Source organism: Chiloscyllium plagiosum, chromosome 11 (genome assembly GCF_004010195.1).
Source record: "Chiloscyllium plagiosum isolate BGI_BamShark_2017 chromosome 11, ASM401019v2, whole genome shotgun sequence".
NCBI lineage: Eukaryota > Metazoa > Chordata > Chondrichthyes > Orectolobiformes > Hemiscylliidae > Chiloscyllium > Chiloscyllium plagiosum.
The window spans coordinates 29,980,145-30,084,835 of NC_057720.1; the positions used below are offsets into that span (position 1 = coordinate 29,980,145).

General features: G+C 40.8%; 1 protein-coding gene and 1 long non-coding RNA gene across 5 annotated transcripts; one reads left to right on the plus strand and one right to left on the minus strand.

The window, feature by feature from the left end:
• Positions 1–35,890: 35,890 nt before the first annotated feature.
• LOC122554251 (vitamin D3 hydroxylase-associated protein) lies at positions 35,891–98,272 on the minus strand. Of its 4 annotated transcripts, XM_043698982.1 has the most exons (15): positions 98,020–98,272; positions 95,312–95,425; positions 92,369–92,509; positions 88,842–88,975; positions 85,837–86,043; positions 76,845–76,885; positions 67,674–67,798; positions 65,835–65,960; positions 57,079–57,176; positions 54,447–54,546; positions 52,549–52,592; positions 52,045–52,084; positions 47,145–47,253; positions 39,655–39,800; positions 35,891–36,384 (listed from the first exon to the last, which is right to left on the minus strand). In XM_043698982.1, exons 1-15 carry the CDS (start codon positions 98,242–98,244, stop codon positions 36,259–36,261), a joined length of 1,776 nt encoding a protein of 591 aa, XP_043554917.1. In that variant the 5' UTR covers positions 98,245–98,272; the 3' UTR covers positions 35,891–36,258. The 4 variants fall into 4 exon arrangements, with proteins under 4 accessions (XP_043554917.1, XP_043554918.1, XP_043554919.1 ...); XM_043698983.1 differs by lacking the exon at positions 95,312–95,425; XM_043698984.1 differs by lacking the exons at positions 35,891–36,384; positions 39,655–39,800 and adding an exon at positions 44,489–45,825.
• On the plus strand, positions 75,115–78,518 carry LOC122554252. Its single transcript, XR_006312951.1, has 3 exons — positions 75,115–75,155; positions 76,101–76,248; positions 78,437–78,518. It is a non-coding gene; the product is annotated as an uncharacterized LOC122554252 (long non-coding RNA).
• Positions 98,273–104,691: the final 6,419 nt, after the last annotated feature.

A 104,691-nucleotide genomic window follows, 5' to 3' on the forward strand; every position in this document is an offset into this window, starting at 1 on the left:
AGGAATATACTTTCTCTGGATTTTTGTTATCTCATTTCTGAAGGCTTTCCATTTTCCAGCTGTCCCTTTACCTGCGAAGATCTGCTCTCAATCAGCTTTTGAAAGTTCTTGCCTAATGCCATCAAAATTGGCCTTTCTCCAATTTCAAACTTCAACTTTTAGATCTGGTCTATCCTTTTCCATCACTATTTTAAATCCAATAGAATTGTGATCGCTGGCCCCAAAGTGCTCCCCCACTGATACCTCAGTCACCTGCCCTGCCTTATTTCCTAAGAGTTGGTCAAGTTTTGCACCTTCTCTAGTAGGTACATTACATACTGAATCAGAATATTTTCTTGTACACACTTAACAAATTCCTCTCCATCTAAACTCTTAACACTATGACAGTCCCAGTCTACGTTTGGAAAGTTAAAATCCCCTACCATAGCCACCCTATTATTCTTACAGATAGCTGAGATCTCCTTACAAGTTTGTTTCTCAATTTCCCTCTGACTATTAGGGGGGCTATAATACAATCCCAATAAGGGGATCATCCCTTTCTTATTTCTCAGTTCCACCCAAATAACTTCCCTGGATGTATTTCCGGGAATATCCTCCCTCAGCACAGCTGTAATACTATCCCTTATCAAAAACGTCACTCCCCCTCCTATCTTGCCTCCCTTTCTACCCTTCCTGTAGCATTTGTATCCTGGAACATTAAGCTGTCAGTCCTGTCCATCCCTGAGCCATGTTTGTGTAATTGCTATGATATCCCAGTCCCATGTTCCTAACCATGCCCTGAGTTCATCTGCCTTCCCCGTTAGGCCCCTTGTATTGAAATAAATGCAGTTTAATTTATTAGTCCAACTTTGTCCCTGCCTGACTTGACTGTTTGACTCGTTTCTGTTCCCAATGTACCAATCTCAGATTGATCTTTTTCCTCACTATCTCCCTGGGTCCCACCCCCCCACCTTACTAGTTTAAATCCACCCAAGCAGGTCTAGCAAATTTCCCTGCCAGTATATTAGTCCCCTTCCAATTAAGGTGCAATCCGTCCTTCTTGTACAGGTCACTTCTACCCCAAAAGAGATTCCAATGATCCAAAAATGTGAATTCTTCTCCCATACACCAACTCCTCAGCCATGCATTCATCTACTCTATCCTCCTATTCCTGCCCTAACTAGCTCATAGCACCGGGAGTATTCCAGATATTACTACTCTCGAGGATCTCCTTTTTAAATTCCTGCCTAACTCTGTAATCTCCCTTCAGAATCTCAACCTTTTCCCTTCCTATGTCATTGGTTCCAATGTGGACAATGACCTCTTGCTGGCCCCTCTGCCCCGTGAGAACATTCTGCACCCTCTCTGAGACATCCTTGATCCTGGCACCAGGTAAGCAACACACCATTCTGACCTTTCGCTGCTGGCCACAGAAACGTCTGTCTGTACCTCGGACTAGAGAATCCCCAAATACAATAGGTCTCTTGGAACCCAACGTACTCCTCGTTGCATTAGAGCCAGTCTCAATACCAGAAACTTGGCTGTTTGTGCTACGTTCTCCTGAGAATCCATCACCCCCTACATTTTCCAAAACAGCATACTTGTTTGAAATGGGTATAGCCACAGAACACACCTGCACTAGGTGCCTACCTCTCTTACCTTTCCTGGAGTTAACCCATCTATGTGACTTTCCCCCCTTTCTATACCTGCCATCTGCCAACATACTGTTGCTGTTGCAAATTCCTCATTGCTTCTAACTGTCTCTCCAACTAATCCATTCGATCTGATAAGATTCGCAACCAACAGCATTTATTGCAGATATAATCCGCAATAACCTTAAACTCTCTTTAAACTCCCACATCTGACAAGAAGCACATATCACTCTACTAAAGGTCATTTTTGCTCCTTCACAATCTACAGACTCAGAAAATAACACGGTCTTATTCCTCTACAAAACACTGCCCCAGGTTAGATTAATAGTTATGGCTTATATTTTAAGTTTAATCAAGAGACAACTCAAAAAACATATAATCAAGAAAGAACCCTCTCTACTCACTACTGCAGCCTTACTGTAAGCCAATTAAAACAATTCACTTATCTGCTTCTGTGCTGTGAACTTCGCCCAAACAGGTTCCTCCAAGATAGTTGTGAATTTCACTGTTTGTTAATTTTCCCAGACACACTCCGATATCCAACAATACATGAATTCAAACAGCAAAGACAGTAACTACGCAGGTACCCTGTGGTGTCAGTTTCTTTCTCTCTCTCTCTCTCTCTCCCCCCAGCACTGACCACACCATGTGCTTCCTTGTGAATTTCACTGTTTGTTAATTTTCCCAGACACACTCCGATATCCAACAATACATGAATTCAAACAGCAAAGACAGTAACTGCGCAGGTACCCTGTGGTGTCAGTTTCTCTCTCTCTCTCTCTCTCCCCAGCACTGACCACACCATGTGCTTCCTTTGTCTGTTATTCTCCCTTTTAAAACTGCTGTTGTTTTGACTTTTTTTCCCCAAAGTTCCAAAACAATGCAACAGCATATAAAACAGCATATTGCTGCTCCTGGAATTCGAGGAAATCCCCTCCAACACCTAAAATACCTCAAAAAAGGAGCAGCTGTTACTGATATGTTAGAATTTTCCATTCAGGTTGAAAATGGTGTAAGAATGAAAAGTAATACTGGATCTTAATTCTAACCAAATGGAACAATGGAGGCATAAGGGAAAGCTGACTGTGGTGGTTGGGATAGTAAAAGATGTGAAAATAAACAAACAATGCTTCGTGTTTGAAGAATTAATACATGCTTTACAAAAACATACATCCATTTAAGATGCAAACACCCAACAGGAAAAGTGAGTCAAGTGAGGCTAAGAAAGGAAGTTAAAGATTTCATTAGATTAGGAAGGAAGAGGTTTATAAAATTGCCAAAAGGTTAGTAAGCCTGAAGATCAGAACATTGTACAGCACCAAGAAACTAATAAAGGGGCAATATAATATGAAGGTAAACTAGCAAGAACCACAAAGACATTCAAGCTCCTTAACATATATGAAAAGGAAAGAGAAAAACTAAAAAGGGAATTATGAGCCTAGTGGAGGCAAAGGCAAGACCATTTATAATGGGAAATAGGGAACTGGCAAAGAAGATAGATGACTGTTTTGCATTTGTCTTCAAGGAGAAAGATACTAAACATTTCCGAGATAAAATAATGATTCAAGGAACTAGTGGAAATAAGGGATCAAAAGAAATCAAGAAATAAGCAGTGTAAAATAAATTAATTTGAGTAAAAGTTGATGAACCTTTGGGGTCTCATTATATATTTCGGAGTGTTGAAAGAGGTTACAAGAGACATAGTTTTAAGAATCTATGAACATACGAAATAGGAGCAGGAGTAGGCCATCTGGCCCATCGAGCCTGCTCCACCATTAAGATGATGGTTGATCTATTCGTGGACTCAGCTCCACTTACCCACCAGCTCATCATTACCCTTACTTCCTTTACTGTTCAAAACTTTATCAATCTTTGCCTTTAAAATGTTTAATGAGGTAGCCTTGGTCATGGACTATTGCTGGTTATCTTTTAAGATTCCATGGATTCTGGAATGATGCTTGTTGATTGTGAAGTTGCAAACATAATCATAAATTAGAATACAATTTCCCGACTAAAAGAGGCTTTTAAAAAGCACATATTTTGCATTTTGCCTCTATCTTTAAAGAGAGGATGCTAATGTCTCTTCTTATTGTCCATTTTGTTTTGAATTTAAAGAGACAGTTTAAAATGGAACATGCTCCAGCAGCAGAACCAAGTCATGCACCAAGATGTAGAGAAAGCGAGAGCAAAAAAAAACTTATTGATTGCACTTTGGTGGCATGGATGAAAAAGGCCTTTTTTGTGAATTGAAATTTGAACAGAAATGGATAGCTTTAACTTTGATACATCTGCTTTTGAGTCTGTCTGAACAGTACTGCACTTGCCAACAATGAATCATGTGTGACTTAGACAGAATAATATCAAGCATTCTTTCAAAATAAAAAAATGGAATAGTTGTAACACACATCAGTGTTCATGAAGTGTTTTTATTTTTAATGGATCTGTGTTAATAAATTGAGGGATTATAATCAAGTTCAGATTTGAGGTCATTCTATCTCATACTGATTGTTGAACTGGAATAATCATCGTTGCAGCATTTATTAAAGCAATTTCAAAATTACATTAGTAGTACTGTGGCAACAAATACATTAATAAGGCAACAGAAATTGCAAGCCAATTTCAGTCCAAACGTTTGTGTTGAATTCCCTCTGGAAGTTATGTGAGTGAGATTTAACATGTACTGTAGTAATTTTACTAACTAGAGTGACAAGGCTCAGGGTTTGCTACATTGACTTGGAACCATTATGTGAAAATGTAGCTCTGTAATGTTTTACAGGACTGAGAAAAACCCCCTGCTGTTGTGTAATTTCACGCTGTAGAGACTGATAGGGCTTCCAACAGAGTGATCCTTTATGGATCAAATAATTCTCCAGTGCCTTTCCTAGGGCAATGAAAATTATCTATTTCATTAACTCTTTAAAGTGACATCTCCGAGCTAAATGTTGACTGCAAACTTCCTCCATTCTAACAATGAATAGGTCCCCCAAGAAGAGGAGGTGGTCAATTATAAGCCAAAAGTGGACTTATTTGGACAAGATCAGTGCAGGATGGGCAAGAAACCTAATTTACTGGAAAGAATCGATTCAGGTGGGCTTCCTTATTTTGCCAGGAGCTGGCAGGAATGCCTTCTATAAAAGCAGTCCCTTTGGGCCTTCAAGTCATCATCATGGTGCTCATAACACATAAGAAAAGTGGGAACACTGAAAGCCATTTTTTTTAAGACAAAGATTGACCTTTGATCTGCCTGGGCATTAGGACCACTGTTAAATTATTTGAGGCACCTTTTGTTTAGATGGCCATCAGGTGAGCACAGGCCTCATATCAATATTGAAATGAGGCTTCTGTGTCCCCCTCAGATCCAGGATCCAAAAGTCATTTAGATTAGTTAGAACTCACAGTGTGCAACAACTCAGTTCTCCTGAACAGATGTGTTCCCAGTTACCCCCCTCTCCTAGTGACTCCTCATTTCAATTCCCTCCTTCCTCAATCATCTCTCTCTGTGTTACCTCCTCAACCAGTCACCCCACTCTTCTGGTCACCTGTCTCTCCCAATTCCCTCCTCTCCTAGTCACTCTGCTCTCTCAGATCCCCCTTCTCACAGTTATCCCCCTCTCTCAGTCACATGTTGGAGATGTATAAAACTTTGGTTAGGCAACAATGGAGTACTGTGTGCAGTTCTGGTCACCACACTATAAGAAAGATGTGATTGCGCTGGAGAAGATGCAGGATGTTGCCTGCTTTGGGGCATTTTAGCAATGAAGAGAGACTGGATGGACTGGGATTATTTACTTTAGAGCAGAGAAGGCTGAGGCAGGGAAACTTGATTGAGGTGTATATGAGGGGCGTGGACAGTGTGGATAGGAAGCAGCTGCTCCCCTCAAGTGAAGTGTTAGTAGCAAGGGAGCATCATATTAAGGGCAAGGGCAGTAGGCATCAAAGGGATTTGGGAAGAAAACATTTTCAACTAGAATGTGTTGGAGTGCAATGCCTGATAGGGTAGTAGAGGTAGAAAACCTCGCAACCTTTAAAAGATATGTTGGTGATTTCTTGAAATGTCACAACATTCAAAACTATGAACCAAGTGTTAGAAATTGGGATTAGTGTAGATAGGTTACCACAGGCTTGATGGGCCGAAGGGTCACTTCTGTCCTGTATGACTCCATGACTTGGTAACCCCTACTCTTGTAAACCCTGACTATGCCACACACAATGGCCAATAATTCAAGTAATCAATTCAGTAGCAGATGTCTGCTAGTATAATATAAATGATATTTGAGACCCAGTATCAGGTGGATTTTGGCACACATGTTCCAGCATGGAGGTCAATTCTTGCTTGAGAGGGTCAGACTAAATCAATTCTTTGAAGAGGTAACAAGTAGGTTAGACCAGGGAAACCCAGTGGATGTTATCTACCTAGATTTCCAAGAGGCCTTTGATAAGGTGTCTCACGGGAGGCTACCGAAAAAGGTGAGGCTTATGGTGTTCGAGATGAGCTATTGGCATGGGTTGAAGATTAGCTGTCTGACAGAAGGCAGAGAGTTGGAATAAAAAGTTCTTTTTTGGAATGGCAGCTAGTGAGAAGTAGTGTCCTGCAGGGTTCAGTATTGGAGCCACAGCTGTTCACTTTATATATTAATGCTCTGGATGAAGGGACCGGGGGCATCCTGTGAAGTTATCCGATGATATGAAGTTAGGCGGACAGGCAGGTATTTCTGAGGAGGTGGGGAGGCTGCAGAAAGATTTAGACAGTTTAGGAGAGTGGTCCAAGAAATGCTTTATGAAATTCAATGTGGTCAAATGTGAGGTCTTGCACTTTGGAAAGAAGAATACAGGCATGGACTATTTTCTAAACTGTGAGAATATTCATTAAGCCAAAGTACAAAGGGATCTGGGAGTGCTAGTTAGGATTCTCGAAAGGTTGACTAGCAGGTTGAGTCGGCGGTTAAGAAAACAAATGTAATGTCATTTATCTCAAAAGGGTTGGAATATAAAAGCAACAATGTGCTACTGAGACTTTATAAAGCTCTAGTTAGGCCCCATTTAGAATACTGTGTCCAATTCTGGGCCCCACACCTCAGGAAGGACATACTGGTACTGGAGTGTGTCCAGCAGAGATTCACATGGATGATCCCTGGAATGATAGGCCTAATGGCCGAGGATCCTGGGATTGTATTCATTAGAGTTTAGAAGGTTGAGGGAAGATCTAATAGAAACTTACAAGTTAATGCATGGCTTAGAAAGGGTGGACGCTGGGAAATTGTTTCCATTAGGCGGGGATACTAGGAACCGTGGGCACAGCCTTAGAATTAGAGGGGGTCAATTTAGAATGGAAATGAGGAGACATTTCTTCAGCCAGAGAGTAGTGGGCCTGTGGAATTCATTGCAATGGAGTGCAGTGGAGGCCAGGACGTTAAATGTCTTCAAGGCAGAAATTGATAAATTCTTGATCTCGCAAGGAATTAAGGGCTACGGGGAGAGTGCGGGTAAGTAGCATTGAAATGCCCATCAGCCATGATTGAATGGTGGAGTGGACTTGATGGGCTGAATGGCCTTACTTCCGCTCCTCTGTCTAATGGTCTTATGGTCTTATAATTTCAAGACTAATACCTTGTTTTTATTTATTGTTTCATGGGAGTGAGTGTTGCTGGCAAGACCAACAGTTCTTACACATCCGTATTTGCCTTTGAGAAGGCGTTAGCGAGACGCCTTCTTCAGCCTTTGCAATTCATGTGGTTAAGAAGGGGATTTCAGAATTCTGGCTGAGAAACAATGAAACAACTATAGTATTGTTCCATGTCAGGATGATCTGTCAGTTGGAGGGGAACTTGCAAGTAGCACTCTTCCCATAAGTCTGTCATCCTTGTAGGTAGTAGAGATCATTGTTAGAAGATATTGTAGAAGGAACCTTAGCATGTTGCTGCAATGCATCTTATGGTATGTACTGTTGCTAATCTGTGCCACTAATGGAAGGGATAAATCGTTATGGTAATAGATAGGTCCTGATAAAGCAAGCTGCTAGATGGTGTTCATCTTCTTGAGCAGTGTTGGAGCTACAAGGCTGGTGTAATTAAGTATCTGTAACCCCAGAATGATGGTGGGGATTTAACAAAGCTATTACAGATTCATGAAATGGTTGATTCTCTTTTGTTGGAGATGATCATTTCCTGGCACTTGTACAACAAGATGAAAATTACTAGCCACTTATGAGCACAAGCCTGATTATTGTCCAGGTCTTGCTGTATTTAGATTCAGAGTTCTTCAGACTCCGGGGAGTTACAAACACTGTGTAACTATCAACAAACATCCCCGCTCTTGATGTTATAATGGAAGGAAGGCCAATTATGAAACAAATGAAGATGGTAGGACCTAGGGCACTACTCTGAGGAACCCCTGCAATGGTATCAATGTGCAATAGCTTGTCCTGCTAAAGTAGGTCTGTAGAATATTGAAAGTCACACAATGGTCACATCATCATTTAAGTTGCAAAAAATGTAAAAACTTGCAAAATGTCTACCTATAGCAAACAAAATTGTGCTATTTTTCATTTCAGAGACATAGTTTTCCTCCACTAATAGACTGAGTAAGGAGGCTAGCAATGTTAAATGAATAGCATAACTAGAAATCAATCTATTCTTTATAAGTGACAATATGGGAGGAACATTTATTGTTAACACTTTTTACTGTACCAGCATATTTGATGAGTAGATGATTTACCCAGCTCTGGCAAAACTAAACTTGAATTTCAATTACTTTAAGAGCTAAATAGTGCTGTGAATGATGAAGTGAAAGATGTCCCATTTCCACAGATAGTCGTTCCTCAAATTAATGAGGCTATGCACCCAGGCACACACTCTCACTAAGACACTCACACCAGTTAAAAACAATAGGAAGCAGAAAGACATACATCCATCCATTGACACACACACAGAGATGCAGATAAGATACATATGTCGCTGTTTTTATCTTTTGCTTTTTTGAGAATTACACAAAGAGAAGCCATGTATAAGGTAAGACTTACTGAAATTGTAAATGTAACAGACAGAAGGGATGGGATGCAGGCAACTTCATGACAGTTTTATTCAAGTACTTCAGATACATTTTCCATCAACCCTTCGGAAGGATAATCCCACAATCAGCCATAGAAACAGAATTCATACAAGTATTTGTTAAATGAGGTATTTTGTACCTCTTGTACTGACTTGTACCTCAAGTGGGCATCCTGCATTTGACTCTCAGGCTTGAGGCTGCTAAATCCTATTTCAGTAGATTTTCATCAGAATTGCATATCAAGTCCACACACACCAAATTTAACAGCATAAACACCAGGAAACATTTTAATGTAAAGACCACTTTTTTAATGCTAAGGTCTCTTCAAGCCTATTTAAAGAGTCATTCTTAATGTATGCCTTCGCCTTAAAAATTGAAACTTAGCATTTGGATTACTCTTAAAGCCAAAGAGCATTCAGATCATACAGTAAGTCCCTTTACATTTACTGCAGACTCGCAATTTTACAGCTACAACCAGTGAAACCACTATTACGCTGCTGTCACCTCCAGATTAATCTCCCCAATAACCAGAAACAGAGTGTGCTAGAGAAATAAGCAGATCTGACATCATCTGTAGAGAGAAAACAAAGTTAATGCTTTGAGTCCTATAATGCTTTGTCAGAATGTTCCTACGAAGGCTCATTGGACTCAAAACATTAACTTTGTTCTCTTTCGACAGATGCCACCAGACCAGTTATGTTTCTCCCGGACTCTTTTTATTTCAGATTTCCGGTTTATTTCAGTTTATGTCACTCTCTCCAATTGTGTCCTTGTCTGTCACCTTTTACAGGACACAACTTGCCTGCAACTCTGATGCTTGAAATCTCTTTTCTAATATTTTCCATGTCTTTATTGCTCTGTCCTTACCAAGCCATCACCACTCCCCAACACTTGAATTTACGTTTATCCTCACCAGCATGTTTGATTTGATTCGATTTGATTTATTGTAGTCACATGTACCTAGGTACAGTGAAAAACTTTGCTTTGTGAGTAGTACAGGCAGACCATAGCAAAGAAGGATATACAGATCAGAGAGTGCTTAGACAGAGTGAGGCATACAAGGTTACAACTGCACAGGAGATGCGATTGCCTCAGCTTTGTCGATTTGTGCAATCTCCTACAGTTCTATGTTTCAGCATGTCTACTCTCCTTTTCCACTTCTTTTGTAATAGAGCCTTAAGCTATTTCAGTTCCACATCTAGAATGTTGTCAAGACATGTCTACTACAGAAAACTACTCATAATTCAGAACTTATTGACAGTAACTTGTAAATCATACTCAGGTACCTAGAGCTGGAAGTAAAAATGTTGCAGTGGAATCGGGATTAATACAGTGGTTGGCATAGATGAAGGGAGGTTTCTCCATTGTTATGATAATGATAGGCATGGACTATCAACTTTCAACTTTCATTAACTGATTTTAATACCCAAGACATTCAATGGACTGAATGAACAGGACAAATACTGAGCTATCATGACTACTGTGTAATCATCTGACCACAAACTGAGGCAAGCTGTTTGAAACTAGTGTGAGAGATAGTCAAGATTAGAGTGGTGCTGGAAAAGCACAGCAGGTCACCAGCATCCAAGGAGCAGGAAAATTGACATTTTGGGCAAAAGCCCTTCATCAGGAATAAGGCAGGAAGCCTCAGGGGTGGAGAGATAAATGTGGTTGTGGGGGGGGGGGTTGCTGGTGAGAAGGTACCTAAGAGTGCAGTAGGTGGTTGGAGGTGGAAATGAAGGTGATAGGTGGGAGAGGAGGGTGGATCGGATGGGTGGGAAGGAAAATTGCCAGGTAGGACAGGTCATGAGGATTGTCCTGAGCTGGCAGGTTGGAACTGGGATAAGGTGGGGAGGTGGAGGGGAAGGGGAAATGAGGAAACTGGTGAAGTCCACATTGATGCCCTGGGGTTGAAGTATTCCGAGGCGGAAGATGAGGCGTTCTTCCTCTAGGCATTGGGTGGTGAGGGAGTGGCGGTGGAGGAGGCCCAGGACCCTTGAAATGTTCAGCCAAGGGGCAGTGGGGTGGATTGGTGCATGTGTCCCAGAGATGTTCCCTAAAGGGCTCTGCAAGAAGGCATCCAGTCTCCCCAATGTAAAGGAGTCTGCATCTGGAGCAACGGATACAATAAATGACATTGGTGGAAGTACAGGTGAAACTTTGATGGATGTGGAAGGCTCCTTTGAGGCCTTGGATGGAAGTGTGGGGGGAGGTGTGTGTGCAGGTTTTGTAATTCCTGTGGTAGCAGAGGAAGGTGCCAGGAGGGGAGGGTGGGTTGTTGGGGGGCGTGGACCTGACCAGGTAGTCAAGGAGGGAATGGTCTTTGTGGAAAGCAGATAGGGATGGGGAGGGAAATATATCCCTGGTGGTGGGGTCTGTTTGTAGGTGGCGGAAATGTCGGCAGATGATGCAGTTTATGCGGTGGTTGGTAGGGTGAAAGGTGTCCATGTTGTGATTGGAGGGGTGGGGTTTGAGGGCAGAGGTGCGGGATATGGGTGAGATGAGTTGGAGGGCATTTTCAACCATATGGGAAGGGAAATTACGTTGTTTAAAGAAGGAGGCCATCTGTTGTGTTCTGTGGTGGAACTGGTCCTCCTGGGAGCAGATACGGCAGAGGCGGAGGAATTGGGAGTACAGGAGAGCATCTTTGCAGGAGGTAGAGAGGGAAGAGATATAATCCAGGTAGCTGTGGGAGTTGGTGTGTTTGTAAAAAATGTCAGTGTTGAGTCATCATTGATGGAGATGGAGAGGTCCAGGAAGGGGAGGGAGGTGTCAGAGATGGTCCAGGTGAATTTAAAGTTGGGGTGGAATGTATTGGTGAAATTGATGAACTTGCTCAACCTCCTCATGGTGGCGCCGATGCAGTCATCGATGTAGTGGAGGAAGAGGTTGGGAGTAGTGCCGGTGTAACTATGGAAGATGGACTGTTCTACGTAGCTAACAAAAAGACAGGCATAACTAGGGCCCATGCAGGTGCCCAGGGCTACTCCTTTTGTATGGAGGAAGTGGGAGGATTTGAAGGAGAAATTGTTCAGGGTGAGGACCAGTTCAGCCAAATGAATGAGAGTGTCAGTGGAAGGGTACTGGTGGGGATGTCGGGAGAGGAAGAAACAGAGGGCTTGGAGGCCCTGGTCATGGCGGATGGAGGTGTAGAGGGATTGAATATCCATGGTGAAGATGGGTGTTAAGGGCCAGGGAAATGGAAGTCTTGGAGGAGGTGGAGGGCGTGGGTGGTGAGAGATAGAAATCTGTCTGTAATGAAGTTTATACTTCATCCGAAGACAGTGAAGTCGATCACCGTGAAAGTTGCACCTCTTGTTTAATTCATACTTGCGTGATACATTCACATATTGTGAGATGAAAGGCTAGCTGTGGAGTATTCAATCTGTTAGGACAATGAAGCAGACTCAGGAATGTACAAAGGAGCCAACTCAACAGCTTTGAGCAGCAAAGTGGAGAAAAATAATTATAAACTGATAACAAGATGCTGAAGATTCCTGTTTCTGGGTTTTTCTTTTAACCTGAAACCCTGTGCCCAAAGTTAAAGCAACTTTGAACAACAAACATTCACTGAGAATTCAAACTTTGTCACTGCTGCAGAATGTAAGTCAATAACAAATAGCTGACCTGAGGTGTAAAATCAAATACTTCAAGGATTTTAAGATCTTTAAATCATATTTATTTTAACCTCTACTCTTTACTACATACATTCCTTGCTCCTTTTTAAAATTATTACCTGTGCTTGTGTATAAGAATATAAGAACATAAGAGCTTGGAGAAGGAGTAGACAATTGAGCCCTTCAAGCCTGCTCTACCATTTAATAGGATCATGGCTGATTTCATCTTGACACCAACTCCACTTCCTTGCCCGCTCTCCTCAATCCTTCAATCTATTCCTAATTAAAAATTTGACTATCTCCTTGTATTGATTCAAGGTCCCATCATCCACTGTTCTCTGGGGTAGTGAATTCCACAAATTCATGACCTTTGAAAGAAGTAATTTGTCCTCATTTCTGCATGTGTTTGATATCTCAATTTAATTATTTTCTCAAGGTTAGAAAGTAATAAAATTTCTTTCTTACACAAAAGAAAATCTTGCATTTTGGCTCCTACATTTTGATCAGGTTAATTAATTTTAATTGTAATAGTTACACTTGAGAGAGAAAAAAAATTATTTGTTGAGATTGGTCAAGAGGATGCTAAAAGAAGGGAAATCAGTTCCTTCTCCTCCTCAGTTGGTCATAACACCATATATTAACCAGCATATGTTTTCACAGACAGTTTAACAAAGGAAAATGCTGGGGCAAGTGAGAATATTTCCATTCCATTAATGACCATTTCTTCACACGATGAGCTAAGAATTTATCTCCCTAAAAAGTGATTGCTATTGACTAAAAGCCAAGAACAAATAATTCACTGCCAAGCTTGAAGATGGCTAATTAGAGCCTCTTGTGAAAAGAAAATAAAGCATGAGCAGAAAACATTGTACTCAGTTCGGCAGAGGGAGGGTTAATTGATGTACTACCATGATTTTCTACTCAGTTACAGTCATTTTAAGCAGGGGCTTGGATAAATAGTAACCTTAACAGTAATAAATGGATTGCAGTACAACAAAGTGCTTCATTCAGCTAAACCTATCAGTGCATTGCAGACTCCATGCATTATATTTCCTCTAATATTTCAGCACAGGTTTAGGCAGAATAAGCAAAATCCTATAATATTACAAATAGTCAGCCTCTAAATTGGTCATGGAGCCCCACAGACAGATAAGTGGGCACTTGGTGGGTACCTGCTGAATGCCACTTACTATTCCATCAACAAGAAAGTGCTTCATGAGGTGAGCATTATGACCGTTAGCTTCATGACTCTCTGTAATTACATATTGAATGTTCCTGTTTTTACTGGAAATTTCAAAGATACTTTCTACAAGATTTTTTTTCCTTGTTATTAATGAATAAAGCATTAGCCACTGAGATGACATTACCATTGTTAAATTTGTTGTGAACTGAGTCAGAGTCATAGAGTCACAGAGATTTACAGCACAGAAACAGACCCTTTAGTCCAACTCATCCAAGCCAAGCAGTTATCCTAAATTAATCCAGTCCCATTTGCCAGCACTTGGCCCATATCCTTCTAAACCCTTCCTCTTCATAAACCCATCCAGATGTCTTTAAAATATTGTAATTGTACCAGCCTACCACTTATTCCTCTGGCAGCTCATTCCATACACACACCACCCTCTGCATGAAAATATTGCCCCTTAAGGTCCTTTTAAATCTTTCCCCTCTCACCTTAAACCTATGCCCTCTAGTTCTAGACTGCCCCACCCCAGCAGAAAAGACCTTGTCCATTTACCCTGATCATGTCCCTCATGATTTTGTAAAGCTCTATAAGATTACCTCCGACGTTCCAGGAAAAAACAGCCCCAGCTTAGTCAGCTTCCCCTGTAGCTCAAACCCTCGAACCCTGGCAACATCCTTGTAATTCTTTTCTGAACTCTTTCAAGTTTCACAACATCCTTCCAATAGCAGGGAGACCAGAATTGCATACAAAAGTGGCCTAACCAATCTCCTGTATGGCTGCAGTATGACTGCCCAACTCCTATGCTCAATGCTCTGACCAATAAAGGAAAGCATACCAAACACTTCTTCACTATCCTATCTCCCTGTGACTCGACTCCACTTTCAAGGAACGATGAATCTGCACTCCAAGGTCTCTTTCTTCAGCAACACTCCCGAGGGCCTTACTATTAAGAGCCTTGATCTGTCTTTCCAAAATGCAGCACCTTATATTCATCTAAATTAAACTAATATAATGATTGTATGATTCTCCTCTGGTACTGAAACTGAAGACAAAAAAAAGCAGTAATCCCAAATCAGAGGAATTCCAATTCCAGTCCAGGTGGTATGGCTGGAAAAAAATCCAAATAAGGTGAGAAGAAGGCAGGAGGGGATTTGATAATTATGAATTAAAATTCTCTAAAGGGAAGCTGGCTGTGGATGATGCAAGAGAAAATCTGGGCCATTGAGTTTTGGATAGTTTGTGATGGGTGAACGTGTCACAATTAAAAAGGTGACTATGTATTTGAGAAATCAATTTTGAGATCATGCAGGGGAAGATGAAGGTTTCAACAGCAGTTAGGTGAGCTTTACAGCGTAACACCTTCATTTCCAAGAACCCTACCTTTATAATTTGCTCCTATGTCATGATTCCTTTACTATCACAAGGTAACAGAGCTGGAGATCTTTAATTAACACCATTAAAGATGTACATTAACAACAGGGCAATAAACTTTCCCATATACTTGATAATGCAAAAAAAGGTACAGTCAAACTCTGGAGGTAGAAAAAGCCATCTTAGAAGATTTTTGCATGGACTAGAAAGGGTAGACTTGACACAGAGGGACTGCAGCAAAGGTTCATTCCACTGATACCTGGGATGACAGGACTGTCCTTTGAGGAGAGATTGCTATGAAAGAGTTTGTTTCATAGAAACAGGCCATTTGGCCCAACAAGTCCACACCAACCTCTGAAGTGCATCCCACCCAGACCTACTCCCCTATCCTATAACTCTATATTTCCCCTGACACATGCCCCTAACCTACACATCCCTGAACACTATGGACAATTTAGCTTGGCCAATTCACCGAACCTGCACATCTTTGGACTGTGGGAGGAAATCGGAGCAACTGGAGGAAACCCATGCAGACACAGGGAGAATGTGCAAACTCCACACAGGTAGTCACCAGCTTGTATTTATGAAAGATTAGAAAGATGAGAAGGGATCTAATTGAGATGTACAAAATACCAGGGCTAGACAGACTAGATACAGCCAGGATGCTTTCTCTAGTTGGGGGTCACAGTCTCAGTACATGGAGTAAGCCATTTCAAACTGAAGTGAGAGAAAAATCTCCTCCCTCAAAGGGTAGAAAATCTATGGAAGTCTGTAGAGACTGAGTCACTGAATATATTAGAGATTTTTTAAAATTTTAAAGACATTAATAGGGTATGGGAAGAAAGCAGGAACATGGTGTTGAGATAGAGGATCAGCCATGATCATATTTAATGGCTGAGCAGGCTTGAAGGGCTGAACAGCCTACTCCTGCTTCTAGGTTCCATGCTTCATTCTTAAAGTTAACTGCACAAAAAATTTGAATTTTAGGTTGTTTGGCATGCCAATGCTATAGAAAACACAATTTGCCAGTGTGGAATTAACAATAATCCTTCACTTCTATAAATGTAATAATGCGTTGTTCCTAAACTATGTCTGAATGTTCAATAACCTATTGCTTCTATACTCATGAATGATATTCTCACAAGGAGTGTAACATCCTGCAGCTACAATGTTCACTGTTGTGTAATATTTCACAGCTTTTATATTCATAAATAGTGTAATTTTTCTTGACCTCTGATACAATGGCTTATCCTTGTAATAATCCACATGCAGAAAAATACTCTTCCACCTCTAAATTTATGTACTGCACAATAATTTGGATAATATGGCAACCCATTATTCTCTACCTCATATAGTTTATAGCTTACTGGCCCTCTACAATAATGAAATAGCCAACTGTTTTATCCCTGTTTGCAACTGAATAATTATTTTCCCCATCATTTAACATTTTCTACCTGAATAATGGCTGACTTCTGCAACATGGTGGCTCAGTGGTTAGCACAGCTGCCTCACAGCACCAGGGACCCGAGTTCAATTCCAGCCTTGAATGACTCTCTGTATTGAGTTTGCACGTGCTCCCTGTGTCTGTGGCACAGGTGCTCCAGTTTTGTCCTACAATCCAAAGATGTGCAGGTTAGGTGGATCAGACTAAATTGCCTGTAGTGTGCAGGCTAGGCAGATTAACCATGGGAAATGCAGGATGAAGGGATGTCCCTTGGAGGGTTGGTGTGGACTCGATGGACTGAATGGCCTACTTCCACATTGTAGGTATTCTATAATTCTACTGCTGTACTCATTTTATGGTGTAATAACTTAAAGTATACAATAATAACTCAGTTTCTGTATTAATGTAAATAAAATTCAGGAGTGGTGTGTAACCAGCTGCTGATTCACTACCATATATTTTACGCTACTAACCAAAGATTAACTCCATTGCTTCTGAGCTTTACCAGGACTGCTGAGATCAAAACCAAGGCCAGTGGGGGATCCAGGGAGGCATCTGTCTGGTGGTTTACATTGTTGCCATTGGGCAATTGTTGCTACTGTCTTGAAGTATAGTAGCTAGCCTTAAGAGATTGCTGCACAATCACAGCGCCCACAGCTCAGTAATGATCAGGAGCACCAATGCTAGTAGTAGCCAGTATTGAGGAGCCAATTATGAGATAAACGTTTGTTGATAGCCGAACACCCTTGATGGAAGATAAGTGTTATTTGAGAAGCTCTGAAATATTGGACAGACTCTTGTAGATGTGATGGGGGTGTTGGATGCTGGCTGGAGAGATCCCACCCCCAGCATCATCTCTATTAAGGAACTCCTGCTGCATTATGTGGCCATCTGATATTTTACAAGGTCGTAGCAGGACTTTCATAGGATCAAATAGCAAGGGCAGAGGTCACATCCATCTACACCTTCTGATCAATCAGAGGTAGCGTTTCTACATGACATCCTCCCCCTCGATTAAATGCCCATCTTCCAGAAGCGACGGCAAAAACATCACAATTAACTCAGAGCTGTAAGCAGTTAAGTTAGGCTTACTACCTAAGAAAATAGGATCTGTGATTATGATCAAAAACCAATGAATGCAATCTTGAGGTGTGCTGGCTGCAGAATGTCGAGTTGAAAGGTGAGGAGCTGCATCTTGAGGATGCTTTGAACATCATTAGTACAGGATAGGAGGTCAGGGAAAGCAAGACCAGAATGGAAGTGGAATGGAGAATTAAGAAGCTCAGCAGCATGCCCACAGTGTGAAAGGGGGTCTTTTCAAAAGGATTCACCTAATCTGATTGTGATATTCCGAAGGAAGGGGAGAAGTGAAAGGGCAGCTGTTGTATCTTCAGTTTTTGCATGGGCATGGTCTAAGCTTATCAGCCCGACAGTAAGTTTCTCAATGCTTCATTCTAAACATTTAAAGCAGAGTGAAGCTTTACCAGAGTAAGAACCTTTAGACAGAATTATGAAGGAGGGAGCTAGATCCATGTTATAGAGTTCGGCAGGTTTTCAGTGGATGAATGATGGTTACAGAAAGCTTCGGGACCTTCTTCAATAGTGTGAAGCCATGACCATTTTAACTGCTGGCTCTCATGAGTGTGTTGCTGGTCCACCTCCTACTCAGAGTGGGCAGTGCATGGCTGGTAGGCTCTAGGAGTTCTGTGATAGGGAAAAAGATTTCCAGCAGAGGGGAGACCTAGGCATTTGTGGCACTCTTGCTCCTATATGCCCCTTCGGCTTCCCAAACCTCTTCATGTAGCCTATTATCTGTCAGGAAGGTGCGGCAGGTTTACTGCTCATTTTGAAGATAAAATCACTTTTGGAGTTTAATGATAAATTAAAACACCATCGGCTTTCAGTAGTGACCTGGCTGTGTGTCCAGAAGCACTTGGCAAAACAGAAAAGGGCAGAATCTGGATAGTAATTAACCAGAGGTATTCCAATTACTTACCTCCCAGGACCCGCCATGTTACTAGGGTTAAAACTCTTCCATGTTTTATTTTATGCTGATCTATCTCTTTTTCAAATATTGCATTCAAAATCATCTTATCACCTTTGGAATCATAGAGGCATTGTGGTTCTCCCCTTTGGAAACTGTAATGACAATTTACTTTGCACTTGCAACCATTGTTTGGTGATCCCCTGAACTGGCTGATACAATTGTTAATTTATAAGCTCTGCTTTCAAATGAATACCCATTTCTAAACTCTTATATAATTATTGTTTCTCTTAAAAATAGATTTCCTGCATAATTTAGAACACCTTTATAGTACCATTCACATACAGTTATAAAGAGTTTTCATAGTTTAATACTCTTTTTCTTCCATCTCAGAGATATATCTCAGAGTTCAAATGGTAGTGATAGAATCATAGAATCCCCTATAGTAATCCCTTGAGAGATTTTTTGACCAATCAAGTCTGCACTGACCCTCTGATCAGCATCTCACCCAGACCCAATCTTGCATTTACTCTGGATAATCTACCTGGCCTACATATCCCTGAACACTGTGGAGTAATTTAGCATAGTCAATCCACGTAACCTGCCCATCTTTGGAAGGAAACTGGAGCATCCAGATGAAACCCAGGCAGACATGGAGAGAATGTGCAAACTTCAGACAGCCAATCGCCTGAGGATGGAATCAAACTAGGTTCCTGGTGCTGTGAAATAGCAGTGCAGCCCTTAGAGAAGTGCAAATCCCATTTATGTATATGACACTATGATAGCAGAGTGAAAACCCAGAGTGCTTTGAGGGTTAATTCTCTACAAACCTCAGTTTATTCAGGCATTCTGGCCCTGAAGTGCTCATTGGGATGTAGGAAATGCCTTGGGGCTGGGAATGACCATAACGATTGAACACAATTGTGTTCACTATTAGAATATGCAAACTATAGTCAGCATTTTATAAAACGGAAAAGAATATTTCAAAAAGAGTATAGAGCCACGAGTTATATTAAGTGTCACATAATGCTGCATTCATTCAGGTCAGACATTTTTTTTTCTTCTCTGATGTCCTATGCAACATGAATTCTAATGAACAATAAAATCTATTTATTTATATATTTCCAACTTTTGAAATATGCATTTGATAAAGTATTCCATAATGGAGCCAAGGTGATCACAAAATATTGATTTAATGTGCCAGACAGCAATGGGACAACTAATATGTATTTCTTTCATAGATTAAACATGCTGAAAGGCTAAACTAGGTCAGATGTCCAGAAGAAAGTCTCTGTGCAAAGCACAAATAGTTTTCTGGATCACATAATAGAGTCAAAAGGACCGATTAATTCAAAATGGCCTTAGTAAAGGTGATAGTGGAATGTGTTTTATGGGCTGCAGAACCAAGAACTACTAGTTAATGATTGATGTAGAGTATTGCTGGCAATCACTTTTCCATACTTGGTCCAAGGGTCTACTTCATTAACACAGATAAGACTCATTAATAGTTTATCCTTTAACAAGAAAAGCAACTTGCTTTAACAATATATAGTCTATTGCATGATAGTAATAGGAATTAAAAGGTATTGCATTAACTAGAAAAACGTAATTATCCAGGAACCAAGAATACCACATTTGACTCTGCCAGGATCTTGAGCTTGGTTCCTGATTCTCCACCCAAGACTGTACAACCTCATTAGATTTGGAGGAGCTTAATGCAGTCTTCAACTGTAACCCCTCCACAACTTTTAACTTATAAAATAGAGTTAAATGATTTTATGCCCCTGATTGTTGAGCTAACTTCAGCTCCAGTGGCCTCATTATTCTCTTATTTGTGCCTTTTGCTGAACTTCTCACTTGTGCTGATTGTTCAAGTGCTAAAAAGCTGATAGGAATGAAGGAAAAGTCAAAGGTGGGAATTGGTTAATAGTTGTAATAGTAGAATCCTGCTCAGTAGCCAAACTACAAAACAGAAAGAAATGAGAATAATATTTCTCAGGCAAAAGCACAATTATTTAGTCCATATACAGATCACAATTAGCCAATGGAGCAGTACAAGACCACAGAGCATTAGACAACTGCTGACAACATCAATAGAGAGTTACTGGTGTCCATTGACAGTTGAATCACAATTTTTAACACAATTCCAAGCATTTAAAATTTGTAATGAATTGTTTATTTAATATTAAGCTTTTATTTTTAGATGAACATGCCATTATCAATGAAACACAAAACTGGCATTTTGTGATGTCAGTCCGGATGGATGATTGCAAAAGAATAAAGCGAGTATTATTACTGTCAGGCCATCCTTTCTTCCTGGTTAGAAGAAGACAATCAGTATCTGTATAATAGTGAATCGAGATGAAACACCAAATTCCTGGCGAGCATTATGTGAGAACATGAAGGGGGTGGGTACTTTAGACACTGCCTGTGCAATGGTCATGTAAACTGGCTGGACTGAGATGGTATTCAACAGAATAAGCCAGCTCTCAATATTGAGCTCTGTCTACCACCTCATTTCATCCATTCGCGCCTTATTAAATTCTCATAAACTTGTCAAAGAGGACAGTTAGCATTTGTGCGTAGTCCATTAGCTTAGTAAAATAACGGGACATGAAACATATGTTCTGGTGTTAGGCACTTGTGTGACTGATACATGCTCACGAATTAAATATCAAATCAAATTGGGGTAATTACTTGCAAATGGAAAATTTTCATTTAATAAAAATAAAAGCCAAGAAAGGTTCATATCATTTGCAATTCCACAATACATGTACGATGTTTGAGTACAGAAGTAACAAATTATTTGTATGCACAGAATCAGCAAATTATTACACTGCATTGTGGGAACAGGATGAAGGAGTTAACAAACCAAATCTGATACAGAAAACTATTTATATGTTAGAGTGGAAAGAGAGAACATGGAATAAAGCAGGAGAAACAGTGAGGGCATCTGGACAGAGAGAGAAGGGGAAACCTCGAGGACTCCGGGGATCAAGGAAGGAAGAGAAACAATGAGAATCCCAGGTAAAGAGAAATGGGGAGAAACAGTGAGGACAGCAGGAAGCAGGAGAGGAGGAGAGAAACAGTGGTCACCCGAACGGTAAATTTCAGATGAAAATGTCTGCGGGCGAGGGATGCTTGTGGCTGGTGGCCATGAATAGTCCCCTGAGGTGCTATTTGATAGTGAATAACATGGAGGCTGGTTCCAACAAGTCACCAGCTAAAGTCACCAGGTACCCACTCTATTTCAAGAATTCTTAATGTCTAGCTTGTTTCTGTGTTTCGATAAAAAAGACACTGAACATTAATGAGGCATTTATAAAACCATTCTCCACAGTGTTTGGCAACTCAGCATTCAGCTGATGAATTAAAGAAGCATCAAGATCCTTCCAACATTGAGATATTCTGCCCTGGACTTCTCAAATGATTCTGCCAACCTCCCATATGCTGCATCACTCAGATTCCGCCCTTGATACTTCACTTAAAATTTGCAGGAATTTAAATCTATTGTTGCCAGAAATAATCATCTATTGTGCTCTTCTTAAATTTAAATCAACTAAATTAAAGTAGCCATATGGAAATCATTTGACAGACAGCATTTGGAATAGTGTGCACCGTTCTGGACACCATCCTCCAAACAGACACTGATGTTTTGCAGGTGGCTTCCAGGAGAGCAACAAGGTTAATTCCAAGACGTGGGATTAGATCCTGGGAAAAGACGAGTGCTTCCACTAAAGTACAGTTAAGAGGAACATCATCCAGCTCTTTTGAAATGATATCAGGCATAGATAATGCAAATCCAAGCAACTAGAAATACAAGGGCAAGGTTGGTGAATTCAAATGAGGACAAAGTAACTCTCCAACAACCCTTCCCCCGTGGGTTCTGGATATGTGGAAGGAAGATTAGCAGAAGTATTTGACCTCTACACTGAAAATTTCAATACTCCCGAGCCCAGCTTTTTAATTTTTTTTTAGACAACTGCAAGAACACAAACATTTCACAGATAGCTTTATTGTTGGCACATTAATCCCGTGTTGGAAGAAAATACACTTAAAAATTAAAGAAACTGTAGATGGGAGTGAATACTTTCTATGCATATCAAGAAAAGTTATCTTTGACTTTGACCTTATTATTTGAGTTGGTGAATTATGACCTGAAGAATCCAGTATACTGTTCTATTTTGTCAACAGCGATGAAACATCCAGAGTGGCTGTATTAAGAGCAATACTGATCACATCAGATCGGCCTGATATTAACCAAGCCAGACAATATTGGTAATCCAGTGAAGGGGACATTGAGAGTATTAATTAAGTACATAAATTGGAGCAAACCAACTCAGGAGTGAAATCAGGAAGCACCTTTACACATAGAAAGTAGTGAAAAATCTGAAACTCCCTTCAACCCCAGAGTCAATTTTAAACGCTTATGTTTACTTTGATGAATTGGTGAGAGTTACTTAAAGGGATGACAGTGGATGGGCAATGGCAAACATTCCAGGAACGCATGGGGGAACTGCAACAACTAGTTATTCCTGTCCGACACAAAAGTAAAATATGTAAGAGAGTGAATCCATGGATTAGAAAGGAAATTAGAGATAGCATCTAATCCAAGGAAGAAGCATACAGGTTGGCCAAGAAAAATAGTAGGTCTAAGGATTGGAAGCAGTTTACAATTCAGGAAAGAAGGATCAAAGGATTGATTAAGAAGGGAAAAATGCAGTTCGAAAGTAAGCTTGCAGGGAACGTAAAGACTGACACTAAGAGTTTCTTTAGGTATATGAAGAGAAAGAAATTGGTGAAGATAAATGTAGGTACCCTACAGACAGAAATGGGGGGGAGGATGTATAATAGGGGACAAAGAACTGGCTGAGCAACTGACCACATACTTTATCTTCACAAAACAGGACACACATCAGATACCACAAATGTTGGAGAATGCAAGATTTAGTGAGAGATAAGAACTGAGGGAGGTCAATATTAGTAGAGAAATGGTGCTGGGAAAATTGAGAGGATTGAAGGTGGGTATGTCCCTACAGCCTGAAAATCTACACTCCAAAGTACTTAAAGAAGTGGCTCCAGAAATAACAGATCCATTGGTTGTCATCTTCCATGATTCTATTAACTCTGGTTCAGTGCCTGCAGATTGGAGAGTAGCTAATGTCACTCCCCAATGTGAGTGGGGTAGAGAGAAACCAGGGAATTACAGACCAAAAAGCCTAACATCTGTAGTAGGGAAAATTCTCAAATCTACTATCAAGGACTTTATAGCAGAGTATTTAGAAAGCAGTGGCAGGATCAGACAGAGTCAGCATGGATTAAAAAGGGGAAAATCATATTTGACAAATCTGTAGGAATTCTATGAAGATGTAACCAGCAGAGTTGACAAGGAAGAGCCAGTTGATGTGGTAGATTTGGACTTTCAGGAAGTGTATGACAAAGTCCCACATAAGAGATTATTGTGCAAGATTAAACCACATGGGATTGGGGAAAGTGTATTGAATTGGATGGAAAACTGATTGGCAGAGAGGAAACAAAGAGTAGGAATTAATGGGTTGTTTTCAAATTGGCAGGCAGTAACTGGTGGGGTGCCACAGGGATCAGTAGATCCCCAGATATTCACAATATATATTAATGATTTGGATGAGGGAACAAAATGTAAAATCTCAAAATTTGCAAATGATGCCAAGTTGGGTGGGAGGGTGAACTATGACGAGGATGCAGAGATCCTTCAGCATGAGCTGGACAGGTTGGGTGAATGGGCAAGTCAATGGCGAATGCAGTATAATTTTGATAATTGTGAGATTATTCACTTTGGAAAACAAGAAGGCAGATTACTACCTGAATGGCGGTAAATTGGGACAGGGGAGTGTGCAGAGACCTGGGTGTCCTTGTGCACCAGTCGCTAAAGATAAGCATTCAGGTGCTGCAGGCGGAAAGAAGGCAAACGGGATGTTGGCCTTCATTGTGAGAGGTTTCAAGTACAGGAGTAGGGATGTGTTGTTGCAGTTCTACAGGGCCTTGGTGAGGTTGCACCTAAGAATATTGCGTGCAGTTTTGGTCTCCTTTTCTGAGGAAGGATGCTCTTGCTCTCGAGGGAGTGCAACGACAGTTTACCGGCTGATTCCAGGGATGGCGGGACTGACGTATGAGGAGTGATTGACTAGGTTAGAATTGTTTTTACTGGAGTTCAGATGAGTGAGAGGATCTCATAGAGACTTATAAAATTCTAGCGGGACTAGACAGGGTAGATGAAGGGAGGATGTTCCTGAAGGCGTTGTGTCCAGAACCAGGAGTCACAGTCTGAGGTTCTGGGGTGGATCATTTAGGACGGATATGAGGAGACATTTCTTCACCCAACAGTGGTGAGCCTGTGAAATTTATTACCATGGACATTGTTGATGCCAAAACACTGAATTTATTCAAGAGGTGGCTTGATATAGCACTTCGGGTAAATGAGATCAAAGGTTGTTCTTGAGAAAGGATGTACTGGCACAAGAAGCGGGTGCAGAGGAGGTTCACTTGGCTGATTCCGGAGTTGAGGGGGTTGGCTTATGAGGAGAGACTGAGTAGATTGGGATTATATTCATTGGAATTTAGAAGAATGAAGGGGGATCTTACTGTAAAAATAAAATTATAAAGGGAATAGATAAGATACAAGTAGAGAGGATGCTTCCACTGGCAGGTAAAACTAGGACAAGATGGCATATTGTCAAAATTAGTGGGGGGAGGAAGATTTAGGACTGAATTGAGAAGGAACTTCTTCACCCACAGGGTTTTGAATCTATGGAATTCTCTGCCCAATGAAGTGGATGAGGCTTCCTCAGTAAATGCTTTAAAAGCTAAGAGAGCTAATTTCTTAAATAGTAAATGAAATAATGGTTATGGTGAGAGGGTGGATAAGTGGAGTTGAGGCCACAAAAAGGTAAGCCATGATCTTATTCAATGGCAGAGTAGGCTCGAAGGCCCAGATGGCCTACTCTTGCTCCTTTTTTTTTCTTATGTTCTTCTGTTCTTATATTATGGGGAGAAAGCAGGGTTAGACTATTGAGTTGGACGATCAGCCATGACCATGATGAATGGCAGAGCAGCCTCAAAGGGCTGAATGGCCGCCTCCTGCTCCTATCTTCTACGTTTCTATTTAAAAGATTTTGGTAAACAAGGAGAACGAGGGAGGGAGGGTAAGTGAAGTTGTGATACAGATTGGTCAGGATCAGGTTCAACTTACTGACTAACCTATTTCTGTTCCAATGTGTTGGTATGTTTATTTTTCCACATTTGAAAAGTTACGAGTACATGAATTCCACATGCAAAACAATACTTTTAAAAATCAATAATTTCCTAAAGGGCTCTGCTGCTCTTTGGAAAGAGTCAGCAATGGATAACATTACTAAACCTGTTAAATCCAATGACCCTCTCGTTGAGTTAAGGGCTTCTGCTGAAGGAATTGACTTCTAAATAACTTCAGAACCTATTTGCAGCAATTATGGTGCTGAAGACATAAAGCTTCACCTTAGCAACAGAATTGTGCATTATGTTACATGATATAAAGCTCCTGTTCCTGTAAAATAGATCCTGTAATTTACTGTGAGTAACACTCTAGGCTATCGACTAGCCTTATACAATGACATGAAAAGTATTTACTCAATAGATTCTCTTTGGGAGGAATTATCATTTGGATACAGCTTGTGGGGACACACACACACAGAAAGTATGCCTTTTCATAGCTGTTATTAATTATTGACCCCATAGATGGCATTATTAGTAGGACTTTAAGGGATGTCCAGGATCTATCTGTAGTAACTTCAGGAGAAAAAAACTCAACCAAAAACAGCAGAGACCCCAACTGTACCCAAATGTTATCTACCAGGGCATTCTATTTCTGCACCATTAACACCAAACTTTTTGCAACACATTGTCATTTTATCCTAAAGTACGTCTTGTATAACCAGGTACTTTTACATGGCATTTAATTATCGTGGTCATAGGTTTTTTTTGTATGATTTCATTGTTTTCAGTTTTAAATTGCAGAATGACATGATTGAGAATCCATCCATCAGGAAAAACTGACTGTCAACCCATTATAGAGATTGTTGATTGCCTAAATATATTCTGGGGTTCATTGCTTGCAGTATTGATTCAGATATCTGTCTAACATGTTGATCATATTTTACATGAAGGTCACCACTGATTTGAACCTATGTTTTTTTGTCCTGATGTCATGGTCTAACTTGAACATTGTGCTTCGGATTCACCACTTCTTTCTCATTCACTTTCCTTCAAAACATCCTTCAAAAGTTTCTCATTTAGAAGGTGCAGAGCCACAAATTCTTCCTGTTTTTCTTTATGACTGCACCGTCTTTTGGGATTGGTACACTGACACCCTTTCACACAATGTTCAGAGCTTGCAGGTCACTCCCATACCTTGGTATAAAAATCATATTGCTATTTACTATTTAATCCAACTTGACTTTAGTTGCATCTTCAGATTCAACAAACTTCCTCCCTACCCTGAATCAGAATGCAAGAAGCTCTGAATTGAACTATTAATATCAATGAGAAACAATAGGCTGAACTCTCTCATGATTTGAATTTTTTGAGTGAGGTTCATGGTGGGCAGGCCACATTGGCTCGTACCAACTTTTCATATGTCTTTGCACTTTTCTGCTCATTAATTATGAGACTGGCTCTTTTAGCACCCATCTTATGGACTTAAGCAGCCAGAGGACAGCAATGATGGTTACTGCTAGGACAATGCAACTTTCATGCCATTGGCGCCTCATTAAAAAGAAATCAAGCTCTACACAGTGTTTCAGATATTGCAGGCTAGGGATTGTCCTGCACCCTTATCCCAACCGAAATGGCCCAGGAACATAGGATGTCAAAGGGAACGCCAATGTCCTGGCTGAAACTTAACACCCAGTCAAGCAGGGAGGTTAATGATCTTCTGTACTCCACAAGGATAAATGACAGCATCTTCTCTCTGCTACCTCACATTCAGAGATCCACCACTCTCTCTAACTGCAACATCGCACCAAGGCTCATGGACTACAACTTGCAGTATTGCATGATTCGTGTCCATGCAATGGCTCTCACTCACCTCATCATTTGCCCGTAGTGTTAGGTAAGGGGTAAATGTAGGGGTATGGGTGGTGTGGACTTGTTGGGCCGAAGGGCCTGTTTCCACACTATAATGTAATCTAATCTAATGTAATCTAATCTAAAAAAAAATCATTATTTAATCTGCCCATCCTCTGTGCTTCCTGCCCATTCAATGGGGGTGGCTCATCATTTCTCCTGCTCATGTGTCAACACTACCTTCTCTTGCTCCTACTTCTATCATTTTCAATTCACCCATGTCTCAAAGAAGAACTGCCCTCCCCCTCCTCACAGTGATGCCTCTACAGCATAGTCAACCCACCAAAACTTGGAATTGGACAAGCCCTGTGATCGTAATGCTACCTCCTGACTGACCACAATTCCCCTTGGTTGCTACCAACAACTGGTTCTCTTTGATTTGCAGACATAGCCATCTAGTTAAAGTGCCTTTGGTGTATTCGCCTGATTGTCCCTGAGCTCCAAAGATTAAAGTCCAAAAGATTTGAAGGGAAATGCATTTAGTCTAAAAGGCAACCATGATGATGTAGTGAGGCTGGTAGTTTGACGAAGCCTTTCATGTGGATGAAGGGAGCCTGAGGCCACTGATCATGAAGTATGCAGGAAAAGTTTGGTGAAGTTGGAGCTGCCTGAAGACCTGGAGAAGCAAGTGACAAGCAACTGCTGCCAACTAACATCTCTGAATTCTATATCAGGAATGGGCACCATCTAATATCTCAGGGAAGGCTGGGAGAATTGGCATTTGCTTTAAAATCAGATGCGTTTAGCTAATAATAAGATGCAGAGGCATGGAAATAAGGTAGTCACTACTCATTAGCAAGATTCAGCACTCACTGTTTAAACCCTAAGGGGAAAAATATTTTCTCAACATTGAGAATCCAATTTTTCCGTTTTCGCCTTGTTTTACTAACTTTCTTAATATTACCCATGTCATTCAAGACTATGGAAAGTTCCACCCAGTGATCAAAAATCAATACTAATATACAATGTGCACCACATGACACATCAGTATTCCAATAATTGCCACTTCCCAATCGTCTTTTAATCTCTTAATTCCTGGAATAAGCCTAGAAATTGAGTAAATTTCTGTATAAATGCAGAACTTTGTTTGAAATGTTTTGAGAAGCTTATATATACACACAGGGTAAAAATAATGACTGCAGATGCTGGAAACCAGATTTTGGATTAGTGGTGCTGGAAGAGCACAGCAGTTCAGGCAGCATCCAAGGAGCAGCAAAATCGATGTTTCGGGCAAAAGCCCTTCATCAGGAATAAGGGCTTTTGCCCGAAATGTCGATTTTGCTGCTCCTCGGATGCTGCCTGAACTGCTGTGCTCTTCCAGCATCACTAATCCAAAAATATTATATATACACACACCAGTAAAATGCATTCCACGCGGGATAAAACATTCTTATGTTGAGGAATTTGAATAAGTTCCATCTTCCCTTTTCAAATTTGGAGTAATTTCATTTTCTATGTTATTCATTGCCCTAATCATGGCTATCAAGAGCCTCTACACTATATTTACATCAGATAATATTCACATTTTGACATAAATAAGATGTCATTACAAATGTCAACAACTGATTTGCAGCTGATTACTAGGAATGACGTGATAAATGTAGAATCATAATTCCACTAATTGAATAATAGATGCTGATCTTTCACCAGACATTTTCGAAAGATTAATTGATTTCTGATTATGTAGATCACTAATATTAAACATTACATAATTTGGAACTGAGAATGTTCATTGCCATTAAAGCATCACAATTAACTGAATTCAACTAAATTGAAATTAACATGAAGTGTATTTAAACACAGGCTGAATAACTTAGGAGACCTAAGTGTATTGTATGTGAGGCTTGTATCATTGTTGTTCTCTTGGAAGTAAATCCAGTCCCTGGGCATTCACCAGTATTTAAACATGTACAAACACCAACCTATATAATTGTTCATGCCCAAACCATCTCACTAATCACTATAATAAATGATAGCTGGCTACTGAGACTGAAGGAAGATGACCAGCGCCCTCCGGTGGCTGTTGCCTATCAGCATTTCAGTTTATTTATTAGCAAAAGGCTGAGCCAAATCTCGATGGAGCATTTGCCATTCGTTGGCAATTTTCCTGTACTTACTCAGTTATAGAGTCATAGAATCATAGAGATGTATAACACAGGAACAGACCCTTCGGTCCAACTCATCCATGCCGACCAGATATCCTAACCTAATCGAGTCCCATTTGCCAGCATTTGGTCCATATCCTTCCAAAGCCTTCTGATTCATATACCCATCCAGATGACTTTTAAATATTGCAATTGCATCAGCCTCCACCACTTCCTCTGACATCTCATTCCACACAAGCACCACCCTCTGCGTGAAAAAGTTGCCCCTTAGGTCCCTTTTAACTCTTTCCCCTCTCATCCTAAACCAATGCCCTCTAATTCTGGACACCCCGACCCCAGGGAAAAGACTTTGTCTATTTATCCTATCGATGTCCCTCATGATTTTGTAAACCTCTATGAGGTCACCCCTCAGCCTCTGAAGCTCCAGGGAAAACAGCCCCAGCCTGTTCAGCCTCTCCCAATAGCTCAAATCCTCCATCCCTGGCAACATCCTCGTAAATCTTCTCTGAACCCTTTCAAGTTTCACAACATCCTTCCAATAGGAAGGAGACCAGAATTGCATGCAATATTCCAAAAGTGGCCTCAAATATCTGGAAATGTAAGCTAATAACAGAGCAATTGGACCTCTTAGTGACCTTAGGAAATTAATGAAACTCTGTGAATTATGGAACCAACCGTAACTTAAGGATCAAGAATGGAAGAGAGGAACTGCACAAAAAGATTGATCAGAATTTCTCTTTTGTCCACTACCAGATTAAAGAACGAACATTTGGGCTAGAGGAGAAATAAAAGAAAAAAAGGAAAAGCAAGAAAAATGGATTCAAATTCCTAATATCTTTAACAGCAATATCCACTACTTGTGGGAATGAAAATCACCAATTTAAATTGTTCTGAAAATGTGTTGCTGGAAAAGCACAGCAGGTCAGGCAGCATCCAAGCTTATGCCCGAAACGTCGATTCTCCTGTTCCTTGGATGCTGCCTGACCTGCTGTGCTTTTCCAGCAACACATTTTCAGCTCTGATCTCCAGCATCTGCAGTCCTCACTTTCTCCTCGAAGAATTTAAATTGTTCCCCTGGTATTATTCTGTATACAAGCTTTTTTTCTTTACTTTAAGCTGAGTTCTGTGCCTTTAAGAGAGTATTGATTTTACATTCCCTCATCCTTCAGGACCACAAACCTTACAGTAGTGTCCCCAAAACTGCACTGCTGTGTTTTGCAAAAAGGAGATATAATATTTTGACCAACCATATACCTCAATACAGAATCTTGATATATTCCATATGCCTTGGTGAAACAATTTCGGATACAGGTGTGAATGCAAGTCATTCTTTCAATTCCTTTTATACTTTGCAATTTTATTTTGCAATATGTCTCAAATTAACATAACACTCCCATGCAATATGCTCCAGGGGGAAAAAAAAGACACTGCATTGTGTTAGGAGAAAGGTCTGCTGCTCCTGTACATGATGTAGTCTTAAAGTGAATACAGGTCAATCTGCATTTTCATCCAAATAAATTGATGGACAGAAACATGCACTCCTCTCTATTATGTTACCGAAAAGGTGATAAGGCAATTCAATAATAAATGGTTCAGAATAGGAAAAATCTGACCCATCAACACAGCTAATAATGTGAAATTCTGTCATATTTCTTGTACCACACAATAAACTTTTCCATACGTTATTCTTTTGCCTCTAAATCCGAAGGCAGTGAGTTAAAGTGCAGAATCGTGAGAACATAATCTAGGCTGATATTTTAGTGCCATACGGAGGAAGTGTTACCATGTCAAAGCAGCTTCAATCTGAACATGCCCTCTCAGTTAGATCGACAAGATTGCATGGAACTACTGAAAGGACCCTTATACATTGAGCAGAGGGGGAAAACCTCGCCTACTTATAGCACAAGAATTCCTGCAGTTCTGAAAAACAGTTCATGTCATCATCTTGGTATAACTAAAAAAGAATAGCCAATAAATTTTTACAATCAAGTAAAAACTCTGGAGATTAATAACTTAATCTTAATCCATTGCTGACTTTTCCTTGGTTTTAATAGACTGGAACCATTGAGCTGTCGAGTGCATTTGATCAGCTGCAAAGAACAAAATGATTCCTTTTTGTTAAACATGTTTGCAGACCTTTAGCTTACTACCCCCAAAAGCAATTGAATATATCGCCAAAAAAGTCAAGCCAACTCACTAGCATGTGCTTTTCTGTTTGAAAATTGAAAATTAATGCTACAAATAACCTCTCAAGATTGTTGGAGATGTGAAGATGAAAACATAGGGACAAAATGACATTTATACCAGGAATACTCAAGGTCATTTCCTTTAGTCTGCTGCACCAGCCGCATCAGCAAACATGTGATTTGTTTGTCACCTTTCATCTCATGATTTGGTTTGTAACTGCTTGGAGAAAATTTTTACTGTCTGTTTATTCCAGAACCAGCTAACAGAACTGTAATGCAAAAAGGGCAATCATCAGTAATAATTGGGTGCACGCACATGTTGAACCAAACGTCACTAGAAAATAAATTACATTCAAATTAGAAAAGTCACATTTTACTAAAACCTAAGCACCTTGTACAGAACAATATAATAACCCAAGGACACTTCTAATTTGAATTGAATGCTCCTTAAAGGAACATAGACTGAAATATATGAACCTTTCTCCGCCAAAGTCTGACCGTGCATCTTATTGCTATAGCTACACTAATGCATTTCAAATGTGCTAACGCTCCATTTTCCACTGCCATTTAGGGGTGAATGCTTATTATATATCAACAGAAAACTAGAAATGTTATAGTGATATCCTTCATGTTTATAACATAAGAAAGAAATCAACAAGAGGAGGTATCAAGCATGTCAAACTCATTCCTTCCATCGAGCATATACAGCCAACATTTCCAATGAGTATATCCCCTCAATTTAGCATTCTGAGATAATGTCCTATATGAATATTCCCTGATCCTCAGTTTTGTTTCAGCAACACTGCCAATTTTATTGATTCCCTTTTCTCCCGCTGTTCAAACTTTGAAATTATCAAAATGATTACCATTGTCTGTTACATAAAGTTCCTACTTTTGCCACACTGGGGTTTGGGAAGGGACACCAGAATTTTATTTCTTGTATTACCATACTTTTTCCCCCTAAAAGTGCGGGTTAAAGTGATAAGACCACTGTTAAATGCATATAATGAGAAAAAAATTCAAAGAATATTTACACATTTCAATCCAGCCAGCTCAGCGTAGTAAAAACCCAAATAGTTTCATGTGTCATTAATTCTTCAGAGGTCCAAGCTGCATTCTATTACTATAATAAGTACAGTAATCATTCACAGACATTAATATAATTATATTCACTGAGCCACAGCAGACCATACCAAGGCTAGGTTACACATTTTATAGTGTATGTTTTATCAAGTGCTGACAAAGTGAGAAACTACAAATAAGGAATGAATACTGTCATTAGATTAGACATCATCCTTAATTCTCCAAGTGACTAAAATAAAAATGGAATGCAATGAACATCAGAAAGTTACACAAGTTGTTTTATTCAATCAGTGGTCAAGTGCACAATATGTCTTCATCCAAGAGGTTGTGTTGCAAATTTATTATGGTCAGTCTTGTTTGTGAGTTCACAATTGTCTTATTAGTGAAAGAATTAGGCTCTGCTGATTAATTTGATGTATACTTTGAGAAAATAATAAACATGCTAGATATAATTAGACAGTGGAACTGAGGCTGCTGTATATTTAGAAAAAGCACATTTTCCACATCTGTACAATAACTAACACATTTTAAATCAATTCATCTCCTTAAAATTGATACAAGAGGTTCTGCTGATTTCAAAATATGCATCGAGCAGTTCAAAAGCTTCTTAAGCCAGAACCCTGGGCAAAATGGGGTCAAAGGAAGAGTCTGGACTTTGCAGTCAGCGGTAGATGACAGGCAATCACCATTCATCACACTTACCCAGTCTTCATTGCTTTTGACAAGCACAGTGTGGTATCTTGAGATTCTGCTGAGCAGAAGGCCCTCTGCAGGGGACATGTGGCATGACCAGCAGGACAAGTAAAAGCACAACTCATCAACCAATCAGATCGAAGAATCCTTGTAACAACATGCCATGTTTAAACCAGAAGTATAAATTAAAATATAGCAATTTATTGTAAAATCATGTACAGAAAACTAAGATAATAAAGATGGGATTAAGAGAGAAAGATAAAAGAGAGTGCTTTTACTGAGATGGAAGGCATGCATTGACCTGGTAGTTCCATTACTCCAGAACATTAATTTGCTTTAACCTGTTCCCAATACGATCAAATCATGTACCTTTTCTAAATTAGATTTGAAATGAAAGGTCATTCAAAGGTTTCTTTAATAAACACATATTTCTTGATTGATCTTAAACAGCAAGACAACATAGAGCTGTAAAAGATGGATTTCTCTCTGTAGAGGTTTACTTTAGAAGGAGAACACATTTGGCTAATTAGTATTATTTTTGCCTTCAAGAACTCATAATGTGTGGAGTGATGAGGTAGCTGTCATCTGCATTCTGGCACCCAAAGGCAAAGCTCACCAAACACATGCAGATATCTCAAAGACCTTTGCCGATGAAGCTAGTTCTTGAAAAATGGCATCAAAGATTCTTCTAGGTGCTTTTCATGAGGGGCACAGTCAGGGTTCAAACAAGCCTGGGAGACTTGGCTACCTGGTGTTAAGAAGACTATCTGGCAAAACGAAGACAGGCTGTTTAATATTGAACCGATGACACAGCAATATTCAGCAGGTGATAATGAAGGTAAATTGTATATCAGCTTTCATTGTGAGAGGATTCAAGTACAGGAGCCATAATGTCTTGCTACAATTATAAAGGGCCTTGGTGAGACTACACCTGGGATTGTCTGGGCAGTTTTAGTCTTCGTATCTACAGCAGGATGTTCTTGCTATAGAGGGAGTGCAGCAAACTTTTACCAGATTGATATCTGGGATGGCAGGAGTCACATATGAAGAGATGGTGAATTGGTTAGAGTTATATTTGCTGGAGTTCAGGAGAACGGAGGTGGGGGATCTCATAGAAACCTATAAAATTCAAATAAGGGTAGACAGGGTCACTACAAGAGGATGTCCTTGATGGCAAGGGAATCCAGAACCAGAGGTCACAGTGTAAACCATTCACACTGAGAGGAGGAAACATTTCTTCACCCAGAGAGTGGTGTGCCTGTGGAATTTGCTATCACAGGAAGCAATCAAGGCCAAAACATCATATGATTTCAAGGATTTGGATAGATCACATGGGGCTAAAGAAATTAAAGGATATAGGAGAAGAGAGTGTGAACGGACCACTGAGTTGGATGATTAACCATGAACATAATGGATGGCAGGGCAGGCTTGAAGGGCCAAATGGCCTACCTCATGCTCCTATTTCCTATGTTTCCATATAGCCCAAACAGTACTTACCAGCATTTATTCTCAACTAAAGCGTCCTCCTGTCTTTCCTCATCTAAAGCCAGCATTGAGGACTAAACCAGACTTCCCAGGAACAGATGGAACACCTGCCTTTATAGTATTTCTGCTCATTCCAGAATCCTGCTAATTCAGTTCATGCTCGAGCTTTTCTTCAACATAACTCCAACCATCCGTATTTGAGAATTAAGGTTAGGCCTCAATAATTTAACAGTTTATAATCAGCTTAAGCTATTTTACTCATTTTTATACATTGAAGCGACAAGCAATTTAAGTGTCCAACTGTTTCAGTGAAAAATTTCTAAATCACATCAATCATTGAGTATTGTAACTGACCTTTGTCAACCGAACAAAACGCCAAAATAAAGTCATGATTTGAAGATGCCGGTGTTGGACTGGGGTGCACAAAGTTAAAAATCACACAACACCAGGTTATAGTCCAACAGGTTTAATTAGAAGCACTAGCTTTTGGAGCATCCCTCCTTCATCAGGTGATTGTGACAGGTGATGGCGCTCCGAAAGCTAGTGTGCTTCCAATTAAACCTGTTTTCTATAAACTGGTGTTGTGTGATTTTTAACCAAAAAAATAGAAACTGAAGCCGAATTTTAATGTTGTGGAACTAAGTACCAATTTATTTAGTTTGTGATATTCTTGATTACAATATTTTGAGAGATTAGATTAGATTACTTACAGTGTGGAAACAGGCCCTTCAGCCCAACCGACCCACACCGACCCACCGAAGCGCAACCCACCCAGCTCCATTCCCCTACATTTACCCCTTCACCTAACACTACGGGCAATTTAGCACGGCCAATTCACCTAACCTGCACATTTTTGGACTGTGGAAGGAAACCCACGCATACACGGGGAAAATGTGCAAACTCCACACAATCGCCTGAGGTGGGAATTGAACCCGGATCTCTGGCGCTATGAAGTAGCAGTGCTAACCACTGTGTCACCGTGCCGCCCACTTATGCATTTTATTGCAACAAAAAACTTATGGAGATACCAAAATACAATACATTTCTCATCATTTTAATATACCAATGTGGTTGACAGTGAAAGGTGATTTTGAACCTTAACTTAAAACTATTAAACACATAACCATTTGATTTAAAATATTAAATCCATAGATAAGTAGATAAAGTGCCACATTATGCAGCTAATTCCAAAAATTATTGCTTTGTCCCCATCAAATGGAGCAGCAGGTGCATGATGGTTCAACTGGAAGCAGCTGGATTTGAAAGCTTGCTCCAGCAGCTGATCTAGTTAAACAACCTTCTTCTTTTGAGTAACTCTTTCCACCTCTCTCATCAAACGCAGGCAGAGTTCATCCTGCCAAGGTAGAGCTACACATTGCACAGCTAATGGAAGACCAACAGCTCCTGATACACCCTGAAACACAGGAAAGAAAACAGATCATGTGCACATAAATGATAGCACATTGCAGAGAGAGTCATCATCTTACATTGATTACACTGCTAATGCATTAGTTAGGATAGAAAGCCATTCAATTCTCAAAACTGTGCTAGTTTATAAAGGTGAAAGGAAAATGTGAACATCAATTATATATCATTTGCCTCCCCCTCTCATATTTGTTTAGGGCTTTTTAAGTATGGTTAGTTACAAAATACTCTTCCTCTACCCTTGTTGTAATAAAGAGCAAAATTATTGATTCAGCCGCTTTATTCACTCTCATTCAAAGACAGTATAAATTAAACAATTTTCATATACAATCTCTCATTAAACATTCCAATGTCCAGTATGCAATCTCTGTTCTCACTTATTTCAGATGAGCAGTGCAACATCTGGTTCCTTTTTTGTTAGAAGGGATCTACCCATATCACTGAAGAGAAAATTATCTCCTCCCAAACCCACCTTTCCCAGACAATCACTTAAATTTCCCAGGCAGTACGGCACGGTGGCACAGTGGTTAGCACTGCTGCCTCACAGCGCCAGAGACCCGGGTTCAATTCCAGCCTCAGGTGACTCTGTGTGGAGTTTGCACGTTGTCCCCGTGTCTGGGTGGGTTTCCTCTGGGTGCTCCGGTTTCCTCCCACAATCCAAAAATGTGCAGGTTAGGTGAATTGGCTATGCTATATTGCCCCTAGTGTTAGGTGAAGGGGTAAATGTAGGGGAATGGGTTTGGGTGGGTTACGATTCAGCAGGTCGGCGTGGACGTGTTGGGCTGAAGGGCCTGTTTCCACACTGTAAGTAATCTAATCTAATATAAAACTTGCATTTGAGACTACCAATTTAATGCAAGTCAGTCTTTCTGGGGACCCCCAGACCAAAATTGTAACTAAAGATATTTTATCAATGAGGAACTCTGGTCAGGGGTGAAAAGGGTATTCCTGCCAATGGTGCCAATTCATCTAACTTACATCTATAGAAAATTCCAGGACATTTCAGATTGCATATCAATGTTGCGATTGTTAAGAAACTCAGACATACTCAAGGCACACCAAAGCAGAAGTGTACTTTGGTCTTGGCAAGTTGTACTGGCAATGCACAGAGTAAGCTCCTCTGTTTTCTATGTCCCCTCATTTGAAGTAACAATAGAATCCCAGATGTGAAAAGGTTTCTCCTCATTCCTTGCCAATTTCTTTAAATCTGTGCCTGCCTGTTCTTGATCGTTCTATAAGTGGGAACATTCTTCCCTATCTACTCTGTCCATACTACTTAATTTTTTGAAAACCTCTATCTCCTCTCAATGCTGACTTCTCCCAGGAAAATAGTCCCAACTTGCCAGTTTATTTAACTCCCCGCTTTTCATTGAATTAAAGCCTCATATGTCCACTCAAGAGAACTGATAAAAACTCAATTTAATGACTCATGCCTCTGTCTCAGGAAAGCAGCCAACACAAAGACCCCTCCCACACCAGTTGTACTCTCTTCCGTTGGGTAGAAGATAAAAAAGTTTGAAAACACGTACCAACAGATATAAGAACACCTTCCCAGCTATAATCAGACTTATGATCGGACCTCTCATATTAGAGTGGATTTTTGACTGCACCTTCTTGGTCACTGTAATACTGGATTCTGCAATCTGTTCTATTACCCTGAAGTACTTATGTAAGGTTTTTTTTTATTAGGTTAGATTATTTACAGTATGGGAACAGGCCCTTCAGCCCAACAACTCTACACTGACCCTCTGAAGAGTAACCCACCCAGACCCAATCGCCCTGGCTAATGCACCTAACACTATGGGCAATTTAGCATGGCCAATTCACCTGACCTGCATAACTTTACACTGTGGGAGAAAACCGGAGTACCCAGAGGAAACCCACGCAGACATGGGGAGAATTTGACTTAACTTAATTGACCAAACTGCCCAATTCTACTTAAGCATTTAAATCATGTTAAAAAGAACTTGCACATCAAGGTTTTCTATCAACAAGAAAATATTACTCATTGTAATCAAACACCATTTTTATACAATGGCAACAAGTTTAAATTTCTAATCTGTAACTTAAATTCTACCTCTTTCTTAAAATTCTCAGACACAAAAACACAAGGAAATAAAAGGCACAAATATAATGAGTGGGAAGGGAATAAAATCATCAGTACAATTCTGGCACCAGTCTGGTTTATAGACTATCAGTTGTTTTATTTCAGTCCTTTTGATTCAATACGGATTTATTATTGACAATACAAAGATTGTAGATACACTGAGTTTCATTCACTGGTTGTGGATTTGCCCTTTCAGTACCCTGAAGATGATTTTTCACTTTTTACTTTTAATAGTGGATTAACAGAGTGAACTGCTTACAGAGAAATATGAGGGAGTGTAGCTAAGCATAGGAAGTTTCTTTACTTCTCAAGTCAGATGAGACACAGAGGCAGGGAGGGAGACGGAGAGATAGAGAGACCGATGCTCTCTCTTCACAAGTTGTTTATTTCTGCTGTATTGTCCACATAAGGCCACAGCCACCTGCCCAGGAACGAATCAAGTGGTTGTTACCATGCTGAGTGCTCCTGAACTCATAACTGTTCCCAATTGCAAAGCCAATCAAAAGACTCTCAGTAAAATTGCCAGAGACAGACAGACAGACACAGTGCCAATTTGTCTGGAATTATTCCTCACTGTTCAAATAAAGCAACATTGTTATACAAGTAATAATTTGTTCTAGAAACTTGTTTTTAAAAACAGCAAACAACGTCTATACACTTTCCTCCGTTTAAAGCAGTATCGTTTCATTTTTATCCACCATCACAGAAAAAGTCTTTACTCCAGTGGGATGATGACTAATAGTTAACTGCTAAGCTTTGTTTAAATTTAAACCATGTAGTTTGACCCTGCTCAAGGCATTACCTTGAGGAACAAACCAGAGAATAGCTGTCACTTTACTTACTGTGTTTGAAACAGGAACAATGTGTATACACGTTCTCTCTGTGTTCAATGAATAGGCCTCTGTCGATCAATAAACGTAGCTTCCAGAATGTGCCATACTGCAAACCCGATTAACAATCTTACATTGATTGCCAGCGCAATTCTTAGCACATTCACTATTGAGAGCAAATGTTGGATACTACTTTGTTTTGAGATTTGTAAGCATGGATTATTATATACAGTCTGTGCACATTTTTTGGACAGTGATGAATGTTCCATTGCAGAGATTTTTGATTTAAAGCTGTTTCTTTTCCCTAATCAGGTCCACTCACCTTTTTGAAAGTTCTGTCCCAAAGATCATTACAGTAGCCAACATAGCTCTTCAAATCCTCTTCATCCTGCTCTGTTACTGTACTAACTGGCACAACACCAGCTGGGAAATTTAATAGGTTAAAAATAATCTTGTAGGAAGCTGTAGCTGTATAGAAAAGAAAACACAAGAGTGTTATCGCCAATGTTTTCAATTATCTTCAAGTGAATGTTACATGGTGTTTGGAATGGTTAAAATTAGGAGGTGGCAAGGTCAAAAGGGATGCCCATGAATGACTTAGGGAGTTATATGGATGGAGAGATTATGGGAGTTTAACAGGACAATGAACGAGTGAGAGAGTGAGAGAGATTGAGGGGTTGAAATGGAGACTACATTCACCTGGAACGCAAAGTCAGTTTGGTTCAGAGGTGAAGGGAAGAAACAGTGAAGATATCCTGGTGCGAACATATTTAAAATCATGCTGATGAAGTAATGCTGTGGCTGTTAAACATCTTTCATAAAGGAAGAAAGTTTTGGTTTTTAAACAAGCTCTGCTCAAACGATTTGCCAGAGCTGCAAATGATATAGTTCAGCTCAAGACAACAGCACAGGCAGAATGACATTACTGACAGCAGGGAGAAGTATGTGGTGATGGTGAGAATATAGAGAACCTAATGATGTTCTGAAACATCATCACCACTTTTATTTAGTTCTATAATCTAGTGAGAGAGACTCACGGTTGGTGTGTTGTCTCCCAGGTACCAGGGTTCGTGAGGTCTCTGATCATGTTTTTGGGATTCTTAAGGGGGAGGGGGAGCAGCCCCAAGTCGTGGTCCACACAGGCACCAACGACATAGGTAGGAAGAGAGATGGGGATTTAAGGCAGAAATTCAGGGAGCTAAGATGGAAGCTTAGAGCTAGGACGAACAGAGTTGTTGCCTCTGGTTTGTTGCCCTTGCCACATGCTAGTGAGGCAAGGAATAGGGAGAGAGAGGAGTTGAACAGGTGGCTACAGGGATGGTGTACGAGGGAGTGTTTTGGATTCTTGGATAATTGGGGCTCTTTCTGGGACCTCTACAAGCAGGATGGTCTTCATCTGAACCAGAGGGGTACCAATATCCTGGGAGGGAAATTCGCTAAGGCTATTGGGGTGGGTTTAAACTAATCCAGCAGGGGGATGGGAACCAAAATTGTAGTTCAAGTATAGAAAAGGTTGAGAGTAGGGAGGTCCAAAATCAAGTTTCAGGGACGCAAGATGGCACTAGCAAGCAAGAAGTTGGTTTGAAGTGTGTCTACTTCAACACCAGGAGCATCCGGAATAAGGTGGGTGAACTTGCAGCATGGGATGGTACCTGGGACTTCGATGTTGTGGCCATTTCGGAGACATGGTTGTTGGAGTTTCCAGGATTTAGATGTTTCATTAAGAACAGAGAAGATGGTAAAAGAGGGGGAGGTGTGGCATTTTTGGTCAAGGACGGTATTACAGTTGCAGAAAGGATGTTTGAGGACTCGTCAACTGAGGTAGTATGGGCTGAAGTTAGAAACAGAAAGGAGAGGTCACCCTGTTGGGAGTTTTCTATAGGTCTCCGAATAGTTCCAGAGATGTAGAGGAAAGGATAGCAAAGATGATTCTCGATAGGAGTGAGAGAGACAGGGTAGTTGTCATGAGGGACTTCAACTTTCCAACTATTGACTGGAACACTATAGTACGAGTACTATAGATGGATCAGTTTTTGTCCAGTGTGTGCAGGAGAGCTTCCTGACAGTATGTAGACAGGCAAGAAGGGGTGAAGCCACATTAGATTTGGTACTGAGTAATGAGCCTGACCAGGTGTTAGACTTGAAAGTAGGTGAGCACTTTGGTGATAGTGATCACAATTCTATCATTTACTTTAGTGATAGAAAGGGATAGGTGTATACCACTGGGCAAGAGTTACAGCGGGGGGAAAGGCAATTACGATGCGATTAGGCAAGATTTAGGAAGCATAGGATGAGGAAGGAAACTGCAGGGGATAGGTACATTAGAAATGTGAAGCTTATTAAAGGAAAAGCTACTGTGTGTCCTAGATAAGTATGTACCTGTTTGGCAGGGAGGAAGCTGTAGAGTGCGGGAGCCGTGGTTTACAAAGGAAGTGGAATCTCTGGTCAAGAGGGAGAAGAAGGCTTATGTTAGGATGAGATGTGAAGGCTCAGTTGGGGTGCTTGAGGGTTACAAGGTAGCCAGGAAAGACCTCAAGAGAGAGCTCAGAAGAGCCAGGAGGAGACATTGGGAAGCCAGGGAGGAGATTGCCGAGCCTTTAGCATTGATCTTTAAATCGTCATTATCTACAGAAGGCAGGAGGATAGCAAACGTGGTTCCCCTGTTCAAGAAGGGGAGTAGAAACAATCCTGTGAGCCTTACTTCAGTTGTTGGTAAAGTGTTGGAAAAGGTTATGAAATAGGATTTATAATCATCTAGAAAAGAATAATTTGATTAGGGATAGTCAGCACGGCTTTGTGAAGGGTAGGTCGTGCCTCACAAAACTTATTGAGTTCTTTGAGGTGGTGACCAAACAGGTAGTTGAGAGTAAACCGGTTGATGTGGTGTATATGGATTTCAGCAAGGTGTTCGATAAGGTTCCCCACAATAGGCTATTGTACAAAATGCGGAGGAATGGGATTGTGGGAGATATAGCAGTTTGGATCAGTAATTGGCTTGCTGAAAGACAACAGAGGGTGGTGGTTGATGGGAAATGTTCATCCTGGAGTCCAGTTACCAGTGGTGTACCGCAAGGGTCGGTGTTGGGTCCACTGCTGTTCGTCATTTTTATAAACGATCTGGATGAGGGCATAGAAGGGTGGGTTAGTAAATCTGCAGACGACACTAAGATCGGTGGAGTTGTGGACAGTGACAAAGGATGTTGTAGGTTACAGAGAGACAAAGATAAACTGCAAAGCTGGGCTGAGAGGTGGCAAATGGAGTTTAATGCGGACAAGTGTGAGGTGATTCACTTTGGTCGGAGTAACCGGAATGCAAAGTACTGGGCTCATGGTAAGATTCTTGGTAGTGTAGGTGAGCAGAGAGATCTCGGTGTCCAGGTACACAGATCCTTGAAAGTTGTCACCCAGGTTGACAGGGTTGTTAAGAAGGCATACAGTATTTTAGCTTTTATTAATAGAGGGATCGAGTTCCGGAACCATGAGGTTATGCTGCAGCTGTACAAAACTCTGGTGTGGCTGCATTTGGAGTATTGTATACAGTTCTGGTCACTGCATTACAAGAAGGATGTGGAAGCTTTGGAAAGGGTGCAGCGGAGATTTACTAGGATGTTGCCTGGTATGGAGGGAAGGTCTTACGAGGAAAGGCTGAGGGACTTGAGGCTGTTTTTGATAGAGAGAAGGAGGTTGAGAAGTGACTTAATAGAGACAAACAAGATAATCAGAGGGTTAGATAGGGTGGACATGGAGAGCCTTTTTCCAAGTATGGTGATGGTGAGCACGAGGGGGCATAGCTTTAAATTGAGGGGTGATAGAAATAGTTTCTTTACTCAGAGAGTAGTAAGGGTATGGAATGCTTTGCCTGCAACGGTAGTAGATTTGTGTACATTTAAGTCGTCATTGGACAAGCATATGGACGTACATGGAATAGTGTAGGTTAGATGGGCTTCAGATTGGTATGACAGTTTGCACAACATCGAGGGCCGAAGGGCGTGTACTGCACTGTAATGTTCTGTGTTCTATAAATATACTGGTTTTGCATGCCTCCAAAATTGCTAATCTTAATAAATCTGACTCACTGTTTATATATAATAATAGTCTGTAAGAGTGTCATTTGTGCATCTGTCAGAAAACACTTCAAACACGAGGGAAATTTGTACTTAGTTGAATGAAATCATCGGCACCATAATGACTTCATTGTTTATCCCAAAATACTACCTGACTGATTACTGTGCATTTTAGTTCATAAAGAAATGTCAGTTTGCCCATGGAAGATGTGCATATTACTACCTGAACTCCGTCAACCTTTAATATCAGCCTTTAATCAACCTTTAATCTCAGAAACAAGCGTAATATTCCTGTCCCAGTGATTCAGTTGAATGCCACAGATCCCAATGAAATAATCAAAGAAAATGAACAAATTCTCCAAGTCCCTCCGCTAATGATATTTCACTCAACCAACACTACCAACAATAGATTAACTGGTTAATCTATAGTTATGTAACATTACTTTGTATGAATGATGGTTGCTTTAGATGCCTAAACAACAGCGATTGCACTTGGAAAAGGAAATTCAAAGCACCAGAGATAATTCTTTTAGTTGGCCCTGTATAAATAATTTGTCAAGATCAATGCAGTTATTTTATTTCACCACAAGTATCTCCTTGTTGCTTTTGCAAAGCAAGTCACATTTGAGTACATGCTGAATATTATGTAAACTAACAAAAAAAATGAGAATTACATCAGGCTGTGCATACATGACTCAACTGTATATTTATTTTTGCCTTCATGTAGAATTCCAAATGTTGTTGTTCAACATGCATGTGCAAAAACATGCTGACTCCAGGCAGTTCAATTTTACAGTGCATCTGCTCCAAAGCTGAATGGAAAAAGGTTCACTTCACTTCAAGGGCAGCACAGTGGTTAGCACTGCTGCCTCATAGTGCCAGGGACCTGCGATCCTCGGCTGAGCTTGCACATTCTTCCTGTGTCTGTGTGGGTTTCCTTCAGATGCTCAGGTTTCCTCCCACAATCCAAAGACGTGCAGGTTAGGTGAATTGGCCACGCTAAATTGCCCGTAGTGTTCAGAGATGTGTAGGTTAGTTGCATTAGTCAGAGACAAAATGTGGAGTAATAAGGGAATGGGTCTGGGTGGGTTACTCTTCAGAGGGTCTGTGTGGATTGCTGGGGCGAAGGGCCTGTTTCCACACTGTAGGGATTCTATGTTTCTATTAAGTACCCAGAAGGACCAACAGACTTCCAAGTACTTTGTATGAGTTATTGTCCTCACCAGACCTCTAAATGATGGCGGCTGTATACGTGAACACGAGTTTGATTTTGGAGCAAATTAGCTGCCTTCACCATAAACACTTAGCAATTAGTTTTCACCTTCAAACATGACCAGGCTCCTCAAGTTTGCTCTGCCATTTGTTAATATCATGGTTGTTCCAATTGTGAGCTCAAGTCTACTTTCCCATTTATACCCTTTGATTTCCCTTATCAATTAAAAACCTAACTTAAACTTAGAAATATTCAATGACGCAATCTCTATTGCTCTATAGAAAAGAGAATTCTACAGACGAGCACCCAAGGGGGCATTCTTAAATGAGACACCCCTTATTTTTAAATTTGTGTCACCTAGTACTGGTTAATCTCATAGCATCAAAGTCCCCTCAGGATCTTAAATATTTAAAGGTAGATCACTCCTTATTCTTTTGAACAGCAATGAATACACACTCAACCTAACAACATTTGTTCATAACTAATTCTTGAAATAAAAGGGTTAAGTAAACTTTCTCTGAACTGCTTCTAATGCAATTTCCTGAAGTAAGGAGACCATACCTGTACAAGGTCCTCCAGATGTGGTCTCACCACAATATAACTGGAGCAATTAAATTAATTCCCCTTGTAATAAATGCCAACATTCTGTATGCCTTCCTAAGCACTTGCCATATCTGCAAGCCTAACTTTGTAATTCATGTATCAATACAACCAAACACCTCTGTACTGAAGATGTCTACAATACTATACTGCCAAAATGGACAGGTTCACATTTCCCACATTATAGTTGATCTGCCAATTTTTTTTTATCCAATTAATCTACCAGACACATTATGACTTCTTCACAATCTACACTCCTCACTACATTCGTGTTATCTATAAATGCAGTAACAACACACTTGGTCCCTTCATCCAAATCATTGACATACATTGTAAATAGTTGAGATTTCAGCACTGCGCCCTATGTTACTCCACTTATTACCACTTGCCAACCTAAAAAGGATCTACTTATCTCTACTCTCTGTTTCCCATTAGCTAACTACTTAAGTATCCATAGCAATGGATAAGGGTGGCATGGAGGCTCAGTAGTTAACACTGCTGCCTCAAAGCGCCAGGGTCTCGGGTTCGATTCCAGTCTTGTGGGTGACCATCTGTGTGGAGTTTGCACATTCTCCCAGTGTCTGTGTGGGTTTCCTCCGGATGCTCCAGTTTCCTCCTACATTCCAAAGATGTGCAGGTCAGGTGAATTGACCATGCTAAATTGTCTATAGTGTTAGGTGCATGGTGGGGGGTGGGTTACACTTCGGGGGTTGGGGGTGGACTTGTTCGGCCAAAGCGCCTGATTCCACGCTGTAGGGAATCTAGTCTAATCAATGCTACCCCCAATTTTCTTATTCATTCGTGGAATGTATTAGTGACTAGTCAGCGATCAGCAAAGCACAACTGCAACACTATCACATAGCCTAAAAATTTGACTGATTTTTGGACATTATAAAAATGCATCTGACATGGGGTGCATTGGAAATATGTGCTGATTACCATTTGGCCTATATCCCTCTAAACTCTTCCTATTCATATACCCATCCAGATGCTTTTTATATGTTGCAATTGTACCAGCCTCCACCACTTCCTCTGGCAGCTCATTCCATACACGTACCACCCTTGGCATGAAAAAAGTTGTCCTTTGGGTCCTTTTTAAATCTTTCCCCTCTCACCTTAAACCTATGCCCTCTAGTTTTGGACTCCCCTATCCTACGCAAGAGACCTTGGCTGCTCACCTCATCCATGCCCCTTATGATTTGATAAACCTCTATACGGTTCAGCCTCCGACACTCCAGGGAAAATAGCCCCAACCTATTCAGCCTCTCCCTATACTCATATCCTCCAATCCTGGCAACGTCCTTGGAAATTTCTTATGCACCCTTTCAAGTTTCACAACATCCTTCCTATCGACCAGAACAGAACGCCGTATTCTAAAAGACCTAACCAATGTCCTGCACAACTGCAGCATGACATCCCAACTGCTATACTCAATGCACTGACCAATAAAGGAAAGCACACCAAATGTATTCTTCATTACCCTATCTACTTGTGACTCCATCTTCAAAGAACAATGAACCTGCACCCCATGGTATCTTTGTTTGGCAACACTCCCCAGGTCCCTATTATTAACCATAAGTCCTCCCCTCTTTTGTCCTACCTAAATCATTTATCTAAATTAAACATCTGCCACTCCTCGACCCATCTGATCAAGTCCCTTTGTCCTCAGAGATAACCTTCTTCACTGTCCACTACATCTTCAATTTTGGTATCATCTGCAAATCTACGACCCATTCATTTTATATTCACATCCAAACCATTTATATAAAAATGACAAAAAAAAACTATGATCCCAGCACCGATCCTTGCAGAACATCACTGGTCACAGACCTCCAGTTCACAAAACAACCCTCCATCACCACCACCCTCTGTCTCCTTGTCCTTACTGGAATTTCCTCACAATAAAAGTATTCTGAAAAAGGGGTTATTACATACCTGTCACTTTTCCAGCATATCCGACAGTGAGGGCTGGACCTAATGCTGGGCAAATTAAGACATCAAGTTCTGCGCTTTTCCAAGCGTCTATATACTCATCGCAGTATGCCTAGGCAAAATGCAAAACAAAAACCTGAAAACGTCCTTAATGATGACAGTGTATTTTCTAAGTGGTTTGTGCTATGACATGCAGACAACCTTATGGGCAGAATCTTGTTTTAATCTGAGTCTCACCTGCTCAGTGCTAAAGGGGCACAAGGGCAATTAAAAGTTGTAAAAATTCACTTACTGACCCTTCTCAGTAATCAGTGAAGTAGCGTCAGGCCACAGGCGCACTAGCCAGAAAGTCCTGTGAATTATTTCAACTAGGGGTCTAATTATAGCACCTCAAACCCTGAAGTTAAATTTCACAGGGCCAGTCAGAAGTCCTGCTCAAATATTCTAAAGTGAAACAGAGTGATATATGCTTCACAGATGTCTAGATGCCGGATTTAAATGAGCAACTGCGACAAACATGGATAATAAAACGTCTGCATTTCCAAACCCATTTCAACATTTCAATTTGCTCCCTTCTAATTTTCATTTTCTTAACCATCATGACCAAATACTAACTGGTTATCACATGCAGACGAAAAACAGCAATAACAAAGAATAAAGCAAGCAGTAACTAGAGGTGGGAGCAGTGATTGAGATTTCCTACTGAAAGACCTTACTTAGTCCACTTGTTTTATTGGGGTCAATACTTAGTCTTATTTTTGTGTTATACAGAGGTCCCCAATTTATGAAAGCAACTTACAAATACTCTCTCATACAGGGGTGTAAACTTAAAGACCTGACATACGAATATTTCCTGTACATGCAAACAGCTCCTTTATGTTGTCCTGCATTTTGTATGCAAGTCAGACAGAGCTCATTCGCAACCCAAGGACTGCTGGTAGTTTGACCCCAGAGTCCAGGTCACATTGTGGTAAATCTGACACCACACATCCTCCAAAACCAACAGTGAAGAGCCCAGAACTGATCACAGTTCTCCACACAAGGCCTAAGTAGGGTTTTGTAAAGATAAAGCATGCCTTCTTCCTTCATATATTCCATCCCACTAGATATAAAGGCAGCATTCCATTAGCCATGAGGATTATTGGCTGTACCTGTTCACAACATTTTAGTGATCATGTACCAGGACCTCAAAATTCTTCACACCATCAGCTATTCTAGCTTTTCACTGGTTGGAGATTGTTCTTTTCAAATCTGCATTCTAGAAAGACGACCTGTCCTTGAACATTACCAAAAAAAAATTCAATAACCTCAGACATGATCAGCCAAATATTCCACTTCCTATTTATTTGAAGGGAAGTCTACGGTATATGTCGAGTGGATTGGTATTGTTACAGACAGAGGTCATGTTTTGGGGCAGCCAATGTTTGTAAAAAAAAAAAATGGAATTAAAAATCTAATGATGACTATGAAACCATTACTGATTGTTGTAAAATCTAATTGGTTCTCTAATGTCCATTAGGGAAGGAAAGTTGCCATCTTTATTTGGTCTGACTTACATGCAATTTCAGATTCACAGCAAAGTTGTTGACTCTGAACTGCCCACTGAAATGGCCCAGCAAGCCATTCAGTAGTATCAAATGCTAAAAAAAGTCTCCAAAAAGAAAGAGAAGAGAAATGAAATCGAAGGCTCCACTTTGGAAGCACAGTTTCACGCATATCACAAAATCACATGAAATTTACGATGTTGGAGGCCATTCAACCCATTATTGAGGATCAAAAAAATGAGGATCATTACCTAATGCCAAATCTCCTGCCCCACTCCCATCCCATTTTATACTCTCAAGTAGCCCAAGTTGATGCAGACTTTTTACCACCAACCTGAGACAGAGTCCCAGCCTCTCCCACTTCAATCTTGCTATGGGTTTCAGCCCACCTCCTGACTTCTCATCTTCTTATTCAGCTTCCTGACTTTGGCTGAGACACAGTCGGTCATTGGAGGAGCTGGAGGAACCAGTGTGGAAGAGAGTGAGTGTGTAATTGGAGGAACAGCTCAGTATTGCCGGCTTCCCTCCAACAACTGATCTGGTGTGAATTTCCATTTTCAGCAACAGTTAACGGTTTTGTTGTAGAAAGACCTAACATTTGCTGGCAGCAGGGATGATCTGACAGTTCCAATTATTTTTAAAACCCATGGGTAAGTTATGATGCTCTCTCAAGTACAGAATCAGCAGTTTCTACTTGTTGAGAAATTTGACAGTTTCGATTTATCTTTTAAAGCCAGTCTTTTGGGTCTGAAGGTCAGAAGGGGAGATGTCAGTGGCTGATTTCTGAAACCCGAGTTTCCAAAAGCTTTCATTTCTGGATTCTCATTAAATGAATTCTGTTTTCCTGCTATCCTACTCATATTTGGCTGCTCTAAGCGACCAGCTTATTGGCCTAGTAGCTGCACCAACCTGCCAGTCATTCAAAATAGTGGTAAGTGCCCAGCAAGGTGCATTAAGCTTTGAGGCACAATGTCTTAAATGATCTGGCAAAGTAGTAAGGGAGTAAGAAAGAGATGGAAGCAAATCCTACATTCAGATCTCAGGACTTCATGGGTAATCCTGCTCTGCGTGTCTACAGGTTGAGAATCAGCCTCTTCAGGCTCAATGCGATCAATGCTTTACAAGACCCTGTATAAATGTCATCCCCTTTCAAAGGCAAATAATAATACTCTCCAAATTGAAGTTGCCCCCCCCAATTCTTTCAGCTCATCCCTTATATTCCATATGTTCTTGTGATACTAAACCCCTCTACTATAAGCATTCAACCTTGCCATTAAAAACTGGTCCCAGCTTAGTTTAGGTTCATCAACGCCCAGGGAGTTACTACGAACCAGAAACTTAAATTGGACTTAATCCTAACCCTTCCTGAAATCACCAGCTACCAGAGGCTCCCCTGCACTAGATAACTAGTACCTAAGAAAAAAGCAATAAGAAAATATTCGAGTCCGCGACTGTCACCTGTGATGATCTTTGACATTGGTATATTACTCGGGGAAATCAAACAATTTACTGCTTTCTCAGGCAAATATTCCCTTCCTTCATGGGGAGAAATACAAGGTTTCCACTTATTAATTACTTCTCAAGCACTGGTTGAGGCTATGAACTCATTTCCTAGAAATTTCTCAGTCGGTATCTTTACTACATTGTTGTTTACCAGATTACCTTGATTTCTTATAGTCAGCATATATAGATATATAACACAGTCCCTGCCCTCCCAGCCAATGGCTGATGTTGAGCTGAGAATAGGGAGGGAACCGTTGATCCACGCCACTGCTGACTGCTGTGGAGCAATGTTAAATGGGCTTAAAGTGAGGCACCAGAAGAAAGACTGCTCGAGACAGCTGCAGGCCAACCAATGGCCAGTAGCTCTGCAGTCCTAACAGCACCAGGGCTGAGCACTAGCCACAGCTAGGACTACAGGCAGTCACAACAAAGTGCGTTCTAGAGGAACGTGGGGCTGGGTTAGATAGGAGGTGATAGTGGGTAGGAAAGGGGGGAGTTAAAATGAATGGTATGATCTTGAGGGGAATTCCTCAACTGGTATAGACACCCAAAGAACCCTCTTGACCAGTATCAATCTGCAGCAAAAGTTGTCAGGATACAAAAAACAGAAATTGCTGGAAAAGCTCAGCAAATCTGTGAAGAGAAATCAGTTAATGTTTCGAGTCCACTGAGTCTTCCTCAGAACTGATAGTAGCTGTGAAGATAGTCAGTGCTTGTACTGAAGATAGAGTGTGGGGAGGGGTTAAGGAGTAAACGATAGGTGGGGATAGAGCCCAAAGAGAAAAACAGTTGGACAGACAAAGGAATGGATAACCATCTACTGGGAGGGAGAATAGCTGCTAATGGAGACTGTTAGTGGCTAACAATGGATTAAAATTAAAATTATAATTGACGATGTGATCACAGGGCCTGATATGCGGGGGCTGTGGGCAAGGGGAGTTCAAAGCCCAAAGTTATTGAGCTCAATACGGAGTCTGGAAGGCTGCAGAGTTCCCAAGCGGTTTACTTTACTCCACCCAAATACTTGCCGGTCTCTGAAATTCTAGAACTCAAAAACAGGTAGAGAGGTTATTGATATGAAAAAAACGTGCTGATAGTATCCAAATATTGAAACCAAACAGTAAATATTCAGACATCTTTCATTACAAACAAATAATTATATGATTCCAGTGATCGAACGGTCTGCTTCTATACACTAAACTATTGTTTGCCACTAACAGTCTCCATTCACCCTCCCAGCAGGTCATTATCCACTCCTTTGACTGTCTAAATGTTCTTCTCTCTCTCTCTCTCTCTCTGGGCTCTAGTACCTATTGTTTAATCCTTACACCATTTCCTCACCCTATCTTTCTAGCTGCCATCAGTTCTGAGGAAGTCACAGGCCCAGAAACATTAACACTGATTTCTCTGCACAGATGCTGCCAGATCTGCTGAGTTTTTCCAACAATTTCTGTTATTGTTTTAGATTTACAGCATCCGCAGTTCTTTCAGTTTTATTCTGTCAGGACACCTGTTGGCAGAGGCCTTCTTCTGTTTCAGAAAAACTAGCAATTCACAGTAGGATGTCCCTGAAGCAAACATTTATTTGCCACATAAGGATCTCAAAAGGCCAAGGACGAAGCAGATGCTCAAAATCGGAGATAAGTATGAAACAATGGGTAGGTCACACATTTCAATTTAGGAATCTTGCCCCTTTCAAACCCACTTGTGGTTAAAATTTCGTCCCATGCATCAGAAAGTGCATTTCCAAACAAAGTCACAAATCATCTAAGGCTTCTCATTAACTGACATTTAAAAACACCGAAAACATAAGCAATAACTAAGCAACATCTTAAACATGCTAAAGTGAAATTCACCTGTCTTGCAATATGCTGTTCCCACAGTTCATAGATTGATCTAAAAGAACATAGAAAGATGCAAGCAATTTACAAAAGAGAAAGACGCAAGAAAAAGGGAAATAAAAAGGTTTGAATTAACTGCATTCATTGTAAATTTGGAATACTCTAATATTACCAATAGCTGTTAAAAAAAATCAGCAAATTTAATTTTAAATAATTGGAACTATTCAAAATCAAAATGTTCCTTTGATAATTTTGAATTTTACAATTAATAGCCATCAATCACTCTGAGCCACACTAAAAGGAGGGGCTGATCACTTAATAGCAGGCATTCCTCTGTTATCAGGCAGAGGTACTGGACTTGCAATGTACAATCCAGAGCAGTTTGAGAGAATGCAGGTGGCTTCTAGAAAGATATTTCTAAAATAAATTATCACCATACTCAAAAGACAAATTCATAAACAAATTCATACAGAATACAAAATCAAAATAAGGACTGAATAAAGCTGCTCAAAACCTTACCTTACTCCACCCAAATACTTGAGGGTCTCAGAAATTCTAGGACTCTAAAACAGGTCGAGAGAGATTATAGGTATTAAGTAGTAGTACTGATAGCAGCTAAACATCGAAACCAAACAGTAATTATTCAGACATATTTCATTACAAACTAACAATTATTTCAATCCAGTCTAAATGTCGTTTCAAAAAAACAGGGTTCCTAAACTGCCCTAGGAATCAAACAAGAATGTGGTAGATTGGAACATTATTTGGGAAACAAAACAATGGCAAAGATTGTCACCATTATCTGTGACAATCTCCAGGATTTTTTTTTCCCTTGGGTACAAGTTGTCTCGTGCAGGGGAGACAGATGCTCTGGTAGCTTGTGATTTCAGGAAGGGTGAGGATTACTCAAGGTGATGTGACTGTGGCAGAACTGGCCATGAAGATATTTGTATGCTGGGTATTACAGTCTGTTCTAACCCAAACTGTTGGATGACAATAGAAATAGGAGTGGAGATAGAGGAGTATGGAGTAGTCAAACTTTAATAATTCCACAGTGATTTGAGCTAATGGTGCGGGATGGAAAGGAAAAGGGGATAACTATTGAATAATTTATTAAAACTATGGAGATCAACCTTACTGATAGCAATTCCAAACTGTTGACAATAGCTCCGCCAGCTGGTTATTCCTGTTATAAGTCTAGAGTAGCATAATGAGTAGACTGTATGTGTTAAAATTATAATTTTTATTATAAGTTACATTATTAATAATATATATGGAACACCTTAATTCACTTATCCAAAGAGATAATAAAGATCCCTTACTTCACCAACTTATTATTCTTAAAATACTGCAAGGTCTAGCTTCGCATTCTCCATAACTAAACCTATTCAAGTGTTGATCTTCGTTAAGAATTGTGATTTCCTTTTATTACATTGAACAAGCTCCTTCATGTTATTATCAGAATTTAAAGTCGTATTATGGGGAGTCAGTTCTTTCAAATCCTATAACTATCTCTCTAGAGAAGCACTTCTCAAGTGCTTCCTTTCAAAACTAAAAGAAAGTTTAATCTCTTCATTCCTCCCTCACAAGTCAGTCCTTTGACACTAGAGACCGCTTAATAAACTGCCTCCAAATAGTTCACTTAATGGTCCCAAGTGGATCCAATATACAAGCCGTGCTCTGCTCAAGATATTTGATGGGCACTGCCTGCAAGGGCAGTAGAGATGGGAAACTCCTCAAATCTTTAAAAAAGTACACAGATGAGCACTTGAAATGTCACAACATTCAAGAATATGGGCCAAGTGCTGGAAAATGGGCTTAGTGCAGATAGGCTGGCACAGACACAGTGACCCAAAGGACTTCTTCTATCCCTCTGAGATCCTCAAACTTAGATTAGACTGGCCTCGCTGTCGTGTTCAATATTAAAACAGACATGAGTTCAGCAGAAAGGTTCACAGCAGAGTTAAGAAAATCATCAAGCGAATGGCAACAGAAATGATTTGTACCTCTGCCTCAATGATTCGAAACACAACGTGGATAGCTATTGCTGTTGGCATTAGGAAAGAGTGCTTTTTTTGTAATTAATCATTTTGTTCATGTTTATTGGACTGAATTTCACAATTTTTGTCCTGCAGCCCCACTTATTTGATGGACTAGTTAACAGAAATCCCAAATTTCTCTCTTCAATATACTGACCCGGACATATGACCTCTCACAATCTGGCAGTCTCTGGTCCAGCAAAGGCCCAATTCCAATGCTGCCATGTTAGGGAGGTACAAATGGTATTTGCAAAGCAAAAATGCCAATTCCAATTTTTTTAAAAATGCATCCCATTTTTATATTTTTCTGCAAGATCTCATTAAATTAGATTATTTATTTTTAAAAGTTAGCAAATTTGGGTGGGATGTTTTACTTACAAATGGCTTCAGAAACATGTACAGGATCTTCTTTAGTACTTTAGGCACTGTGTTTATAAAAAACAGATCTTTCAAAGTCGAATCGATGATGTCTCCTTTTCTGAAAAGTACAAGTAACATAAGAGCTAGTCGCATTGATTGGTTTCCATATGAAAGCATGTGATAACATTGTTGAGGAAGATCAGTGGACAAATCTTTGTACCCATCTGAGTTACATCCTGTGCCACAGTGTCAAATTCCCATGCACGCACAAATCATGATTTTGTTACACATATCTGCCAACTTACCAAGCAACTAAAGACTCAACTTTCAATTAAAATAACAACCCTGATTAAAAGTATATCACCAAGTAATAAGCATCGTGGTTTCTCAAGTCTCTCATCAGTCTTCCCTGACAAAATTCTGAATCGTCGATACTATAATTTACTCTTGCTTTTAAACTTTTTGCTAAAGTGTACAAAAGCAATTCAAATAATATTCTAAAAATACCTTCAAGTTTTGCTTCTGTATTCTATGCCTCGAGTCTATATTAACTATCTAGATGTCCATCATGCCTGGTCTATATCCTCTTTGGCAAATTTGCCCTATTTCCCAGCCTCTATTATGGTGCCATCAGCAAAGTACAACATTGTTCCCACAAACCTGAAGACAGGATCATTAGTGGATATCATAAATAAGATTAGTTCTAATACCAGTCTCTGTGGAGTATCTCCCACCACATCTTCACAGTTCACGATATAAGCTTTGTCCATACAATTGGCTTTCTGTCCTCCAAGCTATCGCTCTATGCGTATAATCATAATCCGTTTATTCCATTTTCCATTATTTTTGCTGTAAGCTTCTTAGCTAATAAATGCACCGCAAAAATCCACAGAAAATAATGAGTCGCCACATTTCCCACAGCTAATAATCTTTATTAAACTTGAAATATTGCAGAGAGTTCTGGTCACCACACTACCAGAAGGATGCTAATGCCTTGGATTGGGTACAGAAAAGGTTCACTAGGATGTTGCCTAGTAATGGGGGATTTTAGCTATGAAGAAAAGTTTGATAGACTGGGTTTGTTTTCCCTGGAATAGAGGTGGTTGAAGAGTGACCCGATAGACGTTCATACAATTTTGAATGACATGGATAAAGTGGAACATATGAGGCTGTTTCCCATGGTGGAGGGAATCAGAGGGATGTGGGGTGTGTCTGACAAGTTTTTCACACAAAGGCTGGTGAGTGCCTGGAATGCACTAGCAGAGGAGGTGACAGAAGCAGACACAATAGCAGCATTCAACAAACACCTGAATGAATACACGAATAGGAAGAGCTTTGAGGGATATGGATCCTGTAAGTGAAGACAGTTTTAGAATGAAAGGGCAAAATGTGTCAGTGCAGTCTTGGAAGGCCGAAGGGTCGGTTCCTGTGCTGTATCGTTCTTTGCTCTTTACGTCACAAAGAGTTCTACATTGTGGAATTCAATTTTATCTGATCAAGCAAATGCAAAGTAATGCAGATTCTTGGAACCTGAAATGAAAACTAAACATTCTGGGAAATATTCAATAGGTTAGGCAGCATCTGTGGAGAGAAATAGAGTTAAATTTTTCAGAGCGATGATACTCCATCAGAATTGATGAAAGGCAGAAATGTAATAAGTTTGAAGCAAGTGAAAGGAAGGATGGGTGGAGTTAGAGAAAGACAAGAAAAGGGACAGTTTGTGATAGGGCAGAGGGCAGAAAAAAGTAAATATTAAAAATAGTTTAGTGGTAATGGGTAAAAGTCAATACAGGGCAACCTCTTATCCAAACATCGATTATCCAAATTTCGAATTATTTGAACAAGATCTCAAGGTCCCGATAATCGAGGGTGCCCTGTAAATAGAAGACAATTCCAAATGAGAAGCAATGGGCTTGGTAACTGCTATCTGAATTTACAACAAACCAAATAAAGATACAAGAGAAAAAAGGAACCAGCAAAAAAAAAAACAAAAATTGAATGGAGGAAGCGGTCATGATCCAAAATTGCTGAACTCATTGCTGAACCCTTAACACTGTAAAGTCAAACTGAAACATTAGGTGGTCTACCCAGAGCTTGGAAATGCTTCATTGAGCAGGCCAAAGACAGAAAGGTCAAAAAGGAAAAAGTTGGAAGATTCACAATTAACTTGTCATTCTCTGGGTTGAATGTTATATTATATGTTCTGGTAAATTGTCAGCAATTGAATTAAATCTAAGATCTGGTACTTTCCTAGCCTCTCTGTTTTATTTATTGAAGATAAGTCTCACTTGTGCCATCCATTAGGACAACTTTTAACACTATGTTGAATTTTCTTTAAAAAAAAAAGGAGTCACAACTATTGACCACAATCCTTACATTTGATATAATCACAACTTTGATGCCTGTAACTGTATAACTTTTATATTTTCATTCATCCTGACCTATGCTGTTTCAGGAGCAAAGTACCAACTAAGGTTGGGTGATGGTCAGTTACGTATTACAAATCCATAACTGCCAAGAAACAGACTGCAGCAAATAACAATCAAAGTAATTGGTAATATGTAAACTTTAAAAACAACCTGACAAAAGTGCAATGTTAAAATTCTACTGAAAAGACATTTCATAGACTTTTCACTAAAATGAGACTTACAATCTTTCCAAAAGTGTAGAGCCACCATCAGCTGTCATTCCATTTATAATAAGTTCATTGAGTACAGATTGAGTTCTCAGAGGTTTGAAGGGAACCAGCTGAAAAGAAGAGAGAACATTTAGGATACAAGAACAATAAAGGATAAAAATTTAATCTGAAAGTAAGTAGCCAAGGTGGTGGCACAGTAGTAATATCACTGAATCACTAATCCAAAAGGCTCAGGCTAATGCTGTGGGGTCAGGGGTAAATTAAGGGATGGAAGGTCACTTCAGCCAAGTGAAATGTACATCTTGTAGTATGCATGAAGTTACTGACACAATGGGCCTCCCAGAAGAACATCTGCAGGAAATGTCATTGGCCACACAAGCTTGAGCTCCAGGAACCTGCATCTGCGAGGTAGACGACAACATAGGTGGAATATTTAGTGAAGTGGTCATCTTGCAGGTTAGACTGTTCAGGCAAGAGGGAATTGGTGACTGTCAGGCAGTATGAATTAGTATAGGACCCAGGCAGACAATGTACCTTGCATGTGGCAGGCTTTAGAATTGGTTCCATTAAAAAGTCACTGAGACCGATAGTTCCTCAGGAGAGTGCAACCAGAGATAAGTCACTGGTGCCTTGGGGGGTTCAGCTGTACAGGGGACCAGTTTGGTCCCCTCACCAATAGCACTAGCAAACTTACTGTAAAGATGTTTATCTTAGTCCTATTCATATGTAGACAGATGTAGGCAAGGTGGAAGGTAATGAAGGAGAATAGAAGATCAATAATGATAAGGATTCCACAGTCAGAGAAACAGAAACACATTTATGTGACTGTTAAAGTGGATCTAGGATGCTATGTTATCTCCAGGATAGCATATGTTATGGAATGGCTGCAGGATCTTCTATTTAGGTAGAAACGGGAATGAGTTTTGAAAGCAGACTTCAGGTCCTCATTGGGAGACTGAAAAAGGCAAGATCTCTAAAACAGTGGTCTCTAGAACACGGCAGTCCCACATGCTCGTGAGCATAGAAATTGACCAAATGCATATGTGGCTGGAAAGATTGTGTAGGAGTAGGTATGTTTCTAGGGCGCTGGGATTGGTTCTGGGGAAGGCGAGTCCTGTACAAGATGGACAATCTACATCTGAACAGGACTAAGATAACATTTTTACAGTGAATTTGCTAGTGCTATTGGTGAGGGGACCAGATTGGCAGGGGATGGAAACCCATGGGCAAATTCAGAGCAGAGAATGAGAGATAGAAACTTAAACAAACTTTGAAAGATAGAGGAGGCACAGACTAAAAAATGAGCAGTTTTTAAAAAGGTATGTACGTAAACTTAAGAAGTACAGTGAATAAAGCCAAGGGCACAGAATGGACACACAACAGCATTCTTATAACAGAAACCTTGCTTAAAGAAGGAAAAAGACAGCAGCTCAACACTCTTGGTTGTAGAGTTTTCATAACCATTATTGGTTAAGTGATGAATCAGAGGACAGAAGGGGTGATATACTATAAGAAACATGTAATGAGGCCATATCAATTGAGCTCAGAAACAAATAAAGGAGCAGTACACTGCTCGCATACTATAGATCCCAAAGAGTAGAACAAAATTAGAGGATCAAATACATAGATAAATTTCTGAATGCACAAACAATAGGGCAATCGTAGTGGAGGACTTCAACTACCAAATATCAACTAGGATTTAAAAAGGACAAGGTCCACAAAATTCTTGAACTGCATTAATTATTTTAGTCATATCAGCCCCAGTGAGAGCAGGCCCATTTATAAGCTTAATCTTAGGAAGTGAAGTTTGGGCATGTGGATGTCGTGCCCATTTTGAAGATTGTGATAATAATAGTTAGATCTGGAATCATTATGAAAAGTGCCAAAGATAGAAAGGGAGTTAAATTCTAAATTGACAGAAAGCACATTTTACAAATGTGACAGATGATCTGGCAAAAGTGGATAGGTTAAAGCAAAGTCAATGACAATCTAGTGGGAGTCATTCAAAAGCAAGTTTATGGGCACAGTGTAGACATGTCCCCAAAAGAAAACACTGTGGTATTGCCAAAACTAGAACCATCTTGGTTCTCTAGAAGAGCACAGGGAAACAAAATAGAAAATTAGAGCTTAAGATGATCTCAAAACTTTAAGGTGTTACTTCCTTGATTACAGTGGTGAAATGAACAAGTAAATTCGGAAAACAAAAGGAGGATACTATAAAGAAATACTGGGCAATTCAAGGAAAATCCAAATAAAGGTGTTTTATTAGACGTTAACATTTAAAGCAAGGGGATGACTAAGGAAAGGATTGGGGCAATTGGAGATGCACATAGTAACTTGTGCATGGATGCAGAAAATATGGGCAGGGTCCTGAATAAGTATTTTGATTCTATCTTCACAAGGGGCAGGAATAATGTGGACATTTTAGTTAAAGAGGAATGGGAAATATTACATGCAATCTCTCAATAATGAAAAAGAAAGTACTTGAGAAATTGGCCTCCGAGGGTAAACAAATCTCTGGAGCTAAATGAATTATATCTTAGGCTGTACAGGGAAGCAAGGGGAGAAATAGTAGAAACTCCAAGGATCATTTTCCAATCCTGAATAGATGCAGGCAAGGTGTCAGAGGATTGAGGGTCTGGAAATGTTTTATCATTATTCAAAAAGGGTGGGAGGGATATGTCAAATAATTATAGGTAGTGGACAAGAAACTAGATTAACTGCTATTTGTAGAGGCATGGATTAATCAGGAATAGTCAGCATGTTTTTGTTAAGCAAGGATAATGTCCAAAATTGGTTCAATGGTCGGAATAAAGGGATAATGGTCAACAGGTTTTTTTTTTAAAAATGAAAAAGCATATAAAAGTGATGTTCCATGGGGCTAAGTTTTGGGTCCCTTGCTGGAGGTAGTATTTATTAATGATTTAGTCTTAAATGTGGGAAATTTGCAATGACATCAAAATTGGCCAGGTAGTTGACAGTGAATAAGATCACTATCTGCTGCAGCAATGGACCATTGTTTGGTTGGCAGGTCAGGTAGATAAAGTGGGAAAGAGGACCTATGGAAAAGTCAATTATCACAGGGCACAAAACTGGAGATGATTTGTAGAAAGATTAGAGGGGACAGAAGGAAAAAGGTTTTAACCCAGAGACACAATTCTCTGCTTATTTTGATGATCGAGCTGTAGACACTCAATCCCTTTGAAAGGATGCTGATGCTCAAGCTACAACCAAAGCACTGGTCTGCAGACCAAATGCTGCTAAATGGGATTAGAATAGGCAGCTAATTTCTTTAAGATTCCCTGGAGTGTGGAAACATGCACTTTGGCCCAACAAATCCACCCCGACCCTCCGAAGAGTAACCCACCCAGACCCATTTCCTTCTGACTAATGCACCTAACACTGTGGGCAATTTAGCATGGCCAATTCACCTGACCTGCACATCTTTGGACTGTGGGAGAAAACCGGAGCACCCAGAGGAAACCCACACAGACACGGGGAGAACGTGCAAACACCATATAGACAGTTGTTAGTGGCTGGAATCGGGCCACCGTACTGCCCCTTTATTCAGCTGGCACAGACATGATAGGCTGAATGGCCTTTCTATGCTATATCTTTTCTACAGCTTTAAGTAATTGTCATTCCTTTCAACAACCAAAAGCAGTGAAGTATGTTCTGCAGAATTGTTGAAATGAGTCCCATTTATAGTCGAACTTTACAATTTTTTTTTAAAAATCAACACTACGAATGTTAATTCATTAAAAATAAACTGAAGTAATATTTACTACACATTCTAGTTTTGATATGCAGTGGTATGGAATGAGGATTCTTTACTGGGTTAACATAGTCCTTCCAGGCAAAAGCAGAATCTGCTCTCCACTGCCTCTCCTCCTTCAAGTCAGCTTTAGGTGGAGCATGACTTCACCCTGCACTCACCTGAACAAGAATACGGTCACATCCAAAAAAAAGCTACACCACTTGCCATAAATAATTAAAAATGGAAAACTTTCCAATCACTGGATCTAAGCAAGCACACAGTATATACAAATCATTCTTTCGGGCTCTTGTGACACAGTGGCAGTGTCCCTACCTATGGGCCAGAAGGCCTAGGTTCAAGTCCCACCTGCTCCAAAAGGTGTGTAGTAACATCTCGGAGCTGGCTGATTAGAAAATTTCTACAAGCCATTCTTTCCTCACAAATTGACATTGGTCAGACTTATTGATCCTACACCACATCACCGTTCTGAACTTCATCCACCAAATCCTGTTGCATCCCTGAAGGATTCCATTAAGTTTCTAACTTGATTTTTATGAATTCATTTCTGCTTTTCATCACTAGTTTCCCTCCTGGGAAATACAACACAGAAATTATCAGAGAATCGGCCATGACTTTATTGATTAGGCTACATGCACTGCAATCAGGGTTTACGTGCACTTAAGCATTAATATCGTCAGGCTGCATTCAGCAACCTGCCCCATAAGCAATCTTTTTAGTAGTTTGCTTAGGTAGTATTTAATAGCAGTTTTCCCTATCCTCAAGTGGTCACATTGTCACCCAGCCTGCTCGTAGAACGTTTCATCAATATTACTTCTGCGTGCAAAGTGTTATTAAATAGATTCCTTCACTGATATGTCCAATAGCTATGTTACTGAAAACTGATACAAAGATTTGACTGAAACAAAGGAAGATTTATGTCTTAGGCAAGCTGAAACATACTGTTTATACCAAATGTTTCTTATCCTTTAAAGGCACAGCTTTCTACTGAGGTATGCTCCTATGGGTACTGGCAATCTCCTGGCTCCCATTTTTCATGCATAGTTTTTGACAAGTTTCAAAAAACATTTGACTTAAGCATAAGGCTATTATTTGACACCCAAGTTCAAAATTTATGAAAAGGACCATTGGACTTTATCATAAACAAGCTCTTGGGTTTCTCACTGTTTTACTATTCCCTTTGTCAGGAAGAATGGATATGAATTGTGGTGCTCAGATTTGGCCTGGCTGAGATCAGCTAATTTAGCAAAGATAGGAATTGAATCACTATATTCCTAACACATTGTTATGAAGATGTGTTACGTAAAGTATTAATTGTACAGTCAACCCTCTATCCGCAAGGGTTCCACTTCTGAAATGCCATGCGAATGATGAAATTCACAGGTATACAGTTCATTACAAATAGATTAATAATCACGGACATGCAATTTTTGCCTGATGTTGATTTTTGTTGTTACTAGGTGAATTTGCTATTTGTGATTTTGTGGATACAGTGCATTTACTGTACATCTTGAATGTTTTGGAAAGAACACTTTGGAAAGTAAAAGACACAGGCTGCAGCAATTATAAGGTTGCATTTTCATGGAACAAGGTGCTTGGATGGAGACACCAAGATGATAACATTCAGAGATTAGGTTTCATTTGTAAAAAAGTATACTGGATTTGATCTCGAAACAAAGTCCCAGATAGCTTCCCAGAACAACAGCTTTTGCCCTCACACCCTCTTTTTCGGAATTCCTTAAGTTTCAGAGTTGACATTCCAACTGGAAGACCTCATTACCACAACTGGAGTGTTCTTAGAAAAAAGGGAGAATTTGGAATCAACACTACTGTCCAGCACAAACTCAGAGAGACTTGATGGGCTGAATAGTGTACTTCTGCTTCTACATCTTATGCTCTTATATTGTTCTAGACAACTGTTCTAAATATACTCTATGATTCCTTCCCCAGCCAATTTAATTCCTTAAATTTACCTAACGATTAAAATTATCCATGATTAATGTGCTTCTTTTTTACATACCCCAATTAATTGTCCAATAGTATGGCTACTGTTGGGAGGAGGGAGATATACTACTCCTACCAGTGTCCTTTTCCCCTTGCTATTTCTTACCTCCACCATATGGATTCTATATCATTCACTCCAGCCTCATTTCTTGCAATCATACTTACTTCGTCTCGTACAACAAAGCTACACCCCACATTTCCCTTTCCACTTGTCCATTTAAAAAAGTCACATATCCCTAAATATTTAGTTCTCAGCTCTGATCCCCTTGTAACCATGTGGCTGTAAGATCATACCAAGTAACCTCTATTTGTGACATTAATTCATTTATTTTATTCTGAATACTGAGCAGTTGAGCTGATAATTTTGCCTTTATGATTTCTTCCTTTTTGATCCTATATGTTGTGTGGAACATGACTTCAGCTACAGGTGCCAAAAAAGAAACCTGCAGTTGCTGTAAATCAGAGACAAAACATCAGTTCTGAGGATGGGTCACTTGATTCAAATCGTTAATGCTGATCTCTCTCCACAGATGCTGCCACACTTGCTGAGTTTTTCCAACAATTTCTGTTTTTGTCAGCGACAGATGCATTTGGGATCATTTGAGAGTCATGCTTTTTGTTGAATTAAATGGTTAGTTGGAAAAAGTGCCATCTCACCAAGAGTTTCTACCACTAAACTACATTTTACTACTCTTCTGATCTTTTGCACTTCCAAAGCAACATTTGCCTCCCTTTCCCACAAGAAAATTTAAACTCTCTTGCACTCAAGGACCCATTACAGAGAACTACATAACAGACATCACTAAAAACAACAAGTTTCATATTCCTGGCATCTCTCAATGATGGAACCTTCAAAACATAATGCATCATTTACATTTTTTTAAAAATGTTTTGCTTGCCTGAATAATATTTTCACTTCGCAATTTTTCATAAATGCATTCAACTCTAATATTTCAAAATTCTGATCTGGCCTTGTTTGGGTGCCTAGCAAATTCAGCTCTCCAACTCAACTTTGCAATTTCTCCATTTCAGTTTTCAAACCATTGTATCTTTTTGCGAGGCTCTGCATTGACTGAAGCAATGAGGCTAACATTTTCCAATACGATTTCAAATACAAAGTGGCATTTGATCCATTCTACATGATTTCCAATCTGATATACTGAAAGTTCTGGATCCACTTTGCTCACTGAGCTGGAAGGTTCATTTTCCAAATGTTTCGTCCATACTAGGTAACACCTTCAGTGAGCCTCCGGACGAAGCACTGCTGATGATTCCTGCTTTCTATTTATATGTTTGGGTTGGTGATGTCATTTCCTGTGGTGATGCCATTTCCTGTTCTTTTTCGCAGGGGGTGGTAAATAGGGCCCATGTCAATGTGTTTGTTGATAGAGTTCCGGTTAGAATACCATGCTTCTAGGAATTCTCGTGCGTGTCTCTGTTTGGCTTGTCCGAGGATGGATGTGTTGTCCCAGTCAAAGTGGTGTCCTTCCTTATCTGTATGTAAGGATACTAGAGAGAGAGGGTCAACTAGCCACAAAACGCCATGGCCCTCTCTCTAGTATCCTTACAGATAAGAAAGGACACCACTTGAATGTGTTGTCCCAGTCGAAGTGGTGTCCTTCCTCATCTTTACGTAAGGATACTAAAGAGAGAGAGAGGGTCAGAAAGAAGGGCTTATGCCCGAAATGTCGATTCTCCTGCTCCTTGGATGCTGCCTGACCTACTGCGCTTTTCCAGTAACACATTTTTCAGCTCTGATCTCCATCATCTGCAGTCCTCACTTTCTCCATACTATGTTCTACACCCTCCCACCACCAAGAAAGCCCACTGAATCACATTCCTAGCAGACACCTAATTGAATACCTTCCCTTTTGGCACACTTTATCCTGGGACAACAATGTCCTGTCCCGCCTGGAGATTCTGGCCAATCAGAGGCTGTGGTTGCTGGCAGAACCCCACCATCAGAAAGAGGATCAGCATGGAGACAGTTAGGCTATTGTGTGTGGTGGGGTTTATAGGACTGGAGGCAAGGGCTCAGAAACCAGGCAAGAGGTTAAAGCTCTCAGAGGTCCCCACTGCCCTTAACCTGACATAAGTGAATGCAGAGTGAGGAATTCTCACTGCCCGCCCTCCCAAACTGACACCATGCCCACACTGGTCACCATGTCAGATAGGCTGGCTTTTGTACCTGAAGTACCTGAAGCCCAGTTTGGAGGAGGCCTTCATACGGCCCTAACAGAGAGCATGTCAGGAAGGTTCCCACTAGAGAACATTATTTCAGACTACGTGGGGACAGAATGGGTATTTCCCCAGTGCTATCTCACTGTAGGGATGTCTGAGGCTTGATGGAACAAGGAACAGGTAGTGGATACATTTATTGGATGAGGATTGGTAATATAAATATGGGGAAACTAATAATCACCCCTTCCTGTGATTTCTCAGGTGAGAAAGAAACACTGCCTTCACAGTGACAGTGGAAGAGTGGGACGTGGAACTAGTTCATCTCTCCTAACAGGTCATCATAACATTTCACTAACATTTAACAGCATGGCAAATACCACCTGCCCAGAAAACAACATAGCATGAAAAATCAGCCTGTCTTTTCAGTCAAAAAACAAAAAGCCATATCAAAAAATATGGGTTACTCCACAGCATCAGTTAGCTCAGAATGCTTGGAAGCTGAGAGTTACAGTTACATAAATTCTATTAAGATTTAAACGTCCTCAATAAAAACAGACGCTTAAAAAGATACTTTATGCCAAGATCAGACAAAATGGAATAGAATAATAGGAAGGAAGGAAAAAGGGCAGGAATATGGGGAGCAAGCTGAGGAATGAAGACCTGGTTCAGGTGAGATGGCCAAATGGTTCCCATCTATGCTATGCTATTTGAATTCTAAAGTACATCCTTCCAAAAGGTAGAACCATCGAGGACCTGTTGTGTTTTAACATTTCTTCTCTCTGCTCCTTCTGATTATTAATAAACTCACTGTATGGCCAGCCTCCTCCAGCAGCTGTTTGGTTTCCATTACTGCACGTTTCATGCTGGCATTGGGAATCCAAAACTCGTCACTCTCATAATAACCTATCCTCAATGGTTTAGAGCTGGAAAACACCTAAAATGAAAGAACATAAATCAAATGAAAGTGATAGTTACATACTGAGCAGAACAGTTGAGAGCTGTGCAAGCATATTTTAATTTTTTATTCATTCATGGGACAAGGGCATCACTGGCTAGGCCAGCAATTATAGCCCAAAGGGCAATTAAGAGTCAACCACATGGCTGTGGGCCAGACCAGGAAGGATGGCAGATTTCCTTCCCTAAAGGATGTTCGGTGAATCAGGTGGGGTTTTCCCTGACAATTGACAATAGATTCATGGTCATCATTAATTCCAGATTTTTTTTTTATTGAATTCAAATGCCACCATCTGCCATGGCAGGTTTCAAAAGCCAGGTCCTCAGGACATTACCTGGGTCTCTCAGTTAACAGTCCAGCAATAATACGACAAAGCAGTCACCTCCTCTATCGAATTTTTAGCAGAGCTGGGTCAATGGCTTTGAATTCTAAGGAGAACTGAGATAGAGGCTTGGATTTTCATGCATGTCAAATAAAAGACATGAAGATGACGTTAAAAGTTATAAGCAGGCCCAATTCTGGGATTTCTAACCCCATTCCATTTTTGATAATAAGAGTGTAGATCATGAGCCTGCACTCCTGCCCTGGTCAGTTGCATTGAAAAATTCCCAAAGAATCCATTAAGTGTCAAAATAATCATACAGTCATTAAGATGGTTTTATACAGTTGGACTCCGTATGAATGTTTCGCTGAGTTCCAAGAATGACTCTGCAGGGGTCAGTTTACACAACTGCATTGGTTGATAAATAGCTACATAACCTTCTCAAAATTAAAAGAAATATCAATTTATAAGTTTTTCAATGCCCATGCATTTTTTTTGGAACAAGATTAAAATAGCCTGAATATGAAATTCAATGCTTATGTTTCATTCACAGCTTGGTGAGAACCTAACAGGGGCAATATTATGTGTTAGTATATGGTTCAATGGTACTGGGCAAGTAGGCATACAAGATATCAAGGAGCATCTTATATGTTGTTGCCTATGACATTGAGCTTTTGGAGGATTATTCGCTGTGAGACCTAGTGAAATCCCTTAGCACACTTGATTTAATTGGAACACAATTATACAAAACAAGCAAGAATTATTTTATACAGAGTGTGCCTATAAGAAATTCTAATCTGCACTTCACTATAGTCTGCTTGTTAAAATAAATGGATACAAAATCATGGTATATATTGGAATTATAAATAATATAAAGTCCTATGTTGAGACCACAATTCATAACATTTCCCTTAGATCTGTTCTAGAAGTAGAATCATAGAATCCTTAAAGAGGCCATTTAGCCCATCGAGCCTATATCTACTCTCGGAAGAACATCTCACCCAGATCCAGACCCCAACCCTATTCCTGTAATCCCACATTTTATCATGGCTAATCCACCTAAACTGCACATCCCTGGACACCTCGGAAAATTTATCATGGCCAATCCACCCAACCTGCACATCTTTGGACTAGTAAGCTAACCTGGAAGTGTTAGGCACTGAAAATGTCAAAAAAATCATTTATTTAACAGTAGCCTAACTCACCTTGAGCCACAATTATTGATGGTCCATCACAATAAATCCCTCTTATTCTAAAGGGATCAGAAGCTTTGGAAATTCTTTTGGATGACGTGGGGTGGAGGCAAGAGGGGGGGAACAGGAGGAAAGACAAAAGGATAAGATAAAAGTACAGTTCAACTCACACATTACCTCATCATTGAAGGGAATAGGTGGTACAGTGGGATCCAACAGGAACATATCTTCACATAACAGAGCTCTCATGCACAATGCCAAACTATCCACATTCCTGGCCATTGGGCCAACTGCCGCATCAACTAAAAAGAAAATAAAGGGAAAGATTGTATTTTTTTAAAAATCCCTTGCATTCTACCATGACAGTTGGCTATCTTTCTCTTCTCCATTTCTGTCTTTCAATTAGTTTGGAAAACTAATGATGTCGTTTCAAGTATTTCATTTGCCGTTTTTCCTCTTCCATCTGGTGTCCACTCATTTTGGGACAGGGGAACCATTTCCCAAATACTGGAAGTTCTTTGGCTGAAGTATATTCAAAGATAAAAGTGTTTAGAGAAGGAACAACCTGAGACTCAATAAACATTCACTAGAGTCAGGAATGTATAACTCCACTCAAGTGAGGTGAGGTATCTCAAGGACACCTGGTCCAAATGTATAGGTTCAATCAGAATTTATCACTCAGGAATCCATGCAAGTTGACAAATCAAGGGAAGGAACTGTCTTCACGTGCTTATGGACATGGTGCCAATCAAGTGGACTGCTTTGCCCTGGATAATGTCAAGCTTCTTGAGTGTTGCTGGAACTGCACCCATCTAGGCAAGTGAGGAGTATTCCATCAGACTCCTGATTTTTCGATGATGGACAGGCTTTGAGGAGTTAGGAGGTGAGTTACTCACTGCAGTATTCCTAGCCTCTGACTTGCTCTTGCAGCCACTGTCTTTCTGGTTAATGGTAAATCCCAGGATGTTGATAGTATGGAATTCAGTGATGGCCATTGAACATCAAGGGAGGATGGTTAGACTGTCTTTTATTGGAGATGGTCATTGTCTGTCATTTGTGTGGAACAAATGTTACTTGTCGCTCGTCAGCCCAAACCTAGTTACTGTCCAGGTCTTGTTACAATTGAACATGCACTGCTACAGTATCAATCAGCAAACATCCCCACTTCTGACCTTATGAAGAAGGGAAGGTCTTTAACAGCATAGAGTCATAGAGATGTACAGCAATGGAAACAGACGCTTCGGTCCAACCCGTCCATGCTGACCAGATATCCCAACACAATCTAGTCCCACCTGCCAGCACCTGGCCCATATCCCTCCAAACCCTTCCTATTCATATACCCATCCAAATGCCTCTTAAACGTTGCAATTGTACCAGCCTCCACATCATCCTCTGGCAGCTCATTCCATACACATACCACCCTCTGCATGAAAAAGTTACCCCTTAGGTCTCTTTTATATCTTTCCCCTCTCACCCAAAACCTATGCCCTCTAGTTCTGGACTCCCCGACCCCAGGGAAAAGAGTTTGCCTATTTATCCTATCCATGCCCCTCATCATTTTGTAACCCTCTATAAGGTCACCCCTCAGCCTCCAAGGCTCCAGGGAAAACAGCCCCAGCCTGTTCAGCCTCTCCTTGCAGCTCAGATCCTCCAACCCTGACAACATCCTTGTAAATCTTTTCAGAACTCTTTCAAGTTTCACAACATCTTTCCAATAGGAAGGAGACCAGAATTGCATGCAATATTCCAACAGTGGCCTAACCAATGTCCAGTACAGCCGCAACATGACTTCCCGACTCCTGCACTCAATACTCTGACCAATAAAGGAAAGCATACCAAAACGCCCTCTTCACTATCCTATCTACCTGCGACTCCACTTTCAAGGAGCTATGAACCTGCACTCCAAGGTCTCTTTGTTCAGCAACACTCCCTAGGACCTTACCATTAAGTGTACAAGTCCTGCTAAGATTTGCTTTCCCAAAATGCACCACCTCTCATTTATCTGAATTAAACACATCTGCCACTTCTCAGCCCATTGGCCCATCAGGTCTAGATCCTGTTGTAATCTGAGGTAACCCTCTTCGCTGTCCACTACACCTCCAATTTTGGTGTCATCTGCAAACTTACTAATTGTACCTCATATGCTCGCATCCAAATCATTTATGTAAATGACAAAAAGTAGAGGGCCCAGCACCGATCCTTGTGGCACTCCATTGGTCAAAGGCCTCCAGTCTGAAAAACAACCCTCCACCACCACCCTCTGTCTTCTACCTTTGAGCCAGTTCTGTATCCAAATGGCTAGTTCTCCCTGTATTCAATGAGATCTAACCTTGCTAATCAGTCTCCCATGGGGAACCTTGTCGAAAGACTTACTGAAGTCCATATTGATCACATCAACTGCTCTGTCCTCATCAATCCTCTTTGTTACTTCTTCAAAAAACTCAAATCAAGTTTGTGAGACATGATTTCCCACCCACAAAGCCATGTTGACTATCCCAAATCAGTCCCTGCCTTTCCAAATACATGTACATTCTGTCCCTCAGGATTCCCTCCAACAACTTGCCCACCACCGAGGTCAGGCTCACCGGTCTATAGTTCCCTGGCTTGTCTTTACCGCCCTTCGTAAACAGTGGCACTATGTTTGCCAACCTCCAGTCTTCTAGCACCTCAGCTGTGACTATCGATGATACAAATATCTTAGCAAGAGGCCCAGCAATCATTTCTCTAGATTCCCACAGAGTTCTCGGGAACACCTGATCAGGTCCTGGGGATTTATCCATCTTTAACCACTTCAAGACATCCAGCACTTCCTCCTCTGTAATCTGGATATTTTGCAAGATGTCACCATCTAATTCCCAACAGTCTACATCTTCCATATCCTTTTCCACACTAAATACTGATGCAAAATATTCATTTAGTATCTCCCCCATTTTCTGTGGCTCCACACAAAGGCCGCCTTGCTGATCTTTGAGGGGCCCTATTCTCTCCAGAGTTACCCTTTTGTCCTTAATATATTTGTAAAAGTCCTTTGGATTCTCCTTAATTCTATTTGCCAAAGCTATCTCATGTCCCCGTTTTGCCCTCCTGATTTCCCTCCTAAGTATACTCCTACTTCCTTTATAATCTTCGAAGGATTCACTCGATCTATCCTGTCTGTCTATACCTGACATATGCTTCCTTCTTTTTTTTTTTAAACCAAACCCTCAATTTCTTTAGTCATCCAGCATTCTCTATACCCTGACAGGAATATACTTTCTCTGGATTCTCGTTCTCATTTTTGAAGGCTTCCCATTTTCCAGCCGTCCTTTTACTTGCAAACATCTGCCTCCAATCAGCTTTCGAAAGTTCTTGCCTAATACCGTCAAAATTGGCCTTTCTCCAATTTAGAACTTCAATTTTTTAGATCTGGTCTATCCTTTTCCATCACTATTTTAAAATGAATAGAATTATGGTCGCTGGCCCCAAAGTGCTGCCCCAATGACACCTCAGTCACGTGCCCTGCCTTATTTCCTAAGAGTAGGTCAAGTTTTGCACCTTCTCTAGTAGGTACATCCACATACTGAATCAGAAAATTGTCTTGTATACACTTAACTTCCTCTCCATCTAAACCTTTAACACTATGGCAGTCCCAGTCGATTTTTGGCAAGTTAAAATCCACTACCATAACTACCCGATTATTCTTACAGATAGCAGAGATCTCCTTACAAGTTTGTTTCTCAATTTCCCTCTGACTATTGGGGGGGTCTATAATACAATCCCAATAAGGTGATCATCCCTTTCTTATTTCTCAGTTCCACCTAAATGACTTCCCTGGATGTATTTCCGAGAATATCCTCCCTCAGCACAGCTATAATGCTATCCCTTATAAAAAATGCCACTCCCCTTCCTCTCTTGCCTCCCTTTCTATCCTTCCTGCAGCATTTGTATCCTGGAACACTAAGCTGCCAGTCCTGCCCATCCCTGAGCCATGTTTGTGTAATTGCTATGATATCCCAGTCCCATGTTCCTAACCATGCCCTGAGTTCATCTGCCTTCCCTGTTAGGCCCCTTGCATGGAAATAAATGCAGTTTAATTTATTAGTCTTACCTTGTCCCTGCCTGCCCTGACTGTTTGTTTGACTCACTTCTGTTCTCAGCTATACCAGTCTCAGATCGATCTCTTTTCTCACTATCTCCCTGGGTCCCAAACAAACTCCCCACACCAACCCCGCACCTTACTAGTTTAAATCCTCCCAAGCAGTTCCAGCAAATTTCCCTGCCAGTATATTCGTCCCCTTCCAATTTAGGTGCAATCTGTCCTTCTTATACAGGTCACTTCTACCCCAAAAGAGCTTCCAATGATCCAAAAAAGTGAATCCTTCTCCCATACACCAGCTCCTCAGCCATGCATTCATCTGCTCTATCCTCCTATTCCTGCCCTCACTAGCTCGTAGCACCGAGAGTAATCCAGATATTACTACCCTTGAGGACCTCTTAAATTTCTGCCTATCTCTCTATAATCTCCCTTCAGAGTCTCAACCTTTTCCCTTCCAATGTCGTTGGTTCCAATGTGGACAATGACCTCCTGCTCGCCCTTCTCCCCCGTGAGAACATTCTGCACCCTCTCCAAGACATCCTTGATCCTGGCACCAGGGAATCAACACACCATTCTGCTTTTACTCTGCTGGCCACAGAAACGTCTGTCTGTACCTCAGACTACAGAATCCCCTAACACAATTGATCTCTTGGAAGCCGACGTACCCCTCGTTGCATTAGAGCTTGTCTCAGTACCAGAAACTTGGCTGTTCATGCTACATTCCCCTGAGAATCCATCACCCCCTACATTTTCCAAAACAGCATACCTGTTTGAAATGAGTATATCCACAAAAGACTCCTGCCCTAGGTGCCGACCTCTCTCACCCTTCCTGGAGCTAAACCCATCTATGTGACTGTATCTGAGACTCCCCCCCGCCTCCTCCTATAACTGCCATCAATCACATACTGTTGCTATTGCAAATTCCTCATCGCTTCTATCTGTCTCTCCAACCAATCCACTCGATCTGATAAGATTCGCATCCAACAGCATTTATGGCAGATATAATCCACAGTAACCCTTAAACTCTCTTTAAACTCCCACATCTGACAAGAAGTACATGTCACTGTAAAGGCCATTTTTGCTCCTTCACAATCTACAGACCCAGAAAATAACACCATCTTATTCCTCTACAAACACTGCCCCAGGTTAAAGTAATAGCTATGGCTTATATTTAAAGTGTAAGAGACTTATCTCCAAAAAACATATAATCAAGAAAGAATTCACTGTACTCACTACTGCAGCCTCTCTCTTGGACAGACTTAAAACAACGATTAACATTATTTGATTCTGTGCTGTGAACTTTGCCCAACAGCTCCTCCAAGATTAGTTGTGAATTTCACTGTTTGTTAATTTTCCCAGATGCACTCCGATGTCGAGCGATACACGGATTCAAACGGCAAAGGCGGTAACTGCAGGTTCTCTCTCTCGCTCTCTCTCCCCTGCACTGTCCTCACCATGTGCTTCCTTTGTCTGCTCTTCTCCCTTTTAAAACTGCTGTTGCTTTGACTTTTTCTTCCAGGGTTCCAAAACAATGCAACAGCTTATAAAACAGTAATTGCTGCTCCTGGAATTCAAGGAAATCACCTCCAACACCTGAAATACCTCAAAAATAAAAAGGAGCAGCTCTTACAGCCAGAAATTTTTCCGCATCCTCCATCTTGGATTACCCAACTGAAGATAGATGAGCCACAGGCACTACCCTGAAGAATTCCTGCAAATGTTCCTGGAACAGAGATGACTGACTTCCAACAACCACATGCATGTTCCTATATGCCAGACATGACATCAACAGTGGAGGGTTTGCCCCAAATACACACCTACTCCAAATTTCGTAGGGCTCCTTGATGCCACACTGACAACCCTTGATGTCAAGGCTGCGTTTAACACTCTCACCTCCCCTCTGGAATTCAGCTCTTTGGTCTATGTTTGAACCAAGGTTACAATGATGTCAGGTGGTGAGTGGCTTTGGCGAAGCCCAAGCTGGGGTTCACTGAACAGATTATCTCTGAGCAGGTGCTGCTTGATAGCAATGTTGGTGACACCTTAAATCACTTAACTGATGATTAAGTCATTATAGGGATGATTGAGACTGTTAGGGCAATTATTAGGCAGGTTGGATTTGTCCTGCTTTTTGAGTAAAGGGCGTACTTAGGAAATTTTCCATATTCCACAACATGCCAGTGTTGTAGCTGTACTGGATTGACTTGGATAGGTGTATGGCAAGTTCAGGAGCATGTGTCTTTGGTACTATAGATGGAATGCTGTCAGGGCCCTTAGCCTTTGCAGTATCCAGTGCCTCCAATAGTTTCTTGATATCCTGTGGAGTGAATTGAATCGGCTGAAGACTGGTATCTTTAATGCTGGGACTACTGGAGGAGGCCGGAATGGATCATCCACTCCACTTCTGGCTGACAACTGTTGCAAACATGTCAGCCTTATCTTTTTGCACTTGTGTGCTGGGCTCTTCCATCATTGAGGGGGGAAGTACTTATGGAGCCTCCTCCTCCATCATGTTGTCTAATTGTCTACCATCATTCACAATTCAATGTGACAGGACTGCAGAACTTAGATGTGATCTGTTGGTTGGGAGATTGCATAGCTGTGTCTATTAATTGCTGCTTATGCTGTTTGCAATGCAAGTAGTCCTGTTTGGCAGCTTTATAGTAGATTGGTGAGTTATAGATTCATATAGCACAGAAACAGACCCTTCAGTCCAACTCATCTGCACCGACCAGATATCCCAATGTGACCTGGTCCGATTTGTCAGGATTTGCCTTATATCCCTCTAAACCCATCCTATTCATCTACAAATCATTTTAAATGTTGTAATTGTACCAGCCTCCACTATTCCTTCTGGCAACTCATTCCTTACATGCACCATCCTCTGCATGAAAAAGTTACCCCTCAGGTCCTTTTTAAATTTTTCCCCTCTCACCTTAAACCTATGCCCTCTCAATTTGGACTCTTTTCCTCCCCCAACCAAGGAAAAAGATCTTGGCTATTCACATTTTCCTGCCCTTCATGATTTTATATACCTCCATAAAAGTCATCCTCAGCCTCCATCAGTTGATCCCAAAATGAAATATTCCTACATTATATAAGAACTTACAGATGGACCAAAGTTGTAGGGAACAGGTCCATGAAAATTCTGAGCTATGCAGATTGTCCCTTTTTACCAACATCAAAAAGGCTCCTCAAAGTAGGTTCTACACCTAATTAAAACCAAAGAACATAAAGCTTTTTGCATAGTATGCATAAACTGCAGCAATGTGGTGGCTGAAATGTTGCTAGATGCTTAATTGTTGACTCATTCATTTTCTAAAATGAGTTACTTCCACTCTATTGCGCTCTGTCAGTCTTCCATATAAATGAAAAAAGATCAGGATGTTCCTGCAGTGATTGTAACGAGGTCAGCCAAGTGTACTTCATAGAACATGAGTTCCCCGATTGGACCGGATTAACATCCTTAATCAGGGAACCCTGGCTGACCAGGTAAGAACAGGAGTGTCCAGTATCCTGTTCACTCAGAGCTGGCCATGAGGGAGCTGGATCAGCGTCAATGACTCTCCATGTGTAAGTAAAGGGTGAGTTGGTGACAGGATACCAGCCTGTGTTTCAGTTCCTATAATATTATGATGCATGATCTGCAGAGGAAAATCTTCCTCAACCAGGTACTTTGGAAATAATTTGTCCCCTTGATCAGCCATTGCTAGAGTCAGGATGGAGAAATATCACCTTTCCTGATGAAGGGCTTTTGCCCAAAACATCGATTTTCCTGCTCCTTGGACGCCTGGCCTGCTGTGCTTTTCCAGCACCACACTCTGGACTCTATTTCTCCAGGAGACAACACAAGAACAAACCAGATACTGGTTTATACTCCAAAGGGACTAGGTAGCCATTTTGCACAACCACTGATATTTTAACAGGAGGTTCACTCACCTCCACCCTCCAAACTACTTTCAGTTATTGGCTGAGGTCATCTGCTCACTGAAGGCCTAGTTTCAAGCCAGGTTCCACACTACAACATCAGAGTTTTGAAGACATAATGCTATCAGAAAGGATTTCCCTCACATCTCTGATGTCCTCACCAGTTTTGGAAGTCTTCAGTGCAACCTTTGGTTGACAAACAAAGAGTGGCAAAGTCACTCAGTGGTTAGCCCAGCTGCCTCACAACGCCAGGGACCCAGGTTTGATTCCAGCTATGGGCAGCTGTCTGTGTGGAATTTGCACATTTTGTGTCAGAGTGTTTCCTCCTGATGCTCTGGTTTCCTCCCACAGTCCAAAGATGTGCAGGTGAGGTGGATTAGCCATGCTAAATTGTGCATAGTGTCCACGGATATGCAGGGTAGGTGGACTAGCCAAGGGAAAAGTAAGGTTACAGGGGCTAGGACTGGGTGGGATGCTCTTTGGAGGGTTGGTGTGGACTTGGTGGGCCAAATGATCTGTTTCCATACTGATGGAACTCTATGATCAAAAAGGTGCCTTTGTGATTCTCAAGCTGATTCAGCAATGCCTTCGTCTCCCGGCAGGGCTGCCGGACCTCCTGAGGGATTTCCCAAAGTTGCTGGCCCACTGCTGTCCATTATAACAGAGGGTGGAAGGACCGTCTGCTGCCAGCATGACAGATTTCCGGCCACTCAGTTGGTTCCGATACCTACAGGAAAATCCAGCTTCAAGGTAAATGTTGGTTTAACATGTGACGCCTGTCTAAGAATCTAGATAAATTGTAAAAGTAGAGAAAGCTTTGCAAGCATGATGGTTAAGATACAATGACAGAGAAACAGAGCTAATTAAGGTGCTGGCATTTCTTAGTAGAGGGATAACATACAAGTTAATAAAGTAGAATGTTATAACCCTATAAAGAGCTCAGAGTGCTACGTGCAGTTCTGTTTAACCCTTGAAAGTGATTAACTTAGAGGGCTCAAGAGTTGGAGTAGCTGGTTAGCTCTTTGGAGCCAGTACAATGGATCAAAGGCCTCTTATATTGTTAAATTCTACAATTCTATACCTAATTTTTGAGAAAAAGCTTATTATTTTTGAATGAGTACAAAGAAGGAAAGTGAAATGATTCCAGGCATGTTACAAAAAAATTAAAATCATCATTAAAAAGCAGTCAAGGAAATTAACCTTGTTCTTGAAAATCAAACCTAGTTCAACTGTTGACGTGTAATTCGTACTGGATGAGGCAAATTGTTCACTATAATTAGGAATATAAAAGCCAGACAATATTGGGAAACAAATTGAAGGTCACTTGGAATTTTTTATAAACTTACCAGTTTTTTGTCCAGGTAGAGACGTTCTGATTCCTTGAGAGCTAAATAACATATCAACAATAAAAAATGTCAGTGAAAGAAACAGATTCCTCTTTGTAATCATTCATGGTGCTTTAATGTAATAATCATACAGGGCGATAGTTTAGTTTCAATGGAAACCTACTGACAAAAACATAAACACATGAACAATGGAATATCCTCCATTACTCTAATTTTAACTTTCAAAAACAAACGAGAGTGTGCTCAGTTCAAAGAATAAACATTTTAAAACATGAATTTGAATTTTTGTTGAATTAATTAAATTGAATTCATTTCTGAAACAAGACTCCAACCAATTTCTCATTTTATTGGAGGTGAGCTGAGGGACAGGGGGGCCATTCTCAGTGGTTAGCACTGCTGCCTCACAGCGCCAGGGACCCGGGTTCAATTCCTGCCTCGGGCAACTATCTATGTGGAGTTTGCACGTTCTCCCCGCGTCTGTGTGGGTTTCCTCCGGGTGCTCCGGTTTCCTCCCACAGTCCAAAGATGTGCAGGTTAGATAAATTGGCCATGCTAAATTGCCTGTCGTGTTAGGTGCAGGGCTAAATGTACGAGAATATGAATGGGTGGGTTGCTCTTCGGAGGGTCGGTGTGGACTTGTTGGGCCGAAGAGCCTGTTTCCACACTGTAGGGAAGCTAATCTAATCTAATCACTGGAAGTTGGTTGGTCATTTAAACAGCTAAAAAGGCACGTGCCTTCCTTTTAACAACCAATGTACTTTTAATTCAAGTCAGCTCGCTTTCCCAAGATTTAGGAAATTTCGGCTGAAATGAGTTACAAAGGACTCACCCATGTCGAATATGGTTAACTTAAATGTGCAAATGAAGCAAGGCATGTGAAAAAAAAAATTCATTCAATGAGGAGTTTTGACATGGAATGTACTGCATTCTGAAAATATGGATCCATGCTCAGTTCAAGTATTCAATAGAAATGCTGTGCAAGGATTAGCACTAGGGAATAGAACCAGTACATGTACAATGGGCCAAATAGCCCCCTTTGCACCATAACTGTTCTGTAGTTCTGCAATGTGGCTTTACAGAACTACCTGCAGACCAGGAGGAGCAGGAATGTTGCCTTTTGCCTTCCAACATTCCCCTCAACATATCTGCTCCCTAACCACTATCCCAAAATAATATTCCCCACACCCCCAGATTTACCGGATCCCAGACCAGCATTTACCGGCTGTAACTATGTATTTCAGCACCTAACAGGTCTTCAACACTTCAGTCAGGCTGGTTGCAAGCATGAAACCGAGAGGAAGAAATTCAAACTTGTCCTGCAGTTTTAACTGCATGGGCTTCAGGAAGTCCATTCTTCCGGATAACAACCTCAAAACAGTATCATCCTAGCACAGAATGCCTAAAATTTAAAGTCACAGTCAGACGGTTTTGTTACCCTGTGGCAATTGAAGATTACTTCACTTATGCACCACAGAATAATTTGGCTAGGTTTTGAAGAATTTAACTATTCAAGAGGATAACGAGAAACTATGAACTTTTTCAAATGTGTCATTACTGTCATATATAATATTATATCCTTATTATCCCCGCAGTTTGGAATCAAAAGGTCAACGCTACAGCTAAAAGATTTTATCAATTGTTACTGAAAGAAAGCACTTCAAAACAAAATCAACTGCAGTTGCAGCGAGGGGAAAAAAAAAATCAAAAAAGATACTCTCTTTATCCACAACAACACAAAAGTGACGATGCCAAATGGCGGTGTTGTGGAATGGGGCCCAGCATATTCCAGTAAAGTGGCGAAATATAGACTTCTTTGTGACAGGAAACAGGAGCAAATCTGACAGAAAATGAAGAGGAGAATTACTAGGTAACTGCAGAAAGAGAAAAATCAAATGCAAAATTAACTCAAGCTGCACTTGCGTGTCTCAGTAATTACCTTAACAACATCCTACTCCCAGATGCTCCATCCAATTAAGGTAACCGGGTGTGCCATTGACCTAAATGAGTGTATTTCAGGTGAAATATTTAAAAGGGGATCAAACCTAATGGGTTTTGAATGCTCAGTGGTTGAACATATTCAAGACTATGTTTTATAATATAAGTGACTGCTAAGGGAATTAAGAGATTTAAGGATAGTGCAAGAAGTCATGAAATGTTGTTCCTACTTTGTCTAACTTCTTACTCAACTAACCAAGTTGCAAGCATTTCCTTTTACAACCTTCTGTACATTCACAGGATGTAATATTCTCCTTAAATCCGAGACACACAATCATAAGCCTCGACACTGATTTTTTTTTTTCAGGAAATTCTAAGAAAACTCAGGGTTTTTTCTAGTCCTATCTACTTGGAGGCTAAAACAACCGATAACTTCCATCTCTGATGATCTAGAGACTAAAGTGCCCTATTGTTGACATGGATCTTTTCCTTCATCTGAACCAAACCGGCTTGTGATCCCCTGGCCTATCAGTCATAAAAACCCAAGTTAATAAAACACTTCAGTAGTTATCACGGCAGTTATCGAGCCATTAGCTCTTTGTTGTTTGTGATAAGATCTATCCAAAAGATATATTCCTTTTTCAGCAATATTTAAACCAAGCTCATTGTGGCCCAACAGCATCACACAAAATGGCATCTTCAGCAGGACTGATGGAAACCCAGCCTGACTAATTCAGCATTTGCACTCATGTGCAATGTTGTTCCTAGCCAATTGTTATTAATGAAGTGGGCTGGGCCATAGGGGACAAAATGGAGAAATGCAACATGGAAGCAACTCTGCTCAAAGTCTGCCACTTCTTGACCCTCATCCTCCATCTCCGTTCAGAGCCACATGTTCCTTCTGTCCTTATGTTGAAGTTCACCCTTGTATTGCTACAGGTGGAGCAGGTTTCATAAGGCCCATACTGGCTCCAAATCCAAGGGGCACCAGAAAAAAAAGCATCTGCACAATTAAAGCAGGGACAGTTTCTAGATCTGCTAAAAACACAGGGAGCAGCTTGCAAGAATGGTAGAAAAAAATAGTAAAGAATTGTGGTGGTACAATGATATGTACATAGGGTATTTAGTACAGTGTTGGGTTAAGTTTCTGCTTCAATGATAAAAATTATTTGTTTGCACCTTCTCCTGGTCTTGTACATACTTACTTGCTGTGTGGCAAGTGGCTTTACTGCCATGAAAGGATGAGAATTAAAGATGAATGAGGAGTGTCTTTGATACGGTTACATCATTGATTATAAAAGCTATGTGTCGGGATCATAGGTTCACAATTAGCTTCATAATGGGTGTACTCTTTCCACTTAACAATACCTCAGAACATCCATGTGTTGCTGATTTTTCATCCTCCTCCTCTTCAATTCCAGGTTCAATGCATTCAACACCTGTTTATCCCACTACTATGCTACATTGTGCAATCTTTCTGCTTAGGCAAGCTAATACATAAACAAAGCCTGTCCAAGCAACTACTGCCTTAATTTTAAAGTCACAGTCAGACAGTTTTGTTACCCTGTGGCAATTGAAGATACTTAACTTACGCACCACAGAATAATTTGGCTAGGTTTCAAATAATTTAATTATTCACAGAGCAAGTTGGTTTCTCTATTATACCCTCCTCCATTGTCTGTGCTCCTCACAAGTGTCATCCTGCAGGCCTTCATGCCGGCAGCCTTCATCTCCAGAGAGCGAACTCTAGCTCTGCTTTGAGGAGTGAAGCGCTCAGGCAGGGCAAAAGGATCTTGGCAGTTCCCTGGGAATCTTGTACAAAGATACACTGATGGTTTTATGGTTTCACACAAACTGTGCATTAATGGAATGACCCTTGCAATGACCAAGACTCCAGGGTGATCGGGGAATCTTAATCGCCACTTGTGCAATTGATAATTTCCTGACCATATGAAAGTCAAACAGAATAACAGGGCTGTTACAATGCAGACAGCCATTCAGACCATCATATCACAGAAAAGTCTCCAAATGAGCATCTCACCTACTGCCATTCTCCCCTTAACCTTTGTTCCTTTCACTTAACCATCTAAATGCCGTTTTGATTATGTCAATTAAACCTACTTCCACTAGATTCTCATCCATTATACATTCTAGACCCTAAACACACGTTGTGTGGACAAGCTTTTCCTGATAGCCATTTTGCTTCCTTTATTAATCATAAAAAGGTCAAGTAATGGAAGGGGCACGGATTTTATACGACAGAGTACTTTTTGCTCAATATAGTCTGTTCAGATCTCATACTTCAAAAAAAGATCACCCCCTGCCTTCCATTCTCCAGGGAAAACAGCCCCAATTCCATCAATCTATCTATCCGTCCACATATCTGAAGTTCTTTATTCATAAACCAGAGTGCTTGCACTTTCTTACAGGCCTCATTGGTTGCAAATTGCATAAGGTAATTACAGGCATATGAGAGAGGAACTGATGAAAATTGACTGGAAGTAGAGCCTATTGGGCAAGATAGTAGAGCAACAATGGCAGGAGTTTTTGGGTGTAATTGAGGACACAGTACAGAGGTTCATCCCAAAGAAACAAAAAATTATCTGGGGTTTTAGTGGGGTGGGGGGGGGGGGGTTTGAATTACTCAGCCATGGCTGATGAAGGAAGTCAGGAAATAGATCAAAGAAAAAAGAGAGAGCCTATAAAGTGGTCAAGAGCACTGGGAAATCAAAAGATTAGGAAGACTGGAAAAACAAATAGAGGATAACAAAGAGAGAAATAAGGAAGGAGAGGATCAAATATGAAAGGTAAGCTAGCCAGTAATATTAGAAATGATAGTAAAAGTTTCTTTCAATACATTAAAAAAAAGATCAGTGAGGCAAAAGCAGAAATTCAGCTGCTCCAAGTTAATGCAGGAAGGCTAGTACTGGGAGATAAGGAATTAGCTGAAGAACTTAATAAGTACTTTGTGTCAGTCTTCACAGTGGAAGACAGGAGTCATATCCAACAATTAAGGAGAGTCAGGGGCAGAGTTGAGTATGGTAGCCATTACAAAAGAGCAAGTGCCAGAAAAGCTAAAAGATCTAAAAATCGATAAATCTCCTGGACCCGATGGACTATATCTTACAGTTTGAGAGAGAGGTGGCTGAGGAAATAGTGGAGGTGCTGACTGTGATCTTTCAAAAATCACTGGAGTCAGAGAAAATTCCAGATGATTGTAAAATTGTTGTTGTAACCCCCTTGTTCAAGAAAGGATCAAGACAAAAGATGGACAATTACAGGTCGATTAGCCTAACCTCGGTTGTTGGTAAAATTCTAGAATCCATCATTAAGGATCAGATTTCTAAATTCTTGGAAGTACCGAATCAGATTAGAACAAGTCAGCTTGGATTTACTAAGGAGAGGTAGTGCCTGACAAACCTGTTAGAATTCTTTGAGAGGTAACAAGTAGGTTAGACCAGGGGAAACCCGGTGAATGGTATCTATCTAGACTTCCAAAAGGCCTTTGGTAAAGTGCCTCACAGGAGGTTACTGAGTAAGGTGAGGGCCCATGGTGTTCAAGGTGAGCTACTGGCCTGGATTAGCGATTAGCTGTCTGACAGAAGGCAGAGAGTTGGGATAAAAGATTCCTTTTCGGAATGGCAGATGGTGACAAGTGGGGTCCCACAGGGTTCAGTGTTGGGGCCGCAGCTGTTCACTTTATATATTAATGATCTGGATCAAGGGACTGTGGCGAACTTCGCCAGAATGCCCCATGATACTAAGTTAGTCAGGCAGGCAGACAGTACTGAGGAGGTAGGGAGGCTGCAGAAAGATTGAGACTGTTTAGGAAATGGCTGATGAAATTCAATGTGAGCACATGCAAGGCCTTGCACTTTGGCAAACAGAATACAGGCAAGGACCATTTTTTAAAACGGTGAGAAAATTCATAAAGCCAAAGTACAAAGGGATCTGGGAATGCTAGTCCAGGTTTCTCTAAAGGTTATTTTGCAGGTTGAGTCCATGATTAAGAAAGCAAATGTAATGTTGTAATTTATCTCAAGAGGGTTGGAAAATAAAAGTAGTGATGTGCTTCTAAGACTTTATAAAGCTCTAGTTAGGCCCTGTTTTGAATACTGTGTCCAATTTTGGGCCTCACAACTCAGGAAGGAAATACTGGCACTGGAGCATGTCCATCGGAGATTCACACGGATGATCCCTGGAATGGTAGGCCTAACCCATGATAATCGGCTGAGGATCCTGGGATTATATTCATTAGAGTTTAGAAGGTTATGGGGAAATCTAATAGAAATTACAAGATAATGCATGGCTTAGAAAGGGTGGACACTGTAAATTTGTTTCTGTTAAGCAGGGAGAGTAGGACCAGTGGGCACAGCCTTAGAATTAGAGGGGATCAATTTAGAACAGAAATGAGGAGACATTTCTTCAGACAGAGAGTGGTGGGTCTGTGGAATTCATTGCCACAGAGCGCAGTGGTGGCCGGGACGTTGGGAATCTTCAAGGCAGAGATTGATAAATTCTTGATCTCGCAAGGAATTAAGGACTACAGGGAAAGTGCGGGTAAGCAGAATTGAAACGCCCATCAGCCATGATTAAATGGCTGAGTGGACTTGATGGGCCAAATGGCCTTACTTCCACTCCTATGTCTTATGCTCCTGAGCCATGACAAACAAACATCGACAGACACATCTGTAGGCAGCAGATGCTGGAATTCAGGGAATATTCCTGCTGATTCCTTCAAAGAGCCAGAAGTGAAGATATTAAGACAGGCTATTGAAATCGATGTTTGGTACTCTTGCCTTTATTGGTCAGTGTATGAAGTTATATGAGTTGGGAGATCATGATGTGGTTATACAGGGCTTTGATCACATCACTTTTGGAATATTGCATTCAATTCTGGTCTCCCTACTATAGGAAAGACGTTGTTAAACTTGAAAGAGTTCAGAAAACATTTACAAGAATATTGCCAGAGTTGGAGATTTTGAGCGATAGGGCGAGGCTGAATAGGCTGGGGCTACTGTCTCTGGAGCATCGAAGGCTGAGGACCTTATAGAGATTATGAAATCATGAGGGGCATGGATAGAGTGAATAGTCAAGAGCTTTTCCCCAGGGTAGGGAGTCCAAAACTAGAGAGGGCATTTAAGGTGAGGGGGGAAAAATTTAAAAGGCACTTGAAATACTTTTTCCTCAGAGGGTGGTGCATGTATGGAATTAACTGCCAGGGGAACTGGTGGAGGCTGATTACATTTACAACAACATCTAAAAGGAATCTGGATGGGTACATGAATAGGAAGGGTTTAGAGGAGTATGAGCCAAATGCTGGGGCGGCATGGTGGCTCAGCGGTTAGCACTGCTGCCTCACAGCGCCAGGGACGTGGGTTCGGGCGGCTGTCTGTGTTGAGTTTGCACATACTCTCAATGTCTGGATGGGTCTCTTCCAGGTGTTCTGGTTTCCTCCCACAGTCCAAAGATATGAAGGCTAAGTGAATTGGCCATGCTAAATTGCCCACAGTGTTCAGGGATGTGTAGGTTAGGTGTATTAATCAGGGGAAATGTAGAGCAATAGAGTAGGGGAATGGGTCTGGGTGAGTTTACTTCCATGCTGCATATTTCTATGACTCAATGGTGACTTTGACAGCCCCTGGCAACATATGGCCAACAGATCCAGTGACAAAGAAGTTTCTTCCAAAAAGCTGCAAATGTCAGTGACCACGTGATGTGAAAACCTGAGTCGCCTAAGGCACTGGTGCCAGACATGTCAATGCAGCTCCTCCTTCGTTGCAACCTTGATTTGGAGTTTAACCTCAAGAGTATTGAGTGTAGGAGTTGGCAGGTCATGTTGCGGCTGTACAGGACATTGGTTAGGCCACTTTTGGAATACTGCGTTCAATTCTGAGAGTTGAGGTTGTATGTGAAAGATGTGTGGTGCAGCACTGCGCACGTGTAGTTTCTCCTGCGAAATAGAAAATTGGAGTCGATCCTCCTTCCGCTGTTCATCTTGGTCCTCACCTAAGGTCCAAGTTAAAGCCATATATGCAGGGCACCCATTGTGAGCTGATCGTTGATAGACATAAAGTGACAACGTGGTCCACAAGACTCCAAAGCAGTGAAAGTGACGTCTAAGGTGTTACAAAGCAGTGAAAGCACATCCTAAAATAAAACAAGAACTGTGGTGCTTGAAATCTGAAGCCAAAACACAAATGGCTAGAGAAACCCAGCAGGTCTCACAGTATCAATGATTGATGCTGCTGAATTGCAGTTCCTTCAACTAATTTTGTTTTGGAAACGTGTTCATCAGTTCTATGAACACTTAGACGCAACGTCCATTTGCTCAGTCACTTTGACTCCTTGCAAGTTCCTCGAGCAACACTCACATGCAAGAATTCAATTCTATTAGCACAATTCAAACAGCCAGCAATTGCCTTTAAAAGTGTTAAAATTGGCTGGTAATTTCATAAGAGTCGCAAGCAGGAAGTTAGGGGTGAAAATGACTGGCCTTTGTTTGCTTTCTCACACACAATTTGAGCCCCTTCCAATGGCTACTTGACCCAAATCCACACTGTTTTTGTTTATAAAAAGGTTAAACAGTCTCCCTGACTCCAACATTGTAAGTCAAACCACTAGTGATTCAAGATCCTTAGGCGACATGATGGCTCAGTGGTTAGCACTGCTGCCTCACAGCACCAGAGACCTGGATTCCATTCCACCCTTGGGCAACTGACTGTGTAGAGTTTGCACATTCTCCCAGTATTTGCATGAGTTTTCACTGGGTGCTCCCATTTCCTCCCAAAAGTCCAAAGATGTGCACGTTAGGTGGATTTGCCATGTTAAATTACCCTGTAGTGTCCAGGAGATGTGTAGGTTAGGTAGCCAAGTGAAATGCAAGGTTAGGGGGGTGGATCTGGGTGGGATACTCTTCGGAGGGTAGGAGTGGACTCGTTCGGTCAAATGGCCTGTTTCCACCCTGTAGGGATTCTATGAATGAAATCCTGATAAAATTATTAGGAAATCAAACATTTAATGAGTTTTAGCTCAACAAAGTAAACTGTGTACTTACCTCAATCGATTCCCAGTTGGCTTGAAGCCACAGATTCCACAAAATGCAGCTGGCACCCGGATGCTGCCACCAATATCACTCCCAATGCCAAGGATCGAACCACCGGCTGCGATCAGGGCCCCTTCTCCACCAGATGACCCGCCTGGTGTGCGTTTGTGGTCATGTGGGTTGATAGTTTGCCCAAAAATAGGGTTACTGCATTCATAGCTTTAAAAAAAAACAAAATTTATCTTCCTCATGAACTGGTTTATATTTCTCAGCCTTTCCTAAATTTTGGTTTCTCATGTCAGGATACCACAGATAAAAAAAATTAGCCTTTTCTATATGCCAATGTTATTCAAAAACCAGAGCAAGGAGGTGATTGTACACTTTGATTTTGCTCCCTGCTGAAAAAAAAAGGTATCCCATCTGGTTCATATTCTGATAACATGTAAAAGATTGCTTGCTTGCTCAGGATTAATTTTAGTGAGTTTGTTTACACAAGTGGAGACAACAACTGACTTTGCTTGATTGATGTCTCAGTGAGGATAAAAGTTATTTTTATTAACATTTTTGTCAATGTCTGGATATTTTCCAATTAACCTGTTCAGAAATGGTCTTACACACTTCTGGAACAGATGGGGACTTGAACCCATCCTTCCTGAATCAGAGGTAGCGACATCACTACTGTGCAACAAGAGCCTATCTCAATATTTTAATTTTTTTTTTAATTTATCTTCTTTTTCTAAATAAACTGTTCAGGGATATGATGACACCTCAAGAGCAGGTGGGACTTGTGTCTCTCAGTCCAGAGTTAATGGCATTACCACTGTCATAAGAGGGGTCCCTCTGCCTCAACATTTGTTTTTTATGGTTAAGATGTGTCAAGTGCTTAAACATCTGTTATTAATTCTTTAAGATTAACACTTCTATAGGGTTTTAGGAACATCATTTTCTCCCAAAAGTATAAGAATGGGCAATTTTTTCCCCCCCCATGTATGCTATTGCTACCACTGCATTCATTGGTTCTGTGCATGGTGTATACTAGATGAATGGGAATGGAGTCACTATAAGTTGGCACAGACAGTATTAGAGGCCATTGAGAGTAGTGGCATGATTTGGCATGGGGAAAGTGGGCAAGAAGATGTGAAGGAGGAAGGCTAGTGTCCAGGCATGTGTAGGCTTGGTAAATTAGTCATGGGAAATGCAGGTCTGGGTGGGATGCTCTTCAGAGGTGTACCTGATGAGCCAAAGGTAGAGAGCGTGGTGCTGGAAAAGCACAGCAGGTCAGGCATATTCTTAATGAAGGGCATATGCCCAAAACGTCGATTCTCCTGCTCCTCAGATGCTGCCTGATCTGTTGTGCTTTTCCAGCACCACACTCTCGACTCTGATCTCCAGCATCTGCAGTCCTCACTTTCTCCTCCTTGATGAGCCAAATGGTCTGCTTCTAACTACAGGGATTCTATGGATTGAAAGGAGAAATCACAGAATCATAATCATCCATGACCATCGAAGATCCCCTCCCTCAGTTTCCTGAGAATTCTGGAATTGGCTTTCAGCAGTAATAGGTGGTATGGAAATGCTTGGATTGTAACTGTTTGAACTTCTATTGGTATTCAGAACCTAATAAACCTGACTTTTTGGATTCCTTGCCTCAGCTGCCATTGTTGAACAGGTGATTTGTATATTCAAAAACTATTTGTTCGGTCTGGCAATCAGTTAATTGTTGCAGTTTTTTATTTTAGCATCTAATTTTATTGATGAAACACGCTTTTTATTTTATTTTGTAGAGAGTCTCCTACACTCTGTGCTTGGTTTGATTATATTTAAATTTTCCATTTTCTCCCTACTTCTCATCCACTTACAGTGTAGTAGCTACGGCATGGCTTGCAATGATACTAAATCATTCAAATCAGTAAGGCTTCAGGTCGCTCCCCAATATGGTTTGAGCAAATCAGTTGGGGCAGGATTAATGTCATTTAATTCTCTACTAACATGGACAGCTGCAGCCACAACAACACATGAGAAGCTAAACACTATCCAGGTCAAGGCAACCTGTTGTGACTGGCACCCTACCCATTAAACATTCCCCTCACAGCCGGGCACAGCAGTACAATCATCAACAACTGACGAATCATAGAATCCCTACAGTTGGAAACAGGATACTCACCCCATCAAGTCCACACTGACCCTCTGAAGAGCATCCCACCCAGACCTGTGACCCCTACCTATTCCTATCACCCTTTCCCATGGCTAATCCACTGAGCCTACACATCTGTGGGGCAATTTAGCATGTCCAATCCACCTTTGGACTGTGGGAGGAGACCAGAGCACCTGAAGGAACCCAATGCAGACACGGAGAATATGCAAACTCCACAGACAGTTGCCGGAGGTCAGAATCAAGCCTGGCGTCCTGACATTGTGAGGCAACAGTGCTAACACTGCGCCACTGCACTGCCCTACTTTAAAACTTTTAATTCCTTTATTTTCTAGTTTAAATTAATAAAGACTTGGATGTTAGCCATTACCTCATTTCTTTCTGTAAATGTATTCTATGATGGTTATGCTTTAACACTCTCTTTACTTTGTACCTTTTCTCATTGGCACCTCTGTAACTGTGGTGGTGGTGTGTGGTGACATTTATACACTTTTCACTGTACTCCCATACTTCTGTACATGTGGAAATCTAATAACTTTACTCTTAGATCTTATGGTGTTATGGTCTGTTCAGAAAGATTCAGAATTGATCTCAAACTGCACTTGGTAATACAGTCCCTACAAGGCACACACTTCCTTTGTTTGTGACATTTTGCTTCTTGCAGTTATGTTGCACGGCAGTAATTTTAATCTTTACAATAATTTGCTGTATTTTCACAGAAGCAGGTGACCATCTTTTCAGCTCCTTTATTCACAATGTATGTGAACTATATTAAAACATGTCATTTATCTTAATGTTTTGAAATTTCTTTTAGTTGTTAAAAATATCAGCAGCCGCTAACTACAACTCAACAATACATGATTACCTTAGCAGAGACTGAGGGACATTCGTTTTCACAAAAGGAATAGCCCCTTGTTTCTTCAGCACTTGGACCAAGACACTATCCTTGGTTGCAGGCTGGTGAAAGAATTTCCTCAGTCCACATGTTGAATCATGACCCTGTGTTTTTTAAAAAAAAAAGCCTCTTGAGAAACATTTTTTCTTTCCCCATTTCACTCAGGAGAGCAGAAACTAGTAAAAAATCAAAATTGGATATATATCGATTTTTGCTCCCTTGCTTATGCATTAGGAAAGTTTGCCAAGGAAAATGTGATCTGTCTGGATTTTTAGGAGTTTGGCAATGACTCAATATTCCCAAGAGACAAACATAGAGAGTCATAGAGATGTACAGCATGGAATCAGACCCTTCGGTCCAAATTATCCAAACTGACCAGATATCCTAACCCAATCTGGTCCCACCTGCAAGCAACCGGCCCATGTCCTTCCAAACCCTTCCTATTCATATACCCATCCAGATGTCTTTTAAATGTTAAAATTGTACCAGCCTCCACCACTTCATCTGGCAGCTCATTCCATACATGTATCACCCTCTGAGTGAAAAAGTTAACCCTTAGGTATCTTTTATATCTTTCCCCTCTCACCCTAAACCTATGCCCTCTCAACTCCCCCACCCCAGGGAAAAGACTTTGTCTATTTATCCTATCCATGCCCTTCATGATTTTATTAGCCTCTACAAGAACAGCCCTCACATCCTCCAATGCACCAGGGAAAACAGCCCAAGCCTATTCAGCCTCTCCCTGTAGCATGTCCAATTTTAGGGATCCGCATGCACTTGAACCCAGAAAAGGTCCAAATGGGGTCTTTATACCTCCCTTCTATAGCTGCTTGAAGTTTGCATGTGGTCTGTGCAAAAACACTGCTCACCCACCATGGAGAATGCGTAGGAAAATCTCCAAGCAATAAAAAGGTGAAATTATTGTAAACGAATATCTTCTGGGATGCAAATCCCATACAGCAATAGTAGCGCATTTCATTGGAAGGAATAAACATTTGTCTATGATCATGCCTTCCTACAACATGGCACAAATCAATCAATCAATCAATCATTCAAAAATCAGAAATACTTTCAGAGCAAAAAAAATGTATTCCTCCTGAAAAATAGACATACAGGAGGCAACTGCATGCATCCAATGGCTCGGCCTGTTACTCACCTAATGCGCCATACTACCTTTGAGCCACTGAGCTGTGGATACCAAATGGGCATCCTAGACAGTGTTTTCCCTATTCACTCACGGTACATGGGCGTTGCTGGCTGGCCAGTTAACGCCCTTCCCGAGCTACACTTGAACTGGGTTGATTGCAAAGCTATGGCTGTGGAGTTACATGTAGGCCAGATCAGGTAAGGACGCACTGCCAATTAAATTCTGGCAAGATCATCTGAAGACCCTCCAAATTATTACATCTTTAAACACATTTCCAGTCTGATTTGATTTTCTATCGTCACATGTACCAAGATACAGTGAAAAGTATTGTTTTGCTTGCTATCCAGGCATATCACACAAATACATCAGCGTAATAGAACAGAATGCAGAAGGTAGTGTTACAGCTACAGAGAAAAATGATTCTATTATGAGAAGTCCATTCATAAGTCTTCAGAACAGCTTCTTCCCTGCTGTGATCAATCTGCTAGTTAACACTTTCTTCTGGCAGATTTCTTTTCATTTCACCATGCACCTTTCGCATTGCTAGACATGTGGTTTTGGAAATTTGCAGACATCCAATTCAGATGAAAGGCTTTGTCTTTTAGAGACTTTTCAGGCTATATGTTATTTTCTGAGCCAAAGTGTTTGAGAATGGGAGAACCCCAAACTGACTCCGATCATTTGGGTCTCTGATCTGGACAAGAACAGTTTAAAACCACCAATCGTGAAATTTATTTGTTTCTGAAATTGGGACTGATAAAAGTAATTTAATAGAAGTTGCTATTTCAAGCACTCAAAGTTACATGAACTTTAAGCAGCAGTACAGTGATCAAAGATATGAGGAATCTTCTCATTGTTTCAGGAACCTTTGAGAAATGCATAGGGCTTATCTGTATGTCTTTAAGTTCCTGGAAGCAGCTGGATTTAAAGCCGGCCTGAATAAAAAAAAATATAATGGGAACCTCTCCACAGTCAAAATGATACAACAGACCTGTGGATGTGCAAGACAGGTCACAGGATTGTTTAATTACTGTAGGACTATTTGTTTAGGACATTGCAAGACAACTATACCCCAACAAGAACTAATAAAGGGGAGGTCCATGGGTCATATCGGGTTATGGTTCATCAAGTTTTAATGTTGTGTTAAGTGCAAAGATGAATACACGCAGAAGTAGGTTCCAGAGAAGCAACAAAGTTCAAAAGGAAGGAACAAAGTACTGCTGATTTTGGAATCCGTATTGAAAACAACAAATGTTGGAGATCACAGAGGGTCAGACAGCTTCTATGGAGAGAGAGAGCAAGCTAACATTTCAAGATTAGACTGGAAACGTTAGCTTGCTATCTCTCCATGGATGCTGTCTGACCCACTGTGATCTCCAGCATTTGGTATTTTAAGGTCAAAAGGAAACCTGTTAGAATCTGGAATATTTTGAGAAGTGAAATGTCTAATGAAATTTAACAAGTTTTTTTGGAAGCCCGAGATATCCAATTGTAAACTGGGTACAGACTGTTAACGTCTGGAATGTTTGATTTCTATTTTAAGAATATTGTGAAAAGATTTTAATTGGATTGTAACAGGAAAATGACATTAACTACACAAGGTGAGTTGTTCAAAGGGACACAGCAAAAGGAAGTGTAGAAGAAACTAATTAATTGACAACTTTCTCGTAGAGATGTGCCCTCAACTAAGCAGTTTTTAAAAGAACAGGACTGGATGATTTGGTCACTGCCTGAAACATCGAGAGCGAGTGAAGAGGATACACAAGCACACGTGTTGTTTTAAAAGCCAGTAATAAGGGAGCTTTGAAACAAATTGATAAGTTGGGTATACATTAACAGACACACACAATATGTTACTACACTCAAGTATTCAAGAGGGTATTCAATGACTATCTGAATAAAAATAATGTGCAACGTATGAAATAATGACAGGAAATCGGCAATAGGTCATATTGTTCATTCGAAGAGCCAGAATAGGCACAATGGACCGACAACCTCCTTCTGAGCCGTAAGACTTTTGTCATTCAGTGGGTGCTAGGTCAACAATCTTGATTGAAGGACTAAATGATACAGATGGTTTAATCCATTGCCTTTACACTGCTAAGCTACATTACTGGCCAGTACTTAATGGATTGTTGAGCATAAAGGACAAGGATGTAACCACTATTGGCTACCTCAGGCTTAGGTCAAGGGACCAAGAAGGGGAGCTGTTAGGGGAAGTTTTACACTCCAAGGGTAAAATTATTATTGCCTCTGAGTGAGAAGGGAGCAAAACTAAATTATCATTGCATCACCACCGACACATTTTCACATCGAATCATCTTTTTTTTAAAATCAGCTGAACCTCTACCTTGTAGTTTATGTTGTCCTTAATGCTGACAGGGATCCCATATAGAAGTCCTTTCTTCTTCCCACTGAGATTCTTAAGCTGTGTTTGACATTCTGGAAGAAATTCTGTGACGCAGTTCAGCAGTTTAGTGACTTCCAAAGCCTTTAAAAAAGAAGAAATGGTCAAACCAAGCATGACCCTGCAACTGTGCAAATATTTTTTACCTCTTCAGCAAATCAGAGGATCTAAGTATCATTGGCAAGACTTGCGTTTATTAGGCATCCCAATTACCCTTGCAAAAGTAGAGGCAAGTCACCTTCATGAACTGTTGCAGTGCACACAGTGCTGTTAGAAAAGGGAGTTCAAGAATTTTGACCCAGTGACAGCACTATGATATAGTTTTAATCAGAATGGTATGCGACTTGAAGGTGAACTTGCTGGTAATGGTGCTCCTATGCGTCTGATTCCCTACAAATGAGGGACATTGCAACAGCTCCTTACAAATTTGCAGGAGGGACTAATATACTAGCAGGGAGATTTGCTGGAGCTGCTCAGGAGGATTTATACTAATAAGGTGGGGTGCGGGTGGGGGGTTGGTGCGGGACCCAGGGAGATACTGAGGAAAGATCAATCTGAGACTAGTACATTTGGGAAAAGGAGTGTGAGTCAAACAGTCAGGGACAAAGCAGAGAACAAGGTAGGACTGGTAAATTAAACTGCATTTATTTCAATGTAAGAGGCCTAACAGGGAAGGCAGATGAACTCAGGGCATAGTTCGGAACATGGGAGTGGGATATCATAGCAATTACAGAAACATGGCTCAGGGATGGACAGGACTGACAGCTTAATGTTCCAGGATATAAATGCTATAGGAAAGATAGAAAGGTGGGGGGGGTTTGTGAGAAGATTTGTAGCTCACGTGCTCGTTGTTGTGATGGGAGTGGGATATCATAGCAATTACAGAAACATGGCTCAGGGATGGACAGGACTGACAGCTTAATGTTCCAGGATATAAATGCTATAGGAAAGATAGAAAGGTGGGGGGGTTTGTGAGAAGATTTGTAGCTCACGTGCTCGTTGTTGTGGTACTGTTCACCACTAGAGAGGAAGAAAAGGACAACCAACTCCCATTCCTAGATGGGATGGTACAGAGAACACCGAACGGAGAATTCACCACAAAAGGTATACAGGAAAGCCACATACACAGACCAAGTTCTGAACTACGAAAGCCACCACCCCAACACACACAAAAGAAGTTGCATCAAGACACTGTTCAAAAGGGCCACAACACACTGCAGTACTCCAGAACTGCAAAAAGAGGAAGAACACCTCTCCAATATATTCGCCAAAAACGGATACCCCCACAATTTCATCAACAGGACACGACACAACCCAAAGGACTAGCCACATTAGCGAACTGACAGCCAGACTACTACGACTACTAGGACTCATAACAGCACACAAACCAACAGCCACTCTCAGACAACAACTCACCAGGACAGAGGACCCAATTCCCAGCATGAGCAAAACCAATGTAGTGTACAAAATCCCATGCAAGGACTGCACAAAACACTACATAGGACAAACAGGAAGACAGCTAACGATCCGTATCCATGAACGCCAACTAGCCACGAAACGACACGACCAGCTATCCTTAGTAGCCACACACGCAGATGACGAGCAACATGAGTTCGACTGGGACAACACTACTTTATAGGACAAGCCAAACAGAGAACAGCCAGGGAATTCCTAGAGGCATGGCACTCATCCACAGATTTTATCAACAAACACATCGACCTGGACCCAATATACCGGCCACTGCAGCAGACAACCGGAACTGACAACCAGAAGTGGCAGAGACAAACCACTATAAATGCCGGAGAAAACAACACAGAAGAACTTCACAGGAGGCTCCAAAGCACTGAAGATGTCACCTAGACAGGGGACAAAATGTCTTCAACACAAATTTCCAGATGGGCGAACATTAACACAACAGATGGGGTTGGGGGTGGGGGGCAAGAGAGGAGGGGGAATGGCAGTTTTGATATGGGATAGCATTACTGCCATATTTAGGGAGGATATTCCTGGGATTACATCAAGGGAACTTATTTGGGTAGAACTGAGAAATAAGAAAGGGATGATCACCTTACTGGGATTGAATTATAGACCGGGCTGAAAAATGTGTTGCTGGTAAAGCACAGCAGGTCAGGCAGCATCCAAGGAACAGGAGAATCGACGTTTCGGGCATAAGCCCTTCATCAGGAATTATAGACCCCCTAACAGTCAATGGAAAATCGACTAAGGAGATTTCAGTTATCTAGAAGGGTGGTTATGGTAGGGGACTTTAAATTTTCAAACGTAGTCTGGAACTGCCAATGTTAAGGGTTTAGATAGAGAGGAATTTGTTAAGTATGTGCAAGAAAACTTTCTGATTCAGTATGTAAACTTAGAAATTCTTGGACCATTCATGGGTTGCAAAATAACACTTTTATTATTATCAATCCGGCTGAGAGGTCAAGAGAAAAAAAAGACTAGGTTATGAATCAGATATGTCCTAGAATATGCTAATAAATGATAATTAATTCATAGTAGAGGCAGCATAATTTATACCTTTAGCGTGTATAATCATATTGTTTTTCTCCAATTCCCACCATATAATGTTTCTAGTCTTAATTAGGTTCTCATGAGGTAATTAATACATTAGTGTCGTTTAACAGAGAAAATAAACAATACTGTTAGTGTGATGTTATTTGCGTCACTGACATTCATCAATAAAATTCGATGCTAAAATAAGAAACTTCAATAATTAACTGACTGCCAGACGGAACAAGTAGTTTTTGTGTTTACAAATCACCTGTTCAACAATGACTGCTAAGGCAAGTGATCCAAAAAGTCAGGTTTATTAAGTGCTGAATACCAAATAGGATTTCAAACTATTGCAAGCCAAGCCATGCAATTCTATACCTTTTCCATGTAAGCAAACAACACACTATCGGGAGAAAGGGAGCCATCCTGCAATTGTTCGTGGAGCTCCAGAAGTGATAGAGACAGAACAGATTCAGTGTCTCTAGATCTGCCCTAAAACAAAACATATTTTGGTTACATATGGAATGAAATGCAACAAATTGCAACATGAAGTAGCTCACTGTTTATATAATGCAAGTTAATATTAATTTGCTTGAAAAGTGTAAATATATGTTCCAGGGTTAATATTTGGTCTTCCAGAATTCTCTTATTCGTATTTAGGATATTATTGCCAAGTATATAGAGGAAAATACACATACACAGCCTCTGAGCTGTGAAGTGGAAAACAAAATACTGTTCTCCAGCTTGAAACTACATGCAAAAATATGCTGGCGACGCCCAGCTTGAAACAAGATTCCCTACACAGTGTGGAAACAGGCCCTTCGGCCCAACAAGTCCACACTGACCCTCTGAAGAGTAACCCACCCAGACCCATTTCCCTCTGACGGATGAACCTAACACTATGGGCACTTTAGCATGGCCAATTCACCTGACCGGCACATCTTTGGATTGTGGGAGGAAACCAGAGCACCCAGAGGAAATCCATTCAGACATGGGGAGAATGTGTAAACTCCACACAGGCAGTCACCCAAGGCTAGAATTGAACCTGAGACCTGGGTGCTGTGAGGCAGCAGTGCTAACCATTGAGCCACCATACCACCCTAGTGAACCTCCTCTGCAGCTCCCTCTAGTGCCAGTACATCCTTTCTCAAGTAAGGAAAGCAAATCTGCACACAGTACTTTAAGTGTTGCCTCACCAGCACTCTACACAGCTGCAACATGACCCCCTGCTTTTAAACACAATCCCTTTAGCAATGAAGGACTAAATTCCATTTGCCTTCCTAATTACCAGTTGTACCTGCAGACCAACCTTCTGTGATTTGTGCACAAGGACACCCAGGTCCTTCTGCATAGCAGCATGCTGCAACTTTTTACCATTCAATTTCCTCTACCCTTTTCTGAATAGCTACTATGTTTAAGTAAGTTAAGTGGGCGGCACAGTGGTTAGCACTGCTGCCTCACAGCGCCAGAGACCCGGGTTCAATTCCCGACTCAGGCGACTGACTGTGTGGAGTTTGCACATTCTCCCAGTGTCTGCGTGGGTTTCCTCCGGGTGCTCCGGTTTCTTCCCACAGTCCAAAGATGTGCGGGTCAGGTGAATTGGCCATGCTAAATTGCCCGTAGTGTTAGGTTAAAGGGGTAAATGTAGGGGTATGGGTGGGTTGCGCTTCGGCGGGTCGGTGTGGACTTGTTGGGCCGAAGGGCCTGTTTCCACACTGTAAGTAATCTAATCTAATCTATAGTCCTTTATACTGTTACTCCTACCAAAATGGATGACTTCACATTTGTTAACATTGTATTCATCTGCAAAACCTTTACTCACCCATTAAAAGCATCAATGTTCCTCGCAAAGTTTCACAGTCCTCTGCACACTTTGCTCTGCCACTCATCTTAGTGTCATTTGCAAACTTTGACAAGCTACGTGGTCTCCAACTCCAAGTCATCTATACAAAATTGTGAAAATTGCAGCCCTAACATTGATCCCTGAGGACACCACTAGTTACTGATTGCCAACCAAAATAGTACTCATTTATCCGCACTCTTTGCTGCCTGTTAGTCAACCAATCCTCTACCATGCTAATACTTTACCATAACGCCATTTATCTTTAACTTATACAGCAGTCTCTTGTACAGCACCTTGAAGGCCTTTTGGAAATCTAGGTACACCACATCTACTGGGTCCCTGTGGTCCACCATGCTCATAACATCTTCATAAAATTCCAAAAGATTAATTAAGCATAACCTGCTGCATCTGCCCAATGGGAGATGCCTGAATGGGTGGGGTCAAGCTCCCACAGAACCAGTATTTTTAGTTTTAGTTTTTCAATAAGTGTTATTGCTGGGGTCTTAAAACTGGGTTTGGAAAATACAGTGCATCTCTCCCTACAACTGTTTTCTCTTGATATTTTTCCTTCTGGACTGGAGAATTGCTTGTGAGACAATCTATTTTAATACATTTGCCTTTACCAAGGGTGTGTCAGTGGGATGTTACTATATTGGAACAGGTACTGTTCAGTAATTAAATAATCTATTATTCTGTTAAGTTTTCCAAGAGTAAAGTTATTCCATTCCCTTCTTTCTGTTATTGTATTTTAACCATAGTGTATGAATTAAGTGTGTTTTGCCTCAAGACTGGTAGCTTGACCAATCAAATTGCAGTCGCAATGCAACATCTGGCATTTACATTTAAAATAAGAAAAAAAAGTGAGGGTATATGTTATCTTCTCAACATATTTTGAGGAGTTTGGACTGCTCCATAACAATACCCATCAGTTAGTAAAAGCTAAAAAAAAAACTGCGAATGCTGTAAAGCTGTTCAGAGGAAGGGTCACTCGCACCAAAACATTAATTTCTCTCCACAGATGCTGTCAGACCTATCAAGGCTTCCCAACAGCTTCTGCTCTGGTTTCCACTCAATTGGCAATCGCGGGACGTGAATACATCAATAGAATCCAGCCCAATAGAAACATTTTTCTGTTGTTCTGAATTCAATTCAATTCAATTCAACCTTGAAGTCTCAGTAACCCAGAAACAAGCGTTATCTCGCTTGTGACAGCTCTTGTTAACAGAAGCCAATCTTTGCTTACCGGTACTTTGAACTCTAGCACAGCTCTTTCCACACCGCACAATGCTTTCTTCCTGTCTGTACGCGCTTTCTCTATCGCCGCTAAATAGCTCCTTCTTTCCATCCATCTCAGCAATTTATACATTACGACAGTGCAGCAGATTAAACCAGGGATTGCTTGATACATTTGCGGCGTTAGAGCAAATGTATCCGCCATCCACGAAGACATATTTCTCAGCACAACCATCCCCACTCTGCAGCTTCTCAGGGAGAGACACAAGTTAAACCCGCCCACCAGAACTAGGCAGGACTGCCCTGAAATCCAGACATGGATTCATACAGCAGCTGGATTGTTGAAACTTGTTCCAAAGCAAAACTATAAAATCAAAGAACTGTGGATGGTGGGTGTGAGAAACAAAGCTCACTCACTTCAATAATTTTAGTCCGAGACAAAAATCTGAAACAGTAGTATCATTTATTTGTACACTTGCAAGTGGGTGCAATGTCTAATGCCAGGAGACGTAGTTTGTGACATGGGTCGTGCTTGTTGCTCCTGGTACCACTATCCCTTATTTGGTATTTATTTGAGGAACCATGCAAAACATGTTGCCATCTCTTTCCATGAAGGATGTTTGCATCCCTTCCACTCTGAATTAGTGTTCTATGCAAACATTTGAGGCAAAAAACTCATCGAAATTTTATAGTGCCAAGTTCTGCCCATCTGGAGCTGTCATCTTATAATATTTTGCCACTGATTTGATTTCAGGCCTCAGGCCTGTGCACATCAAATCCAACAAACTCTCGAAATTTATACAATTTGAATCCCCATATTTTTTCTTATTTCATTGTTTGCCCCCTCCTCCGCTTACGTCACTCATTTCCTTAAGACTGATCCCACAACTTCTGTTTATCCGGCCTTGTCCATGACAAATGCCTATCTCTGGCTCCCATAAGGTTGTTTGACGTCATCCTACTGCAGGTCACCGCTAGGCATATCCTTTCTTTATCAGCATTTATTCCTCCCCGAGGCCACTCTGACCTTTATGACCTCTTTAATTAGGGTTTGTTCCTGTGTCCCCATATAAGTCGGAAAACAGATGTTTTTCTTACTGTCTTATCTGTTGCCCATACATCTACCATTGTTCTGTAATCACGTCTCATGCTAACATACCATTTTCTTTAACGGATTATATACTTCCTCTATGTAGTTCTCATTCTTGTTAACTCAGCATTTAGCTGAGAAACAATCACAAACTAATGTGAATTCATTTACTCTGTATCAGAACTTATAATTGCAGAAATAATATTAATTCACCTATATCCCACAGTGGGGTTGAAGAAAGACTACTAGGTTCCAAACGTTAACTCTGTTTTTTTCTCTCTCCACAGATGCTGCCAGACCTGCTGAGTTTCGCCAGCAATTTAATTTTGTTTGTTTGTTCCATTGCAATGCAATTATCTTAAGGTCATGTTTTCTGATACCAGTGCATGCTAACTCTGCGTCTCTATAAATCAGTGTGCACACACAAACAGTTTTAGGAGACGTAGTTTGTGGCATGGGTCGTGCTTGTTGCTCCTGGTACCACTATCCCTTATTTGGTATTTATTTGAGGAACCATGCAAAACATGTTGCCATCTCTTTCCATGAAGGATGTTTGCATCCCTTCCACTCTGAATTAGTGTTCTATGCAAACATTTGAGGCAAAAAACTCATCGAAATTTTATAGTGCCAAGTTCTGCCCATCTGGAGCTGTCATCTTATAATATTTTGCCACTGATTTGATTTCAGGCCACAGGCCTGTGCTCATCTGATGTGTTTTCTTTCCTTGGCATAATGGATTGGCCTTGGGCATAGTGCTCAGGCCTATCCACCTAAATCTATTTCTGGGCACCAAAGATGTCTCGGCATTTGTCCTCCAGTATCCCCAGTTTCATATCCTAATTACTAATGATCAAGCACCACATGCCTAACACCATCTTCGCATAACAGTGACTGATCTGACTTAACTGTCACCTTTGTTCCTCAGTGAAACCAAGTGGCTTATCATAATCATGACACTCACATTCTGTGCAACAATATTCTTTAGGGAAGGGAATCTGCCAACATTACTTGGCCTAACCGACGTATAACTCTAGTTGACTTGAACGGTCCCCTGAAAAGCCCTTCAAACCAATCAGTTGTATCAAAAGTCAATTGCAAAGCTAACACCAGATGGATCACCAGCTACTACAGACACGAGTCAAGAGTGTGTTGCTGGAAAAGCACAGCAGATCAGGCAGCATCTGAGGAGCAGGAAAATCGACATTTTGGGATGGAACCCTTCATCAGGCCTCCAACACACTCTCGACTCTGATTTCCAGCATCTGCAGACCTCACTTTCTCCTAGATACTACAGACAGCAGATGCAAACACAGTTCTGTAAATCCCACAAAATTCTTCCAATTAACATTCAGATCCTTGTGCAAAAATTGGAAGTTCTGTCTCATAGACTAGCCAGGTAACAATCTGATATAATCATATTTGCAGAATCATGTCCCAGCCACCACCATTGCTACCCTGGGTATATCCTGTCGAACTACCTTGGAGTCTGGGTAAGGACTTTAGTGCCCAACATCGAGTGGCTCAGAAGCTCCACTACTGATCACGTTGACTGACTCCTAAACAACAAGTTTGATAGTCTGAATCTACTGCAGGTGAATGCATTCACCTAGATATATGAGGGAATGGGTCTAAGGTTAAATATCAGGACAACAAAAACCTTCTACCAGCCTGCACCTGCCACTCAATACTGTCCTCCAACAATAAGATTCACTGTATGCTACTGAACAATATATGCTAATTCTCATCCCTAGGGGGCTTTTCTTCAGTGAGGGAAGATATCAATGATGAAATTCAATATTGTCTCCAGCTTTGGCTGGCTGGGCGAGGAACAGAGTGTTTGATGACTAAGACTTCAATTTCAATACCAAGCTCATGTTCTGAAGGAGTGCTATCTGCCATTCTGTATGTGTCAGAGACATGGACAACTACAGTAGACAGCTCAAAGCTCTTGCAAAAAATCACCTCCATAAAATCCTCTGGCACGGTCATTGGTCCATTATCAGTATCCTCCCACAGGCCAAGATCCCCAGCATTAAAGTACTCGTTATGTCCAATCAGCGACCTTGGCTCGAACACGTCATCCAAATGTCTGACGCAAGACTTCCAAAGTAAGATCTTTATTCTAAGCTTTAGCAGAACCAATCGTTACCTTCATGGAAAAATGCAACATCCCCACCAACTCATGGGAATCTCTTGCCTTAGACTTCTCAAACTGGAGAGACCTTCCAGCTTTGGTACCTTCTACAGACCAAGGTGGAGACCAAGTGCAAAGATGGCAGAAACAAGCAAAGACCTGTACATTTTTTCCATCCATCTCTTCGAACTCCACCTCTCCACTTGCCACAGAGTTTGCAGATCTAGCATTGGACTGTTTAGTGATCTCAGGACTCAAATCTCTGGAGTGAAAGAAAGTCATTCCGATCTTGAGGGAATGCTAAGAAAAGAGGACCTCTAACAAAAAGAATCCTAACCATCTCCCCTTGATATTCAACAGTATTACCATCACTATCAACATCATGAGAGTCACCATTGATCAGAAACTGAATTGAAAAGTCCATATAAATATACCATGGTTACAAGAACAGGTCAGCGATGAGGAGCTTTCCACTTCTCTGGATGAGTGCAGATCCAACAACAATCAAGAAATTCAACACAGTCAAGGATATTGCAGCCTTGTTGATTAGGACCTTATCCGCCATCTTCAACATTCACTGTTTGTAATACAAATGCACTGTAGCAGCATTGTGCCATCTATCACTGCAGCAATCCATCCAGGATCCTTCAACAAACCTTCCAAACCTGTAGCTTCTACAACCTAGATGGACAAGGATAGCAGACGCTTGGGAACACCACTACCTGCAGGTTCCCTCCAAGCCACACACCATCTTTACTGAAACCATATCACTGCTTCTTCATTGTCACTCAAATTCCCAGATCTTCTTTCCTTACATCACTGGACATACCTTCACACCAGGACTGCACCAGTTCAAGAAGAAAGCTCACCACCACTTCCTCAACAGAAATCAGGTTGGGGATTAAATGTTTGTTCAGCCAGTGAGGCTATCCCATAAAATAATCAAGAAAAGTTTTTATAAGGGGCCACCTTTAAAATTAGTTGGTTGTCCTTTTAGCACAGAGATGAGAGGAATTATTTTCTCTGAAAGTTGTGCATTTTTGGAACGCCCTCAGAGAAGATGGAGGTGGGGTTATTTAATACTTTTAGATATGACAATAGATTCATATATGGCAAAGGAAGCAAAGGTTATTGGGAGTGGATGGGAACTGGAATTCAGAATACAAACAGATCAGCTGTGATCTTATTGAATGGCAAAGCATGCTTGATGGGCCAAATGGCCTACTTATGCTCCTAATTCATACTTTTGAATATAAAACAATCTTCTATCAAGACACCACTGTATCAGATCCTTGATATATCCCAAAGGACTCTATAACAACTGGATTACTAAATGATCATATGGCATAAATGTAAAATATTGACATTTTAATTGTTTAAACTGGAATGCATTTTACTTCATCGATCTTAAAACATACTTTTCTGATTTCTATTTGTCTATCATATCAGCTGGAGCTGCGATGAATGAATTATGTACTCAGCGATTGTACTATGTAAATACAAAATGTTAATTAGTGCCAGCTCAGCAGATGGTTATCAGTTCAGGTATTGCTCCAGAGAACAGAGTGCACCATTTAGGTTGATGCTGTTGTGCAGTACCAAGAGTGCTTGGCAGTGCTATACCATAAACAATATCACCTTTCAAATTGGAAGCTTTGAACTGAGATCCTGTCTGCCCCAACTGGCAGACAGAAAAGGTCTTTAAGCAAGAGTGGAGCCACGTGATTGTATGGCCCAGTGGGTAGCACCCTTACCTCAGAGGCCTTTGTATAGGAGTTGGTTTGTCATGTTGAGATTATACAGGACGTTGATGTAGCCACTTTTGAAGTAAGGTGTACAGTTCTGGTCACCGTGCCATAGGAAGGATTTCATTAAATTGGAGAGGGTTCAGAAAAGATTTAACAGGATGTTGCCAGGACTGGAGGGTTTGAATTGTAAGGATAGGCTGGATAGGGTGAGACTTTTTTTCACTGTAGGCTAGGAAGGTGAGAGCTGACCTAAAAGATGTTACTAAAATCATGAGGGGTACAGATAAGGTGAATAACAAGGATCTTTTCCCTTGGGTGGGGGAGTTCAAAACTGGGAGGCATGTTTTTAAGATGAGAAGAGAAAGATTTAAAAAGACTTCAGTGGCAACATTTTCACACAAAGTGTGGTTTGTATCGATCCAACTCATCCATACCGACCAGATTTCCTAAATTAATCCAGTTCCATTTGCCAACATTTGGCCCATATCCCTCGAAACCCTTCCTATCGATTTACCCAACCCCGTGCCTTTTAAATATTGTAATTGAACCAAACTGTACCACTTCTTCTGACAGTTCATTCCTCTGCCCTCTGTGTGAAAAAAGTTGCCCTTTAGTTTCCTTTGAAATCTTTCCTCCCTCACCTTAAACTTATGTCCTCTAGCTTTGGACTCCCTACCCTTGGGAAAAGCCCTTGACTGTTTGCCCTATCCATACCCCTCATGATTTTTTAAACTTCTATAAGGTCACATTTCAACTTACGATGCTCCAGGGAAAGGAAACAATAGCTGCAGGTACAGTTAAAGCAGTAGATATTTGCGTAGGTACATGAAAGGAAAGATTAAGAGAGATATGGGCCAAATGCAAGCAAGTGCGACTAGGGAAACTTACTCGACATGGACAAGTTCAGACCAAAGGGTCTGTTTCCATGCTGTTTAACTCTATGACTCTAAGTGGAGGAGCAAGCTGGAGGAGCTGAATTGCCTACTCCTGCTCTTAGTTCTTATGTTCTAAGTCCCATTCCAAGACCTGATGGCCAAAGACTGTGTGCTCATAATGTAACAAAACAGATTCAGAATCAATCGTAATCCATCCAACATATGCAAGTAGCAGGCATTACTCCTTAATTAGCCGTGTGATAAAAAAAATTGGAGCCTCTACCTTCCCTATGCATTGCTGCAGGGTAAAATGCATATATAAAAGTGTATGTAGTCAATACAATTCAGACTCCTTGGGGTCTGAATGGTTATCTGTGTGAAGTGCTAGTGTAGATCAGATTGGTGTCAATATCATGAGATTCTGGGCCTGCCACCTAGATCTACCCAGGGTGGAGGCTGTGGTACTGTGGTAAGACCTGGCTTCAATTATAAACGTTAAGAGGAAGAAGCTGTATGAGCAGAAGAATTGTGAGGTTTTCTTTTGTATCCTGCCAGTAGTTATCCCTTAATGAACACCTCATTGCAGAATGTGGGGCTTCCTGTTAAAATAGGCTGCTATGGTTCCTGTACTACAACCTGAAATATGATATGTCAAAAAAATTATTTACTGACTGTATTTTGTGATAAATAGAAGTGTTGTATAAATGAGAATTCTTTGTTGAATACGTTTTAAGTTTGTCTCCCCTTCAGTAACATTAGAAAGTTTTATTTTAAAACCTACCTTTCACATTGGTATGAATGCAGTAACAAAATCCTTCTGTAACACTCCTGAATT

Coding starts and splice junctions, on each gene's coding strand:
- LOC122554251 (XM_043698982.1), bottom strand. CDS start 98,244: ATGGTTGTGCTGAGAAATATGTCTTCGTGGATGGCGGATACATTTGCT. Junction 95,426..98,019: donor TGCTAGAGTTCAAAGTACCG/GTAAGCAAAGAT, acceptor GTTTTGTTTTAG/GGCAGATCTAGAGACACTGA. Junction 52,593..54,446: donor ACATGTTTCTGAAGCCATTT/GTAAGTAAAACA, acceptor GACCTGTTTTAG/AGTCCTAGAATTTCTGAGAC.